This window comes from Microcebus murinus, chromosome 24, assembly GCF_040939455.1.
Source record: "Microcebus murinus isolate Inina chromosome 24, M.murinus_Inina_mat1.0, whole genome shotgun sequence".
In the NCBI taxonomy this organism is placed as follows: Eukaryota; Metazoa; Chordata; class Mammalia; order Primates; family Cheirogaleidae; genus Microcebus; species Microcebus murinus.
The window spans coordinates 1191122-1333186 of record NC_134127.1 but is presented as its reverse complement, the minus strand read 5'-3'; the positions used below and the strand labels follow the sequence as shown (position 1 = coordinate 1333186).

At 46.2% G+C, this 142065-nt stretch overlaps 3 protein-coding genes and 2 long non-coding RNA genes across 20 annotated transcripts; 3 read left to right on the top strand and 2 right to left on the bottom strand.

Annotated features, from left to right (window-relative positions):
- Positions 1–54208: 54208 nt before the first annotated feature.
- On the bottom strand, positions 54209–81171 carry LOC105878161 (uncharacterized). Of its 5 annotated transcripts, none has more exons than XR_012914707.1 (4): positions 80507–81169; positions 79348–79440; positions 57858–58116; positions 54209–55027 (listed from the first exon to the last, which is right to left on the bottom strand). It is a non-coding gene; the product is annotated as an uncharacterized LOC105878161 (long non-coding RNA). The 5 variants fall into 5 exon arrangements; XR_012914703.1 differs by lacking the exons at positions 54209–55027; positions 57858–58116 and adding exons at positions 74869–75580; positions 76847–76920 and having other exon boundaries at positions 80507–81171; XR_012914705.1 differs by lacking the exon at positions 54209–55027 and having other exon boundaries at positions 57797–58116; positions 79342–79440; positions 80507–81171.
- Positions 57252–75858, top strand: GOLGA7 (golgin A7). The gene is made up of 6 exons (XM_012777424.3): positions 57252–57329; positions 57535–57667; positions 65277–65429; positions 70861–70962; positions 72017–72079; positions 74436–75858. Exons 2-5 carry the CDS (start codon positions 57557–57559, stop codon positions 72062–72064), a joined length of 414 nt encoding a protein of 137 aa, XP_012632878.1. The 5' UTR covers positions 57252–57329; positions 57535–57556; the 3' UTR covers positions 72065–72079; positions 74436–75858.
- Positions 81172–81228: 57 nt separating the features above from the next.
- On the top strand, positions 81229–93486 carry GINS4 (GINS complex subunit 4). 5 transcript variants are annotated; one of them, XM_020282591.2, is made up of 8 exons: positions 81229–81336; positions 82043–82157; positions 87888–87974; positions 89029–89142; positions 90898–90995; positions 91513–91601; positions 92586–92676; positions 92801–93486. In XM_020282591.2, exons 2-8 carry the CDS (start codon positions 82062–82064, stop codon positions 92895–92897), a joined length of 672 nt encoding a protein of 223 aa, XP_020138180.1. In that variant the 5' UTR covers positions 81229–81336; positions 82043–82061; the 3' UTR covers positions 92898–93486. The 5 variants fall into 5 exon arrangements, with proteins under 5 accessions (XP_020138180.1, XP_075853395.1, XP_075853397.1 ...); XM_075997282.1 differs by having other exon boundaries at positions 81232–81336; positions 82057–82157; XM_075997281.1 differs by lacking the exon at positions 81229–81336 and adding an exon at positions 81375–81781.
- A 5658-nt stretch (positions 93487–99144) lies between these two features.
- Positions 99145–104546, bottom strand: LOC142864134 (uncharacterized). Of its 3 annotated transcripts, none has more exons than XR_012914711.1 (3): positions 104457–104546; positions 101184–101240; positions 99145–101070 (listed from the first exon to the last, which is right to left on the bottom strand). It is a non-coding gene; the product is annotated as an uncharacterized LOC142864134 (long non-coding RNA). The 3 variants fall into 3 exon arrangements; XR_012914713.1 differs by having other exon boundaries at positions 104423–104508; XR_012914712.1 differs by lacking the exon at positions 104457–104546 and adding an exon at positions 104355–104396.
- GPAT4 (glycerol-3-phosphate acyltransferase 4) lies at positions 103914–139663 on the top strand. 6 transcript variants are annotated; one of them, XM_075997309.1, is made up of 13 exons: positions 103914–103990; positions 117750–118768; positions 129356–129425; positions 129590–129890; positions 130637–130711; positions 131544–131633; positions 131815–131908; positions 132346–132461; positions 133308–133363; positions 133839–133924; positions 136233–136361; positions 136444–136523; positions 138843–139663. In XM_075997309.1, exons 2-13 carry the CDS (start codon positions 118604–118606, stop codon positions 138949–138951), a joined length of 1371 nt encoding a protein of 456 aa, XP_075853424.1. In that variant the 5' UTR covers positions 103914–103990; positions 117750–118603; the 3' UTR covers positions 138952–139663. The 6 variants fall into 6 exon arrangements, with proteins under 6 accessions (XP_075853424.1, XP_075853428.1, XP_075853426.1 ...); XM_075997313.1 differs by having other exon boundaries at positions 103920–103990; positions 117750–117932; XM_012777422.3 differs by lacking the exon at positions 103914–103990 and adding an exon at positions 104674–104840 and having other exon boundaries at positions 117750–117932.
- The last annotated feature ends 2402 nt before the right edge of the window (positions 139664–142065 follow it).

Genomic DNA, 142065 nt, shown 5'->3' with positions numbered 1-142065 from the left:
TCTGCAGATTTTTGACTAACCATCAAAGTACACAGACACCAAAGAAACACACACACACACACACACACACACACACACACACACACATACACATTCTCTGAAAGAACTGAGAGGATATATAAGCTCCTGCACATTGCAGAGAAAGTAGTTCACAGCTTGAGTCAAGGCAATTAAATGTGTACTAGAATGAAAAAACCCCTCAGAATAATAGAATCAAGAATCACTATAACATTTATTCTACACAATTCAGTATTCAACCAAAAATTACTAGATATGCAAAGAAATAGGAAAGTAAGTCAGGCAATAGAGATTGACTCTGAGTGGCCCCACATGTAGGATTTGGCAAAGATTACAAATCATTTTTGTAAATATGTTTAAAGTTATTTTTTAAAATACAGATAATTAGGCTGGGCATGGCGGCTCACGCCTGTAATCCTAGCACTCTTCCGAGGTGGGCGGATCATTTGAGCTCAGGAGTTCAAGACCAGCCTGAGCAAGAGTGAGACCCCCATCTCTACTAAAAAAAATAAAGAAATTAGCTGGACAATTAATATGTATTTATAAAATTAGCCAGGCATAGTGGTGCATGCCTGTGGTCCCAGCTACTCGGGAGGCTGAGATAGGAGGATTGTTTGAGCCCAGGGATTTGAGGTTGCTGTGAGCTAGGCTAATGGCACGGCACTCTAGCCCAGGCAACAGAGTGAGCCTCTGTCAAGAAAGAAAGGAAGAAAAGGAAGAGAGAGGAGAGGAGGGGAGGGGAGGGGAGGGGAGGGGAGGAATAATAAAGTACAGATAATTAAAGGGAAATATGGTCCTAATGAGTGAACAGAGACAGTGTCACCAGAGAAATGGAAACCATTAAAAATTCTAGAGCTGAGAAATATAATATCTGAGATAAAAAATTTACTATATGTGTTCAACAGCAAAATGAAAATGGAGGAAAAATCAGTGAACTTGCAAATAAATCAGTAGAAACAATCAATTTCAAATAACAGATATGATACAAAATATTGAAGAAAAGAGCTCAAGAGATTTGTGGAAGATATCACTCAGTCCAACATATGTGTAATTGGAGTCCTAGAAAGAGAAAAACAAAATATTTAAAGAAATAGTAACAAAGTTTTCCAAATTGGAAGAAAGGCATTAACATACAAGTCTAAGAATATCAAAGAACCACAAACAGGCTAAATATATATAAAAAAAAAAATCCACACCAAGGTATATAATTGTCAATTGTTGACAATTGTTGAAAGCCAAAGAAAAAGAGAAATCTTCAAAAAGATACAAACACTTTGGAAAACAATTTGGTAGTTTCTTTAAAAGATAAACACACAAGCCTATACTTACCATATGTCCCAGCAATTTTATTCCTAGGTATTTGCCCAAGAGAAATAAAGATTTGTTAATGGAAAAAAATCCAAATTCTGTAAAATAATTTAAAGAGGTTTATTCTGAGCCAAATGTTTGTGACTATGGTTTGGAGCCCGTGACTTCAAGAGGTCCTGAGAAAATGTACCCAAGGAAGCTGGGTTAGTTTGGTTTTCTACATGCATTGAGACAGGAATTGCACACAAAATCATTAAGTTGAAACAGAAGGTACACAGAAGGTTGGTTTGGCCAGAAAAGGCAGGACATCTCAAAACGGGGGCATACAGGTTATAGGTGGGTTCAAATGGTCTTTGATTTGTAATTGGCTAAAGAAATAAAGCTTTGTCTAAAGGCTTGGAATGTTTTAAGTTAAGATAAGGAAGTCTATTAGTCAGAGGCAAGCCACTTGGACATATACCAGAGTGTTCTGTTAAGTAAATTGATGGCCTACAGGTGTGGATTAGCCTTTGTCATGCATGGCTTTCAGTCCTGTTAATGATTTAGTATCTTAGTGTTACAAAGAGTAACTCCAAAAGGGAAGAGTGTATAATGAGCATGTCTGATCTCCTCTCCCCTCATGGCCGGCAACTCAGTTTAAGGTTTTCAGGGTCCTGCTGGCCAAGGGGGAGTTCATTCAGCGGGCTAGGTGGCTTAGGATTTTATTTCAGTTCACAGATTATACATGGATGTTCATAACAGCTTTATCCATAACAACCCCAAACTGGAAACAACCAAAATGTTCATTGATAGGTGAATGAAAAAAACAAATGGTGGTATAATCATACAATGGAATATTATTCAGTTATAAAAAATGAACAAATGCCTAATATATGCAACATGGATAAATCACAAAAAAATAAATGCTATATTATTTGAAATTCTAGGAGAAAATAAAGCAAATCTATAATAACAGAGTGATCTAGAAGACAGTGGATACCTGAAATTAGGGTTGGAAGCAGTTGACTGCAAAGGGTCAGGAGATATATTCGTTATCAATTGCTTTATAAAAACCACCCCTAACCTTAGTGGTTTACCACAGCATTTATTATCTCTCAGTTTCATGGGTCAGAAATCGAGCATGACTCAGCTGGTTCCTCTAGCTCTGGGTGTCTCATAGGTTTGATTAACTTGTAGTTAGACTAAATGATAAAAAAGACATACATAAATGACTAAAATCAGAAATGAAAGAGGGGTCATCACTACTGACCCCGTAGACACTATGAAGACAATAAAGAAATACTACAAATAACTCTACACCTACAAATCTGATAATGTAGGTAAAACGGACCAATTCCTTGAAAGACACAAATTACCAAATCTCACACAAAAAGAAATAGATAATGTGAATAGGTCTATATCTATTAAAGGAATTGGCTCCATAACTAATAGCCTTCCAAAAAACAAAGCAATGGGCTTAGATGACTTCAATGGAGAATTCTACAAAATATGTAAGGAAGAAATTATACTGATTCTTTAGAACCACTTCCAAAAATTGAAGCAGAACAAACTATGTCTGACTCATTCCTTGAGGCCAGCATTACTCTTATACAAAAACCAGTTAAAGACATTATAAGGAATGAAAAATACAGACAAATGTTCATCATGAACATAGATGCCAAAATTCTCAAAAAAATATTAGCAAATTGATTCAACAATGTATACAAAGACTTACATACATCATGACAAAGTGGGATTTATTCCAGGTAGGCTAGGCTGGTTCAACATTTGAAAATTAAATAACGTACTCTACCACATCAACAGTCTGAAGAAGACAGTTCATACAATCACATCAGAGAAAGCATCTGACAAAATCAAACACCCATTCATGATTAAAAACTCTCAGAAAACTAGGAATAGAGGGAATTCCTCAGCTTGATAAAGAGTATTAAAAAGAAGAAGAACAACAAAAATCCTATAGCTAACATCATACCTAATGGTAAGACTGGAAACTTTTCCTCTGACAGCAGAAATGGGCAAGGATGTTGTATATTACCACTCCTGTTCAACACTGTACTGGAATTCCTAGCTAATGCAGTAAGACAAGAAAAGGAAATGAAAGGTATATCAATTTGGAAGAAAGAAAAAAAAACTGTTTTCATTCGCAGATGACACACAATTGTATATGTAGAAAAATATTTAAATACATTTTTTAAAATTCTGGAACTAATAAGCAAGCATATCAAGGGGTCAAAAATACAAAGTTAATACACAAAAATCTGTTGCTTTCCTATACACAAGCAATAAACAGTTGGAATTTGAAATTTAAAACACAATACAATTTATAACAGCACCAGAAAATGAAAATGTTTATGTATAGATCTAATAAAATATATACAGGATCTGAAGCTCAGGAAATTAACCCCAAAATATCACTCCTTGGTATCAATAGTATTCTGAATTAAAGGCCCTTAAAAACCAACAGTCCTTGGAAGGGGCATTCCCTCTTCCTTCATAAAAAATCAAGACCCATCAAAAAGAACAATTAACTTCCCTTCCCCTGTTATCTTATTATATTGCAGGAAAAAAGATTAAGAATACAACCAGACCTGGCCCAAATTATTTTAAATATAATATCTGCCTCTCAGGTTAATTTAATTTTGAAAGAAAATCATTTACAAGTCAATCTGTTTTCCCCCATCCATTCATTCTCCTAAGTGCCTATTCATCCTCCCTAGTAACCACTTATTGCCCCTAAACAGAATTTTTTTTTTTTTTTTGAGACAGAGTCTCACTCTGTCCAAGCTAGAGTGAGTGCCGTGGTATCAGCCTAGCTCACAGCAACCTCAATCTCCTGGGCTCAAGTGATCCTCCTGTCTCAGCCTCCCAAGTAGCTAGGACTACAGACATGCGCCACCATGCCCGGCTAATTTTTTTTATATATATATTTTAGTTGGGCAATTAATTTATATCTATTTTTAGTAGAGACGGGGTCTCGCTCAGGCTGGTTTTGAACTCCTGACCTTGAGTGATCCTCCCACCTCAGCCTCCCAGAGTGCTAGGATTACAGATGTGAGCCACCATGCTTGGCCCCCTAAACAGAATTAACCTATACTCCTCATCTCCCTCTCCCCTCTAAAATGAGGTTATATAAACTTCTAGACCCCACTGGAATATTAGGTAATCACTCTGTGATTCTCCCCATGTGCACAGTAAATAAATTTGTAATCTCTTTCTCTTATTAATCTCCCTTACTATGAGTTGATCTTCCAGCAGACCTTCTGGGGGTGAAGGGGAAACTTCTCCTCATCCCCACAGATCTATATGTAGAACTACAAAGCTCTGATAAACACAATCAAAGAAGATCTAAATAAATTTCACACTTGTGGATTAGAAAACTCAATACTATTATAATGTCAATTCTTTCCAATTTGATCTATATATTTAGTGCAATCCTAATCAAAATCCTAGCGATCTATTTTGTGGATATTGACAAACATTGCAAGATAAATATAGAAAGGCAAAAGATCCAGAATAACCAATATAACACTGAAGAAAAAGAACAAAGGAGGCCAGCCATGGTGGCTCATGCCTGTAATCCTAGCACTCTGGGAGGCCAAAATAGGAGGATCACTTGACCTCAGGAGTTTGAGACCAGCTTGAGCAAGAGTGAGACCCCATCTCTACTAAAAAAAATAGAAAGAAATCAGTGGGACAACTACAAAATAAATATAGATAAAAAAAAATTAGCTGGACATGGTGGTGCATGCCTGTAGTCTAGCTACTCGGGAGGCTGAGGCAGGAGGATTGCTTGAGCCCAGGAGTTGGAGGTTGCTGTGAGCTAGGCTGATGCCACTGCACTCTAGCCCAGGCAACAGAGTGAGACTCTGTCTCAAAAAAAAAAAAAAAAAAGAACAAAGATGGAGGACTGACATTACATAATTTCAAGCCTTATTATAAAGTTATAGTAATCAACACAGTGTGGTATTAGTGACTGAATAAACACATAAATCAACAGAACAGAATAGATGGCCCGAAATAACAGACCTATACAAATATAGCCAACTGATCTTTAACAAAGGAGCAAAGCCAATTCTGTGAACAAAAATAAGTGGCTGCCAGGGGTTCAGGAAGACAGAAACAAAGCTGAACAGGTGAAACACGGGATTTTTAGGACAATAAAACTGTTCTGTATGTTAATCATGGTGGATACATGACATACGTTTGTAAAAACCCATAGCATTTGACTGCAGAAAGAATAAACCTCAATGTACACAGATTTTTTTAAAAAATCAAATCATTTAAGAGGTTAGGGGATCCCAGGAAGGAATGCAGACTGTGACAAAAGACTCTAACTAACTGTATTATAAATACAGCTGATCCTTGAACAGCATGGGTTTGAACTGCGCATTTGAACTGTGTGGGTCCACTTATACACACATTTTTTTTAAAAAAATAAATACAGTCGGCCCTTCATATCAGCACGTTCTCCATCTACAACCAAAAGTAGATGGAAAATATAGTACCCATGGGATACAAAACCCACATGCACAGAGAGCCGACTTTTTCATATCTGTGGGTTCTGCAGGGCCAACCGCTGAACTTGAGTACGAGTAGATTTTGGTATCCATGGGCAATGAGGAAGGACTGTATATGAAACAATCTCACTGAAGGGGGTGGGAAGAAATGTTGACTTAACGAATTCTGGAAGTGACTGGAGTCTATAAATCTAAAGACAAAAGAAATTGCACATAAATGCTGCACTCTACTTGATCAAGTTGGTTTTCACAGTAGTATAGACTAACAATTCTGATACTGCTTTATGTGTATACTGGAATTGAACAATGAAGTAGAGGCATGATGGATGGTGAGAGCCGTGTTGCTCATTGTTGGAGTAGAAATTTACAGATAAGGGAGGAAACTGGAATGATCCATGTGGTGACAGATTAGAGTTGGAGACATCAGTATGAACTCTTGCTTAGTTTAATGTAGATCACGTGGTTACATATAGAAATATTTGTAGATATTCATATGTAAAAGGGTTGGTATACACACATATATTTGCTTGCTCTGCCAGCTAAGAGGGCCTGAATACAATTCCACTACAGTAGCCATAAACACACCTAGTGCCCAGATGTTTCTAACACTATTGTCCAATAGAAGGAACCATAGCTCCTTGGAAAATGGCTGATTCTAAGACTAGGGCAGGAAATATGCAGGATGGGCCTGGAGCATCTTTTGGTGCCAAAAAGTAAAGAAGTGCACAGGAAAACACACACACACACACACACACACACATACACACACTGATGTATGTCAAAGGTGACAGAGGGACATAGGAGCCAAGTGAAAGAGCTCTCAGTGGCCAAAGCTGGAACAATCTGAGCAATAAAATATATAAAGCAGTATGGATTATAACAAAGTATAAAATGAATATCCAATACTGATATAAATGACTGAATAAATAAATAAATGAGGGAGATGAGACAAATCTCCCACATACGAAAATTCCAAATAATTAATGCAAATACTCCACCTTCTTGAAGGGGTATCATAACTCCCTACTCCTTAAGTAAGGACTGAGCATAGTGACTTCCTTCCGAAGAGTACTGTATGGAAAGAAGAAAAAAAACTAACTTTATATAGTCGAGCAATCTGACAAATACTACCACAAGCAGAGTGATTAAGGTCAGCGTCCATAGTAATAAATCCTGTTGACAGTACGTGCCCTTGGTAAGATGTGATGAGAATGGCACTTTGCCCCTGTTGTCTCCCCTTCCCCAAACCATAACCACAGTCTAATCACTACAAAAATATCAAATTCCCATAGAATGACAACTTACAACATACCTGACCTATCCCCAAAGCAATTAAAAACAAGGAAGGCATGTGAAACTATCACAGCCAAAAGGTGTCTGAGGAAAAAGGACAAGTGCAATGTGGTGTACTAGAAGACACCATGGAAAACAAAAAAAGATACAAGACAAAAACTAAGAAATTCCAAATGAAATATGGACTTCAGTTGATAATAATGTATCAACTTGACTCAATACTATAACAGATGTACCACACTAATATAAGATGTCACTAACAGAAAAACTGGGTACAGCGTACACGGGAACTCTGTACTATCTTGGCAATTTTTCTGTAAATCTAAAACTGTTCTAAAAACAACTTCCCTTTCACCTACTAAATTTTACACAAAATGTTAATTGTGGCCAATGCCTACCTGAAACTCTACAGGAAACATAATTGTGAGAAACAAAGAGTCAGCTGAGCTAAGCTGATGTGGTACAAAGCCACCGCAGGCACTTTGTTGTTGTGTGTGTGTATGTGTTTTGTCCCACAAATAGACTGTTCAGCTATTTAAAGACCAGGATCTTGTCCCAGGCTTTCACATCACTTCAGACATGCATTGCACTACTGTGTGTTATCAAAAAGGCAAAGGAAGTATCAGCGAAGCATCACAGCTCAAGAGAAATCTCCCTTGCACCAGCTAGACCATTTAAAGTCAGTGCAGGGACTGGTGATGATGCGGGCCCAGGTCAGCACACTCTGGAATGATGCAAAGCAGTAAATACACGAGGATACTTTTCATGTATTTAACCTGGGAAAGAAACAGGACCTCCATGGGATGAATGGAAAGCCTTGCATGACTATGAATGGGCATTAATAAGAAAGATCCTAAGTAGATATAATAATTAAGCCGTGTCTGGAACCAAAAGGCCAAAAACTTGTCAGCAACATTATTTCCCTGAAGTCCATTTGTAAGTTGTTTGGAATTAGGAAGACATTTTATCGTGCATTAAATTATTAAATATTAGTTTAACAAGTATTTGTTGATTGTCACTCTGGGCAAAGCATCGTATTGTAGAGATGAAACAATGAATGTGAGGAGATGAACCAGAGAGAAGTCGAGGCTCCCCTTCTAGGTTCTTTGGCTTCAGTCAACAGTAAAGAAAACCACATATGGAAGACTAAGGGAAAACACGTGAGCTGGGAGAGGGAGTAGGAAATCAATAATTTCATTTTATCCAAGCTACACCTGAGACGCTTATCAAACTTCCTAGTGAAGAGGTCAAGCAAGGAGTAGAGTATAAACCTGATGCTTTAAAAAGTCATCAGGGATATAAATTAATAAGCAGTAAATAGGTCATGATGAAAGTCATGGAACTGGGTAAGATCACCCAGGAGAGACATACAGAGAAAGAAGAAATGGGCCCCAGATTGGAATCTTGTCATCCTTCAAGATTTAGAGGCCAACCAACATTCAGAGGCTGAAGAGAAGAGAATCTAGCAAATAATATTCAAAAAGAGTATCAATGACAGATAGAAAACTATGCATATGCAATGCCACGAAAGCCAAGAGGAAGGGTGAATTGTGCTGAGTGACACAATGTGTCCACAGAATTTAGCTATGCACAGGTTGCTGGTGACTTTGATAGCAATGGGTTTAGTAATAGTGGAGACAGAAACCAAATAGTATGCATTCATTAACTATTTATGTTGGAATTTTTGAAAAATCATAGGAGTTTTCACTGATGGATGAGAATTCATTCATTTATTTATTCATTTACCTTTCTTCCCTTTGCCAAGTACTGGGGTCAGAACTAGGATTCACAGATGAATAAGGTTTCTTTCTGTAGGGACTCCCAGGCTCACAGAGACCACAGATATAACTGCAACAAAAATGCAGCGGCAGCACCGAGGAGGAACTAGTCATTGTAGCTTGGGCCATCAGAAAAGGTTCTGAGGCTTGAATCTCATGTACTTTGGAAAACTGCAGAGGAGTTACCATGCAGACATTTGGATTTGTGGCTTCAAAGAGATGTCTGGTCTGGATATATTACATTAATCCACCTACAGACGGCATTTGTGCCTAGTGAAAATATATATGTCAAGAAGAGGGGAAAGACTAAAGACAAAGCTTTGAGGACATTGAAAAACAATGTAGAAGGTTTTGAGCTTGCACAGAGAGAGGTGTTAACAATTATGATTGCTGCTAAGAAGCTGGATCAAATGAAGACTTGAAAATGTTGAGTGGATTTGACAAATGGAGATCATTATGAAAATTGAAGCCATTCCTTACCTTCCCACGCTAAATCTTCCAGCCCATCTACACCTTCCCCCATCTTCTTGTACAATCCTCTCAGCCACATTTTGAGCCCTCACTGAAACCTATTAATAAAAATTATTAAAGAACTTCCTGATTATCAGCCTACATTTTTAAAAAATAATTTCTACAAGACTAACAACAGAGCTGTTTAAGTGAGCTAAAGATAAAGCAGAAAGAAATCAATTAGTTATATTCGAAAATCTGGAGAAAAATGCATCAGTTTAATTCAGTTTTAGAACTCCCTGAGTCCATGGCCTCTGATACATAGCAGGTGATGAATACGTTTAGTGGATTAGACTTACATCTTTTTCTGTATCATTTATTTTTTTAAATTTGGTTTTATCAGTTTGTCTGTGATGTGCCTAGATTTTATTTCCCTACATTTATTCTGGTTGTTGGGTTTTCTTGTTTTGTTTTGTTTTGTTTGTCGCCACGGCTGGAGTGCAGTGGTGTCATCATAGCTTACTGTAGCCTCAAACTCCTGGGTTCAAGCAATCCTCCTGCCTCAGCCTCTTGAGTAGCTGGGACTATAGGCACATGCTACCACACCTGGCTAATTTTTCTTTCTTTCTTTCTTTCTTTTTTTTTTTTTTTTTGTAGAGACAGGGTCTCACTCTTGCTCAGACTGATCTCAAACTCCTGGCCTCAAGTAGTCCTCCCTCCTCAGCCTCCCAAAGTGCTAGGATTACAGGGGTGAGCCACGGCACCTGGCCCATATCACTAAATAAAGAAAACCACTTACACATTTGCTCAAATTTTTGAGAGTCTACAATAAGTAGGACATTATGCAAGTTCCCCATTGACTACAATGCTCGATAGGAAAAGGTTTCAGTCCCTACAACCTGGGACCTTGTTTCATTGACGCTCCTCTCTGATGGGGTGTCAGTGTTTCCCTCAGCGTTCCCCTGGCCAAGAAGTGCTTGAGTTTGCATTCACCTCATCTTTCCTCTCCTACTCTTCCCTTTGAGAACGCTGCAGCAGTGACGGAGACCCACTGCCTTTTTCACTTTCTCAGTCTACTCAATTCCAAATATGTTATTTTCCTGAGTTTGCAACCCAGTCTCTGCTGCCAATTTCTATATTACACTATTCCCCACATCTCCCAGCCCATCCTTAAAAAATCATTTTGATTGTGAGTTCCCTTACAAAACTACAGCAATCAGAAGAGGACTTCCACATGTCCCTGCTACCAAATCTAGCCTAAGGCCACCCCTGCAGCCATCCCCAAATCTTGTTGTCTCTTATCTAATCAAAGACTCCTTTCTTGCAGTTCTCCTCTCTCTTTTCTGCGTCAGCGGGTTTTCTTCCTACTGGAAAATTCTCATCAATATGCAAAATCCTATGATCACTTTCCTCTTTCCAAATAAATTCTTTCTTGCTGCTGCTTCAGTTCTCTATTTCCCCTTACAGCAAAATTCCTGAGAGAGCTGTCCTTACTCCCTACCTTCCTTTCTTTTCCTCCCATTCTCTCCTGAACCCACTCAATAAGGCCTTTGCCCCCAGGACCTCACCAAAGTTATTACTGTCAAGGTGTGTGCCTAATTTTACGTGTGGATGTGGCTGGAACACGGTGCCCAGATATTTGGCCAAACATTATTCTGCATGTTTCTCTAAGGGTCTTTCTGGATGAGATTAACACCTAATCAGTGGACTTTGATTTGAGCAGACTGCCCCCTCTAATGTGGGTGGGCCTTCTCCAATCAGTTGAAGGCTTGGATAGAACAAAAGACTGACCTCCCCTGAGCAACAAGGAATCCTCCAGCACACAGCCGTCAGACTGGACCCATCCCCTCGGTCTCCCCTGGGTGTCTGCCCACTGTGTAGACTTTATATTTGCCAGACTCTGCAATCACATGAGCCAATTCCTCAAAATAAATTTCTCTCTGTTTATACATATACAAGCACACACACATACACCTTATTTGTTCTGGTTTTCTACAGAACTCTGACTAATACACAAGGTCACCAGTGACCTTCACTTTGCCAAGCCTGAAAGTCAATTCTCAGTACTCTTCTTACTTCAACTTCCACCAGCATTTAACAAAACTGAATTACATCCGCTTTAAAAGTGTTATTGTTGTTCTGGTTGTTTGTTTGGAGAGGTTTTTGTTTTGTTTTGTTTTGTTTTTGAAACAGGGTCTTGCTCTATTGCCCTGGCTGGAGTGCAGTGGTGTCAGCCTAGCTCACAGCAACCTCAAACTCCTGTGCTCAAGGGATCCTCCTGCCTCAGCCTCCCAAGCAGGTGGGACTACAGGTATGCGTCGCCAGGCCCAGGTAATTTTTTTCTCTTTTTGGTAGAGATGGTGTCTCACTCTTGCTCAGGTTGATCTTAAACTCCTGACCTCAAGTGATCCTTCCAGAGTGCCAGAATTACAGGCATGAGCCACTGCACCCAGCCCTCTTTAACAATGTTCTGTGCTTGTTCCCAAGAATTCATCTCTCCTCATTCTCCTCTAAGTCACAGGCCACTTCTCAGTCTCTTTGTGGGATCCTCCTCATCTGCCCCAGAGCTAAGTCCTCAGACCTCTTCTCTGCCCCACTTATACTCTACTTCTCTTTTCATCACCAGAACCTAGTGCTGGCTCTTCTCCCACCATTGCAATGGAGAAAACAATCAGTATGGAAATAATGCACCATACTGCAAGGGGGAATGTGACCAGTGCCTATAGATGCAATACTAAGGGGCTTCAGAAGAGCTTGAGGTGAGAGGCCTTCAGAATTCCAACAGAACCTTCTAGTGGTAGGATTTAAAGCACAGCCTGGTCACCCTGGAAAATCATTTCCATCAATATCCCTTCCCATCCTAAGAGAGGCACATAGCAATTGGGACAGCAATTGGAACATGGAAACAATTCATGGATTAATGTCTAAACAGACTAATTCATTCTTTTTCTTTTTTTTTTTTTTTTTTTTTTTTTGAGACAGAGTCTCGCTTTGTTGCCCAGGCTAGAGTGAGTGCCGTGGCGTCAGCCTCGCTCACAGCAACCTCAAACTCCTGGGCTCGAGTGATCCTTCTGCCTCAGCCTCCCGGGTAGCTGGGACTACAGGCATGCGCCACCATGCCCGGCTAATTTTTTATATATATATCAGTTGGCCAATTAATTTCTTTCTATTTATAGTAGAGACGGGGTCTCACTCTTGCTCAGGCTGGTTTCGAACTCCTGACCTTGAGCAATCCGCCCGCCTCGGCCTCCCAAGAGCTAGGATTACAGGCGTGAGCCACAGCGCCCGGCCCATTCTTTTTCTTTTAAAGTGCCATCTGTACTCATATTTCTGGGCTTAACATCCATGTAATGATGTCCAGAAGTCACCTTAAATGGGTTAGAGAATCCAGAGTGAGCACAGGTCTCGTTTAAGACCCCTCCTCCCGGAACAGTGTGAGCACAGCCACCCTGGGGCCTCTCTCCCCATGTTCAGAAAGGTGGGAGCATGGTGACCCTTTCCTCCAACTGTGTTCTATCAGGTCCCAGCACAGTAAGCCATAAGACCAAAGAAAAAGGGCGCAGAAGTTGGGGCCTGTTTCCTTAGCCACTTCTGTACGAGCATCGACTATAGTCGACAGCCACAGATAAACACGCACAGCCGAGTGTCAACTTTAGCCAACAGCCTTGATATGAAGGCACACAACCAAGCATCGACTTTAGTCGACAGTCAAAAGCTTTTATTTGTACAGCTTTTATCTCTGCAGTTGCAGTGTGTAGGTTCAGCTAATAAGTTACTACGAATCTGTGACCTTTTAACAAGTCCTTAGTAGGAGTTATTATAGTTATTTTCCTCAAGCTGCCTGTAAAGTAAAACAAGCTTTCAGTGCTTTAAAGCTTTCCTCATCACACAAGAGCAAAATGGATTCATTGGTCAATGTACAGCACAAACTATCGTCCAGACTATGAGTGCTGGCTGTGGGCAAGGTTTCATGGCTGCACAGTACTGAAGTGGTTAAGGAAGTCCTCTTTATCCAAAAAAGTGACTTTTGATCATAGATGTTTCAATAGCCATCTTTTGTGCGGTCTCAATAATAATTTAAAAATTCTATTTATAAAACTTTTCTATCAAGCTCTGGAAGCAGGCAGCTGGGATTTCTAGCAACTTGAGTTGTTAGGATTATATCCAGCTGAGAAGAAAATAGAATGTGAGCAAGAACATTTGGCTAGACAAATCGTCAGTGCTATCAAAGCCTTTTCATTAGGCACTATACCCACCATACTCCCCAAATGAATCACCATGCCCTGCTTCTGTGTGCTCCCCCAGTGGAGTGCTGGAGCTGTCTCCCACCAGCTCATGGGAGCCGGTCATTAAATAAATATTCAGGAATTTTGTGAGCTGATTACTAAGCCAAGCCATCATTTTTAAAAAGTTATATACACTCATGATTATATAAATGATATTAAAAGCAAAGGTAATTATACTGAAAACTGATAACTTACTAATTATTTTACTCCATTTATTCATATCTCTTCTACTGTATCTGTCTGGCAAAAAATGCTACATAATAGTGCACTACTACACATCTTAGTCCATTTTGTGCTGCTATAACAGACTACTACAGACCGGGTAATTCATAATGAGCAGAAGTTTACTGGCTCATGATTCTAGAAGCTGAGAAGGCTAAGATGAAGGAGCCAGCATCTGACAACGGCCTTCTTGCTGTGTCATAACATGGCAGAGGGGCATAGAGAGGATGAGAGAGAGACAAGAGGGGGTCAAACACATGCTGTTATAAGGAACCTACTCCTGAGATAACAGCATTCATCCACTCATGTGGGTGGTGCCCCCAAGACTCAAATACCTCCCATTAGTCCCCACCTCTCAACGCTGCCACACTGGGCAACAAGTTTCCAACACATGAACTTTGAGGGACACATTCAAACCACAGCAACATCTCTTCCTGACTCCTTATTCAGTAACTTCACATTGGTATCTTGAAATTGACCATGAAAGTAGGCATGGTGGTTGTACTTACACCATGGAAATTGGCCAGCACTATAAACACAAGTGGCCAACACAAGGGACATTAGGTCTTTTTGGTGGAAGTAGGAAGGAGTTAATTGTTGAACTTTTACCAACACCCACCCCCCATGTTTTCCATATCCCTTTATTATCAGCATCGGGCCACTCCTTCAGGCCTTAGTTCAAGTCCTGCTTCCACCATGAAGCCTACCCTGATCACCCCCAGCCTACTGTGACTGCCTGCACTGAGTTCCCATTGCACTATCTATAAGCTTCAACAGGCCGTTGACTGATAGTATGAGGGAATATAACCAGTCTTTGTGCATGAATATATGCTTTTCTTCTACATTCCTCTAAGTAGATTGTGTGCTCATTGAGGACACATGCTGACTAAACAGGAGTTCACCAAATACTTACTGAATGGAAATTTGCATATGAAACTTCCTAGGTAACATAACCCTGTCCCAGCTCCCAAGAAACTTCCATCCAATGGAGAACAAGATGAATACCAACCAACTTAAATGCAAAGCTTTTTGTATGACTATTTAAATAATAATTTGACATGCAGTTATTCCTAAATGTATATACTCACTCTGACACTCCCTCCAATGAGTGGTGAATTGGGCCAGTGTTTCTTTTTTTTTTTTTTTTTTTTCTTCTCAAAGTGATTCTTGATTTAGGACTTCAGGGAAATGAACTTCTAGTTGATTTCTAAAAGAAAGGTAGAAAAGGTACCCAAGCCGAACAGCCTTCCAAGGGTGCCCTAGCTCCTGGAGCCAGCTGGGACAGTGACCCAGCTGAACCAGCAGACTGACACCTTGCGGGGGAGCAGCTGGTGGGGGAAGAGGCACAGGAAGAAAGCTGACCACATGAGGGGAACACTATTCTCTGGGAAGAAAAGTAGCTCCAACCACAAGTGACATTTGGTGTTTGCAAAGGAAGCAGCCACAGACAGGAGATCACAGCTGGTTTGACTTACAAATAACAAATCCAATCCTGTTTCTTGCAGCTTGTCTTCTATCTGTAAACACAGACGAACAATCCACAGATGCAGGTTCAAATTACCCTAGTGTTCCAGAGCTCAGTGTGGGAGCCTGGGAGTAGGGGGGGAGTTGGAAGGTTACTGGATGGAGTGATATAGAGGAGGGGATGATCACTCTGCCATTCCTGTCACTGCAGAGCAATGCACTGCAGGGACAGAAAAGCAGTGAGGAAGAAAGACCCAGGTGGGAGGGCCTGGGGGGCCGGATCTGAGCAAGAGAATAAGAAAGAGCATCACACTAAGGAGCTTCCCTCTCCCAGAATCTTTTTGGGAAAAGAATTCTGGTGAGTTGCTCTGGCCTGGAGAGTATCTGTCCTGCTCCACAAAGATGCTTGTTTTGATAGCTTCTTGAGATGCCGGCAGCTGCCAAACACATACTGTAAATCCACTTACTGCATTTCTTTGGCTTTTCCTCTCTCCCGCATAGCCCCCACTCCCCAGGGTGCAGAGAGGGACGGCATTGGCTTTCAGCCAACATGACCCGTTTTTTTCTTAAAAAAAAAAAAAAAAATGACCTGTTTCAGGTAGGAGAAGCAAATTGGAAGCGGGAGTGCCACAAGTAACCAAGACTTGTTTCCTAAAATTACTGAGCAAGCACACACAGACTGCCCATCCTTGCTTCTAGAGAGCAAATCCACATTTCCGCCAAGCTCTGCTCGAAACCAGCTGAACCGGAGGCTGCACACGTCCAGCTTCAGGGAGAGGAACTCTTCCCATTATTCTTTTTTCCTACTGGCCCCTAACTCTCAATGTGGGCTATTCCACTGACTTTTAGTAAACTGTGTCACTTCATTGGAAATTCATTCACTTTGGGAGCCTGGGTTCCTGACGTGGCACCTGGGAATGGGTCAGTCTCCTGAAGGACCAGACAAACCTCCCGCAGAGGTCAGTCCTGTTGACCCCACTGCCCCAGGAGGAGCCGAGGGGAGGAACACACGTTCCCCGTGGCACGTGTTCCTTTCCAGTTCCCTGTCCCCCTCCCACCTGCTCCCAAGGCCACAGACTGGGAACGCCTCCCAAGCGAGGGAGGCTGGCTGGAGCCCAGGGACCCTCCTGCACTGTCTGAGCACCATCTGGCTGGAGGTTTATCCCGGCTGCCATCTCAGCGTCCCTGACACAGCTCACATCCATTAGCTCCTTATCGTGTCATCACGGGCCAGACGCCCCGTCCTCCACTACGCTTCCTCCCTCAGAATGAAACCTCTCACCCCTCGCTGCTCACGCCACGTAGCTGGCCTGCGTGCGTGGAAAGCGTCGCCATGGCCTGTGAAGTCCTCGGGTCTCAAGAGCCTCCGGGGAGGCTGCGGGGCAGGAGGGGCCGGTTCTCTCCACCTGCTGCTGAGGCCCCTGGCTGGACCCCGTCCCTCCAGAACGCGTCTCCTGGGCCACCGTGGGGCCCGAGACTCCTCCACACCACCCTCAGCACCTGGGGCCAGGGGGGTTTTCCCTGCGCGAAGAGGCCCCTTTTCAAACCGGAAGTGGCAGGAAGCGCGACCCCGGAACCAGATGTGAGTGGCTGGAGCTGACGCCGCACACCAGGAGGCCATGGGCTGCCGGAGGTTTATGCGCCCGGGGCCCCTGACTCGGACCCGGGGCAGGGAGTCGGCCTGCGGGGTGGGCGGGAGGCAGAGGCCGGGCGGCGGCCCTCCCCGTGTTCGGCTAAGCCAGAGTCGTCTCCACAGGCCAAGAGAAAAAGGAGCTTTCCCTTTCCGGGCACGAGGACACAGTTTCCCCTAAGCCCCTCAGCCAGCTCCCCTGGTCTCCCTGCCCGAGGTGAGGTCACTTGTTCCCTAGAGCAGCTGGCGCGTGGAGGGAGCTCGCTGATTGGTTGGGACACTTAGGAGGGAGCTCGCTGATTGGTTGGGACACTTAACTGACCTGGAAATCCCACAGGGCAGTCCTTCAGTCGCGCTTGCGCTTCCGCAGTCCTCACACCGGAACTGTTCTTGTCAGGGTCACCGCGGGCCCTACTATCATTAGGCCTCCTTCTTTTTCACCTGTTAGCCCATTTTGACATAGCTGATCTTTCCGTTTTGAAGCCTCCCTCCGGCCGGCCTCCAGGACCGGCGTTAACCCTGTCCGCGTTCTCTCCCGGGCGCTTCGCCTCAGTCTCCTTCGCGGGGTCCTCGTCCTCCTGGCCTCTGCAGGAAGCAGGGTCCCAGCACACAGTCCTCACCCCGCTCTTCATCGCCACTCTGCTCCCAGGGCGACCTCGTCTGCTGACGGGGCTCTAAATACAGGCTAACTGCTGTGACTCCCAGATGCATCCCCACTGCAACCTCTGCCCGCCCTTCCAGTTTAGAAACCCGACTGCTTAGTCGGCACCTCAGCCGGGCGTCCAGTAGGCCTCTCAAATTTGAATGGCCAAAACTCCAGCTAGAACTTCAAAATACATTCAGAATCCTACGTTTCCAGCACTTCCACCCTTTCCCCTGATGGAGGACAAAAGCCACGTCACTCTCCTTTTACCCTTAACTTCCTGCGGCTAATTTTCTACCCAGCAACCGGACCATGTGACTCCTTTGCTCAAAATCCTCTAAAGACTTCTTTTCTCAAATAGAATAAGACCCAAAATGGGTTGCAAAGAATGCTCGAAGGGGGTGGGGAGATGTCACACAGACATCTGGAGGAAGAGCATCTAGTGCCGACCCTGTGCAGAGGGAAGGTGCTTGGCAAGTTTCAGAAACAGCTAGGACCCTGCTTTTCTCTCTGGCTTCTTTTCCTACCACTCACCTGTGGTGGGTGGAATAGCATTCCCCCGAAATTCATGTCCACTCACAACGTCAGAATGTGACCTCAATTGGAAAGGGGCAAGTGTCATTAGTTAAGGACTGAGATGGGATCACACTGGATTAAGGTGATGCCTAAATCTAATGACTAGTGTCCTCATAGGATGAGGAACCACCGAGAGACATAGAAGATGGCCACGTAAAAACAGGTAGGCAGAGAGTAGGGTTTTGCTGCCACAAGCTAAGGAATGGTTGGGGCCACACTTGCTGAAAGAGACAAGGAAGAATTCTCCCCTAAAGCCTTCAGAGGGAATGTGGCCCTGCTGACACATTGATTTCAGACTTTCAGGCTTCAGAATTTGAAGAGTATAAACTTCCATTGTTTTAAGCTACCAAGTTTATGGTAATTGGTACAGCAGCCTTAAGAAACCTATATGCCCACCTCCCTCATTTGGCTCCAGCCACTTGGTTCTCCTCAAACTCTACATATGTATATGAAAGAGGCCAGCAGGTGTCCTGACCTGAGAGTCTGTTTGACTTTTCCCAAGTTTCTTGACCTCTCTGAGCCTCGTGCATTTTCTTTGTATACAAGACATGACAATCTCTACCTTTCCTCCAGTTCTGAGAGCTGAGAATGCTCCTAATCAATGATATTGCTTGTTTCAAATCAGTGCAATGAAAGCAATTCTCCTTGGACAACCTTGGGTTCCTCCAGAGCTAGGAGACCTGCCCCAGATGTGTACAATGGGAAAAATTCTTGCCTTGTACAGCATCTGAATGCCACAGGGAAGCTGCTGGCACTGGACCAGTCCCTGGAAAGAAATCCAGTCCACATTTACTTAACAAAACTATTCTTTACAATCCTGTGCACGCTCCCACTGTGGTATCAGGAGCTATTCCTAATCAACATCTCTTAATGTGAATGGGCTGTTAATGTGATACAAACTACTTACACATGGGAACAGAAAATAAAGCAGGCAAACCTGCTCACATATGGGCTTGTTATGCAACTTTATTTTCCAAGAACGAAGTCCTCTGATTGGGGACCCGGTTCTGGACATCCTTTAATTTAATGGATGCCTCCTTCCAGACATGCTACTGCTGGTTGTCTCCTGCATTGGAGCAGCTTGTAATTAGTCCTCAGGGTGGGGAGAGAGCAGTCACAGCATTTTGCATCTAGAAGAGAGATCTCAAACCTAACCCTCTTTTTTTCTGAAGAAGGTGTCAAGGCCCAAATTGCTAAGTTATTTGCCCAGGCACAATGAAAATGAGATTGCGAATGTCGGGGCCCCCATTCCTGGGAGCAGTCCCTTGCTCTCCGTCCTCGCCCTCCAGTACAAGCTTCCTGCCTGTCCTGCTGACTTCACAGTGCATGATGAAAAGGGATTTTCTGATCTGTGCTCTTTGCTACGGGGTTGTTTCTTCTGCCCCACTGCCTGATTTTGCATGGAGCCACCTTATGGCTTCTAAACCACAGAAGTTAAGTTTGCAAGATTCTTTTCTTTTTTAATTTTTTTACGGCTCTTCAAAGACAGAAAACAACAACCATTTCCAATCTGATCCAAGACCACAAGATTGTTTTTAATTCCATTCATCAGTATCTCATTCACCCCAAGAGACTATGGGATGTTTCCATATTTACATAATGGGCTCATCATTTTAAGCTCCATAGGGGCCCCCTTTGACATGGCGGCAATTAGGTTCCCTATGAGCTTCCAAGTTTACTGTAAAGGCCAGCAGGGTCTCAGACACCCAGAAAACATATTTTTTATGTTTTTATAAACTCTATAAAATTGTAATTGGATCAAACTTTGCATTCAAAAGCACATTCTTCAGGAATATTTTATATGCACATAAAACACAGAGAAAATGTTAACATTATGATCTTAACTGTTTGCACATTGGAACCAGCTAAAAGTTAGGAAAATGTGATCCATCTGTTCTCTTCTTTGAAACTAGATTATTCTGAGAGTACAAAAGAGTGCCTTGGGGGAGGTTGACACTGCCCTCTCCCAACTCTTCTTATCAGGTGGGGGGTGGGTGGATGGGCTCACTGGTTGCAGCTGCTGTCCCGTCTCTCCTAACAAGGTGTGGCCAGTCTAGGAGCCTTAGCTGTAAAGGCCTATCCTGACCATGGGTGGCCGTGTGGGCCCCATGACCCAGGCTCTAGCTTCAGGTGCCTGGGCAGCTGCTGAGAGTCATTTCACCTGTCCCGGCTCCCAGCACGGGCCTCATTCCCAAGGGGCAGGGAATCCAGGTTTTGCTATACTGCTTAGGGCTTGTTTGTTCAAGACTATCCATTAGCCATTTATTAGCCTTCATTATGGAGTGCTAGCAGCCTAATTAATTCAAGCTGAGTGGGGGGCAGCCCAGGAAGGGGAAATGAGGGACTGATATGCATGTGCAACAGCTGACATTTGCTTTCCCAGGGAGCCCCACCACTCAGCTGCCTTGTCTTACCTGTTAGCACAGCAAATTAGACCCTTCATTATCACATTTGCAAAGTGCTTGGCACACACATGGAGAGGAAAAAAGCCAAGGAAGTTGGGACAGAGGCTGGCTTCCACACAGGAAGCCTCTCTCCCTCGGCAACAAAGCCCACTGTCCCATCTTCACACCCATAGCTGATAGGGTCTGTCCCACGGTGACCAGGCCAGAGGCAAAGAGGCGGTTCCCTTGGAAGATGGGTCTCGGGTGGGTAGGATTAGACGGCACTGAGAACCTGTCCTGGAAAGGCCACCAGACCCATTCAGCCTCCCCTGGAGGACATCCCATGCTCTGAGAAATTCCTGGACAGGAGTTTTGTCTGGAGTCAGTCAGTGGTGGCAACACAAGGACAGAGAGGATTTTCTCCATTGTTGACGAAACTGAGGCCGTTCTCAATTTTCAATATGCATAAGAATCACTCTAGAGAGCTGTTAAAATGCAGACTCCTGGGCCCCAGCCCAGATCTAGCACAGTCTCTGAGAGCGGGGCCCAGGGACCTGCGTTTTGACAAGGCCCACGGGTGTCTCACGAATGACACAGTCATAAACAGAGCTGCAGAGTAAATCGTTTGATAACTGTCATTGACCAAATAGTTCCTACCGAGTCGTGCCTTGAGGAAGGTACGGAGCAAGGAGCCATCAGAGGTGCAGGGGTGTAAGTGGCTGAAATAGGGCAGATCCCTGGAGGAGACCGAGGGAGGACCTTAGAGACCCCGGGGTCAGAGGACCGGAGAGCCTACAGTTTAACAGAGGGAAAAGAATCACACTATTGCTGCACACTAACCCAAGGGCCACACCGGTGCCCAGCAGGGCACGGAAGCGCGTGGGAAGGGTTTGTACTCCCACCTTAGGGGAACAGGGAAGGTTTCCCAGAAAATGCAACATCTAAACTGGGAGCTGAAGGGAGAGAAGTTAGTCGGGAAGGGACTTCCAGGAGCAAGAGGGTCAAGGCAGAATGTGTGGCTTGTGCATAGCTCTAGAAGGATGACAGGCCCCGGGAATGCGGGTCTTGAAAACGGCTCAGCATTGTTGAACTATAACCTGTGAAGCCGGGGGGCTGTGAAGAATGAGGCTGGAGATGTTTGCCAACAGCTTTTCTTTCTGGTGCAGATTTTTCCCTAAGGGAATGTGGGAAGCCATTGAGGTAGAGAAAGATCTTTCTGGCTATGGTTTGGAGAATGAGTTTGAGAAGAGCAGGACTGTAGACAGACAGGGCAGCTCGGAGGTTTCTGTGCTCATTACTCGCCCCAAACCCCAACGAGGCCTGTGCCCGAAGGCCGCACCACCTGGCTGGTCACCTGAAACCCTGGCTGGTGTCAGGAGGCAACTAACCCCCGAGGTTTGCCAGCTGTCTCCAGCGCCCTCTGCTGGCCTAGAGCTTCACACGCCACACCAGAGAAGTTGGGGAAACTGAGGACGCGTTCTTTCCTCCCCCCTGGTGGGGGGATTCTCAACGTAGGGTAAGTAATGCTAGCCCTACGCACAATGAGGATAAATACACCCGTTTACCAGCTGCGAGTTGCCCCAGAGATGACTGGTCCACAGGAAGGTGCTCAGACACGCTCGTTTGGGGTTTCGGTACCTATCTGTGAGTAGCAGGGTGGCGGGATCTCAAGCCTCTGCCTCTACTCAAGCCGATGCGTGCTCAGACTCCCCTTGTCTCACCTCATTGTTGATATAATGTGCTGTTTCTCCCTGGGGTCTTGCACCCACACCATTATTAGCATCAAAAAAAAAAAAAAAACAACAACTTTGTGTACCAAGTCAAAGTGAGTGCGTGGAATTCCGTAAGTGATTACCTCTTTGCAGGCCTCAGTTTCCTTAGTCAGAAGGTGGAGACATATATCCATCTGTCCTATTTCACTAGATACTGCAGAGCACCCAGATAGCGTGCGTGGGAGAGCGCGCGTAACTGACGCATGTGGAATCGTTATTAATCAAACTCCCATCCGTAGATAGTGCTATGTCAGATAAAGAAAATAACAGTATCTAACTTACAGGAGCATTTAATCCAAACTAAAACACAATGAAAGTGCATGCAAGATTTAAAACGGTGACACTAAGCAGCACTTTGTAGACCTTAGCAGAATTTCCTGCACGTTCCGTCACTCGGTGACATCATGCTGCAAAGGGCGAAGAGTCACCCAGACCTGGATCTAAACTATTGTTCTGCCCCTTAGTTTTGTAACCTTGGGCAAACTAGCTAATATCCCCAAGCTGAAATTTCTTTTTCGGAAACAGGATTAGGATAACACCTACCTCACACAATCATAAGCAGACCTGAGACTAGGGTGAGATGGGTTGCCTCAGGCACAAAATTTAAGGGGCCACCAAAATTTAAGGGGCCATCAGGTAAGTGATATTTTAATGCAATATTTTTAAAAGTCCAAATCAATGCAAAAAAGAGCCACAATGAACAAAATATTAAATGAAGACAGAATTGGTAGCACTGATTTTTCCTTTTGCCTGAGGTTCCAGGATGGCCCAGCACAGCACCAGGTGTGGATTAATAATAAATGAAATGAGATAATATATGAGATAATAAATGAAATGAGATAATATATATAATATATATAAACACCTAGAACAGGGCATGCCACCTCGTAGCGCTCCATGAAGGTGTTTTTTGGTTTTGTTGTTGTTTTTTTTTGTTTGTTTTTTGGAGACAGAGTCTCGCTTTGTTGCCCAGGCTAGAGTGAGTGCCGTGGTGCCAGCCTACCTCACAGCAACCTCAAACTTCTGGGCTCAACCTATCCTTCTGCCTCAGCCTCCTGAGTAACTTGGACTACAGGCATGCGCCACCATGCCCGGCTAATTTTATATTTATATATATATGTTTAGTTGGCCAATTAATTTCTTTCTATTTATAGTAGAGACAGGGTCTCGCTCTTGCTCAGGCTGGTTTCTAACTCCTGGCCTTGAGCAATCCTCCCGCCTGGGCCTCCCAGAGAGCTAGGATTACAGGCATGAGCCATCGGGCCCGGCCCAAATTCATTTATTTTTAGAGTTGTAACCTTTTTGGGGGGTAAGTTTGTTGGCTCTTTGTTGCATTTTTTTTTATTGGGGGAGTGTTTCCTTTTTTTATATTCGTACATACATGAAACTCAACGCAAATCAGAACTGTGCCCTCACTTCAGTCTGTTGCCATGGAACCATGGAAAGCAAGTCTGCTCACATAACTTGGCATAAATAGGAAAATAACATACAGGCCATTGTTCCTTGACAGCTTGCTATGTCCCTTGCCCCTCTTCAGTATCCCATGTCCAATTCTCCATCCCCCAGATAAGCCAGATTTTAAAACTTATAGGTGTCTTTCCACATTTTTTTCTACAATCAGATAGTGTTCACACACATATGTGCACAGACACATTCATAAGCGCACACATACACACAGGACTTTTTTTCTGGTAACATCTGTTTTATACACACGTTTCTGCATCTTACATTAGTCACTCAAACATTTCCTCAGGGAGATAGCTCTAAGTAATGTGATGTGACTCTAGATCTTTTTTTTTTTTTATGGTTACACAATATTTCCTGATGTCACTGTATCATTAGTTGTTCAGCCATTTCCCTATTGACAAGAAATTCTCTTCTTTTCCAGTTCTTGGCCACTACAAACAATGCTGCAACAAACATAATGCCCTTGTGAGTTGGATCCATTTGTTTTTATGCAATAAACGCCTGGAAGTGCAGTGCTAGCTCTCAAAGGGTATATGATATTTTAAATTTTAATAGACATCCCCAGTTGCTTTCCAAGAAGGATATAACATTTCACAGTCGTTAAAGTGCCTTTCACTCACCCACTGAGAGCAATGTGTTTGAGAGTTCCTTTTAATTTTGCTAGTCTAATACATGCACACTGGTATTTTATTGTTGTTTACTGTGCATTTCCCTGATTACTGGTAAATTAGTGCATCTTTTCATACAGTATTCACTCTCCATTCACTCTGTAAATTGTCTATTCAAACACAACTGCCGAGTTTTCTACCGCTTTGTATGTCTTTTGTCAATGTTAGAGCTCTTTGTATATTATAGAAATTAACTCCTTAACATCTTCATTACAAGTATTTTCCCAGATCTATTATTTATCTACAGACTTTGTTTATGGAAATGTTTTCCATACGAAAGCCTTAAATTTTTGTGCAGCCAAGTCTTACTTTTCTTTCATCACCTCTGGGTTTCCCAACTTGGGTAGGATGATCTCCCGAACTTCTGTGGTCTGAACTTTCCTGCAATATTTTAATTCTTTTCTATTAGTTTTCCATTAGTTTTTTATCCATCTAGAATTTATTTTTGAGTTTGATTTGAGATTGCAGTCCATTTTCTTTTCTTCTAGATGGCCATCCAGTTATGCCACTGCCATTAATTTCCCTCTGAATTAAACCACCACACTTGTGGTAAATGCTCATTTATTCTGACATCTCATTCTGGATTGTCATTTCTGCTCCACAGACCTGCTTGTCTGTTATGTAAGTACCATATTGGTTTTATGAAAGAGGCTTTATTGTGTCTATCATAGATGAGGCAAGTTATCCCCTATTATTCTCCTTTCTCATAATTTTCTTAGTTGTTCTTGAACATTCCACCATATGAAATTGAAGATCTTTTCATCCAGTTCTAAGAAAAACCCCATCAAAATTTGAAATTGATATTGTAATAAGTTATATGTCACTTTGGGGGATTGCCATTTTTACTGTTAATATATTATCCTCCCATTCAAGAATGTTACATGCCTCCCCTTTTATTCATGTTTTATGTCTTTTAATAAGATATTTTAGGATTTTTTAGAGAGATTCTGAGTTTTTATTGTTAAATACATTTGTCACTATTTGAAATGATGTAATTTTTCTATTTCTAGTACTGGGTCCTTATTGCCGGAATAGCAAAAAATATTGATTTTTATAAAATTGTCTTACATCCAAATTCATTTATTAAATCCATAGGGTTTTTTCCCTAAGACTCCTTGGAATTTCTTAGTATACAATCTTATCAGTAGCAAAAAGAGATGGTTTTACCTATTTTCTTCAAATGCTTGTGCAAGTTATTCAATTTTCTCCCCTTATTACATTGCTAAAACCTCTGAGATATTAAATAACATAAATAATAATGATGATTGTAGTCATTCCTCTTCTATTTTTTTAAATCATAATTCAAATGATCTTAGTGTCTTAGATTTAAGGATAATATTTCCTGTTGGTTTTGGGTAATCTTTATATCCAAAAGTTTCTTTCTTTCTACTCCTATTTTTGTTAAGAATGGCTGAAACTTTTAATCATTTAATCTAATGCTGTTGCAATAGTTACTGTTGTGATCATATGGCTTTTCCATTTTAATTTATTGATGTGTTTATTTTCTGTTCTACATTTTATTGGTTTCCTAGTTCAGTAATTCTTCTTTATTTCTAGATAGTAATTTTTTTTTTAATTTTGTCTTTGATCCCGGTGTTATCTAAGGCTGTGTTTCTTATTTTCAAATGGTGAACATTTGCCAGGTCTCTTTTTATTGTTCATTTCTAATTTTATTGGCCCATGACTAGAGAATGTGTCCTGTAAAAACCCTATTGTTTTTATTTTGGTCGTTTTTTTATAAAGATGTTATAAACATATAAAAATAATGTATATTCTGTCTTTATTTTCTCTCATGATTATACATTCTCAGAACTAGTCTCAGAACTTCTCAATGGAAGCAGAGAATGCCATGGGTGGGTCACAAGATACTCCATGAGAAGGTTAATGCTTGTTTCTGAAACTTCTATGTAGTCTAAATACACTCAACTTTAATGATTCCCCCCCCCCCCCAAAAAAAAAAAAGCTCCATGAGGACAATGCTGTGTAACAAGTTCAGAGGGGTGGACCAGACTCAGGGAGAGCAGAGCAGTCACTTCCGGGCAGCAGCGAAAGTAAACGGGTGTGAAAGTAGGAAGGAATGAAGAGGTGGTGTGTAGGGAAGGCAGAAATAGCTAATATTTTTCCCAGAAAAAAAAAAATCGGGGGTGTGGGGAACTGGTAGAGAAATTATACATTTCCTTCCATACATCGGTTCAATAAAATATATTCGCGATGGTCTGTGATATGCTAGACCGTCCCTCAACCGCACTGGGCCAGGTCTAGGGAGGCCATGCAGCCCCGGGCAGGACAGTGAGGAGACTCAGAAGGGCAGGGGGCCGAGAGCGCAGAGTCAGCGCATCCAGGCCGGCCAGGCAGGGGTCTGTGGGCAGGTTGGAGACGAAGCCCTCAGGGGACCTGGCGTTGCAGCTGAGGACCCTGAGCTGACCCTGCGTTAAGCTGACAGTGCACTGGCTGGGAAACAAAGTGGGGGAAGGGGCCGATGAGTGTTTGGGGGCCTGTGCAAAGGTCTAGAATGAGGAGAATTCAGGGGGCATCCAAGAAACTCAAAGTAATTTTTACCTACTGATGACTCCATAGATTTTGTTCTATTGAATGATCCTACTCTTTCGTCCTATATTATTATTATCATTATTATTTTTTTTTTTTTTTTTTTTGCCGCCGCTGCCTGTCCTGCTTAGCAGCCGACTCGTCCCGGGCCCACAGTGCACACTCTCCAACGGTCTGAGGGACAGTGAACTGGCCCCCTGTTTAAAAAGTTTGAGGACCCCTGAGCTACATTCTTGATGATCCTGTCTACCTTGAGCATATAATGATGTTAAGAGTTATTTGAAAAACTACATATGATGCTGCATATGATATCAGTGTCAGCCTATTGGTACTTTTATATATATATTTTTTTTTTCGGCATATTATGAGGGTACAAATTTTAAAGTTTCAAAAAATGCCCTTTCCCCCCCCTATATTATTTTGTAATGAGCTCCTGGGCATGGCTCCGGGCACAGCTGGTTTCCAGATGCTGCTCCATAGAGACAAGGTGGGCCTTGCGGGAGGGCCCCTTACCTGGCAGCCAGCTGTCTCCCTCCTAACAGGGCCATGTTCATGAGACTTTGCCAGCATCCCTAATTCCCATTTCCTCCTTCCCAGGAGTGGAACCTGGAGTGAGCCTTCTGTCCTCTACCTCGTCCCTCTGTGCTAGGTCTGGCAGGAATGTCCCCAAGTTTGAGCTGCTCTACATTGCCCTCTATTGTTACATTCCTTTGCTCATGTCGCTCAAAGTTAGAAAGGAGGAGTTTTAGAAACCGTTCCTGGAAGTCTCCGTAACCAGAAATCCTTTTTTCACTGTGAAGGACCTGCAGTTCCTCAGCTTCTGCTCTGTGCAATTCTCGTGTGTCGCGGTAAAAGACGCGCTTCTGCCTAGAGAGGCCGAGATTGTAGCTCCACTTATAATGACAGAAAAGCCAAAGAACTGGACTGATACAGAGGACAAAATTATTTGGTGGTGGTTTATTTTGCCAAGTCCAGGAATCGTTTTATGTCATCAAAACTGCGGCATATGACGAGATTAGAGAACCAAGAATTTGATGTTGGAGAAGAAAATTCCGTATCTTTAGAACTGAGAAAATCTGCACATACACGACCCAGGGAAGTCCAAGGTGCCGATGAACCCGTTCTTTCTGCGTGTGGCTGTCCTGTGTCACAGACTCCGCCCCTCTTTCTTGCTGCCATTTCTCCTGTTTGTGCTTCTCCACCCCCTGCAGTTATCCCAGATAACTTGGAAATAAAGATAAATAATCTAGGGTAAAAAAAATTGAAAAGTTGGACCAGTCTGTTTGCAAAAGCTTATTGACTGAAAAGTAAGCGCTGGGCAAGGGAGACCACTGCTGGTGGCTCCTTGGACATGAGATGCATTAGACAAAAGTTGTGAAAGTCGAATTCAGTAATATAGATGAGAGACTCACAAGATAATTTCTATTTTTCTCTCAGTTTCCTGCCTGAATGTGAAAGCGTTCCAGATCTACTTGACAATGTGAGAAATACTAAGTGCCCCCAAAGCATAACAACTGTTATATTTCAACAACGTTTATATCGCAATCTCTAGAAAAATTTTTAAGCGCCAGAGAAACATTGTTATCCACGTTACTTAAACAATTTTTAAAAATGCGCAAGAGGCCGGGCGCGGTGGCTCACGCCTGTCATCCCACCACTCTGGGAGGCCGAGGCGGGCGGATCGCTCGAGGTCAGGAGTTCGAAACCAGCCTGAGCAAGAGCAAGACCCCCGTCTCTACTATAAATAGAAAGAAATTAATTGGCCAACTAGTATATAGAGAAAAAATTAGCCAGGCATGGTGGCGCATGCCTGTAGTCCCAGCTACTCGGGAGGCTGAGGCAGGAGGATCGCTTGAGCCCAGGAGTCTGAGGTTGCTGTGAGCTAGGCTGACTCCACGGCACTCACTCTAGCCTGGGCAACAAAGCGAGGCTCTGTCTCAAGAAAAAAATAAAAATAAAATAAATAAATAAAATAAAAACGTGCAAGAGAGCTTTACTTATTTAGAGCTCAGAAAACTGTAATTGCATTAATAACAAACATGTTGAACATTTTAAATACGATTAAATCTAAAACTGGTGACTTCTGAATACACTGTCGTTTTGAAATTAACATAGCAAATTTGTGGTAATGCTGAGCAAAACGACTCATAGATGCTATATTTTTATATTTTAAGCGAACAACGTCACTTAAGAAATACGGAGGCCATGTTTTAAGGAATTACTTATAATTTAATCTCAACTTTTCCGTCTTGCTCCTAAAGCTTTCGTTTTTCTGGACGTGGTGCCGCTTTCGACAGCACGGTGAGAGGGAGGTGGAGACGGGGGCCCGGCACCCCGACCCCATCTCTCTTCTCCCTGTGGGCTCTTCATACCTCGACGTGAAATTTTTTAATTTCTATGGAATAGTCTGTTCCCGTGTGTGCATGTGTGTCCGCGTGATGACGCGATGATCAGCTCGGTCACACAACTGTTATTCCCCGTGACAACACACTGGCCTTCGACCCCAGAGCTTGGCTGTCCTGAGAACCTCCTTCCTGAGGACTTCCAGTGTGTCACCAGCACCAAAGCCAGCTGGTGCGGGCGCAGACAGCAACCGCCCTCACCCGGCGCAGCCTCGAGCTGGGTCTCAGCCACACGTCTAGATGAGAAAGGCAAGAGATGTGTGTGCTCTGGCGGCTTGACGGCTTCCCGCTGGCTGGGCGGGGAGAACGGAGGCTCTGCACCTCAGCGGGGCGACTCTGAGCCCCCTTCCTCCTGCGTCCCCCCCAGCTGGCTCCGTGGGCTTCGGGTGCCCAGTGAGGGTGCCCTGGGCGTCAGGCCTCGCCCACTCCCAAACCCCCAACGCTCCTCCAGCAGCGGCCGGGACCCTCCCAGTTTAGCTTTCTGGCGGGGCCCCACGATCTAGACGAGGGTTGTCAGAATTAGAGATTTCGCAGACCAGTAGATTTTTTTAAAAATAAAACAAAAACACAAACTGACTTGGAGTCACAACTTTCTGTTTTGTCATGTAAGGACACAAAAGCATCCTGACATCATTTCAAAACAAGCGTGGCTATACCGACATAGAGAGTAATTGCAAAATCAGTACAGGTGTTTTAAATTGCCCACTTTTCACTTCATGAATAACTCACTCCATTTGCCCCGTAAAGAAGTTGGCGTTTTGACTTCCCTGAGCAAAGACAATGTGCTTGCTGTCTACGACACACAGCCTTCTTATAAAGTTAAAAGTAAATATTTTAGGATTTGGGGGGAGCATACAATTTCTGTCACAGCTACTTAACTCTGCCACTGGAGCACAAAAGCAGTCAGAGATAACACATAAATGAATGAGAGTGGCTTTGTTCCAATGAGACTTTATTTATGGACACTGAAATCTGAATTTCATATAATTTTTAAATTTGATGAAATATTATTACTCTTTTGATTTTTTCCCAACTACTTAAATACTAAAATAAAAAACATTTTTGGCTCACAGGCCAAATAAAAACAATCAGCAAACCAAATTGGCTTTATGACTGTGGTTTGTTGACCCTGAAGTGCAAAGAACACTGTGTTCAGAGCCGGAAGCCCTGCCTTGGAGCGCTGCCGCTTCCCCTTACAAACCGGGACCCCAGGCAAGTCAAATGAGTCCAGATGAACTCCTAGGGCCTTGATTTATAAATCAGCAAAATAAAAGCACTAGATTAGAATAATCCTAAATGCCCCTTCAACCCTAAAAGCTCTATAGTGGCTTCTGTTTCCAGCCATATGGCAGATGAGATGAACTTTTAAAAAAAAGCCTCCCAGTGCAAAATAAATTAAAATGCTGTTTAAAATATCATTTTAAAATTTCTTGCCGAGCTGGCAAAAGTATAAAGGAATTTGTCAGAGGCCAAAGATGACTCAAAAAGCACAAATCCAGAGAGTCCTCAAAAGGCCCCCACACTCGCAGCTTTCCTGGGAGGACCTGCCAGTCTCTGGTACCCTAGAAGTTCAGGTGTAATCAGCCTCACGGCAGAATCAAGGTGTGTGCTGTCAACAGTTGGCGGGTCAAACATGAGACCTTTATACAAAGCAAGAATCCCAAAGTTTAGCACTTTCTCAGCCCCAATGAGTAGGAAAAATAACCCAACCTTCTGAAAACTCGGAGTAGAAGGGAACTTCCTCAAATTGACAAAGGGCATGCACACAAAAAAACCTATGGCCAACGTTATACTTAGTAGTACAACATTAAATGTTTTCTGTCCAATATCAGAAATAAGACAATGCCCATTCTCACCACCTGTACTTGACAGTCTAGGTCAAGGTCATAGTGCAAAACATCAAGAAAAGAAAGAAAGAAAGAAGGAAAGAAAGGAAAGAAGGAAGGAAGGAAGGAAGGAAGGAAGGAAGGAAGGAAGGAAGGAAGGAAGGAAGGAAGGAAGGAAGGAAGGAAGGAAGGAGAAGGAAGAAGGAAGGAGGGAAGGAAGGAAGGAAGGAAGGAAGGAAGGAAGGAAGGAAGGAAGGAGAAAGAAAGAAAGAAAGAAAGAAAGAAAGAAAGAAAGAAAGAAAGAAAGAAAGAAAGAAGGAAGGAAGGAAGGAAGGAAGGAAGGAAGGAAGGAAGGAAGGAAGGAAGGAAGGAAGGAAGGAAGGAAGGAAAGAAAGAAAGAAAGAAGGCCGGGTGCGGTGGCTCACGCCTGTAATCCTAGCTCTTGGGAGGCCGAGGCGGGCGGATTGCTCAAGGTCAGGAGTTCAAAACCAGCCTGAGCAAGAGCGAGACCCCGTCTCTACTATAAATAGAAATAAATTAATTGGCCAACTGATATACATATATAAAAAATTAGCCGGGCATGGTGGCACATGCCTGTAGTCCCAGCTACTCGGGAGGCTGAGGCAGAAGGATCGCTCGAGCCCAGGAGTTTGAGGTTGCTGTGAGCTAGGCTGACGCCATGGCACTCACTCTAGCCTGGGCAACAAAGTGAGACTCTGTCTCAAAAAAAAAAAAAAAAAAAAAAAAAAAAAAAAAAAAAAAGAAAGAAAGAAAGAAAGAAAGAAAGAAAGAAAGAAAGAAAGAAAGAAAGAAAGAGAGAGAAAGAAAGAAACCATGCAGATTGGAAAGGAAGAATTAAGACTGTATTTCCAGATGGAATGCTTGCATAAAAAATCCTAAGGATTCTACAAAAGAAAACTACTGGAATTAATATGCAAATTTAGTAATTCCACAGTATGCCTATTATCAATTTATTGCCTCTCAGTCCCACGTTCATCCTTTTAGCCTGCTCCGTGAAAAATAGATCCGGGCCTTTCAAGCATTTCCCCCCACGGCAGTAGGCATGAAGTTTGGTCAGAAGAGGGTGCTGCAGAGACGCTGCAGGGGGAAGACCGCTCCCTGGTTCCCGCACAGCTGCCCACCGCCAGGCTCCCAAGCACCCGGGCCTCCCCAGGGCTTTGCTCGCGGCAGCCACCCCACCCTCTCCTGACGGCTCCTCAGCAAGATGTCCCTAAGCCCTGCGGTGCTCGCGGCTTCCCCACCCCTTGGCCTCTTCTTTGGGTGTCCACATCCCAATCCCCTGACCCTGTTAATATGTTACCTCACGTGGCAAAGGGGACTCTGCCTTTGGGTCTAATTAAATTAAGGATCTTGAGATGGAGAGATGACCCTAGATAATGCAGGTGGCCCCAGTGATATGGTCACAAAAGAGTCCTAAAAGGCAGCCAACGAGAAGGTGATACGATGGTGACAGCAGACAGTGGACGGACGCACTTTCAAGGCATCCAGGCAGCTGAAAGACATGCACTGTCCCCCAGGGCCTGCAGAAGGGGCCAGCCCAGGGAAACTGATTTCAGACTTCTGACTCCAGAGCACTACGAGAATAAATTTGTGTCGCTTTAAGCCACTAAATTCATGGTAGTTTGTCAGAGCAACAATAGGAATCGAATACAGGGAAGATGTGGATCTAAAAGGTTATGCACTGCTGGTGGCAGTGTGGATTGGTTTATTTATAGAACCTTTTGGAAAGTTTGTAGTTATCTAGATAAGCTGAAGATGTGTATGCCCTGTGGCTCAGTCGTTCCATGCTGAGGCAATGCAAAACAATGTTTATAGCATCACTACTCTTACTAGCAAAAAAAAAAAAAAAAAACTACCCAAATGTCATGTCATAAACAGGCAAATTTATACGTAAATTATAGAGAAATCATACAATGGAACCCTTTACAGGAGTGAAAATTAGTGAAATACAAATCAGTTTGAAAAAGAACAAACATTAATACTAATGATTCTCAAAAAAAATAATTATGAGAGGGAAAAGCAGAATTTGGAAAAAGCCTACTTAATAAAATATGTGTACATATATTTATGTATATACACAACAGGCAAAATTAAACAATGTATTACTTAGAGATACATATATATCAAAACCATAACAAAAAGGACAATAATTATAAAATTCAAAAGAATGGTAAAAACATCTGAGGGAGGCGAAAAGAAGTGACAAATATGTTTTATTTTCCATATTAACATGCTCTTTTTCTCTTTTTATCTTTCAATTTGCTAACCTTATTTTTAAAAAATAAGAAGAAGCTTTTAAAAATCATTTCCTTTACCCTCCCAACTCCTCTTGAAATATTTAGAATGTTTTTCCTTACCCCTTTCCCCTAACACCAAACTCTAGATTATGGTAAGATAATTTAATTACTTTCTTTTTAAGAGTCTTTTTCTTGTACTTATATTACACAATTCCAGACAATTTACTTATATAAAAATATATACACATATATAATTTTTCTCACATTCCTCCACCTTGAGATTTCCCTCTGTTCCTTTATTGTTTTATCTGGATCTTTTCTAAATATTTTTCTCATACATGGTAGATGAGTGACATGCTTTATGAATTCTTGTCTATACACAAACATTTTTCTCTGCAGGTGAATGATATCTTAGCTAGGTATAGAATTATTGCTTGGAAGCCCTTTCTTTCAGTACTCTATGCAAATTATTCTACTTTTTTTTAACCAAAAATTATGTAACACACAAAAAGCTATTAATAGAAATGTACAGCCTTAAATACTTTCATTATTAAAAGAGAAGTATGAAGAAAATGGAGTTAGTTATAAGTGAATGTACTATAGCACTTATGTGGCTTCAGAGCTCATTTTTACAGAGACCCTTATACTTAATTTTGTATTCATAATTTTGTAACATTCTTCTTGAAGAAGTGTCCCAAAATTATAAAAGCTTCAATTTCCACAAAACCTGGCAAAAACTTTGGTGTTAAGTGCTCAATTACAAAAATTGGAAAAAGAACAATAAATAAACAAACAAACAAAAAAACTAGGCCGGGCGCAGTGGCTCACGCCTGTCATCCTAGCTCTCTGGGAGGCCGAGGCGGGCGGATTGCTTGAGTTCAGGAGTTCGAAACCAGCCTGAGCAAGAGCGAGACCCTGTCTCTACTATAAATGGAAAGAAATTAATTGGCCAACTAAAAATATATACAAAAAATTAGCCGGGCACGGTGGCGCATGCCTGTAGTCCCAGCTACTTGGGAGGCTGAGGCAGGAGGATCACTTGAGCCCAGGAGTTTGAGGTTGCTGTGAGCTAGGCTGACGCCATGGCACTCACTGTAGCCTGGACAACAAAGCGAAACTCTGTCTCAAAAAAAAAAAAAAAAAAAAAAAAAAACTATAGAGAAAGAATTGATAAAGGTAAAAGCTGAAATTGATGGAACAAGAAAAAATAGTAGAATTTTTTTTAATTTCCAAAAAGTTGGATTTGTAAAAAGCCAGTAAAATAGATCAACCTCTCATAAGTCTGTCAATGAAAAAGAGAGAGCATACTTATGGATAAAGTCAGTCATTCTGATAATGACACATAATCCGACAAAAACAAGAATTTAAAAAAATTTGTCAGAGAATAGTGTATGCAACATTGTAACAACAGAAGTGTAAACTGAGAGGAAATGAAAATTCTCAAAAATGGATCCATGAAGAAATAAAAACCCAGACTCCTAGAGAGCGTTGAGAGGTGTTGAAAGACTTGCTGTTACACTGTCGTTAGCTCCCGAGCCAGGGTGGGCTGCCCTGGCTGCGACCCCAGCGGGCTGGGCACCACCCCAGGGCGAGGCCAGGCGGTGGGCCGATGGATGCGAGGGAGGCGGAGGAGCGCCCCACCACAGTCCCCAGAGCAGGAGCAGGCTCCGTGCGCCCTCCCCAGGGCGGCCTCTTTCTGGGACTGGGCAGTCGCTCCGCACACCCTGCCGCCCTGCCCCCAGGCCCCCACTGGGGGCTACTGCCCCCGCCCACAGTCACCTCACACCCCGCACGCCGCACTCCACACCCTACACCGTGCACCCCACACAGCATACCCTGCACCCCACATCCTGCACCCCACACCCCACACAGCATACCCTGCACCCCACATCCTGCACCCCACACCCCACACAGCATACCTCGCATCCCACATCCTGCACCTCACACCCCACACCCCGCACCCTGCACCCTGAACTCCACACCCTACACCGTGCACCCCACACAGCATACCCTGCACCCCACACCCCACACCCCGCACCCCGCACCCCACACAGCATACCCCACACCCCACATCCTGCACCCCACACAGCACTTTCCACACCCCACACCCCGACCCCACACCCCACACCCACACCCCACCCCACACAGATGGATGGATGGATGATGGGTGAAAGAATGGGTAGAAGGATGAATGGATGGAAGGATAGATAAATGGATGGATATATACAATGATGGAAGGAAGGATGGATAGAAGAATGGAAGAATGGATGGATAGAAGGATGGCTGGATGGACAGATGGATGATGGATAGAAGGATGGATGGATGGAAGGATGGCTGGCTGGATGGCTGGATGAATGATGGATGGAAGGATGGGTAGAAGGATGGAAGGATGGATGGATAGATGGATGGAAGGATGGATGGATAGAAGGATGGCTGGCTGGATGATGGATGGATAGATGGATAGAAGGATGGATGGATGGATAGATGGATAGAAGGATGGATGGATGGATAGATGGATAGAAGGATGGATAGATGAATAGAAGGATGGATGGATGGATGGATAGATGGATAGAAGGATGGATGGATGGATGGATGGATGGATAGATGGATAGAAGGATGGATGGATAGAAGGATGGATAGATGAATAGAAGGATGGATGGATGGATGGATAGAAGGATGGATGGATGGATGGATGGATGGATAGAAGGATGGATGGATGGATAGATGGATAGAAGGATGGATGGATGGATAGATGAATAGAAGGATGGATGATGGATGGATGGATGGATGGATAGATGGATAGAAGGATGGATGGATGGATAGATGGATAGAAGGATGGATGGATAGATGAATAGAAGGATGGATGGATGGATAGATGGATGGATGGATGGATGGATAGATAGATAGAAGGATGGATGGATGGATAGATGGATAGAAGGATGGATGGATGGATAGATGAATAGAAGGATGGATGATGGATGGATGGATGGATGGATGGATAGATGGATAGAAGGATGGATGGATGGATAGATGGATAGAAGGATGGATGGATAGATGAATAGAAGGATGGAAATGGATAGATGAATAGAAGGATGGATGATGGATGGATGGATGGATGGATGGATGGATGGATAGATGGATAGAAGGATGATGGATGCATAGATGGAAAGACAGATGTATGTCAGATAGTGACACCCATGTTTCTCCCTTCATACACACAGCTGGCATAACCTGAGACTTTGGGCTCCACCTGCAGCAGACAGGTTGCAGGCACGCTCAGCTGGCCATCTGGGCAGCAGCTGGCCTTCTGCCCCCCACAGAGTCCGTCATTCCTGCCTCCCCCACCTGCTGCCTGCCTCTGCCCCTGCTATGAGGCTGGACTGAGCCCTTTTGAGTGATCACAGTTCTTTCAGCCTCCTGACACCATCACACCTTCCTGTTCACATCTCCACTCCTTGGAGGACTTAAGACAATCCCCAGGGATTGTTCTCACACCACCCGTTCCCACCACGACCAACGAGCATCCACCAGGCTTCTGTGCTCTCTCCACGGTCGACATTCATTCCATGACGTCCCAGTAATTTTTTCCTACCTATCTACTTCCTCCCCACAAAAGCCCATGGTGCCTTCTAAAGTTCATACAGAAGTTTGAGTCTGGTGCCCCCCAAGGCCAGAGTGGCAGCTCTTGCCTGTCTCCCAGGGGTGAGCCCTGGGTGAAGGCTGAAGTCCCGAGGAGCTGGAGTCGACACCCAGGTGTCCTGAGCAGGGTGCGCAGAGCTCCACCGTGACCGGTGCTGCACACTCCGCACACGAACGCACGGCGCACACGCGCGCGCATTTACTCGTTCAGGCATCCAGGCATCCCTGAAGGCTCACTGTGTGCTGGGTATATAGAGAGAGAGTAAGAATGCCCACAACTCATAAAACAGGGAGAGATCAGGAAAGAAGGATCTCAGCCAAGGCACCAGCAAGGAAACGCTCAAGAAACAACCCTCCCACGCCCCCATAATGCAGCCGCTCCTGCGGCTCTGACCTCGGTGAAGCCCGTCTTTGGCCCCCCTGGCTCCCCTTGAGCCCACCCTCCCTGCACCCCTGCCCAGGAAGCTGCCTCTGCATCCTAGCCCCAGGCCTCTGCCCGGTCAGCTCCCGTCTGCCTAGCTGGACAGGTTAAGGGGGACGGGATTCCCATGGGGCTCCAGAGGAAGCCGGGGCCTCTCCCAGACTCTATCCGGCCAGGCTGGCACCATGCTCTCCTCGCTCCCTTGCTCCGGGCGCCAGTCCTCTGCCTGCTTTCCCTCCTCCTCAGCTCCTGCCGCCACTCACACCAGCGCCTGAAGCTGCCTTCCCTGCCACCGGCTCTTCGACGGGGACGCAGTCTCCCGCACCCTTCCTCGCTGTCTCTGCATGTGAGCACTCCAATGACCGCATGCTAGTCATTCCTGGGAGACAGGGACCGTTCTGCTACTCTGTGCTGAGTTTTTCATTGCCAGCATTTAGAAAGCGAGATGTTTCCCATTAAATATGTGAATTGGGGGCTTCTGTTGAAAATTTGCAAGCTCGGGGACACCGGGCCCACATTCCCACCCAGCAATGATTGGCAGAAGTGACTCTCCCTTTTGGAAATAGGACATGTCACTCCCATGTGTTGCCAGCACTGAGGCTGTCCCTGGCCACGTAACCACCCACCCGGCTTGCTCCGCCAATTCGGGTCTCATCCCAGGCCATGGAAGAGCACTGGAGCTCTCAGCTCCTGTCCTGGGCTCTCAGACCAGGGTCCTGGCTCTTCCCCCACAGGGGGAAGACTGGCTGTCTCCAGCCGTTGGGACAGGGACCGATGCCTGGGAGGAGGACAGGCTTCACCCCGGCATGCGGGAGCACTTGTGCACAATTAGAGAGGTCTGCGGTGGGAAGAGCTGTTTTAGGAGAAACTGAGTTCTCTTCTCAGCGGACGTTTCCAGGACCTGCAGTGTCTGTTGCTATAAGACAGATTCTGCAGGAGGCCAGAGTGGGGGGCACCCTGAAGGCTGGAGAGCCCAAGGAAGACCCCACAGAGCGGGGAGAATCCCTTCTGGGTCTAAAATAGCAAATAAGGCCTGGTGTGCTGGTACGCGCCTGGAGTCCCAGCTACTCAGGAGGCTGAGGCAGGAGGATCCCCTGAGCCCAGGAGTTGGAGGCTGCTGTGAACTAGGCTGACGCCACGGCACTCCAGCCTGGGCAACAGAGTGAGACCCTGTCTCAAAAAAAAAAAAAAAAAAAAAAAGCAGACAATAATTTCTATCTGATTGTGCAGTAGATTAAGAAAGAGTTTTATCTACTTAATTTCCACAGCCGACGTGCTGTCCTCTAACTCAGCTGGCCGATTTCTAGTCAAAGCTGCGTGCAGAAAGGGCCACGGGCTCAGACAGTGGAGGACGCCCAAGTGCCCCCCTGCCCCAGCGGGCGGCAAATCAAGAGTTAACACCCCCCCCCACACACACACACACACACACACCCGCAACTGCGGACTGGAGGTGCCCTTTCCAAACAGCAGAATCAAGGCGAAAAAAAGTACAAGGCAAACGTTTCTGGTTTCAGCTTGTCCCCTACAGAAGGAAGTAGATTTTAATACAAGATCTAAGAGACAACATGTTTCATAAACTGCAAAAAAATGTACTTTTGGCTGGATGCTAGCATGATGAGCTTTGGGATAAGAGGAGGGTTTTGGTGGGTTTTTTTTCCTTTTGTTAAAAACGGTTAGACATGGATCCAAAAAGGGGCTGGAACCACCTCCCACCGTACCACCACAAGCTCTCTAAGCAGTTGGGAGCGATCGCCCAGCCCCACCACGGACGCCACGCAAGGGCGAGATTAAAGGCTTTCCTGCCCCCTTCCCACGCAGTGGAAAAGTTCGCTGCGAGATCTCCCTGCAGAGTCAGTCTCCTTGCGACGCCGCCCGCGCTCAGAGCAAGCCCTGTTCCCCAAGTTGTGGGGCCCCAGCCGGCCGGGCGGGAGCCAGCCCCAGGGTCAGGGAAGGGCATATTTCATCGTGTCCACGCCGACTCCCGAGTGAAGAAACATTTCACTCTCATTCTCCATCGCCCAGGTCCAACCCCCGGTCTAGACGGTTTTCAGATAACAGCCGCCAGAGACAGCAAAGGGGAACGAGTGTGTCTCCCAGAGACCAGCAAAGGCTCGGTTCTCTCTCCCCTAAGTTTTCTGGGAAAAGCTCTCCGAAGTCCCCTCCGACGAGAAACTCAGGAGAGAGTGTCTGGAAACGCACCCCCAAGACGCTGGGACGCACGTCGCCCGTGCGGGGAGCCCGGGCCTGGGTCCTGCTGACACAGCAGAGCGGGGCCACCCCGTTCCCCGACGACGGGCTCGGACACGAGTGCAGGGGCGGCCGGAGCGCCGTGGGCTTCCGAGCCAGGGTCTGCTTCCGACTCTCCTCAACTCTTGCACTTAGCAGCTGCTTACCCAGCGCCCCTGCTCCCCAGGCATCTCCCTGGACACAGAGGACACAACCGAGAACCCGTCCAATAAAGACCCTGTTCTCGTGAAATTGAAATCCTGCTAGAGAGTCAGTCCAGCAGACCTTCGTTTGAAGTGTGACAAAATCTAGGGCGTGCCCAGCTTTGAGCCATGGGTGAATCTCACTTTACTGCCTGCACCCCCAAGTAGCCGAATCCCCCGCCTCTTCCCCCGGCCACTGTGGTCTGGGGTTTGTAAGAGCTCTGTGTCTTACCGCGTCCACGGAACCACAGAGCCAGAGACCACATCGGCAGTCTTCCTCGAGACTTCCTGAGTTCGAGGCATGGTGGCTAGGCACAAAACAGGTGCCCCCAAATTATGTGTATACATGCCGATCGAGCAAAGTATTTTACGAACAACAAAAGGGGTGCTGCGTGGCTGTCAGCTCAAGGGTTGTCATAAACGCAAACTTCATCCTTCTGCCTTCGGGGAGAGGAGTACTCATGCTGGTCTCGCTCCGTCCCCTTGAAGACCGACTGGTTTAGGCTGAGACTCACACTGTGTAACATCAGATCCTGGAAGAGCAACAGCAATTTGGCCAGGTTAGGCCAGACCCTAAAAGCAGCTTTGCAAATGGCTGTGTTCCTGCTGCTTTTCTCGCACGAGGAGCTGGAGCTGGAGAACTCTCCCAAGCCCCGGATGTGGGATGTGATGCAGAGTCCAGTCCCAGCATGCCCTGGGGCTGCAGCACGGGCAAACACAGGCCCTGGGAAGAGAAAAAGGCAGCGTCCGATAGCTGCGCCCTTCTTCCCTAAAGCTGGATGGAGCGATGTCCCTTGACCTGGTGCTCCAGTGCCTCCAAGGAGAACCTCCAGCCTGGGTCCCAGAGGGGACCACCTGGATCAAAGTCATGAGTGAGATTCCACCTCTTCCCTTGCCAAGCCGTGGCTTTTCGAGGCTGGGCTGCTGATGAAAATGTCAACAATGCTCAGATCAAGAGGATAATGCTCATCCCCCCCCAAAAAAAAAGGGCACCAGCACTGCAGCAGGTCAGTGGTGGTCTGAGGTGCCCTCGCCGGGCAGAGGGAGAGAACACACTTCCCCTCCCAACACTGAGAGGTCCGACGGGGCTAGAAAACCTGCCAGCTCCAGAGAGGCTGTGTGCAGAGGAGTTGCTGAGGCAGGTGGGGCCCTCTCCTCCCAGAGGGACCCGTGAGTGCCTTAGAAAAGGTCTCTCCAGAAGCAGTAGAAACTTGGGATCCAGGCTTGGAATCTGACCCCCTTTTCAAGATCTTACCAAGCACGTGCAAATTAAATCTGGGGCAACCAACTGGACAAATCCCAAAATGCCAAAAACCCAACTGAGGGCAGAATTAACCAGACGAGGGCTAATGTCCCCACGAGTCCACCTAACCCTAAGCCCAAGGCTCACCAATGAAAATATAAACGAATTATTTAGGGCTAAAGGACCCCACTGCTGAATCTCGATTAAGAACAAGCGGGGAAGACTAGGGCACTGAGTGTGCTGAGTTGGCTGAGAGAGGGCTGGGTCTGTTTCAACGCGGGCGTCCACTTGCTCTAACATTACTGACAAAGGGGAAAAAGACATTAGAAAGTAGCAACGATAGAGCTGGAACCCATACTACTAAGCGAAGTTTCCCAAGAATGGAAAAACAAGCACCACATGTACTCACCAGCAAACTGGCATTAACTGAGCAGCACCTAAGTGGACACATAGGAACTGCAGTAATAGGGTATTGGGCAGGTGGGAGGGGGAGGGGGTGGGTATATACACACATAATGAGTGAGATGTGCACCATCTGGGGGACGGTCATGCTGGAAACTCAGACTTGTCGGAGGATGGGGGAAAGGGCATTTATTGAAACCTTAAAATCTATACCCCCATAATATGCTGAAATTAAAAAAAAAAAGAAAAGAAAAGAAAGTAGCAACGATACAATAACTTGCTTTGCAGGGATTCTGGAAAAGGAGGCGGCGTTTGTTAGAGACATAAACACCCAGAATGAGCTGCGTTCTTGCACAAGATCTAGTTGTGTGGTTTCCAGACGGTGCCGAGAGGAGAACAAGGAATTCCCGAGCAATCGCGGGCTCCGTGCGCCCACCCTGCTTGTGCTGCAGCAGCTGCGTGGGCCACCTGCTGATCGGATTGGGGCTCTGCGTAGGATTCCGTCCGAAGAAGCGGTTTTGCTGCTTGTCTCGGAGAGGGGTCCAGTTGCAAAAGCCAGAGACCCTGGTTTACCCAAAAATTGATTTGGGCAAAAATGGTGACATGCATAAGTGAAAATGGAAAGGCTATGAGCTGCAGGCTCAGCTGGACACGTGGCCTAAATGATGTCAGCAGAACGGAGGGCGTGTTGGCCACCCTGCTTCCTTCCGCGCTGGCTCCGCTAAGGCCACACTTCTTTCCCATGCAGTGGCACCATGACCACCCGGCCGGTGTGGGCTTCCATCCCCTCATCTCAGAAGCCCGCTGGGTGTCCTCCCCAACAGCTCTCCATCACTTAAGATTCGGCTAAGCTGCCAAGTAAAAAAACTCAAAGTGACAATTGTTTAAACTAGCTAGAAGTTCATTCTGTCTTACACAAACAAAATCTAGCAGCGGGCAGTGCATGGCTATGCGGTTGCCCCACAAACATCAGGCATCCTGGCTTTCCTTTTTTTTGTTGCTTTGTTATCTGCCAGAGGTGATTTCCAATTCATAGCCCAGTACGGCTGCCTGAGCTCCAGCTATCTTGTCTGTATTCCAACCAGCTTGAAAGAAAAAGGTAGGAAAAAGAATCCCTCCCCCTTCCTTCAAGGACACTTTGGAGAAATAATATGTGATACTTCCTCTCATGTCCTTGGTAAAATTTAATCATATGCTCACAGCTCACTCTAACAGAGGCTGGAAGTACAGTCTCTGTTCTTGGCCACCTATGAGCCCAGCTAACAATCAAGAGTTCTATTACGGCCGGGCGCTGTGGCTCACTCCTGTGCTAGCACTCTGGGAGGCCGAGGCGGGCGGATTGCTCGAGGTCAGGAGTTCAAAACCAGCCTGAGCAAGAGCGAGACCCCGTCTCTACTATAAATAGAAAGAAATTAATTGGCCAACTAATATATATAGAAAAAATTAGCTGGGCATGGTGGCACATGCCTGTAGTCCCAGCTACTAGGGAGGCTGAGGCAGGAGGATCGCTTGAGCCCAGGAGTTTGAGGTTGCTGTGAGCTAGGCTGACGCCACGGCACTCACTCTAGCCTGGGCAACAGAGCGAGACTCTGTCTCAAAAAAAAAAAAAAAAAAAAGAGTTCTATTACTAAAGAAGGCAGAGAAAATGGATTTTGGAGGGACAGCAATAGCATCTGCCAAGTTGGGACTAATAGTTCACAAATAGTTCACTAAAGTCCCTAAATTTGAGTCTTGCAGGTAGGACTTTCATCGTGTGCCCATCCTGAACCAACTCCTCTGGCAGGATGGAGGAAATGTCCTGATGGGTCGGGTCTGATCCTTGTGGCCCTCCTGGTCCCAGCGAGAAAGGGGACAGGGAGGGTGGTGGGCAGGCGGGGGCCACGGAATCCAGCAGGGCACCAGCATTCTAGTGCAGTCGCTTCATCTTTTTCTTTTTCACGTGCAGAAACTGAGAGCGCAGTGGCTCGCTTAGGTAAGCACACAGCAACCACTACTCGGGCGCAAGTCAAGATTCTCCGTTGATTTCTCTTCGTACTTCCACTCCGTTGCTCTCCACTCTCAGATATGTTTCATAGAAATGTGAAATTTGAAATGGAGGGCCTATCATTCACACCATATTTGGCTGAATACGATGACTTCAAATAAATTGCTCCTCCGTGTTTTTAAACCTTTGTGACTGAGACTGGAAAATCGCCGACGCACGGACGCAGACGCACAAATGGAGAGGACAGTGAGATTCCTCGCATGGCAGTAGGGACGTGTTCCGAGAGATGCGTCTTTGGGCAATGCCGTCACCGTGTGAACATCAGAAGGCGCTCTCCCACAGCCCAGGTGGTCTGGCCAACTGCACGGCCAGGCTGGGGGGCACACCTGGTGCCCCCGACTCACCTGTGTGGTCTGTCACTGTACCGGATGCTGCAGGCGACTGTAACACAAGCTAAACACAGAAGAGGTGACGTGCTGTGCTGTGACACTGTGACCGTGTCACCAGGCGACAGGAATTTCTCAGCTCCAGCATAACCCTGTGGGGCTGTTGCATACGCAGGCCACCGTTGACCAGAATGTCGCATGCAGCACAGGACTGTGCTTCCTCTCTTCCTGCCTCTTCTTCTTCTCCCTCTGCATTCTGCATGTGCTACGTATTGTGCAGTGGTCTCCTGGTTCTCGGGTATCCTGTTCTGTCTCTTCCTCTTTGCTTTCTGTTTAAGAGGTTTCTATTTAAGATATCCTCAAGCTCAAAGATTCTTCCCTCCACCGCGTCCGGTCCACCCTCGGGCCTGCCAGAGGCGTTCCTCGCCTCCACCCTGGTGTTTTGATCTCCGGCATTTCTTTGCGGCTCTTCCTTGGAATCCCCGTCCCTGTGCGGACGCTGACCGTCTGTTCTCACCGCTGTCTGCCGCGTCCGCTAGAACCCTCGGCGTGTTCATCGTAGTTGCTTTAAATTCCCAGCCTGATAATTCCAACAGCCCTGTCGCATCTGAGCGTGGCCCTGATGCTTGCTGTCCCTCTGCAGGCTGTATTTGTGACCTTTTAGTATGCCTTGCAGCTATTTCTTGATAGTCAGGCATGACGTATTGGGTAACAGGAGCTGAGGCAAGTAGGCCTTTAGTAACGTGGGGTTGGGGGGGGGGTCTCAGCCTTTCTCCCGGCTCACGCCAGGGGACTGTGAACTTCACTGGGGGCTCTCCATGCCCCTACCCTTGGGGCACAGGATGGCTAGAGTGGGCTAGGGGTGGACTTTTCCCTTCCTGCAGGTCAGCTAGGCTCTGACTCAGTAGTTCCTTCTGAGCGCAGGCCTTGCTGAGAGGAAGAGACTGCTCTGGTGTGTTTCGAAGCGGACCCTCCTCTCTGCCCTCTGCCGGACGTACGAGGGGGTCCCCCGATATTCGCGGTGGGAACCAGGCTGAATTCCTGGAGGTAAAACTTACAAACGTGTGCTGTCCCCAACCCCGGTGGCTGGGTCCCCTGGAGTTTTAGCTCTCTGAGTGGTGCTCAGGGAGCTTCCGGCGGGTCACCAAGCAGAGCTCGGGCGTTCCCGTCCGGGTGCCGGCTCCTGCAGAGGTCCTGCCTGTGGGTCCCTCCGCAGTGAGCTGTGACCCTCCGCATCTGCCTGTCTCTCCATCTCTGGGGCAGCAGGTCACCCCGTGACCTCAGTTCTCTCATGCATCTAACGACGGTTGTCGATTTTTTCAGTATGGTCAGCTTCTATACTCGTTCGGACGGAGTAACAACTTTCAAGCTTCTTACGAGTGCAAGCAGCAAGCAGAAGTCTCCAGGGGGAGCTTCAGGAGGAGAGAAAGGAAGGCAGGGAGGCCACGCGTCTGGGCGCACCTGTGGCTCCTTGCTGGGGCTCCCAGGCGGAAGACATGCCAAACAATGTCCTGCGGTGGAGAGGCTGGGAAAGAGCCAGTTCCCTCCTTCCCCTGTGCCACCTGCCTCCTGCTCTTCCTCCCCCCATCCTTCTGTCCCCATAGGATGACGTCCCCAGTGTACGGACTCAGGGAGCCGGACACAGACCTTGGGCGTCAGGAGCCGGGAGCCCCTCTGAGGCCCGATGTAGGTTTGCACAACGTGTTGGCTGACCCGTCAGCACGCCCCGGGCGGCAACACGCCGCAGATTTCCATCAGTGTCCGCCCCCCTCGCGGCCTCTCTGCCCCTGCCCGCCGCCCGGGTCTTCTTCCCTCGGGACGCGCTCCCAGCCGACGCCAGCCGGGCCCCGCCGTGGAGATAATGCTCGGGCCAGCCTCGGAGTAAGGCAAGATGGATGTCCTTCCTGGACGCCCCTGTTAGCAAAGGCCCCCTGAAGGGGATGGGCAGCCCCGCCCTGGAATGTGTGGAGAGCCCTGGCTGCTGTCCAGGTGCCCAGGAGCCGAGCCGTCCGCCCCGCCGCCGTCGGTCGGAGCGCAGTCTCTGCCAGGCCCTGGGGGAGGCTGCCTTAGCCGGCGCCCCCGGCTTGGGGGCGCAGAGCGGGGACAGCGAGGGAGGAGGGGCTGCGGTGAGCAGACAGATGGGGTGTCAGGACTGGCCACCGGCCTCCACCAGCAGGGAGTTTGGTGGGGTGGGGAGGGAGCCCAGGGAGAGGAAGCATCTGCCCTGCTGACCTCCAGGCCAGTCACCAGCAGCCGGCTGCGATCCCGCTGAACCCCACGAGATCTCGCAGGCGCAGCGCCCCGCTGGCTTCTGCCCGGCGCCACCGGCCCTGAATGCGTCCCAGAAGCTCCTCTGCAAAAGGGGGTCTCGGTCAGCCTCATGGGCTGTCTTAAGACCAAGAGAGGCCGGGCACGGTGGCTCATGCCTGTAATCCTAGCACTCTGGGAGGCCGAAGTGGGCGGATCACTCAAGGTCAGGAACTCGAAACCAGCCTGAGCAAGAGCGAGACCCTGTCTCTACTATAAATAGAAAGAAATTAATTGGCCAACTGATATATATAGAAAAAATTAGCCAGGCATGGTGGCGCATGCCTGTAGTCCCAGCTACTCGGGAGGCTGAGGCAGGAGGATCGCTTGAGGCCAGGAGATTGAGGTTGCTGTGAGCTAGGCTGACGCCACGGCACTCACTCTAGCCTGGGCAACAAAGTGAGACTCTGTCTCAAAACAAAAGACAAAGAGAGAATGAAGAAGACGGATGGGGACACGTTGGGGGACCCTCGTTACTCTGATGCAGTCTAGAAAGAAAAAGCCAATGCTCCAACCAAAAAGTTATCAAAGAAAGTTTTGGAGGCACACACACAGCTCAAAATAAGGTGAGTGCACAGAGTTAAAATACTGCAATCAATTAATCAATGACTACCTTATAGATTAGCAGTTCTTAATCAAGAGGGGGATAACATTTTTCCAATTCTGGAAAGTAGGAGGTAGCTTGAAAACACTCCCCTCCTCCCTCCCATACCCGACTGCAGCAAAGACAACCGGGAGGTGTTAGAGACATAACCATAAAATAATTTAGCATCTCTTGGCTTAAGGAGCTCACACTCTTATCACAGAGACCAGACTTTCCCACCCTAAATTATAACCAAACCACGGAAGGTAGGAAAAAAACAGAGATTCGGTCTCTTTGTCTTAGATAAGAAATTCGAAGCCCAGAGAAGGGAAGAGAATTCGCCGGAAAACCTAAGTCCAGCCTTGCATATGGGAAGAATTACAGGCTTGATATAAAACAGACGAAAACCTAAACCTGAATGGGCACTCGGCAGCGCGCATGGCGTGGGGGGCGTGGTGGTTCTGGGTCTGTCGCCCTGTCACTTGTCGTGGGGCGGGCCCAGGCCTCAAACCGCGGCAAGCAACTTTTGATCAACATGTAGGCGTGTATCTGGGACAGAGCGTTACAGCAGTCCCTGGTGGTGGAACTCTGAGCTAAGGAGCTCGCGCGACACACGTGTGGGTGTGGTCTGCAGTTACGCGGTAAGGCTCTGAGTGCCACCTGGGGCCTGGAGCACGCAAGAGCGTGTGTCCTGGGTGACTCAAGGCACGGCCGCGGCAGGAAGCAGTTCTACTCGAACAGCAAAGAGAGGTCCAAAGAAGGCAGTGAGAGCGAACGCAAACTGATCCCTCCGAGAGGACCGCAGGAGTTCTAGAATTCAAAAGTGGGCCCCACGTGGAACACCTTGAGCCCCGCTTCTTAATGGATGGGGAGTGCTCGGGGCAGACTGAGCCTCAGGACGGCACCCCAGAGTTAGGGGCCCTGGCCGCCGCCGGGCTGACACGGAGGTTCCCTGAAGACTAGCCCTTCGCTGATCGCGGGGCCTCTGCAGCCCTCTCTTTTTGGCGGCCCTCGCAGCCAGCTTTCTGAAGCCCGCAGGCTGCCACCTGTCATCCCCGGCTCTCTCCAAGGCTTGTCTCATTGTCCCCAGTCCAGATCCTGGCTGTCAATCACAGAGCGCTCAGCGGCACGCCGACACGAACACGCTTATTGGATTACTCACATTTCAAGTTTGTAACCTAAAGAAATAAACTGTGGTCCTGACAGGCGACAATGGGATTTCAGCCCCGAGCGCCAGGCCTTCCTGGGTCCCGCTGGGATCATCACACAGGAGGGAGGGCACTTTCTCTCCCTCCGAGGGAAGGCAGGTCCTTGGCTCCAAGCAATTGTGACGTTGTGTTTGGGAACCGACCCCCCCGCCCACACACACACACACACACCAGGTTGTTCCTTAACTTGTAGCCTCAGTTTCCAGTGTTTGTGTAACTTGAAACCATATTCCAAGATCTGGCGCTCGCTCTTTCTTTTTTTAATAATAGCTCTTTTTTTTTTTTTCCCCCCGGGAAACAGAGTCTTCTGGAAAGGGTGCACAGGGCGGGCTGCTCGTCTCATTTGAACAGTTTCTAAACAACGTCATGAGAGTCAGGGCACATGGATTTTCCCAGTATATAAGCCATCTCCGAACTGAACTTTTAGCAAAAGCTTTTTGTTTCCTGCTGCACATGTTACTTCCTTCTCCCTCCGTCACAGACTGCGGCGTGAGAGTCAACGGGATCATACAAGCTCTTGGGAGGCTGTCGTGACGTCATCTGGGCCCTGAATACTCAGCGAGGACCTCGGACCAGTGGCGGGGGCATCAGCATAACCCGGAGATGGACAGACATGCAAGATCCCCGGCCCCGGCCCAGAATCTGCGTTCCACCCCAGGATCCACGTGCACTCGGGAAGCTGAGAAGCACTGGTCTCAAACTCAGTGTGCATCGCCTGGATCAGAGGTTTTAAAAAAAAAAATAATGCCGGCCCAGCGTGGTGGCTCACGCCTGTCATCCTAGCACTCTGGGAGGCCGAGGCGGGCGGATTGCTCGAGTTCAGGAGTTTGAAACCAGCCTGAGCAAGAGCCAGACCCCGTCTCTACTATAAATAGAAAGAAGTTAATTGGCCAACTAATATATATAGAAAAAATTAGCCGGGCATGGTGGTGCATGCCTGTAGTCCCAGCTACTCGGGAGGCTGAGGCAGGAGGATCGCTTGAGCCCAGGAGTTTAAGGTTGCTGTGAGCTAGGCTGACACCACGGCACTCACTCTAGCCTGGGCAACAAAGTGAGACTCTGTCTCAAAAAAAAAAAAAAAAGTAATGCTTGAGTCCTACCCCAAGAGATTCTAGTTTAATTGGTGTGGCTTAAACAACAAGATTTTTAAGTTTTTATGTGAAGCAGAACGTGAGAAGCACTGCTATAAGCCAATCAGTTCTTTCCTGCTGAACAGACTGAGGCCGGAGGAGGCAGGTGGCACGCCCCACGTCCCACCGCTAAGACTCCAGGCCGGTGGAAGCGTGTGGCAGCAAGAGGCTACTCAGGCCAGCGGGGAGGCACGAGTGCTGAACTGTGCAATATTTGGATCAGACCCTATAGTTGGTTGAGTGGTGCACCCCCAAAAGACACGTCTAAGCCCTAACCTGCTGGTACATGTTGATGTGAACTCATTTGGAAATGAGGTCTTTGCCAATGTAGTTCAGTTAAAGATCTTTAACTCAAGGTGCCTCCTTTTACCTTGTTTACCTCGTTACCAGTCTCCAAAGACAGTCTCATTCAGAGGGACCAGGGGGTTAGACTTCAACATAAAAATTAGAGGGGGACACAGTTCAGCCCATACCACTCCCCCTGCTCCAAAGTGCTGAAATTGCCACTTGATTTTGATGAAAATCAAGGTGATTAGGAAACAGAAACTAAGCTTTCCACTTTAACATTAATTAAGCATTAAGAAGGCCCAAAATGTCTTCAAGGTACGGGGAAGTTTCTAGGAGATGCTATTTTTGAGCTTAAAATCTCGTGTTCAAATTTATTAGCACGGAATGCCATAATTCACAAGTAAATCACATTGGCTTTCTTTTTTATAAAACTCCGATGAGTTCTGATTTTAAAAAGGAAAACTCTGAAAGTAGATATTAAAAAGGGACTGAAACAGGACATGCTGGAGCAGCTGAGTTTGAGTAACAACCATCCTAACGGCTCATCAAACAGAGTAACTACGACCTCCCTTGTGTCTGGCTAAGGCAGGGTGCTGGAGGTCAAAGGTTAATTGGTCTGGAACTGATAATATACTTATCAGCAAAATAAACTGAGAAATAATGTGTGAGTAAAGGCCAATATGTTCTCACTGTCTCAAATTCTTAGGAAAACACAACGAAATTGAAGATCCATGCAGCATTACACACGCAAAGAAGGACCTTTCCTTTCTGTGGACTTGGAGACTGCGCCAATACAAACTTCTGCTTTTCATCTTCTGAGCCATCCAGGACCACAGTGTTATCTCTGACCCAGGGGGCATGTTTTCACAAGCACTGGATGCTCTTCACACAAAATTAATGATGGTTGTGTTTCTAGATCTTGCCTAAGCGCCTCTGATGCTCCCACCTCCACTCCCACCCGCCCTTTGCTAAACAAAACGCTTGTGCGGGATCAGGCTGTGCCAGGGACGGTGGGGAGCAATCATCTGCAAAGTTGGATCTGCCACCCTCTGTGTGGCTTGGGGCCAGTGAATTCAACCCTCAAGGACCTAAGTGTTTGCACTGAGCTTTTTGTTCTTATTCTTCAAAAGGACAAAATACAAGATCTTGAAAAACACGGATGTAAGCCTTACCCAGCCAAGAGAAGAAAAAGGAAAAAAAAGAGGAGGAGAAGAAACCCAGTGGGAAATGAGTGGACTTTGCCCCACGCAGGACTCACTGCCAACAGGGGCGAGAACACCCACCAGGGGGCGCTGACGGTGGGGTCCCTGCAGACACACCCCACAAGCGGGGAGCAGAGAAGCCGGAAGAGACAGAACCGGGACTAGAACTCAGGTCTTCTGACTCCGAGCACGGTGTAGTCACTGTCCCACTGCGTGACCTTTGGGGAGTCACAGTGACATCTCCGGCCCTCAGTTTCTTCGCCTGCCAGAGGAAGGCGTTAGATGAGAGGGTCTCTGTCCTCTCTGGGATTGAGTTAGAGAGGCAGCTGGGTATCCTTATCCTTAATAAGGAAGCATTTCGAAGAGGATCCATATGTTTTTAATTAAATTCCATTTGCAACATCTTTATATAAATGCTCTGGGTCTAGGAGACAACATATTAGGAGATACTGAAAACATAGGTATTGAAGCCGCGTGGCCATGCATGAAGGACAGACCCGATTACGCAGCATTAAATTCCTGACCGGGGAGGACTGGCGAGTCCGTGGTCTGAAAGATCTGAGGAGGGAGTTTAAGTGTGTTGGGCCCCGGGAAAGTTGAAAGTACCTGCAGTGGGAATGGGACGACTGACAGACTGACATTCTGTAGACTGTGACAGAGTAAGAGGAGGTAAGGAACAGAAGAAAACAGAAGGCAGAAGTGCAAGAGGAGAAAGGGTCAGGAGTGCCACCAAGGGCTGTGGAGCGAGAGGAAGAGGCATAAACTTGGAGCAGATGGCGGGTCTTGCCCACAGCCCTACAAAACCCATGTTTTTGTTTTTATTTTTTTAATCATTAAACCTTATTTTTCAGAACAGTTTTAGGTTCAAAGCAAAACCGAGCAGGGAGAACAGAGCCCCCACCCAGAGGTGGGCCGGTGGCCGTCAGTGAACCCGCACTGCCAAGTCATCGTCCCTAGGAGTCCACACTCCACACCTGGGCTCCCCCTTGGTGTGGCACCTTCATTCCTGGGCGCTCGTCCACATATAAGGACACATATTCACCAGTACAGCACCACACAGATAGTGTCCCTGCCCCCCCCAAAATCCTCTGTGCTCAGCCTACTCATCCCTCCCTCCTCTAACCCCGGGCAGCTGCTGATCTGTCTCCATGGTTTTGCCTCTTCCAGAATGTCCAGGTAGTTGGAATCCGACCTGCGCGGCCTTTTCAGACTGGAGTCCCTCGCTTGGTGGCACGCGATTAAGGCTCCTCCATGGCTTGAGAATTCATTTCTTTTTTGCAGAGAATGACACTGCTTTGTCTGGATGCACCACAGTTGATTTAGCCGTTCACCTGCCGAAGGACATCTTGGTTGTCCCCAAGTTTTGACGGTTATTAATAATGTTGCTATAAACCTCTGTGTGCAGGTTTTTGTGTGGGCATAGACTTTCAATTCATGTGGGTAAATACCAAAGAGTATAATGCTTGACTGTATGGTAAGAGTGTGTTTAGTTTTGTGAGAAGCTGCCGTTTGGTGTCCGGAGGGTCTGTGCGAGTTCGCTTCCCCACCAGCAACGGAAGGGAGTCCGTGTGGCTCCATGCCCCCCCCCCTGGTGCCGGTGCTGTCAGTGTTCTGGGTTTGGGCCATTCTAATAGGTGTGTGGTGGCATTTCACTGTTGCTATAATTGACATGTGACATTGCACATCTTCTCATATGCCTCTCTGCCATCTGGTGTCTTCGTTGGCAAGGTGTCTGCTCAGGTCTTTTCAGTTGGGCTGTTCATTTCCTTAGTGTTGAATTTTAAGAGTTCTTTATATATTTTGGGTAACAATCCTCTATCAGATGTATCTTTTGCTGATATTTTCTCCCAATCTGTGGCTTGTCTTCTCATTCTCTTCCCCATGTTTCGAAAATAGTCAACATCTGGTTAAAACGAACAAGCCAACCTTGAAGGGAAAAATAAATCACAAAGCGTGGCCCCGAAAGGGAACACAATGGAAGGGTGGCCGGTGGGGGGAGAAGAGGAGCCAAAGCATAGTATACTTCTGTCTTGGTATTTATGTTCTAGCAAATATAGCCAAGGTGTGGCTAAAAGTGCTAAAGCAGACTTCTCATACAGTTCTGGAAAGCCCATTTGAGAGAGTGTATAACAGTCTAGAGGATGACTTCTTGCCATTCTTCTCATAGCTCATCCAAAACATCTTGCAGGAGAGGGAGGGCTCTTTTTACGACCAAGCTTAGCTGTCCCTTCTTCCAGGAGGCTTCCTCTAGCCTTCCAGGCACTGCTCTGGTGCCTGCTGCTGTGCACTCTGCACTGTACTAGCCAGAGACTTCTCGCTGCATTCTGGCGGCCCGCACGTGTGTAGCCCTCACTAGAGCATGATTCCCACGAAGCAGGAGCTGCCTGCCTTAGTGCCAACTGTATCCCAAAGTCTAGCCCAGTATCTGGCATAGTATTAGCTCTCAACACATTTTGGCTGCATGGATAAATGAAGTAAGTATTGGAAGGATGAGACAGAGCCTCGCTGTATTACACTAGTTTGCTAGGGCTGCCCTTACAAAGAACCACAAACTAGGTGGCTTAAACTACAGAAATGTAGTCTCAACAATTCCGGAGGAGGCCGGAAGTCTAAGATGAAGGTGTCAGTGGGCATGCTTCCTCTGAAGGTGCTAGGACAGGGTCTGCTCGGGCCTCCTCCCCGGCTCCTGACAGTCCCTTGGCTCACAACAGCATCACTCCAGTCATCACGGGGCATATGCTCCTTGTGTATGTGCCTGTGTGCCCACATTTCTCCTCTTCATAAGGACACAAGTCATATTTGATTACGGCCTACCCTAATGACCTCATTGTGACCTGATTGTCTCTGTAAAGATGCTAGCTCCAAATAACATCATATTCTGAGGGTCTGGGAGTTAGGATTATTTTTCAACACCATTTCCATGTCATGGGGATGGGTTTCTTTGATAACTAGAATTGAAATATGGAGTAGCAGTAAAAAACTCCAAATGTGCTCAAATGCACAGAATAGGCTGGGGTTGTCAAACCATTCGATATCGCTAAGAGTAAAATCAATTGAAAAAAGACACAAAGGAGAGGAGAAAAAGCAGAGGGAGAAGAAAACATTAGAATAAAGACTGATAGAAATAGAAACGCTTCGTCTATACCACAGTCCTTGATCTAGGCACATCCATGGAAGTGTGTCTTAAATGGGATTGTTGCCCATTGGGTGTACAGAGGCAGAAAAACAGCTTGGGAGCCACTAGGCAAAAGTAGTTCACCGATACAGTCTTATCCAATCCTGCTTGGAGAAAAGCAAGTCCAGAATCACACACCTGTTTCCCTCAAGCCCAGTGACCAATCCCAAAATACTCATAAGTGGAGGAGAGAGCCCACCTCCCCCAGTTAACACCCACTCACATGAAGATCCGATTTCAGCCCCTTGGGGATTCCTCTCCACACGTGGCTATGTGAAGTGATATGAGTAGGCCGCAACAGGTGGACTGAAGAAATACAACTCTATTTCCTCTTTACTCCTACTTGGTAGCAAGGGGGAAAAGGAAACTTCTAATTTGTCTGTTCAAAAAAAAACTTCTTTCAAGTATTTCTTAAACCAGATTGGGTTTTAAGCTCAGGCAATTCTGAGTTCCCCGTTGTCCTGGAGGAGCCCAAGTTCTAGAGGAGTGTGCATGTCATTCGGATCTGTAGGAAGGAAAGCTGGGCTCTTGCTTGTTCTGATGTCCTCTAGAGTCTGCCTCGCCCTGCCTAGTCTCTGGGGATGCTGGGTTGTTATTCACTGGTGTGTGGCAGGTCCCACCTGGCCCTCTCGAGCACCACGCTGACAGCAGTGTAGAAATCCGCGTGCCCTCACACTTTTCAACCTCCTCATCCCCACTCCAGGCTTCTTCCAAGTCACAGGACCTCTGGGCACTCCCACACTGGTTCACCCAGTCACAGGCACACACTGCAGAACAGGAGACTCGGAGGCACCACCTCCAACCCTCCAGCCTTGGCCGTCTCCAAGCTGCCACCTGGATGGCACCTGGGCTGCTCTGGCTCCCGGTTCTGTGCCGAAAGACGGGCTTCTGGTGCAATCCTTGAGAGGCAGAGAGCATGACGCCCTTCCCGGGCATTCTGGACACTGCCCCTCAGCCCCTCGCCCACCAGGCTCTTCACAAAAGAACGTACAAAAGTGTGTTTAGGGATGGGTGTAGACAATGACCGTACGCTTTACTGTCCTTCCGATTTCTTTTTCGCCCAGGAGCCTCTTCCCAAACACCAAGAGAGCTTCCTTGGGTTGCATTTACTCTGCCATTTCCTGGAGCAAAAAAAAAAAAAAAAATCTGTTTTACCACCTAGTCTCAGTGGCCAAGGGCTGCAGGAAAAACCCCAAATACACAATATATGAAAATTATTTTGTCTACTCCATTCAACCAAAACTTTGAGGGAAGAGACTTTTACCTGTTTGAGGATGTTCTTAACTGTAAATATTGACTATGTGGGAAACAGCTCTTAGGAGATCTTACTGAGTCAGTAAGGAACCTACAGTTTTAGAGACAAACACTGGTAGACATTTAATGCAAAACAGGATCAGATAATGGAACAGAATAGAAAGTCCACAAAACCTCCACACACATACACATAAAATATGCACATACACACATTAATTTTTGACAACGTTACAAAGGCAATTCAGTGAAGAAAGGAGAGTCTTTTCCAAAATGGCACAGAAACAATTGGATAATAATATGGAGCTGGGGGGGGGGGTGGGAATATCTTCAATCCATCCCCGTGGGCAGCAGAATAATGCCCTCCCTAATATGTCCACACTCTCATCCCCCGCAAATCCATGAATATGTTAAGAAAGTAAAAAGATAAGCCATAGACTATGAAAAAAATGTTTTCAAATCATATACCTGGTAAAAGATTTTTCTGTGAAATACATAAAGAACTTTCAAAACCCGATAACACCCCAGCTAAGTTCTCAGGCAAATACAAAGGCCTCAGGAAAACATTTTTACACATACAAGGACCCAAGAAATAAAGTTCCTTAAAAATGTAAAACAGACCTTAAGTCCAGCCAATAAAGATATAAATCAAAACAAATAAACAAACACCTCTCAGTAGCAGGAAAATACATACAAACAAAAAGTGGGCAAAAGATTTGAATAGACACTTTGCCAAAGAAGATTTATGGGTGGCAAATAAATACAGGAAAAGATGCTCAAAATCATTCATCATGCAAAAATGAAAATTATAACCACAAGGAGATACCACTACACAAGTGTTAGCAAAGATATGGAGCAACTGAACTCTCATACACTGCTGTGGGGAATGTAAAGTGGTATAACCACTTAGAAAACAGTTTGGCAGTTTCCTAAAATGTTATACCATATACCGTATACCTACCCTATGATCCAGCCACTCTACTCCTAGATATTTACCTAAAAGAAATGAAAACATACATCCATGCAAAGATTTGTAAATAAACGAATGTCCACAGAGGCTTTATTTGTAACAGCCCCAAACTGGAAGCAACTCAAACAAGTGAATGGATAAACCATGAGTATCTATGCAACGAAATAACTACCGGCATCTAAACAGAATGCACTGTTGATAACACAACAAGAGATGAACCTCAGAATAATTAGTCTATGTGAAAGAAGCCAGATCAAAAAAAAAAAAAAAAAGTGAATGCACACCGTATGATTCAACGTATATCAAATTCAAGAAAATGCACATTAATGCACTACAGTGACAGAAAGAATATAGATAGTGCCTGGGGACCGGCAGCTGGGAGAAGCAGGAAGGAGGGATTATTATTAAGGAGCAAGAGAACTTTTGGGGGGTGATGAAGGTTTACTATTTTGATTGCAATGGTGGTTTATGCTGTACACATATGCCCGAATGGATCAAATTAATCCAGTTTAAATATGTGCGGCTTATTGTATGCCATTTATACCTCGATAAAGCTGTTTACAAATACAATGAGAGGAAATTGTTTAAACATAAAAGAGCAGGATGTTTAAAACATATTAAATATATAAAAAAGTGGTGCTAACAAACAAATTGTATTGGCCAAGAAGCACCAGACGAGCCAGCGATTTGTTTTGCGTTTGAGGGGTGGGGTTGGGGGGGCTTTCTTTTGTTTTTGTGCGTTTTCTGGGTCTTGTGTTTTGCATTTGAGTTGGGAGGTGTAGCCCGCACGTAAGCTGGGAAGTCCAATCAACAATAAAAAGAACCCCTCGCGTTCAGTGATTAGAAACCACCCCGCCACAATCAACGGGGCAAAAGACGCCAGGGGGAACTCAGAGCCTCAGACCCAGCGTCCACGGGAGTCCCCACAGAGGGCGCGCGCCCCCTACTTCCGGGAAGACGCCTCTCGCCGGGGAGGCGGGGTCGGCTCTGGGCCCCGCCCACGGCGCCCGCCCTCCGCGCTCCGCAGCGCGCAGCCTCGGCGGGGGCGCTTTACGGCCGGAGGGTAGGGCGGGTCCTAGGCCGGAGGAAGGAGGCCCAGCTGAGGGGCGGGGGTGGGGTGGGGTGGGGAGAGACTTTTTTTGCGGCAGGACGTAAGTGACGGCGAAGACGGTGCGACAGCAGCTGGAGGGCCGAGGAGGCGGGTTCGTGTTCCCCGGGCCGAACCGGGCTGTGGGGGGCGCGGGGCCCGGGCCGAGGCGCCGGCGGAAGCCCGCCGTGACAGCATGGGCGAAGGGGAGCGCGGCGGGGAGGCCGTGGGCTGCTCTGGGCGGGGCGGGCCCGCGGGGCTGGCGTCCCGGGTCCGGGCCGGGGCTCTGACCCGTGGTTGGTGTTCCCCCGAACCCGCAGCGCGGCGCGTCCGGTCCTCGCCATGAGGCCGCAGCAGGCGCCGGTGTCCGGCAAGGTGTTCATCCAGCGAGACTACAGCAGTGGCACCCGCTGCCAGTTCCAGACCAAGTTCCCCGCGGAGCTGGAGAACCGGGTACGCGCTTGGCTCCCCCGCCCGGCCGGGAGCGAGGGGGCGACTCCCCGGGGCTGGGGCGGGGTGTGGGCCGCCTCCCGGCCCGAGCGGCCACGGCTCCGGCGAGGGCCAGGCGCACTAGGAGGACGGTCGCCGAGCAAGACCCGGCGTTGGGAGGAGGCCCAGCCTGGGGCGTGATGACTCTACATACCTTTACGTTGCCGGTGGGTGCCGGGAGTCTACACCCAGCAGTCCTGGTCCTCTGCTGCCCCCCGAATCCCCACCGCGGGGTGTTGACAGCAGTGATGAGGAGCTCATTCCTGAGGCCCCGGGCCACCTCACTGAGCGGGTTGTAGGCAGTATTCTCCTCCGAGTCCATGCAAGAGAAATAATCATCGTTCCCGTGACCGGCGTTTGTGGTCAGCGCTGGTCCTGCTGTGCCAGGCGGTGCAGACAGGCCTTCTTGGACCCTAAAAAGTGTAGAGCATTAGATGGACCTGGACAGGAAAATATCCTAGAACAAGGCCCTAAACTTGTCACTCTTACTGGGAGTCGCCTCTTGTGTCTTGCATGGTAGAACTGTTACCAGGATATAGGTCCTTTGGGCACCCTTGCATGCAGAAATGGAAGAATAGGATTTGTTTCCCCTTCCGACTTGTCAAAAAAAAAAAAAAATCATTGTATCTTATTGTAAAGGTACAATGGAATGTGTTTGTGTGGTGTTTTGGTGCCCGTATGTGTATACTAGAGATTCTTTTGGTCTTGAGCCATATTACTTAGATTCTGTTTCCTGTTCAGAGGTCAATTTCTGGCTAGCTGGAGCAGGTTTTGTGGCTCTTCTACAGGCAGGGTGAGGGCCTGAGAGGTGATTAGGCGTTGCGTGGGTGTGGGGCTAAGAAATGTTGGTCATGGGATAAGTAGGCGTAGATGAGTCTGTGCTAGAGAAATGTGTAGCAGTCATTTAGTCAGTTTGTATCAAGGTGGGTTGCTCTACCTGATTGCAAAGGTTAGGAAATCAACAATGATCAATTATAGCTTCCTTCAGCTTGGTTTATAACTGTGGAGAGGTTAGTGGCCCAAATATATTTCTGCAAATTAAAGCTCAGACATACCTTAAAAAGCTGGTGTGTAAATTAGCTTGTTGTTGAAATGCTGCAGTGTGTTGTCAGCAATGTTACAAGTAAACGCTGTGTGACAATAGATGGACATTTACACAGTAGTTTGAAGAGGTAGAAATTCAGCAAGATGTTAATTGGCTAAAGTTACTGAATGTTGTTTTTAAAATAATTTAATATCACAGTTAACATGTTTTACATGATAAGACTTATGAGAAATCTATCAAATGTTTTATTTTTAAGCCTCTTATGGAAACCATAACTTACACAGTTTATGTACTTCAAAATCAGAATGTAAACTATTCTTTTCCACCTCACTTACTTGGATGTTACAAGATTCCTTTGTTTATAGGTTTTTGGGGGGTTTTTTTGAGACAGAGTCTCACTCTGTTGCCCAGGCTAGAGTGCCCTGGCATCAGCCTAGCTCACAGCAACCTCAAACTCCTGAGCTCAAGAAATCCTTCTGCCTCAGCCTCTCAAGTAGCTGGGACTACAGGCATGTGCCACCATGCCTGGCTAAGTTTTTCTTCTTTTTTTTTTTATTTTCTTTTTTTTTTTTAATTTTAGCGTATTATGGGGGTATAAGTGTTAAGGTTACATATAAGTTTATATATATATATATTTTTTTTAGTTGGCCAATTAATATCTATTTTTAGTAGAGACAGGGGTCTCACTCTCGCTCAGGCTGGTTTCGAACTCCTCACCTTGAGCAATCCACCTCAGCCTCCCAGAGTGCTAGGATTACAGGCATGAGCCACTGTGCCAGCCTGTAGGCTTTTAAAGTCAAATTTCCTCCTCATATATTTGAGCTAAATATACGTGTGCAGAATCAGACAGTAGCCTTTCACTGTGTGTGGTAGAGCCTTACATTTTATAGTCTAAATACAGAAGCATGATGTAGTCAACAATACTCCACTGATTTTTACAGGACATCGATATTTCTAAATTCTGGAGTCCTTTTACTTCTTTGATTTCATTTAGCCCAGAACTGCTCGTGATACTGAGTACTACATGGAATGTTACATGGTGCTATTCAGTTGTGCCTTTGAATTTTTTTTTTCTCTTTAAATGTTTGAGTTAAAACACTAGTTTATACTATAAACCACTTGGGAAAGCTTTGATTTTTTTTTTTCTGTATTGAGATTGAGATTAAATTTAAATTACAGGTTTAAATTTTCCTTGCTTTGTTTCATGGAAAATTAAAAGGTTTCTTTCTTCTCTACTGCTTACCCTAGAAATTTTCTGATTGCTCTGCCACTGGGCTGATTTTCCTTTTGTGAGAACATCTCGCTTGGCAACTTAATAGAGAAAGAAACTAATATACAAATGTTATGTATTACTTTAAAGCATTTTTAAAAATACACATTTGTGCCCTTTAATTTGGGAGCGAGGACACGTTCTGTTCACAAGTTTACTTTCTCCGCTGCCTTTTAGAATGTCATGCTTTGATGCTTAAGTGCTTTGTTGTCAGGACACTCTTTAAAGGAAGCTTTATTCTCATTTTAGCCAAACTACAAGTATCTTAGTCACCCTTGGTCTGGGTAGAAAAAAATGAGTGAACTATAATTAAGGCATTTGTTCTCCTACATACCTTTAAAACTATGTTTCTCCAATCTGGTCAGTAGCAGTTACCTTTGACTTCCCACCCTTGGTCAGTGATCACGTTAAGTTTCAACACCATGCTTTCTACCATGTAGTTCAACAAGAAACAGAAATTCTGGGAAAATTAGCCTGATTCCTCTTTCCATTCTGACTTTGAACGTTTACGAGTCGAAATTCGTATTTGGCTCCAACTTCACGTATCTCTGAATTTTGATGTAGCTTTTATATCAGTGTCCGGGTACAGGTACCTAATGGAGAACACTCATGGCAGCTGTTGTTTATAGTTCTTAAAGGCAGTGAGATAAAAACACCTGATTTGTTCTGTTGAGCCCTTGCAAGTGAGGTTTGTCATTTCTATCTCATGCTTTTTACCTTTTATTTCCCTTTTCTTTTTAAAAAAGAAAATAACCTTTAATAACCTCCCAAAACTTCTTGACATTTACTTTTTTAACCTTTTATCCCCTCTTTATTGTTAATAACCTTTTTTTTAAATAAATCCTTGACCTTGGATTTTTTTTTTAACTATTTGCCTCCATCCTGTAAGTCATTGCAATCTCGGAATAACTCTTAAGAGTTAGTATTTCTGGTGTGAACAGTAATTCTAATCAGAAAGAAATAAGGTGTTTCTGGGTTGGATCCCATGGTTTTGAATCACACTGTATATAAAGAAATGTAAATAATTCAAAGGACTTATCAGATCATAACATAGGCAAATCAATTATTTAGACTTTCGTAGATTTATCAGTGGACAAACTGAAGGCATTAGCATAGGCATAATTAGGTGAATATAACAGTTTACCATTAATATTCACTCACTGGAGCTTTTCTCCTAAGTCTGTTTTCCGGGAATAAGAATTGTAACTTAGGGCACCCAGGTGGCCGGTCCTGACAACACATCTTTTAAGGACCAGGTCAGTGAGGGAATGCTGCCCTGCTCCTAGCACCACCTCCATGTACCTGGCCCTTGTCCCAAACTCTAACATTCTGAGAAATTTGAAATAATTCCTTTTTTTTAAAATTTCAGCATATTATGGGGGTACAAATGTTTAGGTTATGTATTTTACCCTTGTCCCCCACCCCCAGTCAGAGCTTCAGCTGTGCCCTTCCCCAAGATTAGGTATTCATCGCACTCATTATGTGTGTGTATGTATCTACCCATCCCCTCCTTCCCCCTCTCATCTGCACAACGCCCAATGAATGTTATTCCTATATGTGCACTTAGGGGTTGATCAGTTAAAAACAATTTGATAGTGAGTACATGCGGTGCTTATTTTTCCATTTTTGGGATACTTCACTTAGTAGAATGGAAGGACATGAACAGAAACTTTTCAAAAGAAGACAGAATAATGGCGAATAAACATATGAAAAAAATGTTCAACATCTCTGAACATCAGGGAAATGCAAATCAAAACCACAATGAAATATCACTTATCTCCAGTGAGAATGGCCTTTATCAAAAAGTCCCGAAACAACAAATGTTGGCGTGGATGTGGAGAGATAGAAACACTCCTACACTGCTGGTGGGGCTGCAAACTAGTGCAACCTCTGTGGAAAGCAATATGGAGATACCTCAAAGAGATACAAGTAGGTCTGCCATTTGATTCAGCAATCCCATTACTGGGGATCTACCCAAAAGATTCTACCCAAAAGAATCTACCCAAAAGACATTCCATAAAAAAGACATCTGCACTCGAATGTTTGTAGCAGCATAATCCACAATTGCAAAGCTGTGGAAACAACCCAAGTGCCCATGAATACATGAGTGGATTAATAAAATGTGGTGTATGTATACCATGGAGTACTACTCAGCTTTAAGAAACAATGGTGATATAGCACCTCTTGTATATTCCTGGAAGTAATTCCTTTTGAAGAACAAGGTGGAGCTGCCACCACTTTAAAGGTTACGTTAAATTTTTTCATGTCACCAGCTTATTGACTCCTCATGACTTTTCCACGCGAAGAACAAAACAATGACTACAATGTCTTCTACCCTGAGGGATTTGATTTCTTTTTTTTTACTTAAAAAAATTTTTTTTTTACTTCAGCATATTATGAGGGTACAAATGTTTAGGTTACGTATGTTGCCTTTGCCCCACCCAAGTCAGAGCTTCAAGTGTGTCCATCCCCCAGACGTTGTGCACAGCACGCATTAGGTGTGCAAGGTGTGAATATACCCACCCCCTCCTCCTACCTCCCACCTGCCCTACACCCGATGAATGTTATTCCTATATGTGCACTTAAGTGTTGATCAGTTAAAACCAGTTTGGTGGTGAGTACATATGGTGTTTGTTTTTCCATTCTTGTAATACTTCACTAAGTAGAATGGGTTCCAGCTCTGTCCAGCATAATGCAAAAGGTGCTATATCACCATTGTCTTTTGTGGCTGAGTAGAATTCCATGGTGTGTATGTGTGTGTGCATACATATATATATATATATATATATCACATTTTATTAATCCACTCATGTATTGACGGGCACTTAGGTTGTTTCCACATCTTTGCAATTGTGAATTGTGCTGTTATAAACATTTGAGCAGTGCAGATGTCTTTTTTATAGAATGTGTTTTGTTCTTTTGGATAGATGCCCAGTAATGGGATTGCTGGATCAAATGGTAGTTCTACTTGTATCTCCATATTGCTTTCCACAGAGGTTGTACTAGTTAACCTGAGGGATTTTAATAGTTTAAGGGTGATCATAAATTGTTTTACACTTTAAAAAATTATGTTCTTGGGAATGTTTTGTCTCATACTGTATGTTGGGGTTCTTTGATTATTTTTTTTCTGAGTCTATTTCTAATATATATTAAGAAAAACTTCATAAAAGAGAGAACTCATCAGTAAGTAGTTTTAGAAGTAAGGGAAGCCTTACATCAAAGAAGGCCTACAGTGAGGACAGATTAAGAGTGTCAGTATTGGATGAAATACTCTCCCAATGGACCTTGAAAACCCTAGGATGAAGTAATGAGGTTTGAAATCTACGAAGTACTATCAGAAGAAGAAAGTAATAGCAGATGATTAGAGTGAAAAAACAGATCACAGTACAAGTTGAGTATTTCTTATCCAAAATTCATGGGACCAGAAGGGTGTCAGATTTCGAATGGTTTTCAGATTTTGGAATAATATTTGCATATATGTGATGAGCTATCTTGTTAATGGGACCGACATCTAAACACAAAATTCATTGTTTCATATACGCCTTATACACATAACCTGAAGGTAATTTTATACGATATTTTTGTGCATGGGCGTGTAACACAATGACTCACACCTGTCATCCCAGCACTTTGGGAGGCTGATGGGGGAGGATCACTTGAGCCCAGGAGTTTGAGACCAGCCGGGGCAACATATGGAGACCCTGTGTCTGTAAAAAAAAAAATCTTAAAAATTAGCTGGGCATTGTGGCTCGTGCCTGTAGTCCCAGCTACTCAGGAGGCTGAGGTAGAAGGATTGCTTGAGTCCAGAACTCCAGCTTGGGTGACAGAGCAACACTCTGTCTCTTAAAAAATAAATATTAATAATTTTGTGGATGAAAAAAAGGGTTTCTTAAATACATTGAACCATTTTATCCCCTTTGTAGGCATGCTTGCATGGGGAAATCTGGGTGTGTGTGGGAAAGATAAGATGCATGGCAGCTGAAGGGTATTGGGAGGGCCTTTTCCACTTGGGTACACTGAATGAACTGTTTGTCGTGTACCTGTGTTTTGACTGTGACCCGTCACAGGAGGTCAGGTGTTGAATTTTCCGCTTGTGGTATCATGTCAGCACTCAAAACATTTCGGATTTTTGGAGCATTTTTGATTTTGGATTTTCAAATTAGTGATGCTCAACCTGTAATAGTAGTGTAAATGTAAGATAAGGGTGTCACCGAATAGAAAGAGGTTAATAGGAATGACATGGTATGAAGAACTGTGTGTTTGAGATTTTACCTTATTCAGTGTGAGCTATTAGTAACAAAATAGTTACTTGAAAAGAGATAGATTGAGTAAACAGAATACAGAACTTGCACTTTTTTAATCCTTTTGCTTAAAATGTCTTTCCTTTATGCCTAGTAAATTCCAGTGTTTAGGTAATTGATTTAGTATTACCTGTTGTCCCCAGATAAAGGGAACTTCTTCCTTTTGGGCCTTCACTGTACTTTATACATGCCTCTATTAGAGTGCTGTCAGCTCGTTGCATTTTTGTGGTTATGGATCTCTTCTGCTTGTATAACTATAAACTCTGAAAGTTTCAAGACAGTGCCTTATTCATTTCTCTAAGGCCTGTCATAGTATCTAATAGTAGGTGCTCAGTAAATGTGAATATAAGTAAATAAAAAGAGGAAAAGGGCCAGGTGCGGTGGCTCACGCCTGTAATCCTAGCTCTCTGGGAGGCCGAGGCGGGTGGATTGCTCAAGGTCGGGAGTTCGAAACCAGCCTGAGCAAGAGCGAGACCCCGTCTCTACTATAAATAGAAAGAAACTAATTGGCCAACTAATATATATATAAAAAATTAGCCGGGCATGGTGGCGCATGCCTGTAGTCCCAGCTACTTGGGAGGCTGAGACAGAAGGATCGCTTGAGCCCAGGAGTTTGAGGTTGCTGTGAGCTAGGCTGATGCCACAGCACTCACTCTAGCCTGGGCAACAAAGCGAAACTCTGTCTCAAAAAAAAAAAAAAAAAAAGAGGAAAAGAATGTATAATTAAGTGTAATTGAAATTCAGAGCCTTAAAGATATCCAATGCCCATAAAAGGGATAAAATTAAACCCTAAGCAGTTTCAGTAACTTAGGTCCAGATTTAATCACCGAAATTTTGTTTGACAACTATTAGATAAGAATTTTGGCAAAACAGCAAGATAAGTTAGTGATAGCAAGGATTAATAAGTTGCTTATCTTTTCCCCAAAAATTTATTTTTAAATTTTTCCTTCCCTGCAGATTGATAGGCAGCAGTTTGAAGAAACAGTTCGAACTCTAAATAACCTGTATGCAGAAGCTGAGAAGCTTGGGGGCCAATCCTATCTTGAAGGCTGTTTGGCTTGTTTAACAGCATACACCATTTTCTTATGCATGGAAACTCATTATGAGAAGGTAAGACTACATATCTTATCACAAAATCTCTCAAAATCATAAAGAGATGATTACATGGTGACAATTGCCATAAAATTTTTAGGGGCAGTTGTATTAGTAATAATTCAAATTTTGTTGCTTCTATTTCCAAAGCACATAGGAAATTCCTGAGTCTTTCAGAAATAGGTCAAAATTGGTATGTCCATCTGCAATTGACATATTGATGTTCATATTGGCCTAGACTTAAGAAGGATGTAGAAAATCTATATGTTTTCTTTCTACCCAGCTTTCTGAGAATCTTTTGGTTTTATTTCCCAATTTTCTATCTTCGGTCTTATTTTCCCACCTAAGTTCCTTTCATCTCTTCTCCCAAAGACTGAAATAGCTTCAATTTTCCCATTCATTAACTTTTCTGATTGCCTGATTTCCTCTGCCACTGTCCTAGATTGTGCCCTTATCATCTCTCTCCTAGACTGTTAAAGTTGTCTGACTAATCTCATTTCTTCCCTCCTTTACCTTTTCCAAACTATCCGCTGCTGTCTTAATAAAGCACAGCCTTACTTCCCTGCCACTCCTGCTAAGTCAGAGACCTTCCTGGCTTTTCTCTCGTGTCCCTACAACATTTTATTTGCATCTGTTCTCTGCCACTTTTCTCTCTACTTTGGGATGAGGCATTTCACGTTCTTGTCTTATTTGTCCTTCGAGTGTGTATTCTTCTCGTGGACAGTGCCTTAACCATTTTTGTATCCCTCTTAATGCCTAACACCATGCCTTTTATTGTCTGTCAAGCACTCATTGACTGTGTATTAAATGGATGTGTGTTAAATTTCAGTCTTTGGGAACTGAATAACTTTTCACTGTTCATCCCCCATACCTGAAAATGGCATTGAAAAGGCAGGTGTGCTATTAAACAAAATGGGGAGGTGGGAGGTTTGACTTCTGACATCTTAAGTTGAGAAGCCAGCAACTCTTGGGTCTAGCAGGCAGCTGGAAAGAGAAGGTACTTAGGTGCTTAAGTTAATCACAGTAAACCCCTAATATATCAGTAATTCTCACAATGTGTAGAAAATGAAATGCTGTGAGAATATATTATACCCCACCTGAAAGAAATGTCTTGCACTCCATGCAGTAGAGAGTGGATATAGTTGCTCCTAAGATATTTTGATGTGTTAGCTGAAAATGCTGCTGTATTCTGCATTAGCATCCTGATTGTTATTATAATTCTATCTATTCTAAAAGGGTATATTTAAGTATAGTAGCTTATATCCTTCTCCATATCACATAGAGAAGCAGCTTTCATTCCTGTGTGACTTGCAAAATAAGTTATTGAGGATCAGTATCAGCCTTCAGTCTGTGTTCAGTCTTAGTATCTTCTCTCTAGTGTACTTGGTGAGGGAAGGGACAGGAGGGTCATTCGATATATATTTATTAAAAGCCTGCCATGTGCTAAGCAGTGTGCTGGGACATAACTGAACAAGGCAAACGTGGTTGCTGACCTTGTGGAGTTTATAATTTAGTGGTACCAACTGATAAGAACAAGGAAACAAAGCCAACAAAGTTATACGTTGTGGTAGGTGCCTGGAAGGAAACAAACTGGCCTATGATAGAAAATAGGCAGGACCTAATTTAGACCGTGTGGTAAGAAGAGGTCTCTGGCGTCGTGACATTTAAGCTGCTACTTGAAGGATGAAAATCCTGGGGCACTGAGGCTGAGAGATGAACATACACAAAGGCCCAGAGAGCTCACGGGTCTTGGAAACTGAGAGAGGGCCATTCAGCAGGAGAGAGGAGGGGCCCTGAACAGCTAGAGGTGGATTTGGAGAATTAAGCAGGAGCCATATCATATAGGAGTATGTATTCCATGGAAAGAAGTTTAAATTTAATTTTTAGGGCAGTGGAAAGATATTCAAGATTTTAAGCAGGAGAGTACTATGATCAGATTTTCGTTTTAAAGAGATATCTTTGCTCTGTGGAAAAAGGCATAGCAAGTTAGGAAGCTCCACCAGATTCCAGATGAAAAATGGTATAGCTTGAACCAGCAACGGAGCCGTGGAGATGGAGGAAGGGATATGTTGATATTAGGAGCCGAATGTAGGAGGGGAGGCTGAATTTGTGCGGATAGAAACGTGGTCATCCAGGATGGTCATTTAAAGATGTGTATAATATTAATAATTTAAGGTAGAAATACATTAACTTTTATTTGCCTATGTATATTTGCTGAAATAGATACAACTACTGATGTCAGCTGTAAAAAGAAATTGGTAATTGGGTGCCAGCCAAGTCATATACTAATTATGGGCTCTTGGACAAATTAATCTGAGTTCTCTCAACTGTGAAATGGATCTTAGAATTAATGAATTGTGGGATAGGTTTTAAGTAATGTTTTAACTTGCATTTATAGATAATATATGAGATACTACTTTATAGGCCTAATCAAAGTCTCTTTCATTTTTGTTTTTGTTTTTAATTTTTATGGGCAAACCCCCGGACCAGAATATGTTCAGACAGACTCCCTCTTTCTTTTTATAAAGCAAATATTATAAAGCAAGTAAAAGCCAAATAAAATTAATCAAGAAACCAAGACTTAAGGCATGGCCACATTTTTCAAATAGGTGATTGTTTTTGTTTTTTTTTAAAGAAACTGGACATGGATAACTAGATTGCGCAAAATTAATAACTGGAATGGTCATAATTAGGATATAATGTACCACACTTTTAAAAGAAAACTTTTTAAATGTGTATTTGTATTTTTGATAAAACAATACAAATATAAGGGTAACTGCCCTCTCCCTTCCCCGGTTTGTTCTCTAGGAATTTCTGTGCTATTATTTCCTACTTATGAAAGGACAGGGTTGAGTCATTTAGTCTCTTTTGTTTTAAACACTAAAACCCCTAGTCTACGAACAGTAAGCCAAATGTAATAGTGCTTATACTTCGTCATGTGTGTTAAATTTTTTGAAATTGCAAATAGGCCTTTTAAAACTCACTAGAACAATCATGCATTTTTCCCTATAATGTGCTATTTAATGATTTAATTAAAATGAAGATAAAGACTTCAGTGTTATTTCTCTATTGTTGCTACCCATTATAATTAGGGAACAAATGGGGTTGTAGAAGATTCTCCTCTCAGTAGCTCTCTGCCTTGTTCATCAACTAGAACACATCCCTTCTGCCTATGTGCTGTAATTTCTAAAACAAACACAGGAGAGAACTTGGATATGTTTTAAAATACTAAGGTCCTGGTGTTCTCACGTAGCCTCTATCAGGCTATTTTCCTTGAAGGTCCCCAGTTTACTATTCTCAGGGAGAATAGTAGTTTCTCCTGAGGTTTGATTGTGTTTCATTTTGTCAGTATTATACAAATTGAGGTTTTGTTGAAGGTTTGCGAATAACAGATGAATTTGATAAATATTATGGCTTGTTTTGACATCAATTTACCAAAACTAAAGTATGAATAAAATGTCAACATAAAGTTTCGTGGGGTGAGAATGGTGCATTGTCCTGTCTGGGATTGCAGTATGAGTTTACTGATATTAATGCTTTTCTATTATTAAAGAGACTAAGAGTTTAAAAGCATCTTGTTGAGGACAGTGTTGCCTTTACCAAAATAGTATAAGAGGATTTGGAGCTTAATCAAAAAGAAAACTAATTGTTTTCTTTCTGAACTGATATCCAAGTGCACATGAATGTTATTAAAGTTTAAATAAAAATGTTGCAAAACAAAGTTATGTTTGAATCAAATACAGGAATGCTATTTCTTGACTAGTAACCTGAAAGGAGGAGGAAAGCTGCTCTGAAGGAATCCTTTCTTTGAAACCAGCCATGCAGGCACTTTTCTGAGTGCCACCCTAGAGTTATGGACTGGGGCTGAGTGTCCAATTTCCCATTCTGGCAGGTGAGCTGCAAAGGAAATTGGAGAGAAGACTGAGTCCTGAGTTGGGCACCTTTATGGGCTACTTCCTCCTATTCATTATTTTAGGATGATTGACAAATTCTGATATTATATAAAGATAGTCCCTAAGGATTTTTGTTGTTATTGTTGTTCATAAAGACCAAGCACAGCTCAAATTCTTTGAGAGCTGAAAATAAGAGAATGATATACACATTGCTTCAGGTAATTAGGTGAAAAAATAAATCTCTTTAGAAATAGTATTCTTAATTTACTATGTAAAGAATCATGCAGATTGCTCTTTCAGTAATATCATGCTCTTTTTAAAAAAGTGCAAAACATGAGATTTTATTAGCCCCAAAATTGTAACCTTAATAAACTATTTAAATTATTCTCCTTCAATAAGGGCTTGAAAATTCTTTATACAAACCATACAGCGTTTTTAACTCTAAATCAGTCTACATACAAAAGCATCTAAATTGTGACATCCTAATTTGTTAGTTTGGTCTGGTACATTATACACACTTACTAAATCATTGTTTAATTTCCAACTTTATTTTCATATAGTTCTTTTTTTCCCTTTATGTCGTGATCACATTTGTGACTTTATCATTTGCTAATAGTGTAAATTTAAGGAAATATATAGTAATTTAAAGAGCTGGATCAAAGCCTCTTTGAACATTAGAGCCAGAGAGGGGTTATGATGACTTTGAGCCTGAAGTAAAGCATGTAACTCTTTGATTTCGGATATAGCTTTTAAGATTTATTTTCTTCTAGCTTATCTGTCTCAGAATTGCCCTTATTAAAGCTGGAGATTTGGCAATTTCCAGACGTTCCTCTGTATCCTATCTGGTTTTTGTCTACATTTGCTTTGACTTTTACAAGCATAATACTAAACTTATAAATTGAGGTTCCTGTCTAGGAAACGAACAAACCTCAGAATAGCACTACATGCGGTAATGGAAATGATATAAGACGCTTGTGGTCATCAGAAACTCCACGGCTGCTAATGCCCACATGCTTCACAAAGGAAATAAACTTTGCAATTCTAAAATGACTGAGCCACCTTTTGTTATAGGCCAGCCTTATATCTTTACTAGAATTGATAAAAATGTACAAAGGAGAGAAAAAATGTTTCCTTAAGTTTTTTAGAAGAAAAGGCCAAGAACTAACTAACTATCCTTGATTTTAGATGTCACAGAACAACACTTTATGGCTGGGGCTAGGGGAGCACAACTAGCTGTTGTACGTGTAAGCGTCTGTGCATGTCTCCACCTCCAGGATTGAGGCGATGGGGAGGTTAGCAGGCGGGGGTTGGTCCTCATTGGGCACTCGTGTGCGTTTGCGGTGAGGCTGCCTCTGACTTGGAGGGGCCGCCACGCTGTGCTGCGTGTTGTATGCAGCTGGCGTGAGCAGTGACTCAAGCTGTACTCTGCCATATGAATATACCCATGACTTGCCTTGAAAACTAATTCCACTGCCTAAATATTTTGAGATCTAGCTGACACCTAAAGGGAGATCTGATAAAATTTGTAAAAAATCTGTGGTGTTTCTTTCTGTCAGGTTCTGAAGAAAGTCTCCAAATACATTCAAGAGCAGAATGAGAAGATATATGCTCCTCAAGGCCTCCTCCTGACAGATCCTATTGAGAGAGGACTTCGAGTTGTATCTTTTTAGTCCAGATCGCAAGGTCTAAATATTTATAAAAGGAAATATTTGTTATTATTTGGCATTGGCTAGAGAGAATGTGCTCCCATCTCTTATATTTGCCTTAGGAAGTTACTATGTGAATCACACGCTTACCATAAGCCTCCTTTCGCCAGCATTTTTTCTCAGAGCACGTCTCTCTGTCCTTTGCACTGTGCAGGTCTCTGTGGACTGTGTGGTATTCTGCTTACCCACTCTCGGTGGCTCTGAGGGCATCTTGTAACAATAACAGGGGTGACAGGAGTAATGCATTTCAGCTGCAGAAACTACACCGAACGCCCCTTTGAAATGCATGAGCTCATAATGTTGGTGAGACTTGTCCTCCAAATGAAGTGCAGTTCCTGGGGTTCATCGGAGGAGCTGAAATCAGTTACAGCTGCCAGATGTGTAATTTCATTACCTTTGACATATTGTGCATATATTTTGGAGGCAGTGGGCTTTGAAAATCACTAAGTGAATTTGGTAAATAAAATTGCAAAAAACTAATTTAGCTTGATAACTGGAATAATGGGTAAATAAATTTTTTCAAAACCTCTAGGTCACATAATCCTAGGCCTTCCAGCTGATAATGATTTCAGCAGTTTTATTATACTCTGCAGCAATGGTTCTTAAACTTTCAGAGGTCATGAAGCCTGTCCCAAGAAAAAGATTTCATATAAAGATTTCAGGGCATTTTTGAATCCCTGAATTCATTACCTGCATGGATCCTCAGTTAGAAACCCCCCTAGTTCTACAAATAAAGCATCCTTTTCAGATTGTTTTTTCCAAAAAATAAGTCATCCATGTTGGGAAGGAACTACATGTGGAATACTATTAATAGAAGTAATTACATTTCTTAAAATTTTCACCAAGGAGAAAGCATCATGTTTAACTTTAATAGGAAAAAGTTTTAATAATTTAAACATAAAGCAATTTGAAAACAGAGTTTGTGCAGATCATACATGCCATCTTGCCAAGTCTCTTTTATGTGTTATGTTCTGTAGTGTGTTTTCTTAACAGCCATGCTGTTTAGATTGAAATTACCATTTATGAAGACAGAAGCATAAGCAGTGGAAGATAAACCATAAAATTAAAGGTAAATATGAAATTATATAGTTTATATGCAGTTTTTGTAAATTTGGAGTATACATGAATTGTCTTCAATGTATGGTAAATAAATCAGTAAATCATGTAGTTAAATAGGGGCATATTGACTCTATTAGCTTAAGCTAATCACCATATTAGCTTGATATTTAAAATGTGTATTTAACCTAAGTTCTATTTGGTAATACAGAATTTAATCCTGATTCTCCCCCCATATTGTTTTTGTTGGTAGGGAGAGTGAAGGGGGGGGTGATACTTGCCTTGCTTTAATATCTTGAAACTATTATAAGCATTTAAACAGTTGGGTTTTGCATATAAGAATCAGCTCAGATATTTACCTACCTACGTGACAAATGACTTGAATAAGCAAAGGAACATTCCCGAGGGGAGGGGCGAGATTCTGAATATTTCGTTTGTTATGTTTAAGTGGCTTCAGAGCCCTGTAGAAGAAAACTTACCTACTGGGTAGAACCAAAAGTTTTGTTCCTCTGTTTAAAATGTTAATGTTCTTGCATATGCAAATAATACCCTTTAATAGGTATGAGACTAATCAACACTAATAAGAATCTATAGGCAGAATCATAGCCTTGCGAGTGGCAGCGAATAGCACGCCGTGGCCTCTGCCGGTCCCAGTGACGCGCTCACTCCGCGTGTCCCGCTGCTGCACTTCCCTGCTCTGCTTTGCTTGCAGGTGTCCGTCTCTGATGAACAGACGGCACAGACACAGAATGTGCTGGAGTGGGCATGCCTCTTTCTAGGGCAAAGTCAATAATAATAGCTGCCATTTTGAGGGTGCCTACTATGCGCTAGGTACAAAGGTACTTCTAAGTCTCAAAAGAACCCTGCAAAGTGTTTTCCCTGTTTCATAGATGAGCAAACCACGGTACAAGTGGATTCCACGAGCATTGGGGTGTGAGCTCAGTTCTGATTGCCCATAAAACCTCTGTGTTTTACACCATGTTTCCTCTCAGTATTTACAGCAGCAGGAACATGGAGAAGGGAAGAGTTCCTCAGATTATTCTGGATGTTTCTCCCCTTCTGCTCTTTTTCAATACTTTTTAAAAGAATACATTTTGTCGGCTCCTGTACCATTTATTCAATCCTACAAGCCGCCCGACACTCAAAGCTGCCTTCTTTAGCGTTAGTGTGTCACCTGAATTCTTGAAAGCCAAAGCTGTAATAATGACATCCTCTGCTATATGTTTTATTTCTTTAAAATACTTTGTTTTGGAACACTTAGTGTTACTTGTTCATACTCTTTCTCATGTACAATTTCCAAACTGATACTTTTCAAATGAGCAACCGGGAACCTTATGTGTGGTTTTTGTGATGTGCCATTGGAATACGTTTGTTTTATCGGTTGCAGCTGCGTTGACTTGGCACAGCCCATTTGTCCTGGCTCATTTTGCAGCTATTACCATGTGACAGTATGTTTTCTGAGGTGGCGTGGAGTGTGGGGTTTTGAGCAGTTACACACCAGAGGCTGATCTATCAGTATTCGTGCAGCTGCGACAGTCTGCATGGAAAGATTTACAGGAAGGACTTGTGGATAGTTTCATGAATGCACATATTTTTGTTCAACATAATTTAGTTTTCAGAGCTATGTATTCTTTAGATCTAGGGTCCAGTATGGACTACGATCTTGTAGAAGGGAGGGAAACTCTAAGAATAATTTCTTAAGTCTGCAAGGTGTCTGCAGGTTGGAGCAGTATATACAAATTAGTGACTTAACAAAAGAATGCACAAACCATGGGGTGGCTTTCATTTTTAAAAGGAACTTTAAACAAAAATATTTCGCTTTTTTTAAGTTTAATTTTGTTACTATCTTACATATATCTTTATTATTAGATACATTGTTGGTGTTTTCTCTGTCATCTCTATGTAAAATGGAGCATATGATTATTCTATAACAACAAACAGCCGTTTCGCACTATTCTAAATGCTTAATTTTAATCATCACAACAACCCTGTGATGTGTATATACTGTTATCTCTGTTTTCCAGATGAAGAAACTGGGGCACAGAGACCTGGAGTTACTTGTCCATGGTTAAACAGCTAGTAGGTAGCAATCCAGGCAGCCTGGCTCTGTGGTTGGCACTTGGCCTTTTGCCATCCTACCTCTCGTGATGTGGTTGATCCGAGATCCAAACATATAGAACTTAAATTTCTAACTGTTGAGCTATATACGCACTCAGACAAGTGGTACAGATTTTATTAGATAGAATCCCAGGTTAATAGAACATAGCCCACATACCATAAGCTCATACCAGTTGAGTCAGAGAAACGGTTTTAGAAGTTGTTTCTGGTGTTCCTTTCTAAAGCCTTTATTTTTTCCCCTCTGATTGCAGATCCCGCCTCCAGCTGGGATCCTCGTGTGTCCACTGGCCGATCGCAGAGCGTCCCTACCTCCTCTCCAGAGCATCATTCCTTTGTATCTGCTGCCAGAGCCACGGTGCCATTTACTCCAAGGACTAACTTTCTAAAATTCCACACCTGGAGCGACCTACAGTCGCTCAGCATCCACTTTGTGTCTCCAGATTGTGTAGGACTCTGTGACCTTTTGATTCGTTCCTGAGAGAACACAATGAAGCATTTCACTTTTTTTATTCAAAGCCATTTAATAAAATAAAAAATACGCAGTTGGTCAGCCCAGCCCAATGCAAAGTTTATTTCTTCTCTGCCACCAGTATGCACCATTGGTTCTCTCCATTCTTTGGGCCAGCTTCTCAGGTGGCTTTGGGCCTCATCATGTCATAGCTTAGCCAGTATTCAGTCTTATTCCCCAAAATTAACAAAATGTTTTTCTCCAGGATTTTGGTGAGGGGTTGGCTGTGTCTGTGGTTTGGCTAGTGCATCTCCCAGATTTCAAAGAACTACCAGTTTTGCCATAACTCAGATCTTAAGATCTGTTTCTGCTATTGAGTTTCTCAAACTGAAGCTCATTTAAAAAAATGTATAATGTTATTTGTTTTATTATAGCAATTATTTCTAATTAAAGCAGTATTTAATGCAATTTCCAATTATTCGGAGAATTTTTATGTTATTATTGCATTACCTTGACTGTTGGGAAAATGTGGTATGTGTTGCTTGTTCATTACAAAAATAAGTAAGCACAATAAAGTGGATGCTAAACCATCAAACACATAAATGTCCCTGCTGTGTCCCTGAATGTGTAATGAGCAAGTACAATAAATATTTTAATTATAGTTTTGTTATAAATATAACTTATGAGAAAAAAATTTGATAGGAATAATACTGTATATTACTAATTTTTAAACTATCCCTCCTGGCAAACCTTATAACCCACAGAATTTCCTCATATACAGTATTCAGTACACAGAAATCTTACGATTGGGTTAAGTACAGTAAGTTATTTCTAAGTAAAACTCTCCAGTCTGAGTCAGTATTTCTAGCTCTCCTTCTGGCTGTTCGTTCTTAGCATCAGGGCTTCTTACGCCTTTTACTCGTCTTTGGGGTTTGAGAGCACTGTATTCTGGAAAAAAAAGTTAAGAAATACATTGGGGAAGTGAAACAGTTAAAATTTTACTTTGAGATATTGTAGGTGCTAATGTTGGATTTACTCTTCCAGATTTAATTTCTTTTATGAGTCTGTTAGTTACTCGAAAAATCCCCTAAGTTTGTGTGATATTGTATAATTGTGTAAGAACTCTTTTGTTACTTTACAGCCTGTGATAATGTGTCTGCCTTTTAAACCCGTTGCAATAACTTTGCTGAAATATTAACACATTAGTAAAACTTTTCTTAAACAAATCGTCTGTTTGTCATATTTGGTGTGATTTTGTAAAGTGGTAAGTGATGTGGCATTAAATTTGGCAGATGGACAAATTACTAGAATTGTAGTATAGGATAGGATAGGATAGCTTAGTGTTTTTAAACAAACATCTTAGATTTATATAGTATGTTACAACTCTCAGTTTCTTAACTGCTTTATCGTAAAAGAGCAGACATGGTAGCATAGGTAAAAATCCAAGAAATAGTCCCTAGTAGTAAAAAAAAAGTATTTGTTTAAAGAAATAAGAGATTGGAATGTTTTTTTTTTTTTTTTTTTTTTTCCGGAAAATGCTATCAATTAGATCGTCTGATGACTTGGTTTTTTAAGTGAGGTAGATTTGGAGAGAATACTAACTTACAAGATACAGTCTATATTCTGACTTTCTCTTTTGTGAGTTTTCTTATATAAAATTATTTTCCTATGTAAAATTTTCATTGTTTTTCCTATCCAATGAAACTAATAGTAAATAATACTCATGTAGCCAGTAGTCAAAAAAGAGGTCATAACACCCAATCATATTGTTTCCACTTCCACTGGACTCTAGCACCTCGCATACACTGAAGTCATAATTTCTCAGGAGTGACGTGCTTTGTTTTTTGTTCGTTTTATTTTTAAGTCAAAGAAGGTCAGAGTATTTATTGGTGCTATACTTCCCTCCATCTTACCAGCCTCCCCCCTCCCCCGCCCCTCTCTGAGACAAAGGGAGCTGTAAATTCCAGGAGAGCAGACGTGGCTTCTCATCCTTGCATCTTCCCCAGACTCCACGCATGCCCGTGCACAGTGCTGCACACACCCAGCGCTCACGTGTTTGTGGAGTGAGTGAGCGAGAGAGCTAAGCTGACCACCAGGTCATTAACATCGGAACAGTTGCTTTGCTATACCTGCGTTAGTAAGGTGGTTGCCTGACTTGACAGTAACTTGTGTGTTCCCTTTGTAAAGTTGCCTTCTGGAACCGGGAGAACACACCTGTGGCTTGTTCTCCGGTCGAGTGGGACCTCAGCCTGGAGACCACTCTGGAGGAGTCCTGTGACCTTTCTTTTCTAGATAAGAATCCCAAAGGAAAGGAATGGAGTTGCACTCAAACCTCTGAGGGGGGTAGGTAATGTAATAATTAAGGAACCTCCTGCTCACACTTCATCCTTTATTCTGTATGTCATTGACATCACTAAAGTGTGACGTTAAATCTAGCTATGATTGATTGAAACTGGAAAACATCCTAAAGTATATTTCTCCTTAATTCTTTTCATTTATTTAATCTTCTAATTAAAGTTTATTTTTATTTGTTTCTTTTTTTTCCCTTTTATTTCATCATATTATGGAGGTACAAATATTGTTAGGGCTACAAATATTGCCCCTGCCCCTCCTCCCTCCCCCAAACGTGCCAGAGATTCAAGCATGTCCAACCCCCAGGTGGTGCACACCACACAAGTCATGTAAGTATACACCCCTCCCCTTCTGCCCCTCCCGCCTGCCCACCACCCGATAAAATGTTTTGTTTTGTTTTTTTACATTTTGGTTACATTATTTATCTTTGCTTCTCCCTAAGAAGGGTTTGTTTCTTGTTTTTTTTTGAAACAAGGTCTCACTCCTTCGCCTGGCTACAGTGCAGTGGCTCATCAAAGCTCACTGCAACCTCAAACTCCTGGACTCCAGCGATTCTCACTGTGTTGCCCAGGCTGGTCTCCCAACTCATGAGGTGATCCTCCCACCTCAGCCTCCCAAAGTACTTGGGATTATAGCATGAACCACCACACCTGGCCTAAAAATTCATTTTTAGACAGTTTCCACTTTTCAGAGTTCTCGAAGGACCTAGTAAAGCATGAATAATACTTTGTACTCGTTTGAGTCCTTGCTACTAAATTTCTCTATGTAAAATCAGTTACAAGAATGATACAAAACTGTGCTTGTCACTCTTAGCGGATAAAATGTATCACAGGTTTATAATCTAACATCACCAGAGACTATAGTACATATAGCAGCTGAAATAGGCCAAAGTGGTCCCCATCCTCATTTGTGCTAGGTTCAAGGAACATAAACATCAATAAATGTAACCATTACACAGTGACCAACTGCAATCTGCACATGTGTAAGTATAAAGGGTTTTGTTTTCCTTCCTCCCCAGAGCTGGAGTAAACGGTTTGATGATAGTACTCTCCAGGGCTCCAATTCAGTTTCCAATAAGCCTTCAGGTTCCCTTGATCCTTAGCAGCACTAGACTCTGAGCTCTGCTAATTCTAGTTATACCCCCCAAAACAGAGAGAGATGAAAATATGGAAAAATGGCTTTTTCTTGCTTACAACTATGCCAGCAGATCTCTAAAATAAATGAATTACACTTCTAGCCTAGAAGCAACATATAACCAAAGGTAAAGTTTGGGTCAAGCTGAATTTCTCACTTAAAGTAAACATGTCTAAGATGAAGCACAGAATAACCGGGAAACTCACAATCTTACTTCTCCACAGAGAAAAATCAAGGCAATTGCAGTCTTCACAGAGTTCCATGGGTCACATTCTAACAAGTTAGCTTACAGAGTGACAGCTGTTCAAAGCAAGATCAGCAATAATAGACCAAATGACCCAAGGCTTCTGGTTCTTGTTTCAAAAAATACCAGTAAGCAACAATTTCATGACTAGATTTCAGTATTTTCAGTTGAAAATACTTTCATAACTGAACATAAACTGAAAAATCTAATAATTTCTATTACTTAAGGATACTTACTCTAAGGGTGGAATTATTACATTATCTGTTCTGAGCTAACTTAGTAGTAATATACTCTGAAAATGGCACGTGACATAGAATATAACCATCCTATGCTATAGCGAGTCTGATAAATAGAGGGTGAATGTTGAACTCAGTTAATTAAGATGTTTACTTTCACTTATGAGAAACCTGTAAGAAGTGTTTCAGTGAATAAACCTATACATAATGCCAGAAGGTTTTAAGATGTCACAAATTTAAAATTTCACAATTTTCTTCAATCAACCCAAGCCTTTATTCCTTATGATTTTAAGTATTGACATCTCGAAAGATGTATAATTTATAGATGCTACATGTAGAAATGAAAGTAATAATGGTAACACAATAGCTCCACCTCTTAATTAGAAAGTTTGGAACTTAAGAAGAATTTTCTATAAATCTTACTGTACTTTGTCAGCTCAAGAAAACCATTACCTATAGTTGACCCTTGAACAACTCAGGGGTTAGTGGCACCGACCCCCCTGTGCATCAAAAATTTGTATATAACTTTTGACTCCCTGTAAACTTAACTAGTAATAGCCTATTGTTGACCGGAAGCCTTATGGTCACACAATCGATTAACACATATTTTATATGCTATACATATTTTATATTTACTCTTAAAGTAAACTAGAGAAAAGAAAATATTGTTAAGAACTATAAAGAATGATTTATTTAGCGTTCATTAAATAAAAGTGGATCATCACGGAGGTCTTCATCCTCACCTTTACCTTGAGTAGTCTGAGGAGGAAGGGTCTTGCTGCTTCCCATGGAGGAGGTGGAAAGGATGGCAGGAGAGGTAGGCACCCTCAGTGTAACTGTCACTGAAGAAAATCCCACGTTTAAGTGGACCTGCACAATTCAAATCTGTGTCGTTCAAGGGTTGACTATATACAGGTGATTCTGAACTGTAGTCTAATAGTTGTCCCACAGAAAAAAAACTATTTCAGTGTAGTCTAAAGTTCTCAAAATGGTGCCCATGTCTATGATCCATTAACACTAAGAAAAGAAAGACAAAATGGAGGAAGACAATAAATGAAATTTTGAAACAGGGCACATTCTTGTTAGCCTTTTCCTTTGACTATATTCAACTTTTTCTATGACTATATTCGAGAGAGAAAGCACTGCCCGAAGTTATAAGCATTTAGAAATACTGAGTTTGGCCTGGTTTTTGTTTTGATCTTAGGACAACTGCCTCAAGTATTCTATGGAAAACTTCCCAGTACTTAGGCATATGAGCTTTTCATCAAAGATGCCCATGACATAAAGGCACATGTACTTCTTTAGGGAAGGTCACCTTTCTATTTGCATGACTCATTCAGGAAATCATTTTAATCAACACGCCAAATGCTATACTGGCCAGAGTGTTTGAGATGATAGATTTGATTTTTTTTTTTAAATGTACGGTCATTGTATATTCTGCAACAAGCAAAGGGCACGGATCTTTTATTTATCTCCTCACAGTGTTTCAGGGAAGATCTAGTGTGAATTGCATATCTTTTACATTTGTAAGGGGGACCCAGGCCTGGCCCTGGCCGTACACAGCGGGTATTGACTGGGCTTTATACCACTGGCCAGAAAAATACTTGCAAATTCATCCAGCCAACAGCTTTCCTTATGAGGCTAAAAGGAAACAGTCTTGAGAGCACTTTTCCGCCTTCCTTAAAAATGCAAGCTGTCCTCTCTCCTGTCCTTAGGCCCAATCTTCATGCACTCGGAAAAGCTGGGGTCAAACTTTGCTGAACTACACGCTCCCAAACCTTAACGCTTTGGTCTTTGGGGCAGTGAGACCAAGAATGTGTTGAGATTCAGAGGAAAGAAACGCTGAGGACGGCTGGTAACCAACAGCCAGCGAGGGGAGTGACAGGAGAAAAACAACGACGGTATTACCTTGTGTTTTGAAAGCACCTTTCTCAGGTAAAGCTCCCGAGTCTGTGCAGACACACAGTTCAGTGTCGTCTCCTACCCTCGGTGGCTAAAAGTCTGTTCAGACTGCGGGGGAGAGGCCCTTTGAGGGAAGCCGGAAGCGGCCCTTGCACGGAAAACAGGGCAGCAGAGAGGAAAGCGCCTGCAAGTCACATCAGGGACCAAAACCGACAACATCGCGCTGGGAGGGAAAAGACAAACGTATGTAACTTCTGTGCTTTCCCCCCGCACGTCCGGGTAACTCGGGGAGGCACTGGGTCAGCTCGGCGGCAGCGGGGTCGCCCGGCGGGCTGGGGCCGGGCCCGGCCGGGCCGCTCTCCGGCGCTGCCCCCGCGGTCGGGTGCGGCGCTTCCGGGAGTGAGAGACGGCGCTTCCGGGAGTGAGAGACGGCGCTTCCGGGAGTGAGAGACGGCGCTTCCGGGAGTGAGAGCCGGCGCTTCCGGCCGGCGGAGACGAAGGAAGCGGCGCCCACAGCCCCGCTCCGCCAGGCGGCGCCAGGCTAGCTACCAGGCGCCCAGGCGCCACGCCCGGCCGCGGCGGCGAGCGCCCCCTCGCGGCGGCCCTGGCGGTGCAGTCGGGGACGCAAGCCCGAGCTGCCGGCCGGGTGGGCGGGGCTAACCCGGAACAGCCTCCCGCCCCGCCCCCTCAGGTGGGCGGGTCATGGAAGCCGCCGGGCTTTCCCCCCGGGGCCGTGATTGGTTAGCGGTGCCCGTGCGTGGTGACGTCGTGCCTGGACGGAAAGTTTCCGAGAGGAGCGCGGGAGCTGAGGAGCCGGCGGGTCGGGTGCGCGCCGGGTAGGTTCCGAACGCATGGTTCCGCTGCCCTCGCGCTTCCGGTAGCTCCCTGCCGGGGGGTCGGCGGCTTCCCCACGAGCCTGCTGTCCTCGCCCTGCCCCTCCGGCGTGCCGCTCTGCCTGCCCGGGCCCGGGCGAGCCTCGAGCGGGACCTCCGCGGGGGCAGGCCCCTAGGAGAGCGGAGGGAGGGATCTGCTCGCGGCGTCCCTCAGGCTCCGGGGTCCTCCCTCGGCCCCGCCACCCACCTCCTACGCCTTTGGGATCACCGCCCGGTCGATGTCGCCGGGCCTGCTGGCTCTGAGGACCGTGCTGAGTGCGGGGGCCACACAGGTCACTGCCGCCCCAGTACTGCGTGCCAGGCACCGAGCAGATCCGCGGTTGGATTCGTATTTGAACCGAGGCGAACACAGCCACTGAGGGAAACGACCTGTATTGGAAAGGCAGATGTGAATAGTTACTGTCTGGTGCGAGATAGGTGCTCATGTCGAGGTGTACGCTGTGGAAACAGAAGGGGCGGCCTGTTGGAGAAACTGATACCTGACCTACGCCTGGAAGGAAGAGACAAAGCACTAAAAAACTAAAGTCTGTGGTTCAACAACTGTCAGGGGGCCCCTGCCACCCCAGTAAACCTTTCCCTGCTCCAGATCTGTTCTTGCAAACAAATGGAAAACACATTGCAGGCTAATTGCTTCTTTTATTCTCATTAGGTTTCTGGTTTCAGGGAAGATGACAGAGGAACTGGATCTCATGGGACAGGACTCTGATGGGAGTAGTGAGGAGGTGGTCCTAACTCCTGCAGAGCTCATTGAAAGGCTGGAGCAGGTGAGCATTTCGGGCAGAATCCCTTTTCTCCAATCTTAGCGTTTTTGTTTAGTCCATCTGTGTAAATGTCAGGGAGCAGAAAATAAGGAAGTGGAATTCAAGGCATATTTCAAGAGAACAGGGGGACTGGATCTTACCACCTACACAGAAATAGGAAGTAAGGGAGACATCCTTTATCAGAAACCTCAAAATATCAAACAGAATCCTCAGTGGAGTCAGTAAGATAAGGGACAGATTTGGGCACATTGAAAACAACTCACAGAGCAAGGATCTACTTGGTATTTGCAGGGACTGTAGAGGTGTGGTGAGACTTGTGATTTTTATACCTTAGTCCCTGAAACATCTGCTGTTTCCCTGGAAAATGGGTTGGTTAGCAAGAAAATGCTGAAACACTTTCAGAGTCATATTCTTCCTTTTCCTCCCATCTATTTTCTTGAGTCAACCGTTCTCTCTGTTTCCACTGCTTATCTAAAAGCATTTCTGGGCCAGGCTCATGCCTCACGCCTGTAATCCTAACACTCTGGGAGGCCGAGGCAGGAGGATTGCTTGAGCTCAGGAGTTCGAGACCAGCCTGAGCAAGAGGGAGACCTCGTCTCTACTATAAATAGAAAGAAATTAGCCAAATAACTAAAAAACTGGAAAAAATTAGCCGGGCATGGTGGTGCACCCTGTAGTCCTAGCTACTCGGGAGGCTGAGGCAGGAGGATCACTGGAGCCTAGGAATTTGAGATTACTGTGAGCTAGGCTGATGCCAGGGCACTCTAGCCCGGTCAACAGAGCAAGACTCTGTCTCAAATAAAATAAAATAAAATAAAAGTATTTCTTTTTGTCATAATAGCTATGATTTATCAACCTTTTCCTGAGTGCCAGTAACTTAACCGTGTTAAGTTCTTTTGGAGCTCTGGTAATTTAGGAGTTCATGCTATCTGGACTCAAGTCTCTCATGCCAATCCTCTATTGTGTGACCTGAAACAAGTTCTGTAGTTTATCTCAAGCCTTTCTTTGACTGTAAAACGAAGATGATAACAGTAGCTACTTCCTGGTTTTGTTGTAAAGATAATATGAGATAATGTATATAAAGTGCTCAGCATGTTGTCTGACACATGATAAGCACTCACTAGTTATTAGTTGTTACTACTATCAGTAATTTCCTGACTCTCTCTAATTAACTGCCCCTTTCCAGAACTCTCTCAAGTTTTCTGCTTTAGTATCCTTCATTCTTTACTGCCAAACATGCTACCATGAGCAACAAAACTGAAGGAAGATAATTTTTAAATTATATGATAATCCTTAATATTTAGCAGTGATTGTTAATCTGTTTTTATATCACAGACCTTTTTGAGAAGCTGGTGAAAATTCTGGTCCTTCATCCCAGAATAATGCACATATGCAGAATTTCTGGGAGTTCACAGACTTGAAATCTGCCCACAGACCTAGTCTGTGGAATGCAGTTGATGAACTACTGCTTCATTAGGAAAAGATCCATTAAACAAAAATCATAAAGCGCAAAGCATAAAGGAAGAAAACAGGTACATTCAAGTACATTAAAATTGAGAACTTCTGTTTATACACCTTGAGGAGAATAAAAAGAAAAGCCACAAAACTGGGAGAGGATATTTATAAAATATATAACTGACCAAAAACAATTATCCGCAGTACATAAACAATCCTTACAGATTGCCCAATAGAAAAATAAAGTCTTAACAGGCATCTCCCAGAAGAGGAAACCAGTATGGCCAATAAGCATATGAAAAGGATGTTCAACCTTTTTAATAATCAGGAAAATGAAAATTAAAGTCACGTTGAGATGTCATTTCATACCTGTCAGATTGACAGAAATGAAAAAGGTGAACAATAAAAAAGAATATAGAGTATTCGTACATTTATATAATGCAGTAGGGATATAAATAGGTACAGTCACTTTAGAAATTAATTTATTGTTTAGTAAAGTTGAAGGTACATATAACTTGTGGCCTAGTAATTTTACTCCCAAGTACATACCTAGAGAAAATTTTAACATGTACTCCAGGAGATGGGCACAGTATGTTCATAGCATTGCTTGCAATAGTTAAAAATCAAAATAACCCAGATAGCCACCAGCAATAGAATGAATTTTTAAAAGTTATGATGCATACACAGTGGGGAAAAAAACAGCAGTGAAAATAAGTAAAATGGCTCCTGAAACAGCGTGGATAACAGGCCCATAATGTAGAACAGTAACAGCGATAAAATACAGGTTGCTTCTGCTAGTGGATCACTAGGGGGAAAATACAAGTTGCCAAAGAAACAATGTATATAAAGTTCAAAACTTGCAAAACTATTGTTCAAGACACAGCTTGCCCACCTTGGATCATGGGGAGTTCTGGTGTGCTGCAAACACCTCACAATGGCAACCTCTCCACCTTCTGGGACAGCCAGAGCCCTGGGCTGGTTGCTTTCCTGGGTGGGCGGCATCAGCAGCCCTTGGAAGGCAGCCTGAGGGTAGTCGAGTCTGATAGACACTCTAGTGCAGTGCCCTGAGTTCAGCCAAGGAGGTGAGCTACCACCTGCACAGCCAGATATAGACTCTTCTTTTTTTTTAAGTTTTTCTATAATTTAAATTTTTTCTTTCTTTTTTTTTTTTTTCAAGGGATTGGCCTTTCTGAGGTACAGACTCTTATGCTGTCCAGCACAGCCTGAGGGGCAGCCTGGTGGGGCCACCATGCGGGCCAATGATGAGCACAGCTCCAGGAGCATATATAGGATACCCTTATGCCTGTGAAACATGATTTAAAAGTTACCACCTTACATGCCAAGTTTCGCAGTATAACGATTGTTTCAGTTTACTGAGGCTGCAGAACAAAAGGCCAAAGACTGGGTGTCTTAAACAACAGAAATTTATTTTCTTAATTCTGGAGGCTAAGATCAAGGTGCCAGCACAGTTGGTTTCTTCTGCGGCCTGTCTCCTTGGCTTGTAGGAGACATCTCTCTCTTGGTGTCTCCCATGGTCTCTCTCTGGGTGTGCCTTTTGTCCTAATCTCCTCCTCTTATGAGGACACCAGTCATATTGGATTAGGGCCCTGCCTCATTGCCTCATTTTACCTTAATTATCCCTTTAAAACCCTATCTCCAAATACAGTCACATTGTGAGGTGGTAGGAGTTAGGTGCATTTTTGGAGGGGACCAATTCAGCCCATAACAATGATGAACAAATTGTCATTGCAAATTTTGATCAGGGCTGGGCGCAGTGGCTCATGCTATAATCCCAATACCTTAGAGGGGGAGGATTGCTTGAGGCCAAGAGTTCAAGACCAGCCTGAACAACACAGAGAGATTCCATCTCTACCAAAAAAAATTGGCCAATTAGCCAGGCATGGTGGCAGGTGCCTATAGTCCCAGTTACTCAGGAGGATTAACTGAGCCAGGAGGATCACTTGAGCCCAGGAGATCGAGGCTGCAGTGAGCCACGATGACACCACTGCACTAGACCCAGGGCAACAGAGCAAGACCTTGTCTTTCAAAAAAAAAAAACACTTTTTATCAGGAGACAGAGACAGATACAGCCATTGCAAACATAGAACCTGATTATTTTTTAGAAGACTATGGATTAATGCAAGTTTCTCACTAAAAATTTTGAAATCTTTTGAAAAGATTTTATTTGAACATTTTATACTAATATGAATTTTCCTCTAATGTTTTATATTTGATTATCGCAAATTCATAATGTAAATGAATGATCTTCCCAAATCTACTCCATTTTCCCCCAGTGTACCATATAAGCACCATCATTTTCTTTGAATTTCCTCTCGTGAAAAGGTTGGGAAGCATTATGTAGAGATATAAACAAATACAGTGAAACTGTAAAGAAAACTAAACACTAAATCCAGGCCAGTGATCCCCTCTGAGGAGGAAAGGACACACAGGGGCTTTGAAAATAACGGTGACATTCCTCAATGAAGTTGTGCACACACAAGTCTTTGTAGCATTGTCCTTCATGTTTAATGTGTATTTCATAAATATTTTTGTACCTATTCAGTATTTAATCAAATAAGTTAAAAAGAAAAACTGCTTTCTAAGTCCTCCAGAAAATTTTATCTTCTCTCATTCTCTGTATTCAGGCTGCGTTTCTGGCTAACTTTATACACCTGCAGCACTGTCAGCACAGCTCGAGCACCCGAAACAGTTCATGGCAGCAGTGCCGCCCAGTGTTTAAAGATGTGTCTGGGCAGTACCTGGAGAAGCAGAGACAGAAGGACGCCAGAAAAAATCAGTTTGAGCACGGTTGGCCTGTAATTCTAAGCTGTGCTAAAACTGAATTTCCTGTAGTTGTAAGATGGGCGTAGCTTTCCTCAGTCACATACGAATATTTCAGCTCTCTAAGCCTAGGTAATCTATGAACTGTCCCAGGCGGAGGTTTGACCTGTTGCTCCAAAGCTGTGTGGTGGATGAGGTCACTTCTGCTTTGACCCCTTTTTTTGCTTTGGGACTGTTAGTAAATTACCCCATCTGTAGTTTTTCATCCATAAGGTGAAGATCACTATATCCATTTCCTCTCAGATATTATAACGACAAATGAAAACAGTATTGGTAAAGTGCTCAGAGCTTCAGGAACGAGGATGTGTGCAGTTTCACGTTATAGGGGACTGACATATATTTTCCTAGTTTAAGAATTAAAGTTAGTGAGTAATGTATGCGTTCTGCCCAGAGCGTTTGAAAGTAATCTGTTGGACAAGGTCCTTGTGATAAACAAGGCTGTTGCCTAGAGGCATAGCAAAGGACCTGAGTTGCAAGTAAGCAAGAGCTACCCCGCCCCACAGCATTGGGGGTCTGGAGGCCACACGATAAACATATTGTTCCTGTGTTTGCTGCGTACACCCCATAAGATGCCTGGTTAGTCAATGACGGGTAAGACCCCTCAAGGGAGGGGCGACCTAAGCCAGGCACAGCCGCCGGGGTTCAGCCGAAGATCTTAGGGGGTCACCCTAAGAGAAGCTGGGGATGAGAAATGCCCCCTGTGGCTCACCTTGCCCATCCTTACTAATCTGTCCTTTATCTATGCCTGGTGCCTAGAGCAACCACCTTGAAATTATGAATCAAGGGATATCTGCTTCCCTAAGGCTACACATTCCGGAATTTATGGCTATTGCTGGCACACCTGGGTGGTTATGTACAAGGAACTAACTTTAATCTTTTAGAGTATAAAAATAAAACTGATCCGGTGTATTGTTACTCAAGTCAACCGTTTGTACGTGTGTCCGCGTTTTTCTTTGTGTTCTGCGTTTGTGTTTTGTGTTCTGTGTTCATCTTCCGTCCTATAAACGGGCCACGACACACGTGGTGTGACTTCATCTCTCAACGTGTTGTGGAAATGTGCCTGGCGGGCAGCGGCGGGGGCAGGAGTATCAATAGGAACACGCTAATGCTGCGTGGCAGAAGGTGCTCTGCAAATGCCGGCTGGGGCGCTCTCAGCGCTAGGTGTCATACCGACCCCTGAAGCACACGGCGGGTCTTCTTTTCTAACGCTGGTCGAATATAAGGTTGCGAACACAGCCTCCCCACTAAAAGAACACGAGGAAAAGCAAGTGTCATGACGTAGTTTGTTTTCAAAGCATCGTCAGTATTTCCCACCGGCAGGCAGACAGTTTTCTCAGCCCGGGCTGTCCGTGGTTTTCAGGGGTCTGTGCTAACTCACAGGGTCGTGTTGCTCTAGTGAGTGAGCCATGCTCGTTTTTTTCGGCATTTGTCTTTTAGGCCTGGATGAATGAAAAGTTTGCCCCGGAGCTGCTGGAGAGCAAGTCTGAGATTGTGGAATGTGTCATGGAACAGCTAGAGCATATGGTAAGAGCCGCTTGTCTCAGGGTTGCCAGGGAGGAGAAAGTTAGAAGCACTTGGTCAGCATAGTGAGAGGTTGTCTGAGAGCAAATCCGTTTAGTTTGGTTCAACCCAGTTTTGTTTTGTTTTTTTTTTTTTTACGTACTAAATTAGTCATCTGTATTTATGAATCGTGAGAGTTCCTGTAAACGTCTGGACATCAGCTTCCCTTGAAACATCTAAAAACCTGCCGTCGCCGGCACCACGTTTCTGCGTGAGAACAGTCGACTGCAGCAGGGTCCCTGACTACCCATCCTTCTCCCGCACCCTGCCCGCGTGGCCCCTGCAGACATTTGAGTTTGTGATCCTTGGCGTAGATGATCTGGGCTCAACTCATTATCACCTGCAGAGTAGCTTTAGCCCTTTGTACTCGCTTGCTTGTTTTCTCAATTCCTTTATTCTACTCGGGATTTAATGTTTTAAATACCCCAGATTTTACAAAGCGCAGCAGTAGAATAAAAAACTGGAGTTTCTTTTCATACAGACTTACTTATTTGGATCTTTTTTTTTTGTATTTCAGATTATCGATACATTCAAAGAGTCATTTTAATCTCTATAATTTTTGCTAGCCGTGTTGAGTCACGCTCAACATCCGAGTGCAAAGGGTTAAAGTGTTGGTGCTTTGCAGGTCTCCAGCTGGTGTTCTGACACTGCTTTTAGACCCAGCAGACACCTCTGTGCTCTGTATTATCTCCTTCGCAACCGGACTGGAGTTCTCCTGGGCCCTCTGGCTGAGTAGATTCAGATTCTCCTCAAATGGTCATTTTCTAAAAGCAAATGAGCTCTGTTTGACCTTCATACAGCGAGACCGAAGTCATATATTGTTTATGCAATCAAAAAACTAAAAGCAACAGAGAACCCTCATAGCATGAGTTTTTGTTTTTTTCATTTTCCTCTGACCGAAGCGTAGTCTTTTGGGTCTCAGTGTTGCCAGTGATGAAGGTCCTTGGTCTTTAAACATGATTTTTTTAATATATATATATATATATATATATAAAAGCTTTAGTTTCTCTTTTAATAGGAAGAAAATCTCAGGAGAGTTAAAAAGGAGGATCTGAAGGTCAGCATCCACCGGATGGAGATGGAGAGGATCCGCTACGTCCTCACCAGCTACTTGCGGTGTAGACTCACGAAGGTGTGGCGCGGAGCCGCTGTGGGTGTCCAGGCCGTGGGGAACGCAGTGCAGACCCAGCGTCCTGGGGGGAGGTTGGGCCGGGGCCTGGGAGGGTCGGAGGCCTGAAGATGCTGCTGAGAGCCCGGCAGCAGCACAGCTAAAGAGTGAGGAGGGCACGAGACCGTCCCGGGGAAGCACGGGGAGCATGTGTTGCGCCACCCTGATGACACCATACGCGCAACTGCCCCGTGAATGGCGCCCCCTGGAGTCACGACAGGGCATTGCCGAGGGTGCAGTTGTTCGCATGGATTGAATAGGGTAGTAGTGACTGGAGGAGAACTGGTCCCAAAAATTTACTTTGCACCTGTCAAAAGAGCAATGTCAGTGTCAAAGGGAGCAGGGTGACTTGGCATTCTGCAGAGCCGCTCTGTGACCACCTAACTCGCAGAAATGGACTTTTGAAATACGATGTCTGTTTTAACCTTGGAAAATTGCCACTTCCTTGAAGTTTCTTTTCATCTGGTTCCATTTGTCTCCTTAGTTACACAAATGAAATACATCCTCTCCTCTGCACGAGAGTGCTTCGGATACCTGAAGATAGGTCTCATCGAAGTCTTCTCTCAGCTACACCTTTCAGCCATTTGAATACATTCACTGTCCTGATCTCTTCTCTAAAGAGGTTCTAGCGTGCCGGTATCCTTCTTAAATTGTACTGCTGGGACCAAAGCACAGTATCCCATTGTAGTTTGGCCACTTTTATGAAAAACGGGATGATCGTTTTCCATACTCTGGGCATGGAAGTGGTGGTAATGCCACCCACGTTGTAGCAGCACACCTGACAGGTGCATCATGCCGAGTTTACCCCGCGCCCACCGTTGACTGCAGCCCTCCCGAAGCAGTTATCGTCACCCCGTCCAGTCACCGCCCTGCGTTTACAGGGCTTCAGTCTTGATCCCTGAGTGTGGGGCTTGAAACTTATCCCTCTAAAACTCTGTCTTTTTAGATTGGGCTGTTCCCTGGTCTCTGGATCCTGTTGTGTAATATACTAACCATCTCTTAATACTTTATGTTATCAGCAATTTTGGTAGACATGCCATCAAAAATCTTACCCAGGCCGGGGCGCGGTGGCTCACGCCTGTCATCCTAGCACTCTGGGAGGCCGAGGCGGGCGGATTGCTCGAGGTCAGGAGTTCGAAACCAGCCTGAGCAAGAGCGAGACCCCATCTCTACTATAAATAGAAAGAAATTAATTGGCCAACTAATATACATAGAAAAAATTAGCCGGGCATGGTGGCGCATGCCTGTAGTCTCAGCTACTCAGGAGGCTGAGGCAGGAGGATCGCTTGAGCCCAGGAGTTTGAGGTTGCTGTGAGCTAGGCTGACGCCACGGCACTCACTCTAGCCTGGCCAACAGAGTGAGACTCTGTCTCAAAAAAAAAAAAATCTTACCTGATTCATTAATCAGACTGGGGCAACAATAAGAGAATTTCACCAGAGATTTCCCTACAGTCTGATGTCCACCCGTTGAGTCGATATTTTGTGTTCGGCCATTTATGAATCTCCCAGTCTCTACCGTCCCCCCAGCCCAGGTTTGTGACACAAGGGTGTCACAGAGACGTGGTCCCATGTCTTACAGCATGCCTCTCCACCCCATCCCCATCTGCAGGCCTCATAGCCTTTTCGGGGAGGCGGGGTTGAGTAAACCCCCTTCTTCACGTTAACCATGTCCTTTTCTCTGACAGATGTTTTCATGATGGCTTTCATTTATCCTCACAGATAGAGAAGTTTTTCCCTCATGTCCTTGAGAAGGAGAAAACACGCCCCGAGGGGGAGCCTTCCAGCCTTTCTCCAGAAGAGTTTGCCTTCGCCAAAGAGTGAGTAAGCAGGGCTCGGTGGCTCACGCCTGTCATCCTAGCACTCTGGGAGGCCGAGGCGGGTGGACTGGGAGGCCAAGGCAGGTGGATTGCTCAAGGTCAGGAGTTAGAAACCAGCCTGAGCAAGACCCCGTCTCTACTAAAAATAGAAAATTAATTGGCCAACTAACATATAGAGAAAAAATCAGCCGGGCATGGTGGTGCATGCCTGTAGTCCCAGCTACTCTGGAGGCTGAGGCAGGAGGATTGCTTGAGCCCAGGAGTCTGAGGTTGCTGTGAGCTAGGCTGACACCATGGCACTCACTCTAGCCTGGGCAACAAAGCCAGACTCTGTCTCAAAAAAAAAAAAAAAAAAGAGTAAGCAGCAAGTGTGGGACCTGCCTTCTCCCCGGCTTATAGCCTGAGCCTGGGCGGCCACGCCCGTGAAGCCCGTCTCGGCCTGGCCACCGTGGTCTGATAGCCCTGGCGACGGCCACCAGTCAGCTGTGCCGCAGCGCCTGGGATCTGTGTCTTCCAGGTACATGGCCAGCACGGACACCTACCTTAAGAATGTCGCCTTAAAGCACATGCCTCCCAACTTGCAGAAGGTGGACCTGCTGAGGTCGGGTAAGCAGAGCTTTCTCCTCAGACATCGCAGGAGCTCTCCATCTTCGCTCTTTTTTTTCCCTCAGATATGGAAAGCAAATATGTAGATAGGAAAAAGAAAAGAGGAAGGGTTCTTTGTGGTTTTAAAAATTTATTAGGGACAGACACAAAAATAGCCATTTTAGCGTCACTTTTGTGTTCTTCAGTTCAGTCAACTCTTGGGACTGCCGTTATAAACATAGACTCTGCGGCGTCTGCGCCATGTTGGGCGTTTTCTTGTTGTTGTTTGTTTGTTTTCTGGGTTTTTTTTTTTTTTTTTTTTTTTTTTTGAGACAGTCTCACCCTGTTGCCTGGGCTAGAGTGCCGAGGCGTCAGCCTAGTTCACAGCAACCTCAAACTCCTGGGTTCAAGCGATCCTCCTGCCTCAGCCTCCCAAGTAACTGGGACTACAGCCATGCACCACCATGCCCGGCTACATTTTTTTTCTATATATATTAGTTGGCCAATTAATTTCTCTCTATTTATAGTAGAGACAGGGTCTCGGTCTTGCTCAGGCTGGTTTCGAACTCCTGACCTCGAGCAATCTGCCCGCCTCGGCCTCCCAGAGTGCCAGGGTTACAGGTGTGAGCCACCGCGCCCGCCCATGACCCAGTCTTTTTACTAGTCTTTCCTCCTGCTCCGCCAACGGAAGAGTGTTCCTAACCAGATCCGTACGGCGTCCTCCCGAAACGCCATGCGTATTTCTACCTCAGGGTCACCAGGTCACAGCCTCATCCACAGAGGCCACCGCTCGCTGGTTCCGGTCCTCCGCAGAGTGCCGGAGTCCCCCGCGCAGAGCAGGTGCTCGCTGCCCGTTGAACGCGCCAGGGCTCGCCTCGGATCACCGGCCCCAGATGCTGTTGCATCAGGGTCCCTTCGTGTCCATTACCATCAATCCCAGCAGCAACTTTTCCCACGCTGGCCGTGGAAGCTTGGCGTTTTCTAATAATTATGTTTTCCTGGCAGTTCCCAAACCAGATCTGGATTCATACGTGTTTCTGAGAGTCAGAGAACGGCAAGAAAACATACTGGTAGAACCAGAAACAGATGAGCAGAGGTGCGTTGTGTGTGTGTGTGTGTGTGTGTGTGTGTGCGTGTGTGCGTGTCATCCACAGTGGGAACATTCCTCCCAGTGGGGACCAGCCACGCTCTGCCAATAAATCTTTTTCCCCCTTTTCCAGGGACTACGTGATTGACCTGGAGGAGGGCTCCCAGCACTTGATCCGGTATAAAACCATTGCACCTCTGGTTGCTTCTGGAGCCGTACAGCTCATTTAAAACTAAAAGTAAACAAGAATGAAGACACAGAAGCTTAGGGAAAGTAATATTCTAGTATTTTAGAGACCACTCGAGTCGTTTTGTGCCTGAGGGCAATGAGGAAGTAGTTCTCCTGAGGTCACTCTTTTCTTGGCAGCGCTGTGGATTACTTGGGCCTTGAAAAGGAGCTCAAGGCAGGTTCCTCCTGTCTGCCATCTCAGCCGGAGTCAGCAGGTGGGGCCCTTGCTCCGTCTGTCGTGCTCTCTACGCAAGTAAGCGGAGACGCACATTCTGGGCACCTTTTCCCTCCACGGCACTTTCCGGAGCTAAGGAAAGTAAAGCAAAGGTAGTTCGTGAAAGGCCTCCCTGCCTCTCATCAGGGGACGGTATTTAGCCCTGACCTGGTATTTCTAGGAGAGTTCAGTTAACCGTTCCGATAGCAAGATTGTAAATAGATTAAAGAAGACATCTGTGGCCGTCTTCTGTAATAAACACATCGTTAGATTTTGTGAACTAACCTTTGGGATCCCCTAATGTTGGACTTAAAACCCATTTCTGTCATGCTTAACTGACAATCACAGCTAAACCAATAAACCATTACTAAATTCGGTCTGGTGGCAGAAGGCTCCTCTGGGCGGCGCTCGGCGTGTTGTCTAATGACGCGAGTTCCTCCCCGCTGGTCGCCTGTGGCCACCCGGCTCTCGGGCAGCTTCGCCAAGCCAGCCTCCAGGCCATCTGGCCATCCCTGGCTGACGTCCCTTCCGTGTCGTCACCCCTCAAGCTGCTTTTCCCTTCCGAGCCCTTCGCTATTTCAAGGGAAATGGCTGGCGCGGCCCTACTGTGAGACCCGCAGGAAGGACGTGTACTCAGTGGACGCATTATCATTCCTTGAAACATGACGAAAAGCAAGCTGCCTTCCATTCCTTCCTTGCTTGTTGAGAAGCCAGCAGATCTTCACTCGCAAGGTACAGGCCACGAGAGTAACCAGTATAACGTTGCTATCTTTTCCAAGAGAAATCAGGCGAAAGCAAGGAAGACTTTATTCGTTGATAAAAGGATTTGGCATTCATGCAGCGCCTTGCTTTCTTTCTCCAGAGTGTCTTCAGCCTCCTCAGCTGCTCACTAAACAGCTGCACATGAGCGTCAGCACGCCAAGCGAGGTTCAAGGCAGCAGGGCTGCGCCGAGAGCAGGACAGTCACTGTCCCCACTCGGGCAGAGTGAAAAGTGCTTTGCAGAGGGTTAGAATGGGGTGGCAGTGTTAGTTCGTTTTGCTTGTATAAAGAAATACCTGAAGGCCGGGCATGGTGGCTCACGCCTGTAATCCTAGCACTCTGGGAGGCCGAGGCGGGTGGATCGCTTGAGGTCAGGAGTTCGAAACGAGCCTAAGCAAGAGTGAGACCCCGTCTCTATACTATAAATAGAAAAAAATTAATTGGCCAATATATAGAGAGAAAAAAGTTAGCCGGGCACGGTGGCGCATGCCTGTAGTCCCAGCTGCTCGGGAGGCTGAGGCAGGAGTATTGCTTGAGCCCAGGAGATTGAGGTTGCTGTGAGCTAGGCTGACGCCACGGCACTCACTCTAGCTTGGGCAACAAAGCGAGACTCTATCTCAAAAATAAAAAAGAAAGAAAGAAATACCTGAGGCTGGGTAATCTATAAAGAAGAGAGGTTTTTTCAGCTCAGGGCTCTGCGGGTTGTACTGGAAGCCTTGTGGAAGAAGCAACTTGCCAGGGTCTGCCGGCGAGGGCTCCAGGGAGCTTCCCGTCCTGGCAGAAGGTGACGGGGGAGGAGCAGCCGGTGGTCGCATGGTGAGAGAAGCAAAAAAGGGGCAGGGGGTGCCGGGCTCCTTTGAACAGCCAGCTCTCCGTGAGCTCATAAAGTGAGAGCTCCTTGTGGTGGGAAAGGCACCAAGCCATTCCCGAGGGATCCGCCCCCACGACCCAAACACCTCCCACCAGGCCCCACCTCCAACACAGGGCTCAGATTCCAGCATGAGATTGGAGGGGCCAAACATCCAAACCCCGTCGGGGACTTACCAGAGAGACTGGACCGGGGGTCTGGGAGGGCCTCCCTGGAGAGAAGAACATTTAGACTGAGATCTGAGTAACAGGAAGGACATGCCAAGATCAAAAGGGCATTCCAGGTAGCATAACGGAGACAGCTTGTGCAAAGGCCCTGAGGCAGACACAAGCCCTGCCTGCGGTCTTTGTGGCTAGTGGTGCAGAGTAAGGTCGCTTAGGCCCTTGTTAGCGAGGATCCCATCTGGTCCTCGCAGCAGTCCTGAGGCTAGGCTGGGCTGGTGTGTGTGAACGGTGGAACCAAAGCAGATAACTTAGTGGGCGTCTGAGATCAGAACACAAGTCTCCTTCCTCCCCGGCCAGGCTCTCACTGTGCATGCGAAGCAGCCGGAAGAGAAGAGACCCGGCTAGAATCAGGGACTAGAAAAATGAAAAACAGAACAGTGCTCTCTTAAGCCTCCGTGTCCATACCAGTCACGCGGGGAGCACAGTAAGATGTGGACCCTGACTCGGCCAGGAGCAGGGCTCACGGCTCTGCATTTCTGGGGGGTCCCCGGGTTGTGCAGCTGCTGCCAGCCCAGGACACGAGGAGCGGCAGGGCTGTGTCCTCACGTTGCCGGCGGCTCCCCGGGTGCCGGCCTCCCGGAGGTGTTCGCTGCGTCCCCTGCTAAAGCCGCAGAATGGATTGCTCCATTTCGTGAGCTACCTCTGTAAAGGAAGGCTGGTTTAGAAATGCCGTTCATTAAAACCAAGGGGGGCCGGGCGCGGTGGCTCACGCCTGTAATCCTAGCTCTCTGGGAGGCCGAGGCGGGCGGATTGCTCGAGGTCAGGAGTTCAAAACCAGCCTGAGCAAGAGTGAGACCCCGTCTCTACTATAAATAGAAAGAAATTAATTGGCCAAGTAATATATATAAAAAAAATTAGCCGGGCATGGTGGCGCATGCCTGTAGTCCCAGCCACTTGGGAGGCTGAGGCAGAAGGATCGCTTGAGCCCAGGAGTTTGAGGTTGCTGTGAGCTAGGCTGATGCCATGGCACTCATTCTAGCCTGGGCAACAAAGCGAGACTCTGTCTCAAAAAAAAAAAAAACAAGGGGAAGTTGAATTTCAAAACCAAGTAGAAGGGAAATGATGTGGCTTGGTCAGCTTTGATTTTAGCTTCCCAGTTATGGCGAGTATTTTGCTTTTTTTGTTAGAGACACCACTGATGCATGGCAGAACATGTCGTCCAGTACTGGCATCGTCCTTCAGCACGCGCTTGTCCCTAGCAAGGCAGCTGCTCCTGAGAAGCGCTTGCAGGTCTGTGTGTGGGTTTTCCCATCACAGTAATCGCTGTCAGCAGAGTCTGCTCTGCCCAAGACCCGGCAGCCAGCGTGGCTTCAGTGCCACCCTCAGAGGCATGGAACTTCCCTCTGCGATGTACAAGAGTTACCTTGAAGCTTTCAGAGTATATGTGTATGTATGTGTGTGTATATATATATATACACACACACACACATATATATAGCGCCCAGGCTACAGTGAGTGCCGTGGCGTCAGCCTAGCTCACAGCAACCTCAAACTCCTGGGCTGAAACAATCCTACTGCCTCAGCCTCCCAGGTAGCTAGGACTACAGGCATGCACCACCATGCCAGGCTAATTTATATATATATATATATATATATATATATATATATATATATATATATTTTTTATTTGGCCAATTAATTTTTTTCTATTTATAGTAGAGATGGGGTCTCGCTCTTACTCAATCTAGTTTCGAACTCCTGACCTTGAGCGATCCGCCCACCTTGGCCTCCCAGAGACCTAGGATTACAGGCGTGAGCCACCGGGCCCGGCCCAGAGTATATTTTTAAGCAAACACATTATATACAAATTCTTTATATATAGTGTTCTTTAAGTGATTTATCTTGGGAAGCCAAACATTCCAAACCATTGGAATTCTTTTTAAGAATTGATTTTTTTTAAATGTAGCTAATCAACTAGCTGTGAAAGTACTCTCATATTGTAAAAAAAAAAAAACCTTCATTTTTTTAAAAAACAAAATAAGTAGTTTGTACTTATTTAACACATTTGGTTTCAAATACCTTGGCTGTTTCTAAAAAATTGGATATTCCTTCCACAGCTGAAAAATAGCTACTGGGAGAATTCAAGGAATACACCGGGGATTCTGCAGGCAATAATAATGTTTAATGTTTACCATGAATCAGGCTGTTCTCTAAGTAGATTAATTTGAAGGTGGGAGGGAAGGTGGGAGGGAAGGTGGGAAGGTGGGAAAGTGGGAGGGAAGGTGGGAAGGTGGAGAGGAAGGTTGGAAGGAAGGTGGGAAAGAAGGTGGGAAGGTGGAAAGGTGAGAAGGAAGTTGGGAAGGTGGGAGGGAAGGTGGGAAGGTGGGAAGGAAGGTGCAAGGGAAGGTCGGAGGGAAGGTGGGAAGGAAGGTGGACAGTGGGAAGGACAGTGGGTAGGTGGGAGGGACGGTGAGAAGGAAGGTGGGAAGGTGGGAAGGAAGGTGCAAGGGAAGGTTGGAGGGAAGGTGGGAAGGAAAGTGCAAGGGAAGGTTGGAGGGAAGGTGGGAAGGAAGGTGGACAGTGGGAAGGACAGTGGGTAGGTGGGAGGGACGGTGGGAAGGAAAGTGCAAGGGAAGGTTGGAGGGAAGGTGGGAAGGAAGGTTTGAGGGAAGGTGGGAAGGAAGGTGGACAGTGGGTAGGTGGGAAGGAAGGTGGGAAGGGAGGTGGAGGGTGGAAAGGAAGGAGGGAAGGTGGGAAGGAAGGTGGGTCCATGGGAAGGTGGGAAGAGAGGTGGATGGTGGAAAGGAAGGAGGGAAGGAAGGTGTGCAATAAGGTAGGAAGGTGGAAAGGAAGCTGGGAAGGAATGTGGGCAGGTGGGCAGGTGGGAAGGCAGGAGCCGCCTAGCGCAGGGGTTTGTGCAGAACTTTGCTTTCCCTTCCTTCCCTCTCTGACTGGGAAGGGCTGGTTTCTGCTCTCTTGTAATGGTCTTGCTTCTTCAACTTATGCCCAACGAAATACCCATTAAAGCATCTTCAGCAGTTCATGTTATGAACACTCTTTCCCCCTGTTTAGCATGTAAGAGTCGGTAAACTCCGTCTCTGTCCACCTGAAAATAAGTATACTTAAAAAAACCACTTGTTTTTGAAGGTTTAGTGTGCTATTTTGAGTGTGATTTGGCTAGACCCAGCTTGCTCCCAGCACCCGCTCTTCCCTGATGTGTACGTGTGGCGGGATTGAAAGTGCATTGAACGGTCTGCCTCCTTCTGAGTGTGGGGAGGCCAGGACAGATGGCCCTGGACACAGCCAGCCCAGGCTGGCTGCCCAGGAGATCAGGACGTTCAGGCTGGAGTGATGCAGGAGCGTTTGTGCCAGGCATGCCTCTGGCTTCGATTTCCAAAGTTCTGAGAGCTTTGGGCATTGGGAGATTTTAACTTATTTTCAGAGATTCTTCATCCTCTCAGATTATTTTTCATAGAAGACACATTTAAATCAAAATATATTTTTTAGTCTTTATCTCTTCTGATCCTTGACTTCTTGGGCCTCATTTGTTTGTGCCAATGGCAGGTTGAGCAGGCAACCTTCGCTCTATTTATTTTTTTTCCTCTCGGGCCTGCCCTGAGTCTCTGTGTGAACCAGCCAGGGTGCCCTGCCAGGCAATTATTAACAACAGAGTCGAGAGAGAAGTAGTCAAACACACAGGCTTCCAGGGGCATGGTGAACACAGCTGCTAAGGGATGCCGCCGTGAGCACCTCTGTCTCCTCCCTATCCCAATCTCTTGCACCTTCCAGAGGTCCTGACTCCATTAAGGCAGGTGGACCCACAGGGCACACTGTAAGAATCGGGGTCGCTCTCAAATTAAAGCTGGTCAAAATCAACACAAGACATCAGCAGCCAGCTGTGAAGCTGACTTACTCCTAGAACGCGTGGCAATTGTTTCTAGTGAAACTAGAGCTTCTGAATTCTATCTTGTCACGAGCATCACAGGAGACACAGCAGGTCAAGGGCGGCATCCGAAGGGGAAGTGCTGGAGGAGCAGCTGGGGCAGGCGTCACACTTAGAGAGGGCCTGGGATCCAGCCTTTCAACATGACCTCCAAACAAAGTTGCTCCCACAGCCACAGCGATCACTCCCAGGGTTGGAAAAGGAGGCTGCTCACTATTCACCTTTGAGTTTCACATTTGCGTCTCATTGCCAGACCACATTGCCTGCGGTGCACTTTGAATTAATATTTTTTTATAAAAGCCTCATCTTGTAAATAGCACAATTGTGTCTGTTGCCCCCTTTTTCTGCTAAAATTGTCGATTTTGGAAATATTGGTAGTCATCATGTAGTTTTCACTCATTCGGTAAACATTATTGAACAACTACTATACGCCAATTGGAAATAGAAAATGAATACAACAAAATTCACGGTCCAGTTGAGGGAGGGACCAGCCAGACCTAGAAATAAATAATAACAGTAAACACCGTCAGGGGCACTGAGAGAGTGTCAGAGAATGAGCCCCCTCCCTGGGGGGGGGGTGCCTGTGTTGGGGTTCACCCCTGAAGTGAGTCCCTAAAATATGAGTAGATACTTGCCAAAAATTACATTTCATCAGCTTCGATGGCCTTATTTCAGGTAGATGTGTGGTTTATACTAGACTTTTTGAATTACTAAAAAAATTAAGAAATAGGAGTTCCTCTTTTCTTTCCTTGAGGAGCGCAGGAAGGCAGGCGCTGCTTCAGCAGAGGTGGCCCTGGGCAGGCGGGAGTGAATCTCGGAAAATGGAGAGTTGGGCAAAGGAAAGGCTTACCATGTTCGTCCAAGAGGATGTTCTGCTCAGCCAACTTTTACCAACTGCTTGGCAGGTGCAGGGGGCTTTGGGGGTCGAGGGCATTGCCAGAGCCCTGGGACTGTACATTTCCTTCTTTGCTTTTTAAAAACTCCATAGCAAACAAACAGCCTACTGATGGTGATTTGGTTTCCTACTGGCAAAAGCGTAAGCTGACCTACCAATCCTATCATTCCAGTTAATTCTAGATTTCCAGTCATCCACCCAAATTAATAACTAAGCCTTCTCTTTTTATTAGTGTCTCTTGTGGGTTTGGGTCCCCATCACCAGACCATCCTGCCATGAATTGGCAAAAGTGGGTCCATTTCCAAACTGAGGACTCCGGTGTGGATCCAGACTGAAACGACCTGTCTTCTCCACTTTGCTCCCAACGGCGAAGTCTCTACTTACATCTGCACTGTTTTGCATTGTATTAATCTGACCCAGCATGTGTTTCATCCATACTCTGAGGCCCCTGAAATTTATGTCACTAGCTGGAGCTCTCCTCCCAACTCCAGACTCTAAACACTAAAAACAGAGTTACCATATGATCCGCGATGCCACATCACGGCATATATTCAAAAGAATCCAAGACAGGATCCCAGATGCCCATGTGCACATGGATAAAGTGTATACATACAGCAGAATATTTTTAGGAGGGGCACAGAGAGCACTTTATTTGGTGAATGCTGACAGCTAAGCATCATCCAAGAGAGACAAGGCAGGAAAGGAGCTGTGCAGGGTGCCTGGGAAGCCCTCAGGCTAGGCGCACAGGCTCACCAGGCTCGGGGGCCTCAGCCACTCCGTACTGTATGGATGAACTCTTCATAGCTGGTAAGACCCTGGCTGTCCCTGTGCCCGGCCACCGACATCTCCTCTTCTTCCTCCATCATCTCCTCACCCAGTGTGACAAGGATGTGCCAGATTTCAGGGCCCTTGTCAAACACCCAAGGGCCTTCCACATGACCCTCACAGGTGCCCTAGTCCTTACTCGTGGCTGCAGCCCGCAGCATGGGCAGGAGGTGCTCAAAGGGCAGCACTTCCAAATTCATCTCATCACTCTTGGGCGTTCCCAGGACCTCAACACCATTTTTTGTTGAGCCTCTAATCAAGTGTGAAACCTCTTTGCATTTCAAGACATGCGGAACACTGCAGCACCTGGGTGTTGGTGGGGCTCTGGTCCCACCAGGTGTACAGCCACCACGTCCCCACACTGGCTGCAACAGGACCTTGCCAGCCCGCTTGGTGCCACAGCTGGAAGGGCCTCCTGAACTCTGCGGCCTGGTCCTAGGCGAAGTCACGCATCATGACTGCTCAGCTCTGCTCAGCACTTTTCCTCACACAATGGAACATTTGTCCTAAAAAGGGAGGAAATTCGGACGCATGCTAGCTACGACACGGGTGAACTTTGAAGACATCATGCCAAGCGAAATACGCCAGTCTCAAATAGACAAATACTGATTTCACTTACATGAGGTAGGGCAGTCAAACTCCCATGAACAGAAAGTAGAATGGTGGTTACTGGGGGCTGGAGGGAGGAGAAACGGATAGTCTTGTTTAATGGGTATAGAATTCTAGTTTTTTGAGATGAAAAAGTTCTGAAGATTCACAACAATGTGAATGTATTTAACACCCCTGAAATGTACACTTAGAAATGGTCAAGATGGTAAATTTTGTATGTATTTTACCACAATTAAAAACTTAAAAAATATATATATATATAACATTTCTTTTGCTTTATTTGATTTTTTTCTCTTGGTGCTTGGAAATGAGCATTGAAATTGCTGGTTGCGAGTAAAGAGCTGTGGATGCACCTCTTAGGGAAAGGCCAAGGCTTCGTACACGTAAAAGGTGACGCGGAAGGAAGAGAGTCATGTGGCACATGCATGGTGTTATTTTCCTACGGAAGGAGTGTCCTCCCAGGCCTGTAGCACTGTGTGCTGCAGACACAGGACACAGGGATTGTAGAGGTGCATTTTGAGAAATGCGTTCGATGTTAGAACGGGGTAGGTAGGGGCTGTTAAACCTCTCACGGGGACCTTAAAACACCGCGCTCTTCTTCTTCTAATGGACTACCCTTCATGAGGTTTTTTTTTTTTTTTTTTTTTGAGACAGAGTCTCACTTTGTTGCCCAGGCTAGAGTGAGTGCCATGGCGTCAGCCTAGCTCACAGCAACCTCAAACCCCTGGGCTCAAGTAATCCTCCTGCCTCAGCCTCCCAAGTAGCTGGGACTACAGGCATGTGCCACCATGCCCGGCTAATTTTTTCTATATATGTATTAGTTGGCCAATTAATTTCTTTCTATTTATAGTAGAGATGGGGTCTCGCTCTTGCTCAGGCTGGTTTCGAACTCCTGACCTCGAGCAATCCGCCCGCCTCGGCCTCCCAGAGTGCTAGGATTACAGGCGTGAGCCACCGCGCCCGGCCTCTTCATGAGGTTTTTAAAATTGCTTGGTTTCTGGAGTACGAGAATATTTTCATTCTAGAATGTGAAAATACCTTCAACAATAATCTAAAGACAGTCCAAATTCGTAGTGACAAAAAATTCAGCGTTGGACTTAAGCCTGGATATGCTATGGGCGGTGGCCTTCTCCACGGGGACATTTGCTTTGTGTCTAGATTTCCAAGCCTTACTTATTTTATCTGTCCCACTTATATTCCTTGTACCTAGCGGTGAGTGTAACAAAGATCTGCCCAGATCACGGACCTTCACAAACAAAACTTCGCATGTTGGCCTCCTCTTCAGAGAGAAGTATGTCCCCCTGCACTAAAGAAGTTTAGAGAACATGCCAGTGAACTTCTGCCTGCACACCTGTGCTGACACCCAACAGCTGAGTCTAATATTTTGTTGGGCAAAGATTCAACCAACACCATTTTTTGTTGAGCCTCTAATAAGTGTGAAACCTTTTTGCATTTCAAGATATGCAGAGCACTGCAGTAGACAATGAGAACCGAGAGAAACAGAGAAACGTGAGCCGGAGGGGCCGGGAGGGCAGAGCAGACGGCTGGGCCACTTTCAAGCTTGGACTTGTTCTGGGGGCCAGATATAAGACCCCAAAGAGCAGGAAGAGGACGGCGGCAACGTTGAAACCCTATGGCTAGCACCGTGAAGAACACGCAAATGTGTGTTTCTTCTCTCAGGGAATTGGATCTAGTTGAAGATTAGACATGGCCATGCAGTGTTCAACCTCGTATCACTGGGATTCTCTAAAAGGGCTGGGATGGCAGGACGTGGGTGGCTCACGCCTGTAATCCTAGCACTCCGGGAGGCCGAGGCGGGCGGATCGCTCCACGTCAGGAGTTCGAAACCAGCCTGAGAGAGACCCCGTCTCTACTAAAAATAGAAAGAAATTAATTGACCAACTAAAAATACATATACAAAAAATCAGCCGAGGCGTGGTGGCGCGTGCCTGTCGTCCCAGCTACTCGGGAGGCTGAGGCAGGAGGATTGCTTGAGCCCAGGAGTCTGAGGTTGCGGTGAGCTAGGCTGATGCCAATGCACTCTGTCTCAAAACAAACAAACAAACATTACAAAATAAATAAACAAAAAGGCTGGGAATGCGACCAGGGCTCAGTGAAGGTCTGTTAAACGCGTGGATAAACGATTGAGCTAATAAAAGTGCAGTAAGCCCCAAATGGGTGTGGTAGCATTTAGCGGGGACAAGAGGCCCAGTGTTTGGGCGCAGAGCTGTCGCTCTCAGACACACACTTCAGGGCGTAAGAAGGCGCACTTTGCCCTAAAGAGGGCACCATCACATCGCGTATTGGGCTCGGAAGGACAAGCTGCCAGCAGTGCTGGGGGCGACCTGCGCCAGGCCTGGCACCGGCGGCAACCCGTCTCTTTCGGGCAGAGGGAAAAGGAAGGTGGGAGCTTTCCAACAGCACCAGTCTTACGGGGGTCGCTGGGCCGCGCGAGGCGTGGGGCTCCGAGCCGCGCGGCCCCGGGAGCTGCGGCCTGTCTACACCCGCGCCCCGCACGCCTCCGGTCGGCGGAGGCGGCCCCGCGAGACGCAGACACGCCGCCGCCGCCGAGGACGGTCACCGGGACGCCGGCCGGCGCTTCCCGAGCGCGGCGGGTCCCGGGCTGAGGCGCAGAACCCCGCCGCACGCCACCGGCCGGGCCCGCCGCGGCGCGCCCCCGACCCCCCGACCCCGCCGGGCCGGTGCGCGCGCGCGCGGCGTAGACAAAGGCGGGCGCGCGCACGCCCTGACGCAGCCGGCGGCGGCGCGGGCGGGAGGCCAGTCAGCGAGGGACCCGCGCCCGGCGCCGCGCGGCCGGTGAGTAGGCGGCGGCCCTCGCCAACGGCCGCGGGCTCGGGGCCGGGCGGGCCTGCGGGAGGGGCGCCCTGCCGCGCCGCGAGGCCCCGCCGCCGCCAGAACGCGCCGCCCGCGCACACCGGCCCCGACCCGCGCGGCGCGTCCGTCCTGCCTCGCGGCGCCGCTGCTCTCGCGGGGCGGCCCGAGACGCTCCCCTCCGCTCCCTGCGCGCGCTCCGGGGCCTGCGCCGCGCGGCCGGCCTGTGCTCGCGGGGCCTCCGCGGCGGCCCGCGCCCCGGGGCCGGTGCGTTTCCGGGTCGCTCCCCGCCGTCCCGGCCGCGCGCGGAGAACCCGCCCCGCTCGCGCCGCGCAGACGCCGCCCGCACCTGAGGGCCGCCCGCACCTGAGGGCCGCCCGCACCTGAGGGCCGCCCGCACCTGAGGGCCGCCCGCACCTGAGGGCCGCCCGCACCTGAGGGCCGCCCGCACCTGAGGGCCGCCGCGCCTCTCGGGAAGCGCTTTCCGTGGGGGTGGGGGGACCCGCGGCCGGCTCCGCGCACGAGCGCGGGTGCGTGTCCCCCCGCGGCCCTCGGCGGCGGCTTCCGGTTCGGGGTACGAGGCTCGGTGTCGCGTGGGGCCGGGTGCGCGCGCTCGGGGCGCGGGCTGGCTCGCGCGTCCGCCCCGCGGGGGCGCGCGTGGAGCGGGGGGCCAGGGAGGGCCGGCCAAGTGAGCAGGCCGCGGGGGGCCAGGTCCCAGCAGAAGGTGCTCCAGATTTGGACGAGAACTTCCAGGTCGTCTCGTCCAGCCTTTTCTGACTCTGTTTTTGAGCCCCGCAAGGCCCAGAGAAGTCGAGTGGCCTTTGCAGACGCGCAGGTAGGAAGAGGCCCACCTGGCCGCGGGCGTCCCCACCGTGCGTCCAGGTGCCTGCCGCCCTCCCTCCAGGTCGAGGAGCTGAGATGGGTAGAACCTTCTTCACCAAAGCCCAGAATGATAAAACTGGGGGGTTACGTCTTAAATTGGTTTGAGAACTGTTTGGGCCAAACGGGAAGTTCTGATCATAGTTTTTAGGAGACATGGGAAAATTCTGACCCCCTTAAGAGTGAAATGTCAAGGTTTGAGAATAAGAACAAGCTGTGAAGGATGTAGAAAGCATTCAGGGCTATTTAATAAAGAAGAGTAACTAAGGGAAACGGAAATGATTTGGAGTGCACCTGCCAGGTGTTTTGCACTTACTGTTCTGGGAGAATGACAGCATCCTGTCATAAATCCTTTCCTGCCTTTAACAGGTAAGAACCTGGGCTGCTTGAACCATAGGTTAGGCCTTTTTTTTTTTTTTTTTTTTTTTAACCAAACTATAGTATTAGTTTCCTAACAGACTTTATGCTGTTTGATTTCCTTATCTCAAGAAAAACAGGTAAATTCAGTGCTTGTGCCTCAATTTTTTTTTTTTTTTTACTCTTAAAATGGTGATGTTCCACCTCTTGAAGGAATGCTGTGAGCGAGTCCTTGTACGTAGAGTTCTTTGAGTTTGGGTGTAAGTTCGGATTATGTACATGATGCGACATAATTATAAATTTACTTTTAGGATGGATTTTTCTTGTGTGAGTTTGTGACCTAAATGCAGTAGTTGTCGTGTACAGACGGTTTATGGAAGTGCCACTGAAATAACCGTGGCTGATCTTTCAGTCAAAGTAAATCATCACCCCTAAAGATTGAGGAGGGAGAGAAGCAGATGGTGTGTTTATTTTGTGTTTGGTGTCAGGAGGAGTGCTGTGGCTAGTCTATCAGCATTCTAGCCTAACTTGCTAAGTGGTTTCTGCTAAAGAATAAACCACTTTTCTCGTATGTGCCTATCACCAAAAGTTACCTTTTATTAAAAAAAAGAAAACTTACGCTTTCTGGAGATTATTTGGACCTGGTTCAACTTGAACTGCTCTGCAGAGTTGTTTCTTCAAGTAAAGCAGAACCCTAATATGGCATGTCATTATTTCTTACTGTGTGTGTCATTGTGCTCACAGGGAAAGCTTGACCAAGTATCACCATCCCATGTTATTGAGCCATATGATGGTGCTTATTATAGCATGGTCAATGTTTTTTAAGAGGATAGAATTTTAGAGTTAGAAGGAATGTTGTAAGTGCTGGCGTTTTCCCCAACTCTTTTAAGGTATTCTTTCTCCTTTAAAACGTGTAAACACGTGCACATGCCGAACAATTGCAGAGGCTTGTCTCCTTTCTTGGAGCACTCTTTATTTTGCCTGTATACTTGTTGTTAGTATGTTTGGATCCCACCTCCAATTAAGCTGTAAGCTCAAGATCTGCAGTAATAAAAAATTGCTTTGTAAAATACAGGAGCTTGGCCAGGTGCGGTGGCTCACACCTGTAATCCTAGCACTCTGGGAGGCTGATGCCAGAGGATCGCTCAAGGCCAGGCGTTCGAAACCAGCCTGAGCAAAAACGAGACCCCCATCTCTACTAAAAATAGAAAGAAATTAGGTGGACAATTAAATATATATATAAAAAATTAGCAGGGCATGGTGGCACATGCCTGTAGTCCCAGCTACTTGGGAGGCTGAGGCAGGCAGATTGCTTGAGCCCAGGACGTTGAGGTTGCTATGAGCTAGGCTGATACCATGGCACAGAGCTTAATAACATTTTTGTTGACTTTTTTGAATTAAAAAAAAAAAAGTCAGGAAACTTAAATATAGGGAAGCCAAGTGATTTATTCAAGGTCACATAAACCAGATAATAACAGAGTTGTACATAGAACTTGAGAAGACTCCAGTTCTAAACCTTTTTGTACAATACCATTTTCTTAACACCTCAGAGAAGGTGAGAAAAAATAATATATATAGGTATCTTTTTTCTTATCAGTTAGTGATATATTATTTTCACAGTCTCCTTTAAAATTTTTTGATCAGTGCTGTCCAATAAAAATATAAGGCATGGTGCATTGGCTCACCGCCTGCAGGAGGATCAGTCAAAGCCAGGAGTTTGAGGCCAGCCTGGGCAACATAGTGTGACCTCTGTCTCTACAAAAAAGAAACAAAAATTAGCCAGGTGTGGTGGTATGTGCTCATAGTCCCAGCTACTCAGGAGGCTGAGATGGGAGGGTCACTTGAGCCTAGGAGCTCAAGCCTGCAGTGAGCTATGACTACACCACTGCACTCTAGCCCAGGTGACAGAGCAAGACCTTGTCTCTACCAAAAAAAATCTATATATATATTTTGTATATGTATATATAAAATACAAGCTATGTATGTAGGTTTAAATTTTGTAGTAGTAGCTTTAAAAAAATAAAAGTGAAATGTTCCATTAGTTTGTTTTAATCATTCCATAATGTGTGTGTGTGTGTGTATATATATATATATATCAAAGCATCACATTGTACTCCATAAATATATACAATTTTTTTTTTTTTTGAGACAGAGTCTCGCTTTGTTGCCCAGGCTAGAGTGAGTGCCGTGGTGTCAGCCTAGCTCACAGCAACCTCAAACTCCTGGGCTCAGGTGATCCTCCTGCCTCAGCCTCCCGAGTAGCTGGGACTACAGGCATGCGCCACCATGCCTGGCCAATTTTTCTATATATATTAGTAGGCCAATTAATTTCTATTTATAGTAGAGACGGCATCTCACTCTTGCTCAGGCTGGTTTCAAACTCCTGACCTCGAGCAATCCGCCCACCTCAGCCTCCCAGAGTGCTAGGATTACAGGTGTGAGCCACTGCTCCTGGCTCATAAATATATACAATTGTTTGTCAGTTTTTTCTGTTTTTTTTTTTTTTTTTTTTTTAACTGACAAGCCTGAGAAACCTCTGGGGTCTGGTCTGGTCCGGGGCTTGTCTCTTTTCTGTTTTTTAATTGATATATAGTTCTGCATATTTATGGGATACATGTGATATTTTCATACATGTATACAGTGTGTAATGATCAAAGTAATTAGGATATCCATCACCTCATTTATCATTTCTTTGTGTTGGGAACATTTCAAATCTCTTCTATTTTGAAATATAAATTATTGTTAGTAACTATAGTCACTCTACTGTGCTGTCAAACGCTAGAACTCATTCCTTCTACTACCTGTATTTTTGTACCCTTTAGCCAACCTTTCTCCGATACCCACCCTCCCCCGTAACTATCATTGTATTCTCTACTCCATAAGATGGAAGCCTTTTTCGCTTCCACGTATAAGTGAGTCAGTTACTTTAAAATTTTAAACATTTCTTAAAAAGTAAAAACAGGTAAAATAACTTTAGTAATGTAACCCACTTTATCCAGACTATTACTTCAATATATAATCAACAGAAAAATCACTAGTGAGATCTTTAGCTTGCATTTTTTCATGGTAAGTCTTTGAACCCAGTGTGTATTTTACATTTACAGCACATTTCAAATGTTTCAGTGTCACATGTGGTTAGCGGCTACTCTGTTGAACTGCACGGAATCACTGTCGGCGGAACATAAAGATAAAGGAGCATTTTATTTTGTTCAGTAATATTCAGTTCTGAGGTTAGAGTTAGTGGTTGTGGTCATTGGTTTTTTTCTCTCATGATGTAGTGATTTTCTTTGCACAAATGGATTATTTTGAGTTTTGTGGGGAGTTGAACAAAAAAGTCTGATGTCACAAATTTTGTACCTTTGCAATGAAATGCTTTCTCATTTTTTGTCTGGGATCAGTCTCATCTTTTTTTAAACATCATCTTAACCATTTTTAAGTATACAGTTCAGTAGTAATGCTTTCTCATTTTAAATTAAGACTGTTTCATCACTGGGAAAAAACAGCTTGACTTCTTAAAAATGGCCAGTAACAAACTCAATAATAAAATAACTGATAAAAAGTGGGCAAGAGATTTGGACACTTTACCAAAGACGACATGTGGATGGCAAATAAGCACATGAAAAGGTGCTCAGTGCCATTAGTCAGTAGGGAAATGCAAGTTGAAACTATTAGATACCCCTTCAAATCCGTCAGTATGTCTAGGATCAAGAAGACCTTAATGAGGATGAAGAGCAAATGGGACTTTCCCATCATGCTCGTGCAATTCAAAATTGTACAGCCAGTTTAGAAAAAAGGTTCTGAACCTACGTTAGAATTAGTCAGTGTACTCGTGGGTAATTACCCCAGAGAAGTTAAATGTATGTGCATACAGAGACCTACAGATAGCAGCTTTATTGGTAATAGCCCCAAACTGGAACAGCCCAAATGTTCATCAGTAAGTATGTGAATAGATAACAAATTGTGGTATATCCATATAACTGAATATTGCCCGGCAATAAAAACAAACAAACTGAGGCAGGCACAGGTGAGTCACGCCTGCAATCCCAGGACTTTGGGAAGCTGAGGCAGGAGAATTGCTTGAGCCCAGGAGTTCAAGACCAGCATACATAGACGCCCACCTCTATAAAAAAAATTAAAATTAGCTGGGCATGGTGGTGTGCGCCTCCCAGCTACTCGGGAGGCTGAGCCAGGAGGATCAATTGAGGCCAGGAGTTGGAGGTTGCAGTGAGCTATGATCTCTCCTCTGCACTCCAGCCTAGGTGACAGAGTGAGACCCTCTCTCAAAAATAACTAAATAAATAATTGAAAAAGAACAAACTGTTGACATATACAGCAACATGGGTGGTTTTCAAAATAGCAATGCTGAGTGAAATAAACAAGACAAAAAATTTTTTTTTAGAAAAAGAGGCCAGGAAGTTGCTTCTAATTACATATAAAATACTGAAATGTAGAAGCACAAATATTGAGATCGAGCTATCAGAGCAGTGTTTCGGTTGAAAATGAATTGTCTTGAGTCTTAAAGACCCAACAAATTGAATTGTCCTTATAAAAATATTCTTTCTCCTTTTTTCTTTTTTGAGACAGGGACTCAACCTGACACCCAGGCTAGAGTGCAGTAGCTTGATCGTAGCTCACAGCAACCTCAAACTTCTGGGTTCAAGCAATCCTCCTGCCTCAGCCTCCCAAGTAGCTGGGACTACAGGCATGTGCCACCACGCCCAGCTAATTTTTCTATTTTTCGTAGAGCTGTTGCTCTTGCTCAGGCTGGTCTCAAACTCCTGACCTCAAGTGATCCTCCCACCTCAGCCTCTCAGAGTGGTAGGATGATAGGTGTGAGCCACCATGCCTGGTCCTTTATTAATTTTTTTGCCAGGTCGAAGAGGCTGTTGATGTTGCTTTGGGGTGAACTTGGTATGGTGTTACTTATTGTCCAGTTTTAATTCAAGGTAGGCCTTTCTAGGCAAGGGGAATGTTGTCTCAGTCAGAATGACCTTGGATAAGACGAAGGCCCTGAAACTGGCCATATTCTGTCTTCCTGGTAAGTTGAGTCATCCTTGGCCTGGTGCATCCTGGCTTTGTCTGGGATGTTTATCTCATCCAGGGTTGATGTCAGCTTTGTGTATTCTTTGTTTTTCCAGCTCTTCAGCTGCACTTCAGTGTAGTGGCTCCAAGAGCCACCCTCTCTCTTTGGAAACGTCATACGCTTTTCTTACTAAGCAGCCACATCCTATTCAGGCAGTTTTCTTATGCTCCACTACTTCTGATAGGCGTGACGTTACATTCAGCCAGCTCTCATTTCCTCTGTGCCTGCGTGTTCATTTACCATCACGTCAGAGTTGGGCCTGTGTCCCGACTGGGTAAACTAGGAGAAATGGGTGGCTTTTCTCCAAAGTATAACCCACCCCAAAGCAAGTGAGGGGCCAGCCTGGGGAACAGAAAGACCACTAGACTCAGACCGCTGGATCTGAGTTTGAGTCCTGCTTCTTCTGTTAGAGCCAGTTTTGTAACTTGCGCCAGTTGTTTAACCCTTCCTAGGCTCAATTATTTGAGCCATAAAGTGAAGAGGTTGCATTAGAATTCTCACTCGACTACTAAAGTTGTGGTTTGTCGTGATTTTATTATTATATTATTGCCTCTGGCTTTTATAGTGATGAATAATAATAGCAGCCCCTGTTCGTGGAGCAGTTGGTGCCGAGCGCTGCGCTGGTCGTCGTGTTAGGTCTTCGCAGCAGCAGCACAGCATGCATGGTGTCCCCATGTGCAGACAAGAAGACTGAAGCGTGGAGAGTTTCCTCCTGAGGCCACACAGCTAGAAAGTCATGGAGGCTGGTTTTGCATGGAGCGTGTCTGATTCCTTGTATGTTTAACCATCATGTTTTACTGCTTCCTTGACATTCTGCAATTGTAGGCAAAGACACAAAGTCAAAATCATGTTTTAGGAGGAAATTATAGAAGACATCTGCTCTATTCACCGTAATGTGTCTGCCACCCTGCAGAATCCAGGGAGAGGTGCGTGTCTCTCGGAACAGAACAGCTCAATCTTAGATTCTTTTAAAAATAGCTTTATTAAGATACAATTCACATACTATACAATTTATGTACAGTTCAGTGGTTTTTATTATATTCACAGGTAAGTGCAACCATCCACAGTCAATCTTAGGACTTTTTGATCACCTCAGAAGGAAAGCTGGAGCCTTTTGCTGTCAATGCCCGTATCTCCCCTTCTCAGCCCTGAGCAACCACTACTCTGCCTTCTGTCTCTGTATATTTGCCTGTCATATAAATGAGTCGTAAAGTACGTGGTCTTTTGTGACTGGGTTCTTAGTATGATGTTTCAAAGATTCATCCATGTTGTAGCATGTATCAATACTTCATTCCTTTTTATGGCCAAATATTCCATTGTATGGATACACCAAACTTTGTTTATCTCTTCATCAGTTGATAGACATTGTAGTTTCTATCTTTTGGCAATCCTGAATAATGGTGCTGTAAGCATTTATGTAGTTTTTGTGTGTGTGGACAGTTTTTATTTCTCCTGGTATGTACCTGGGAGTGGAATTGCTAGGTCATGTGATAACTCTGTTTCACCATTTTCCTAGCTGTGCGGTCTCACATTCCTACCAGCAAAATGTGAGGGCTGGATTCTTGGTATTGAGCTAAAATATGCACCCCACAGCTGCCAGCCATAATACCCAATTCTCTGGTCTCGGAGTTTCCAGAGCAAGCCTGCTCTTCTGGTGTGCTCTGACACGGAGCGGCTTCTCGCGGGTTTCATGGTCCTGTGTAGTTTTAGATCCTCTCACCAACTCTTTGTGAATGCACTTCAAGTTTGTCTATATTCCCTCTCCCCTTTTTTAGAGAACTAGATGCGTTTTACTTACGGGTGGTTTGTGATCAAGGTAGTTGGTAGTTTTCTCAGCCTCCAGTTGTCCTCTCTCAGTTAACTGGTAAGAAGTCTTAACCCAGTAGTTCTCAACTCTGGCCACACATTAGAATCACTCAGGTCTCTTAAAAACAAACCCTGGTCACACTCACAGAGATTCTGATTTGCTTCATCTGGACCAAGGCCCAGCTGATCCACAGGTGCATCTTGGAGAATGGCTCTGGCTCAGTGTTCTGAGGCAGCACTGCTCACACCCTGCTGTGTCTATGTGGACATCCACTGTCCGCGTTCAGAGTCTCGGAGACAGATACATTTGCACAAGATGCCGACTTTAAGCATGGAGCATTTATCTCCCGATTTCTGCAGAGGTTGTCTTTCCCCCAGGTGCTCTGCAGACACTGACTGTGGCTGTGCTTGCCGCCCTGCCAGGCCACGTCCAGTTTCTGCGTGCTCCAGCCATTTTAGGGAATCGTAGACACCCTTAGGCAAGGGTGGTCGTTAAAAGAGATTTCTCATTAGTGCATTGTCACTCCTTTTTTTGTTTGTTTTGTTTTGTTTTGTTTCAGAGTCTCACTTTGTTGCCCAGGCTAGACTGAGTCCTGAGGCGTCAGCCTAGCTCACAGCAACCTCAAACTCCTGGGCTCAAGCAATCCTCCTGCCTCAGCCTCCCAAGTAGCTGGGACTACAGGCATGTGCCACCATGCCCGGCTAATTTTTTCTATATATATTAGTTGGACAATTAATTTCTTTCTATTTATAGTAGAGACGGGGTCAGGGTGGTTTTGAACTCCTGACCTGGAGCAATCCGCCTGCCTCAGCCTCCCAGAGTGCTAGGATTACGGGCATGAGCCACCGCGCCTGGTGAATACCTTCTTGAATACCTTCAAATGTTCCTCTCTTTCCTAGTGACGGGCTTAGTAAAAATAATAATAATAATTGTTCTTCTATTTTGAGGGTTTACTTTGTTCCAGACACTGAAGAGAGCTTTATGTTTATTATCTCATAATCTTTTCAGTAGGTTTTGTTGAACAGAAGCTTAAAGAGATCAGATAATTTACCCAAAGTCACACTCACATTGCTAGTTAAGTAACGAAGCCAGGATTCAAACCTGGTGTGTTTCTTATGATTTTTGAACCATGAGACTATTAGGTATTCAAAATGATAAACACAGTTTTAAAAATACCAAAAGGATAAACAGTGATATCCCCTTTCTACTCCTAGAGACAGCTACTATATATAGCCAATGCCTTGTGTGTCTTCCCAGAGATATTCTTAGCAAATGCATATAAAGTATTACATTTTTCCTTTTCTTCCCTTCCTCACAATTGGTATTTATTATGGACATTATTCTGCATCTAACTGGAAGATTGTTTCTTATCAGTGTATACACTGATGTCTCTCTATTTTAAACAGATGACTAGTGTTCCACTATATCCTCTGTTGGTGGACTTTGATGTTTCCTTTGGTACTACAGTCAGTAACCTAGCACGTTATCACTTTGCACCTGCTTCAGTACAGTGTTTATCTGCCTGTTGACATTTGGGGCTGGATAATTCTTGTTCCCGGGGCTGTTCTGTGCATTATAGGGTATGTACCATCATCCCTGCCCTCTATGCACTAGATGCCAGTAGGACTCCCATCCTGAGCTGTGACAACCAAAAATACCTTCAGACATTGCCACATGTTTCCCCCGGGGGTCAAAAATCGCCCTTGGTTAAGAACCACTGCTCTAATTTAATTTTTCCTTAGGACACATTTCTAGAAGTGGAATAGCTGTATCTAAGGTGATGTGTATTTAAAATTTTGTTGGCAAATGCTAAATTGTTCTCCATGGAGGTTGTACCATTTGACAGCCCAACCAGCAGTGTTTGAGGATATTTCTTCATTCTCACCAGTTCAGTGGTTTATCAGTTGTTTTTTTTTTTTTGCCATGTCACTGTAGTTTTAATTTGAATGTCTCTGTTTTCCAGCTGACCTCTTTAAATAAGCACTTAATTGCTTGCTAGGCATGTAGTGTTTTGTGGCTTGTGGTTTTTGTGCCACACTTGGTAGCACCATCTTCTCTATGCTTTCTTAAAGGTTGGTACCTAGAACCGAAGACAGTACTCAGGGTTTCTTCTGATCCTAATGAAATGATAATATGTACTATTTATTGAGATCTAATATCTGACAGGCATTGTGCTTGGTGCGTTCTATAAATGCATGTATCTTTTTGTGGTTTAAGCTTATATTTTTAATAAGATGGCCTTTCTTTTACCTTTTGAGTTGGTATGGGGCATCTCTGTGAACCTATTATAGAAGCCATGATCTCCTGAGTTAGCATGTATTACAGAGAGCTAGCTGAAAAGTATTTGATTCTGTAATTAGGAGTCATAATGGTCCCTACCAAACACCTGGTGATTGGGTCAGAATTGGTGTGTATGCACTGATCTAAATTAAGTTCCCTCTGTTACTTTTCCTGGAGTCTGTTCTTTCACTTGTTAATGGTCATCAAAGTTTGAAGTTTTGACTTTGTGCATGTTTATTTACTGGGCACTTGTCTCTAGGCATATCTGTTCACTGCTAAATATCTAACACCTACCTAGTGCTTGGCACATACTGTGTGCCCAGTGAATATTTGTTGAATGAATGAACTAGTCACTCCACGAACTGAGGCCATTTGGGGGCCTAAAGGCCCAGATTTACCATTCACTGGGTTGAAGAGTTTAGTGATGGGCTCTGTTGCCTTGCTAGGATGAAGCTGTCTTCCTGCTTAAAAGGCTTAGAATTAGTTGATTCATGTTTTTCTCTGGCTGTTGGGGGAACTGTCATCTAAACGATTTACAGTGAGGTTGGCTGGAATCGAGCTGTGGATGTTAGAGAGAATGGGTAAATACTCCTGGATTAATGGCTCCCCCTACCTGCACTCTTAAGGGGTCATAATTGTATCTATTTGAGGCAACGTGATACCTTCTTCTAAATGATCTGTTATCTACAAATTGTGATTTGACCGAGTTCTGATATGAGCGATTTTCTGATATTTCCAGACATCAAAATCTGTGTTAAGGGGGCCTTAAGACACCAGTTACCTCTGGCTTTAATGATTTTTCTGTTAATCCAGCAAGATGTTTGGAAACTTTCTTGATAACCGCAGTAAGCTTGCTGTTTCTTCTCCTTCTAAGAATTTGAGCGTTGTGCAGTTTGTATGTGTTGGCTGCATAACTTGTTTGGCTAGTTGACTGTTCTCTGTTCTGGAGGCTGGCACTTGTAACAGAACATCAGGGGACGGGGCGGGACAGGCAAGGGAGAGGTCACTCCCTCTGAGGGGAGAGAGCAGCTGACTCATGTGGCCAACTGTTTCCGTAAGGGGTCAGGTAAGGGGGTTGGAGAGTGAATATTTTGGCTAGGCCAGCTATCGTCTCTGTCACGTGTTCTTCTTTGTCTTTTACGTCTCTTTAAAAATGTAAAATCATTCCTAGCTGGTAAGCCTTAGAAAAAAGGGCCATTGCCAGATTTGGCCCATGGGCTGGGGTTTGCCAACCCCTGAACTAGGTGAAGAAATTAGTTTATTGCTACATGTGTTTACTTTAATGTTTTGGAGACATGAACCCAGAATAACCTTGGGAATTCTTGGTTGGTTGTGATCCAAAGAAGAGCGATCTAAACTCTGCCATGGAGGTCAAAGTGACCCTTGTGTTGGTCACCTTGGGTCTGTGGAACTCAAGGTAACCTTGGCCAGTGGGACAGAGGGCTCTTGCTGCCTTTTTCCCATGGGAGGGCTGGCCAAGGGGAGCAGGGAGGCAGGCATGGAAGAGTGTTTCCTAGGCAGGTCTGAGGAATATGGTGGTTCAGGTGCCCACACCTCTTCTGGAACGGCGTGAGAAAGCTGGCATGTGCAGTCAGTTAACCGGTTTATGAAATCGAAAGAGTAGGCCTGTACCTTGGATTCTGAGAACACCAGATTCTGATGCGTGAATCTAGCCCCTTGTGGTTTTTTCTAATCACAGGTTGTTCTCTAGAGCTGGCTGGCACGAAGGAAGTGTTACTTGATTTCAAGCTGTGCAGTTTGGGGGGTAGGAAGGGGTGGGGGTTACGGAGCAGGGGCTCACGGGCACACATACTCATCCTGACTCCTGCTCTGCCACCTGCTAGCTGTGCGACCAGCGTAGCTTGCTTAATCTTCTCAGGCTCAGCATCCCCACCTGGAAATGGTGCTTCCTTGGAGTTGTGAGAATTAAGTGAGGATAGTATGTGTAAAATGCTGTTGGCTCGATGCCTGTCGTGTTGTAAGCATTCCACAGATGTGAGCAATCGCAATGATAACGTGAAAGTGGAAGAAAATGGAAGTGGCAGGGTACCAGAAATAGCCAGCGTTTGTGACTCGGTGCTGCCAAACACCACATGCATGTCGAGCATTTAATTACTAAGTGTTTCTGAAGGTAGTGGCCCCCCAAGGAACTGGGTCTGTGTCTCCCTACCTTAGTTTCCTGACTTGTAAAATGGAAATCATGCAGGTTGTGAGTAACCACATGAGGTAACATGTGAAGGGCCTTAAGTTGTCTAAAGTATTGGACAGAATTTAAGGTGACATCAATACGTGTTTTTGTTCAGTTTCTTGAACTTCTAAATGTATTGAAGCAGCCAGAGAGTGACAGGTGCAAAACCAAAATGTTTTGCCAGTGAGACTTGATAGGATGCTCCCAAGTTCAGGATTTGCATAGGTTACTTGTAATTTGGAAGGAGTGATATAAAATTGAAATACTTTTATGAAATATTTGAAGTAGTGGAATTTAAAAATGAGTGGCTAGTGTGGAGAGATAGACTGGAGGAGTTTAACCTCTATGTAGAACATGTGACAATATCTTGCAAAATTAAAAATGTATATTTTCTTTCTCCCTACAATTCCATTTCTAGGAATTTATCCTGAAAATATATCTGCCATGTGCATTTTGTGTACTAAATCATGTATGCACCTAGTTATTCATTACAACATTATTTATAACAACAAAACAGCAGCAATACCAGTGCCTGTCCTTCAGAGACTGGTAAAGTCAATCATGGTGCATTCTTACAGTTGAAAACTGTGCACCTGCAGATTGAGGAAGCTCTGTATGCGCTGGTGGAACATTCTTCGAAGGGAAGCTACGTTAAGCTAAAAACAAAACAAAACAAAAAGCAAGGTGAAGAACAAAATGTTGCCTGGCCTGGGGCAGAAGTGGAGGGAGGGGAGTACAAATAGTATTTCCTTGTATGAGCATAGAATATCTTGGGAAGAATTTGAAGCTGGCAGTGTGGCTGCATCTATGAAGAACTCTGGCTACCTGGGGGACAGCTAGGAGGGAGGTTTACTTTTCATAGCATACGCTTTATATCTTTTGAAACATGTCTTAGGTACGTACATATACTTGCTATTCAAAAAGTGTGAGTGGCCACGGGTCATATCATTGGGGTCGCAACTGCAAAGCATCTGTATGTTTTCGTCCCACGTCTGTGTCTGCTACGTGTCGCTCTGCCTCGTCCCTTTGACTCTGAGGACTTGAGAAGCTGGTGCTGCCTGTAGGCTTACTCTAACCAGCCACCCCCGTGCTTATTGACGTTTCTCCTCTACATTTGTGTGACTGACTGTGTTTCTGTTTCCACCCCCAGCTTTGGCAGCATGTAAGCTGTTTTTTGCCAAGAACCCAGGTCACCGCTGAGAAGGGGCCTTTGGGAGAAGAATATCCAGAGGAAACCAATGCCAGAGGTGCCTGGAATAACACTCACTGCAGGCAGCATGAGACATTCTGTGCCAGCCTCTCTGTCCTGCTGGCAAAGACCGTAGCTCTCCAGGTAGGAGGGTCCTGGGGACAGCAAGTGCTGGGAGCCTCACTCAAGGGAGAATGGGGCCACGTGTGAACTCTCTACAGTGAACACGATTTTCAGCTTATGAAGGAATTTTAAGTAAAATAATTAATAAAATAATTTAATATCCACATATTCAAGTTCAAAAGCCTTCTATGTGAAGTGCCAGCAGTCACCCCCTCCACAGGAGTAATTAGGACTTTTTTGGCACCAAGTCGAACTCTTCTCGGTACTTCTGGCAGTGACAGAGCTGTAAGACAGATTTATCTGCTAAGTGCTCTTGGGCAAGGAAAAAAGTGTAACCTCTGGAAGCAGCATCAGGACAGCAGAGCGGAGGCCGTCCCCGCTGCCCACTTGTACAGGAACCCGGCCTGGCCTTGGGTGCTTTCACTGAAGATCTGTTCTGCCTCGTTCGCCACCCAAGTCCATCTGTTTCGGGGAGACCTGCCATTTTGGATGCCCCTCATGGTCCTTTTCGCCAGTCATTCTCCTCCCAAGCCTTCTGTTCTGGCACGTGAATGATGTGAGCCTTGGAATGGAGTTTGCTACCTCTCGGGGACCCGCTTCCTTGCCCAGGCTGGCGCTGCCGGAAAGGCCCGTCTGAGGGCTGTGGTTTGTTCTCGAGACGGAGGGCACTGGCCTTGGCTGAGTCGTCCACCATGTTCCTGCTGCTGCCTTTTGATAGCCTGATTGTCAACCTCCTGGGCATCTCCCTGACTGTCCTCTTCACCCTGCTTCTCGTTTTCATCATAGTCCCAGCCATTTTTGGCGTCTCCTTTGGTATCCGAAAGCTCTACATGAAAACTTTGTTGAAAATCTTTGCGGTGAGTTACAAGAGGTTGCTTCACAGAGGAGGGAAGAGGCGCCTGTAGTAGAAAGAGTTGCTCTTACCTGGTTCATTGTTATTTCTTCCTTGGATGTGGAGAAAGTTGGGAGAATGGGAAGTGGCATTTTGAGTAAAAGGAATAACTAGGCTTGTATTTATGAAAGCCTTTAGCAGTCTTTCTTATTGCGCTAAGGTAACGCATATGTTTGATTCATGCCAAACAAAGGGGCCTGTTCCATGACTCTGCACCTCACCTTGTGTTTCACTCTTTGAAATGAACAGGGGTAGCACTGAAGGAAAGAATTGCTGCCAGACCCTCCCTCCTCTTCCCTAGCAGATGCCTGAGCTCAGCGCTGCTGCAGTAGCGAGAAAGCCTTTTCTCTCTTTCAAGCATTTATCCTAAGTAGGCTCTTGCATTTCAGACAAAAAAGAATAAACTAAAAAGTGTATTTGAATTGTTTTGTTTACTTAAGGATAGAGGAGAAGGATAATACATTTCTGAACATATGTCAGAAGTTAACCTAATTGTACCATTGAACAGAATTGGTCACATTGTGAAGGAAACGGATAAGAAGTAATGTTTTCTGGAAGTTGATCCATACCACGAGACTTTTGATATCTCTATTCAGAGATTGGTAATTTAATTGCAGTGTGTCTGTTTTTAGTAGCCACCAAATCTTTAAGAATTCTTGTTGAGACAATGTATAGTTTGAGATGTATGATTATGCACTCATAATAGTAAAAAAATATATTATTTGTTCATTAGGATTTTCAGAATAATTTTTTTTCATTTTCCTTTGGTTCCTTATAATTCTGTGGTGGACAAGGTGTAAGTATTTGCACTTTATCAGTGAAGAAGGTGACTCAGAATGATCAAGTGAGCTGTATGAAATGTTACAGTGGGAAATGTCTTTATGTATACCATTAAATCTTGGGTTTTAGCTTTTATAGTATTTACTGTTCCTGTAAGAATATGATTTTTTTCACAGTTTAAAAATTGAGGCGGAATTGACAACATATAATATCAACCATTTCAAAGTGAACAATTCAGTGGCAGTTAGTCTGTTCACAGTGCTGTGCAGTCACCACCTCTACTCAGTTCCACAGCATTGTCATCACAGAAAAGGAAACCCCACATTCCTTGTGAGGATTTCAACAAAACCAAACAAAACCTCGGAAGGAAACCTCACACTCATTAAGCCAGTCATTCCCCATCTTTCCCTCCTGCAGCCCTCGGCAACCACGAGTCTGCAGCTGTCTCTGCAGATTTACCTGTTTTGGACACTTCCTGTGAATGGAATCATGCAAAATGTGCCCTTTTGTGTCTGACTTCTTTCACTCAGCATAACATTCTCCAGGTTCTTCCGCATCATAGTGTGTGTCAGTACTTTCCTTTTGTGTGGAGATCGGCAGTGTGAGAGTCACCTGGGGGTTGGTTAGAAACAGAGATCTCAAGCCCACTCCAGACCTACTGAGTTGTCTTTGCATTTGATTCACATATGTGTGAAAATTTGAGAAGTGGTGATCCAGTCAATCTCTGGACTGGCTGTTTTACTAATGTATAGTATTTGTTTTGATTAATCAGTCAGGAAATATCATTTTCATATATTTCACTCCAAAAAAATCTTGAGTAGTGCACAAGATCTCTGTAGAGAATATAATTCTACCCATGCCCTTTTGCCACTATGAAAAACATCCACCAGGATACCATTAGTAGAATAGCTGATAAACTTAGGAGATGGCAGTAAGTGATGTCTGGCTTTACTTCACATTTATAGGCAAGTGATTAATTCATGGACCTATGGAATTCTTTTTGTTTTTTTGAGACAGGGTCTCTCACTATTGCCTGGGTTGGAGTGTAGTGACATCATCATAGCTCACTGCAACCTCAAACTCTTGGGCTCAAGTGATCCTCCCGCCTCAGCCTCTCAAGTAGCTGGGACTATAGGCGTGTGCCACCATACCCAGCTAATTTTTCTATTTTTTGTAGAGGCTGGTCTCGAATTTCTGGCCTCAAGTGATCCTCCCACCTTGGGCTCCCAAAATGCTGGAATTACAGGGGTGAGCCACCTTGGAAGCCACCTTGCTTGGCCTTGGAGAAGTTGTTACTTTTGAAACATGGCAGTAAGAGTTGTGAGCCTAGGGTTCTCTTGGAGTAGTTAAAATTTAACTTGGATGACTTTGGATGGGACAGGAGGCCTGGAAGTCATGTATATTCCTTATTCCATTTTGAAGGTGTCCCCCAGAATTAATATTTTAAAGTTCATAGGCAAGTAAGTCCTTATTATTATGACTATTATTTTTAAAATGTACCTTCTTATGATTTTTTAATGTAGATTATAATTATTCAGTAGAAAATTTATTAAATGGTTGGCCAACAATCTATAGGACATGTAATCTTGAGCCATCAGAGACTATTTGCAGGCCATATCTTGAAAATCACTGGTTTGGGGCATAGTGATTTAGAAGTGGTAAAGGAAGTAGCATATATCTATTTGTGACCTCCAGATTTAGAGATTCAGAAGCTAGATTTGTACCCCTTCTTCCTGGAATGGTATGCGCCAGGCACCGGAAGGGCTGTGGGTACCGTGTGGATCCTGTACTGTTTGGCTTCACGGACAGTTAGAGCCTGGCTGCGAGCTGGCGTAGGGGGTGACTAGAGCGGGCCGGCGCGTTGCATCAGGGCCTCGGCGCTCTGGAGGCGTGTCGGTCGTTACTGCTCTGAGTCCGTCCAATGGACAGTAAGAATGGAACGCTACTTTTACCAGTGGTAGTGTCGGGAACAAGCTGGATTTGGCCAGACTGGCTTCAGACCTTGGAATGTTTATGTCTGTGTTTGTGTGTATATGTATCTAAAATACACCTATACTGTGGGGAGTATCTTAGTCTGTTTGGTCTGCAGTAACAGACTACCATGGACTAGATGGCTCCTAAAAACCAAATTTATTTCTCATAGTTCTGGAGGCTGGGAAGTTCAGGATCAGGTACCAGCAGATTCAGTGTCTGGTGAGTGCTTGCTTCCTGGTTCATAGACATCTGACTTCTCTCTGTGTCCTCACGTGACAGAGGAATGAGGGAACTCTCTGTGGTACCTTTTAGAAGGGGCACCAGTCTTGCACATGAGGGCTCTACCTTTGTGACTTTATCTCCTCCAAATACCATCACCTTGGAGGTTAAGTTTCAATGTATGAATTAGAGGAGAACATGAGCACTTAGTCCGTAGTAAGGAGAGACCTTTATTTTACTTTTTTTAGCCCCTTTACTCCTTCTATATTGGAATGATAATACGTAATTTTGGAGCAGGAAGGAAACCCCAAGATCATGTTAATTTTTATGGTTCTCCCTCCTGACTATACATTTTAATCACCTGGGGAAGCACTTTTAAAAACATGTATTTTGGGCCATGAGTATCTGATTTAATTGGTCTGGGTGGGCATTTTTTAAAAGCCCCCTACTGGGAGGCTGGACGCTATGGCTCATGCCTGTGATACTAGCACTCTGGGAGGCTGAGGCGGGTGGATCGCTCAAGGTCAGGAGTTCAAAACCAGCCTGAGCAAGAGCAAGACCCCGTCTCTACTAAAAATAGAAAGAAATTAACTGGCCGACTAAAAATATATAGAAAAAATTAGCCGGGCATGGTGGCGCATGCCTGTAGTCCCAGCTACTTGGGAGGCTGAGGCAGGAGGATTGCTTGAGCCTAGGAGTTTGAGGTTGCTGTGAGCTAGGCTGACGCCATGGCACTCTAGCCCGGGTAACAGAGTGAGACTCTGTCTCAAAAAAAAAAAAAAAAAAAAAAGCCCCCTGGGTAATTCTGCCACCTGCTGTCGGAAGGTGGAGCCTGACTCCCCGCTTCTGAGTGGGAACCTGGCTTGGTGACGTGTACCTGGCATATAGGAAGAAGTGGTGGGCCTGACGCCGTGTGGTGTGTGAGACTGGGTTAGAAAAGGCAGGTAGCGTCTCTCTGGCTCACTCTCTCTGGCTGCCTGTCCCTGGAACCTAGGTCCCCTGTCGTGGGAAGCCCTGCTGCGGGGAGGTGCCCAGCTCACAGCCAGCACCTGCGCCCCATGGAGGAGTGAGCTGTCCTCCCCAGGAGTCCTGCCCCCAGCCTTCTAGCCGCCAGCTGAGGCTAAACCTGTGCCGTCTGCACATTCGTGAGCAACATAAGTGGTGGTAGTGGTTTACAGGTTTTGAGGTGGTCTGTTATATAGTAATAGATAACCAGGTAAATATTAGAGAATTTTAAGCATTCGTGACCCACAGCTTATATTACCTTTAAATTTTTTTGCATATTTCCTTCTAGTCTTTGGTAATGCACATCATATTTTATGGTTGTGTTAGTAGCATATACTTATGATTTTGTGTCTGTTTTCGTTTGGCATTTTATCAGCCATTTTCATATCTTACTAGGTAATCTTCATAAAGATCATTAAAGCTGGATATCTGTGCATTTGGCAGAGCTACGTAAGCTCTGGCGTAGCAGTTTCCCATGATTAGTTCATCCTGTACAGAGGAACCAGGAGAAAGCATTTGCATGCCTTCCAAGAGAGGAGGCCTACAGAGAGGGTGTGGTGGGTCAGTGACTGCTGTCCTTTTTCCTGAAAGACTTAACTCAGTGCAGATCCTGTGAAGGCTGGGTGACTGAGGATCTTTACGTAGAGCAGCATGTTGTCTACAGTGTCTTAGTCTGCTTTCTTAGTCCGGTGCTGCAGAGCAACCCTCTACACGATGGTGATGGTATTTAGAGTGGAATTCCTAGGAGAGGGCTCTCAACCGAGTTGAGAATGACTTGGAAAAGGGGAAGGGAAGAAAGCCTGGCTGTAAAGGAGAGAGATGCAGGTAAATGATATGAGAGGAATTGGTCAGGTCATGTTAGAGAAGGTGGGACAGTTATAATCTGACTGGTGTCAAACTCCACAGCAGAATTTGTTGGTGGAGAGTCATCGGAACCAGTGGTGGTTACAAAGAAGTTGAAGAGACTCTAGCGGTCATGGGGTTGTGGTGGGGTGGGCATTAGTTTGGGGTCAGGCAGCCCCAATGGAAGCCATCGAACTTCCCAGTCTGTCTCTTTATGGAGACAGCGGGAGTTACAGTGAGAAAGGTAGTGCTGGTCATGGACGTCCTCCCTACCCAGTGGGAGGCATGGTTTTGACCTAACCGTGAACAGGTTAAAGGACAGACTGAGGAGGTGGGAATGATCTGTGGGAGTTTTAGGTTTTATCCTTAAGGTCTATTTTTTCATAAGGAAACCTTGATGAAGAGAAATATTAGGAGTTGATGAGTTAAACACAGCCCTCATTGCTTGCCTAGCGAGTGCCAGGCACTGTGTCGGGCTGTGCTGGAGCCCACGTGTGGGCACGTCCTGGCCCCTGCCTTCCAGGTACCTGTGGTCTGGCGGGAAAGACAAGTGTGTGCATACGTAGTGAGTTCAGAATGTGACGCCAGTGAAACACAGGCAAAGGTTAATTCTGATTGCAGAAACTGGGTAACATTTCATATGCGATTTGGCATTTGAACTGGATCCTAAAAGGGAAGAGGATAGATCATTCTAGAAGCCTAGTGGATAAAGATGAAAAAGTACAGTCTTGAGTGGAGATGACCCATAGTTTAGTAGAGTGAAAACATGGGGTACGTGGAGGGAATGGGGAAGGTTAAGATGTTGAACACTTCTTTAGGTGTTGGGAAGTCATTGAAGATTTTTGAACTAGAAAGTGATGTGATCAGATTGGCAGCAAGTGTCCTTGAATTGGAAGGAGGAGAGAGGGGAGCAGGTCCACCGAGTCAGGGAGTACACAAGCAGGAGGCAGCTGGGTGGGCGTGTCCTCTCAGAGGGTGAGGGCTTGATGGCAAGGAGAGCCCGAAAGCTTGGTGGCAAGAGGGCAGTGGAGCCAGCAACAGATTGGGAGTGCCACCAAGAGGGGCAGTGGGCTGTCAGGAGGAGGTGTGCTGCCTTTAGTTGGCACGCTCGATGGTGCGGGCTGGACGGCCTGCTCATCAGAAGGGTGAGGTTGCCACCTCTGCGAAGTCCAGAATAAAGATGTAGATTTGCCTGGATTTGCAGCTGAAGCAGGGAGAGGAGTTGTTAAAGGTGGGAGGTTTGCTTGGGACGTGGAAGGTGAGCACCAAGAGGAGCCTGATTCTTGAAGGGTCTGGCTCTTTGGCGGTATCTGGTTAGTTTGGGAAATGCAGTAGAGGCTGACGGAAAAGGAGGAGGGGAAGGTTTCTGCTGAGATTCATGTTGCCAGGAACGTTAGACCTTACTTGTATCATTAGTTCCTAAACTGTAGTGTTCAGCAAAATGAATAACTGGCAAATGTACCATGGAAGTTCACCTGTCAAGGGCTCTATTCTGTTAAATGTTACTGAAGTGCAGTGTTGTTAGTACCTTTAAATTGTCTCTTCTCTGGGCGGAGCTAAAAAGGGAATAATTAAGTTATCTGGTACTAAATTGCCTAGTAAATGACATCTCAGATCAGGGGAAGTGAGAAGATTTTCACAGTGAAATAAACTCTGAACCTAGGATTCTTAATTTTGATTAAGAATTTTAGATATCTGAAAACTCTTACTTTTTATTTTTAAGAGACAGAGGTCTTCCTAATCTGCCCAGCTGGCCTCAAACTCCTGGGTTCAAGCAATTCTGCCTCAGCCTCCCAGGGAGCTGGGACTACAAGTGTGCTGCCACTGCATCCAACTGAAAACTATACTTTTAAAAATGACAGCTCAGAGAAGCCAGTTGTGTGGTTACCAGACATTGCTATTATGCATTGGCCTGTGCTAAAATATAAAATATACTTGGTCTTTGCCTCTGGTTCCTGCCACAGAGATCCTAAAACCCTAGGGATTTTCCGCATGATGGGAGTTTCTTCTGTTATTCACAATGAGCCCCTCCATCACAACTGTGTGTGTGCTGGCGGGTGACTAGGGCCCACCTGTGTGTGCTTAGGGTGGGCCTGTACAGCCTTGGGATGGGCTGCTCCCCAGAAAGACCAAGTGCTTAGAGGGTTGGAACTTTCCGACGGCCCCCTGTCTACCTATGGCAAGGTGGGGGCTGGAGATTAACCTCTGTTAAGCTCTATAAAAACTCTTGAACAACAAGATTAGATGAGCTTCCAGGTGCCCCAGAAAGGGTGTGGACTCTCCCCCCATAGCTTGCCTTGTGTATCTCTTCCCTCTGGTGCTTCCTGAGCTGTGTCCTTTATAACAAATCCGTAAACATATGTAAAGCATTTCCCTGAGTTCTGTGAATCAGTCTAGCAAAGTATTGAACACCATCTTGTAGTTGGTCAGCCAGAAGTGCACATTGTAATCTGGGACTCCAGCTGATGTACGAAGGTTGGGGCAGTCTCGTGGAACTGAGCCCTCGACCTGTGGTGTCTCTTGTGTGCTCGGGGTGGCAGAGTCGGAACTGAGTTGGATTAGAGGATACCCAGCTGGTATCTGCTGGGCAGCCCCCACGCGTGGTGTCAGTGTGGTGGGAGTGTAGTGTAGCACAAACTGTGTTTTCCTTTCGTACAGTCTTCGCTAGGGTGTGTAGCGGCCCAGGGAAAGCTGCCCTGCTGCACTGATGGTTCACTGAAAGATTAACTGACAAAAAACAGATAAATGGAAGAAAAGGCATGCAAATTTATTAACATGCACAGGAGTCTAAGAAAGATCTCAAAGAAATGGCCAGAGAGTTGATGCTTTTATACCATGTTGAGATTGCAGAAACAGGGGACTCGGAGCATGGCCAGAGACAGGTTATGGTGGTAAATCAGTTTATGGGGGCAAGACGGTCATGGAGGAGAGCACAGGAGGCCTGGCCAGCAAAGGTGGTCCTGCAATGCAGATGACCTCACTGCCTCTGAGAGAGAGAGTAGATGGTAGATGTTTCCTCCAGCCCTTTAACACATAAATACAGCCCACATGGCAGTTAAACTCATGCTAGTTTTGAGCCTGGGGCCCCGTGAAGCATACGTAACCCACATGTCCCTTCACCTTGGGAGTTACGAGAACTGTTTTTCAAGTTGCATATAACTCAGACACAGAAAACAAAAAATAAATTTTTTATTAAATTAGAAAGGATTATTTTGCTTTTGAAGTTTTTATTCTGTTTTTGTAATAAAACACTGTGGTCCCAGGGGGAAAAAAATTTTTTTTCTAGTGTGGCAGTGGATGTGTTAAGGTGTCAGGCTCCCTGTCGGTCTTCTCTGGATCCTGACTAGAGGTGGGGTAGGGGTGCTTCAGAGAAAGCCTGTCTGCACGTATTGTTTACTTCCCTTTATTTCCTCCACAGATGCCAGAGCTTTTCGCCTATTCTTGTATTTCTAGCCCTTCTAGCTGTCTTGAAATATGTCAAGGAAGTATATTTTGTGGTGAAATATTTTGGTTTCTTTCAGGTAAAAGGAATCCAGTTCACTGAGGAGCCATTTTTTTTTCTTGTCTTTGTTTTCTTTCTTTCTTTTCTTTCTCTTTTGTGAGACAGGGTTCTCGTTCTGCTGCCCAGGCAGCAGTGGCACGATTATAGCTCACAGCAACATCAAACTTGCAGGCTCAAGCAGTACTCCTGCCTCAGCCTCCTGAGTAGCTGAAGCTACAGGGGTGTGCCACCATACCCAGCTAACTTTTCTATTTTTTGTAGAGATGGTGTCTCACTATGTTGTTCAGGCTGGTCTTGAACTCCTGGCCTCAAGTGATCCCCCTGCCTTGGCCTCCCAGAGTGTTGGGATTACAGACGTGAGCCACTGCGCCTGGCCTGATCAGCCATTTTCTTAACAGGTTGTTCTTAGCTAACAACCAGGTTCCTCCAGCCTCTTTTCCCCTGCTCTTGTGACTTTGGGCAATTCTTGCCTAAGCACAGAAGCATTTTGTAATGTTCCTGAAATATTGAAAAGCAGGAGGCCAAGGGCATGGTTATTACTGAGCTGTTACAGAGCTAGGAGATGTGGAATCTCAATTAGCAGATGCCTTTCCACCGAAGACAGAAGCCCACAGCCATCTGGAATTCTGCATAGTGAAACAGTCTTCAGACATAAATTCTCCTCAAGAGCCCTGATCTCCTATGTTCCCTGTCTGTTGCAATCCAATCTAAGTATCAGAATTGTTTGCAAAGAATCAGGTTTTTCTATTCTGACTATTGCAACACCAAAACGGAGGCCTGGCGGAAGTGTAAAACGCTTGTTGCAGACTCTCTTGCCCTTTTTCACCTCATCTCTAATTCCAGGAAACCAGATGGAATTTACCTTCCTCCATTTCAGGAATTATTACCATTTCCTTCTGGAAAAGGTCTTCCATGTATAGAACCAAAAAATATCACTGGCCCAGTGTCTGAGGTACAGAAAATGGATTATGTGAGTTTTCTTGCCTTTGAACTTTTTGAGTGGATGACTCTGGAAGCACCTTTTTTCTAGATTGTAGGGATTAAAGAAGCTTCCAGGTGAGGTCAGGTCACTGATGAAGGTGGAGTGCGGCACTTGGCTCTGCCACACGCAGCAGTCTTGCTGATCCCTTGGGGCCGGCAGCCTCTGCACCAGATGCTTTGGGCCGCGTGCGTTTTGCTGTGTCAGGGAATGACAACATTCTTCCCACCTTGCATAACTGCGGACACAGATGTTTGGAAAGGTATCTTTTAAAATATCTGTCCTATTTCTTTAACTCACTGTGGACATAGCTTTTTGTTCAGTGATAACATATTCAAGAGGTAGTAAGTAAGCTCATGTTTTTACCTCTCTCTCTTTGATAGTGGAAGAGACCCAGACTCTGGCTTTTTACTTTGATGAAGAAGATTTTCAATTAAGGAAGAGTGTTTTTTTCAGATTTCTTCCAGAGTTTGTGTATTTCTGTTATAATGAGGATAATTAGGGTGCTTTGCATTTCCCAGTTTCTGCCAGATACAAGATTTCAGTGGATCCTAAGTGACCCCATGTAGTAGGAGGTCGAGATAGTATCAGTCCTGTTTTGCAGATGAAGAGTCAGAAATTTGGCATGTTGGTTAAGGAGCACAACTAGTGAGTGTTCAACTTGGGGATTGAATCTGGATTTTTCTTTAATTTCCAAATAGTATTCTTTTTTTTTCTTAACACTATTAAGCCACTCCCAGGCCTTTCTGTGTTAAGTTGTAGGATTCTCCCCTGTTACTGGGCAGTCCAAACATAAGCATCATTTATTTAATTCCTATATATCTCCTTGAAAACTGAAATCGTTGTTCTTGGATTAATTTGGTGGCAGGCAGCAGTTTGCAGGGTGCTGGGAGTTGTGGTTTGTGAATAGCTGCTGTGGGGCAGTGCAGGGATGGTGGGGTCTGTGTGCTGCCAGTGTGAGCCCCCGATGTGACCAGGGGACAGAGGCCTGAACAGCTCATGAGAGCTTGTGGAGTTTCCAGCTCTTCGCTGTACCGGCTGAACTCGGTCCTAGTTATCGAGGTGGGGATGGGTTGGGGCCACTGCTCTTCAGAGCAGGTAGGGGTTGAGTTTCCTTGTTTCCTTAGAACGTGTGCTTCTTGGCTACATCCGTGTCAGGTGGCTGGGGTTGAGGCTGTTGTGGAATGGAGTAGGGTGTTTGCTGACTGGACTGGGTCTCATTCTTGCCCTTGTGTTTTGTGTCCCCACAGTGGGCCACCTTGAGAATGGAGAGGGGCGCCAAGGAGAAGAACCACCAGCTGTACAAGCCCTACACCAACGGTAAGCGGCCCTGGGCCTTCTCCTGGCAGCCTCACTTGGAAAGCGTGCCCACGCGCTTTTTATCCCACGTGCGCTGTTCACTGTGTAAAATGTAGGCTGCCACTCTGGATGTTTCTGTGTGCTGTCTCCCAGCGTGCTGCTTGACACGGTCTGCTCTTCTGCAGGAATCATTGCGAAAGATCCCACTTCACTAGAAGAAGAGATCAAAGAAATTCGTCGAAGTGGCAGTAGTAAGGCTCTGGATAACACTCCAGAGTTTGAGCTCTCCGACATTTTCTACTTCTGCCGGAAAGGAATGGAGACCATTATGGATGACGAGGTGACAAAGAGATTTTCAGCAGAGGAGTTGGAGTCCTGGAACCTGCTGAGCAGAACCAATTACAACTTCCAGTACATCAGCCTCCGGCTCACTGTCCTGTGGGGCTTGGGCGTGCTCATTCGGTACTGCTTCCTCCTGCCTCTCAGGTGAGGGAGGCGCCACCACCCCAGCCTCACGCGAGCTCGGCCTGCATGGCTGTCTCTGCGTTGTCTTCCCGTTTTAGAAAGAAGGGTAGTGTGATTCTCCGCTGGCCAGGCCGTCTGACTCTTGGAAGGGTGCCCTGGTGATTGCCCTTTAAAGGCCCTTGGATTCTTGCATATCAGACAGAAATAGTTGGTTCCTTAAAGACAGATTGTCCACCTAGGTGGACCCGACGCAGGGACAGGGATCACCGTGTACTTTCTGGCCACTTGGCCCTGGGCACAGCTCCTTCTTCCTGAAGCTTGGGGGCCAGTACGGAAGCAGTATTGATCTCTCAGCTTTTTGTGAGCCGTGTGCTCTTCGGGTATACCGTCTTGCCAGATGCTGGTACCGTCAGGCTCTGCCTCCATTGCTCCACAGAGAAGCTGTGTTTCTGCCACGGTTTTAGGCCAAGGGGGAGGGGAGGCAGCAGGGCAGCCGTCTTGAGGGTCTTCCGTCTTTCTAGACGCCTGATGCCTGAGGAGAGGGTGTCAGCCGAGAGCCAGATCCACGGTGCACTCTCAGTTTGGAATCAGAACTGCCTCTGGTTGTCACAGGCCTGTTCGGGCCTCTAGAGGGAACTCTTGTCCACATCTTAGGTGATCAGATCTTGGAGGTGTTTCTGTGATGCTCACTTTCATTTTCACATATTGGATTCTATACTTGGTGCAAGAATGTGTTTGCTGTATGTTAACTTGTCTTCTTATTACAGGATAGCTCTCGCGTTCACGGGTATCAGCCTTCTGGTGGTGGGCACAACCGTGGTGGGATACTTGCCAAACGGGAGGTGAGTAGCGTGCAGGGCTTGTGTCTTCAGGGTAGTCAGTTCTGGGGACGGTGGCTCTGACACTGAAGGGCAGGCCATCTATTTGGATGCAGCCAAATCTGTGGAATCTTGGGTGGATGAAACAGCCCAGTGGTAACAAATGGCACCCACAGTACAGTTTTTTACTTTTTTTACTTTATCTGTGACTGTTCTTTTTGCCCTCCAACCCTTACCTTTGTCTCATTGCAAGGATAAAAGGGAGAAGCCACAAAGAGTCCAGGACTCAGACGTTAACAGATTTTACAGCATGTTTACTTTTGAGTATTCTAGTATGTTAATAAATTGGTGAGAGGGTAAGGTTTTAGAAAATGATTTGAAATGTAGGCAGGTTTTGTCTGGGTGGTGTTTTGTGGGGTTTAGGGGTTTTTTGTCTTTGTTTTTCAAGAAAATTGTGCTCCCTTGGGGAAGTTGTGGAGCTAGTAAGCTGGTAAACCCCTCTTCTGCCTGTGCTGGTGAGGAGCTGCCTGTGCCTCTGGCCTGCCGCTGGCCTGCCACTGGGCCAACTGGGGGAAAGGACTCTAGGAGACGTCCTGACCCACCTGTGCTGGAGATTCTAGGGCTTTGAATTCTCAACTTGTTAACGTAGGTGAATGTAACCAAGTCTCGCTGTTATTTCTTTGTTTCCTCACGTGTAAACATAAAGATGCTAATATATTACCAGGTTTTATGCCACAGGTACTAATATTTATACAAGTACTTTGTACTCATAAAGGACTGTTAAATTGTTGGCGTCTGCAACTTTTCCTGTCTTCCTATATGTAAAACAAAACTCAGAATCCTTGTTGCCTTGCAGGTTTAAGGAGTTCCTGAGTAAACATGTTCACTTAATGTGCTACCGGATCTGTGTGCGAGCACTGACAGCCATCATTACCTACCACGACAGGTGAGGGGGCATACAAAGGAGATGGCGGTGGCAGAAACCACCACTCACCTGTCCTTGGCAAAGGGGAAGGCTCTCAGGAGCTTTCGGTTAGACCGGGTGGAGCGTGGGAGGTGGGGGGGGGGGTGTTCAAGATGAATTGTTTCGCAGTAATTTTTGTTGCTTGCATGCATTCTAAACCCAGGGAAAACAGACCAAGAAACGGCGGCATCTGTGTGGCCAATCACACCTCTCCTATTGACGTGATCATTTTGGCTAGTGACGGCTATTACGCCATGGTAAGGCCTCTTGAGGCAAGACCTCTTCCTTCAGACCGGCCAGAGTGGGAGGCTCTGGCCCTTCGCAGAGGGCGTGACAGGTGCTTGCGCGGGGCCTGCCGCGCTCTGAGAGGAAGCACACTGAGCAGAGCGAGTGTGGGCTGTGGGCGGTGGGTCGGGTGCTTAGGCAGACACAGAAGGGGAGTGCGGGCCTTGGAATCTGCCAGGGAGGGGCGCTTTCACACGAGGGAGCTCAACGCTGTGATTTTGTTGTGGGGTTTTCAGTTACGTTTTTCGTTACGTATCTCTGGTATTACCAATCAGAAGTGAGCAACCTGCAGGAAGCAATCACCTGTCCAGGGTTGCAGAGCTTACTGTGTGGGATCCGGAGCTTGCTCCTTTGAGTGGGGGATTGAGCGAGTGGGCTGCAGTACTCACGAGTTCCGTGTCTGGGCCAGGTGGGCCAGGTGCACGGTGGACTAATGGGCGTGATCCAGAGAGCCATGGTGAAGGCCTGCCCACACGTCTGGTTCGAGCGCTCCGAGGTGAAGGACCGCCACCTGGTGGCCAAGAGGTAACGGGCAAAGCACTGCTCTTTGGTGTGACCAGTGGTAAAGAATGCAGAAAGCATTTCAGCAATACTTGTTCCTCACAGCAGAATTCCAGTATCTTCTACAATGAGCCTATACTGCTTTTATAATAAATATTTCCTAAAATGTGGAATATAAGAAGTCTAGAGACCCTAGTGTTATTTACCAAGTTAGTAACGTTTCTTAACTTTTTTTATTCATCACACCCATTGCAATAAACAAAATATCAACTTTTACTGCTACGTGAAATCTCAGAATGAATCCATCATCGCAGAAACAAGCTTAAGACAATGGAATAAAGTGCTGCTCTGTTTTTTAAACTTGAAAAACAAGGTGAATCTGGCATAAGTGATGCAGGGAGATTTGCAGTGGACAGAGAGACATGAAGATGCGGTTGAGACCGTCTCCCGTAGGGACAGACGAACCCTTTACTGAATCCTGTCTGCCGCGTCCCAGACAGAATGCTGAGCCGGGAACGGGAGGTCCAGCCCCACACGGCTGTTGCGCAGTCAGGAAGCAGAGGCGCCTCGTGCAAGGCCCTGAGGCCGGGCCTCTTTTAGGAAGTCCCAGGTCTGCACAGTGTCCTCTGCACAGATGTTAACACCGAATCAAGTGACTGTAGGAATTAAATAGTGGTCATCTAACTTTCTCTGCCCTTACAGATTTTTTCTTGTGCTTTAGTCGTGGGCTTAAAAAGAATCAGATCATATCTGTTAACTTGTTTTTATATATCTAAACTAGCATCACTTAAAAAAAATAGGTTATTATAAGTGCATTTTGACAATAGTGGGTGTAAGATTGTCTCACCCTCATTTTGTTCTTTTCTGAAGACTGACTGAACACGTGCGAGATAAAAGCAAGCTGCCTATCCTCATCTTCCCAGAAGGTAAGGGGCTCATTGCCACTGGCGCTTCGTGGGGTGCGCAGGAGTGTGACTGAGGGTGGCCCAGGAACCAGCCCTCGGCCCGTGCTGGGTTGTCTGCCTGCACCTTAGATTGACTGTAGGGCTGAGAGCCAGGGACACTCGGAGTTTGCACCAAGTGTGCCACTTCGTGCAGGAGTCCGTCCTGAGATGCTGCCAGCAGAGCCCGCGGCTCTCGGGGGCCCCCCACAGCCACTGAGCACCCCTGGTGCTGCCTGGGCTGGTGTGTGCTAAGCAGGGAGAGTGACCTGTGGAAAGAGAACCAGGGCGTTGCTGTGTTTACCAGTCAGTGTTCGTTCGTAAGTTAGGGACGTGACTTGCATCCTGCTTGAGGCGCCATTAGAAGAATTTTGATTATTATGTTTAGTCTTTAGGAAACTCCTAGTATCTGGGGTACGGGACTGACAGGAATAGCATTTTACTCTCTCCTGCGTTTTAGGAACCTGCATCAATAATACATCGGTGATGATGTTCAAAAAGGGAAGTTTTGAAATTGGAGCCACGGTTTACCCTGTTGCTATCAAGGTACAAGACCTGCGAGGGTGCGTGTTGTCATTGTCACAGCGGCGTGGAGGGGCACGGCGGGAGGAGGCGGAGGAAGGGACTGCCTGCTGTTGCTAGGCAGTCGACTCTTGGCAGAGCGGCTGGGGCTGGCTCTGTTGGGGGGTGGGCGGCCGGCGGGGAGACAGCTGACAGTGGTGCTTGGCCCCCTTAAGGGCACGGGAGCCTTTGGACCGGGAACAGACAGATGCCAGCCCATACCCCCCACCACCAGGTCGGGATGGCAAGCGCTTCTCAAGCTCTGTATCTCTCTGTCCCTCACTCCTTCCCTCTTTCTCCGTGGACCTGGCCGGAACGTGGCGGCTCTGTGGAACGGTGGCTGGCTGCAGGGGCCAGGGTGCGGTCGCAGCGTGGAACAGAGTCAGCCCTAAGTAGAGGTCTCTCACGCGCAGATTTTGTCCACACCGTGCTCCGTGAAACATAGTGACAGTTCCTTTCTAATCACACATAGAAGCTTAGTTTTAAAAGTGTGTCCTCTACTCTTATCTCTTTTTGGTACTGTGAATTCATTAAGTCTTCTACAGTCAAATCCAAATGTCTTTCTGTACTTAAGGCTGTAATCTTGGAAAAATGATCCAATTTTTATTCTGAGAACCATAAGACTTAGGCTGGAAAGGCCTAAAAGATCACGCAGCTCAAACCCACACACTGCCCACGTGTCAGAGTCTCTACTGCGACACCCTCCCGCGTTTCCTCTCAGTCTCTCCTGAGGAAAGGGCCTTTTTTTTTCTTTTAAGAGGCAGTGTCTCACTCTGTTGCCTGGTCTAGAGTGCCGTGGCGTCAGCCTAGCTCACAGCAACCTCAAACTCCTGGGCTCAAGCAATCCTCCTGCCTCAGCCTCCCAAGTAGCTGGGACTACAGGCACGCACCACCATGCCTGGCTGATTTTTCTGTTTTGTAAAGATGGAGTCTCGCTCTTGCTCAGGCTGGTCTCAAACCTCCTGGGCTCAAGCGATCCTCCTGCCTCAGCCTCCCGAGTAGCTGGGACTACAGGCACGCACCACCATGCCTGGCTGATTTTTCTGTTTTGTAAAGATGGAGTCTCGCTCTTGCTCAGGCTGGTCTCAAACTCCTGGGCTCAAGCGATCCTCCTGCCTCAGCCTCCCGAGTAGCTGGGACTACAGGCACGCACCACCATGCCTGGCTGATTTTTCTGTTTTGTAAAGATGGAGTCTCGCTCTTGCTCAGGCTGGTCTCAAACTCACGGCCTCAAGTGATCCTCCCAGAGTGCTAGGATTACAGGTGTGAGCCGCCACACCCGGCCTAAAGGGCATTTTTGACATCGGTGGCAGCATGGTCCTGCATGATAACTCTTGAAATTGTCTCCCTTGATTTTTCCACTCTCTGGTCCCGAGTGTTTGCTCTGTAATTACACAAAGCCTCGTCTGCAGTAGCCCTTCAAGCATGAGATGGCAGCTCCATGGCACCCTGTTGGTCGTTCTCCCGGAGGACTCATTTCCTCCGGTGCTCCTTGTCCAGCTCCTCCGGCACCTTGCCCGCCTGCTCCCCTGCCGCGTGAGCTGTCCTTGTATAGAGATGAGGTTCCCAGCTGCGGCCACGCTTTCTACAAACACCCCTGAAGCACAGCCTTTCGCCTCACTAGAGCTGGCAACCGACAGCACCTAATGCCCCGGCCTCTTGGCACGAGGCCTGGTGCGGCTCGAGGCCTGGTGCTTGTCGCGCCCGCAGCCATGGCCGCTGTGGTCAGCGAGGCGCTGCCTCTCGAGCACACGGCTCACTGGGTTAGCCGTGCGAGCGTGGAGGGTGGGTCACAAGCTTTCTGATTCTTTCCTCCGTGGTCTAGGCACCAGGAATGATGCGAGAAAGCTGCTGGTTACATAAGAAAATACCTTTATTGGCTGAATGACAGGATGGTGGGGACAGACCTCCTGAGAGGGAGGGACAGGGAGCGCTGTGGGGAGCGTCGGCGGTTGCTGACGCCGGGCTGGCATGTGGGAGCACGTTTTCCTGGCTCTGGTTTCGGGTGCCTGTGGAGCGTGAACACAGTGTGCCTGCTCGTGAGGCCCGACTGGCCGCAGAGGGAGGATTTGCAGTGAGAAGGTTGTCGGGGCGTCTCCCTGGCGACCCAGCGGAGGCCGGTTGGATCGAGGGGCAAGCGTTGCCCAGGTGTGCAGGTGCTTCAGAAGAGCACGCAGGGCCTGGGGGTCCCCTTGCTCACCCAGCACGGCCAGGGAGCCTGCACGGAAGTCGCCGCCGGCCCCACGTGGTGAGTCGCCCGCTCCCCACCCTCCAGCTCTGCCTTGTCTTTCAGTACGACCCTCAGTTCGGAGACGCCTTCTGGAACAGCAGCAAATACGGGATGGTGACGTACCTGCTGAGGATGATGACCAGCTGGGCCATCGTCTGCAGCGTCTGGTACCTGCCCCCCATGACCCGAGAGGTAGGGCCCCGAGCAGAGGCCTTCCCTTGCCTTGGGTGGCCACGGGCCTGGGCTGAGTGGTCCCTTTGGTTCGTTCTTACAGGCAGATGAGGACGCCGTGCAGTTTGCAAACAGGGTGAAGTCCGCCATCGCCAGGCAGGGAGGCCTCGTGGACCTGCTGTGGTGAGTGCAGAGCCGGGTCTGAGACCCGCGTCTCCAGAGCAGGCGCGGAGTCGCTGGCTCCGCTGACGTCTAGTGCTCCGGGTGCAGAATCCAACTGGCCAGCTCCAGAGGGCAGCTAGACCCCGCCCCCCGGTCCACTCAGGCGCCTGTGCGGCCTTGACCTCAGGGCGCGCGGTCCAGGGTGCCGGGACTGAAGCGGCTGCTTCCGGGCACCTTTCTGGTTTCGGGGCCAGTCTGTCAGGGCACCGGACAGCCCTCGTCTCTCGGGGAGCATGACCTGGGCTCACCTGAAACCCTCACGGGAGGACAGGCTTTCTCCGGCCGCAGTGTGTTTGGCAAGTCGACCGTCCTTAGAAAGACAGGCGTTGCATTCATTGCCTTCAGCTTGTTAGCTGCCGTGTTTCCCCGAAAATAGGACCTGCCCATAAAAGAAGCCCCAGCAGGATTTCTAAGCATTTGCGCAATAGAAGCCAGACCTAGTGATGGGCGTGGCTGCGCAGCGCATCTGCACAGCCCATGCATGTTGTCGCAGAGTGGGACAGAACACGAGCAACCCTTCTCATCTGCCCTGTGAGAGCTCTAGTGCTCCACATGAGACATTGGGGCCAATGGTTCTAAAGGAAACAGAGTCACAAGAAATTCAGGATGGAATTCGGGGTTTGGAGAGTGATGATGATGATGATCCAGAAGAAGATGATTTAACTATATTTGAATAAATGTAGATTGTTGTACTGAAAAAAACTAACCCATCCCCTGAAAATAAACTCTAGGGTGTCTTCTTGAGGAAAAATAAATACAAGACCCCGTCTTATTTTCGGGGAAACACGGTGATCGAGCAGGAGTCGACACACTTGCTCTGTAAAGAATCTGTGGATGTTTTAGGCTTTGCGGACCCTGCGGTGCCATTGCAGTATGCGTCTAGGGACGGCACACGCACACACACACACACACACACACACACACACACACACACGGGAGTGAGCACGCAGTGTCCCCACAAAGCTTATTCACAGGAACAGGCATCAGCCTGGGTGCGAGCCGGCTGCATCCAAGTGACAGGCGGTGGACAGGGACGAGTGCTGGCTCAGAGAAACTTCCACCCCCTGGGCCCTTGGGTTTAAGTGCAGGGGCGGCCATGGGAGGCATTGGACTTAGAGGGACGTTATGAGAAAGAAAGGGTAGAACTTCAAATTTTAGACTGAATTGTGGATTTTCAGGTCATGGCTTGGCCTCTCGCTTACTGAGCACGTATAACGTGCCCCGAGCGGTGACTCGCCCACCCTCACAGCGGCCCCACGGGGGCAGAGTGCCATCCCATCCTGCAGACGGGAGCTGGCACTCAGGTGGGGTCGCTTGTTTGCAAAGCCATGAATAAGCACCGGAGCTCACCCGGGGCTGGCAGGCTCTCGGAGCCCAAGAGTTCAACCTCCGCCCTCCCATCTCTGGGCCGATCGGAGGCCAGGAGGCTGCTTCAGGAGCAGGCCTCGCTGTGGCTGTCGGAGGGCGCAGCAGAAAGACTGAGCGCGGGCGAGCAGGAGGTGGCGGGCTCCCGTGTTCGTGAGCCGCCAGAGTGGGGGTGACGCAGAGCTCGGGCGAGCAGGGGGTGGCGGGCTCCCGTATTCGTGAGCCGCCAGAGTGGGGGTGACGCAGAGCTCGGGCGAGCAGGGGGTGGCGGGCTCCCGTGTTCGTGAGCCGCCAGAGTGGGGGTGACGCAGAGCGCGGGCGAGCAGGGGTGGCGGGCGAGCACTGTGAGGGAGCAGCGTGGCCTGCTGGGTGTGTGGCTGTCTCGGGAGGTGCGGGCGGAGAAGCCAGGACGCTGAGAGGCTGTCCCGGGAGTTTGAGCGTCCCTGCGCTTGGGCCCTGCCTCTTGAGCCCTGCCTCTTGAGCACGGGAGAAAGAAGAAAGCGTGTTTCGTGTTCTTGGCATGAATTCAGAGCTTCCCTGGTTCTGAATTACACAGATGACATCCTACAGATGCGTTGTGAGTCTCAGTGTTCCTTAACGCGCGTCTGCCTTCCATAATGCCGGACGCCTCCGGTACCCTCTGCAAGGTGCAGGTCAGTGTGGGAGCAGGGAGGACTGCAGACGCCTTGGCAGGTTTAAGCGGTTACAGACTCCCTTGGATGTGAGTAGTGACTTTGGCCCCAGGCAAGCAAGCGAGAGCATTTTGAGGTGGAAAGGTGGATTTGGGGTCATCCTATCGAGAGCGTGGAGTGCTCCTGTTCCCCGCAGGATTTCTCGGGTTTGGGCGGCACCGTGGTCCCCTGGCGCGAGGGTGGCGGGAAGCCTTCCTGCCGTCACAGCCGGGCTCTCTCACAGGGATGGCGGCCTGAAGAGGGAGAAGGTGAAGGACACGTTCAAAGAGGAGCAGCAGAAGCTGTACAGCAAGATGATCGTCGGGAACCACGAGGACCGGAGCCGCTCCTGAGCGCCCGGAGCCCGCGGGGCCGGCCCGCAGCCGCCCCACTGCCGCCCTTCCACCTCGGCCCTCCGCAGCTCTGCGTCCCCGCACGCGGCGCCCAGGGCGGTGCCTTCCTGTCTCCTTGGCGGTGTCGTGGGAGGAACCCGTGGAATCCGCTCCAGCCGCGTTCTTGCGTGAGGGCGGAGGGACGCTGGTCTGTGGCGAGTGCCTGTGTGCCGGGGCCTCGCCGGGGCGCCTGCCCCTGAGCAAGCTCTGCGCCCTCGGCCTCGCCCCCGCCCCCGCGGAGCTCCGAAGACCTGTGCAGAGAACAGTGCTGTCCGCAGGGCTTTCGACAAAATGGAGTTGTTAGTTTTGTTCCACTGCCCGTGGAGGGTCCCCGAGGGGTGGGGGAGGCCGGGTGGGCCACTGAGTGTCGTGGTGAGACCCGAGAGTCATTTCTGTGTTCAGACTCCAGGGCCGAGTCTGAATTCCCCATGTGACTTGCTCTTTGTTTAACGTGTGCCTCAGTTTCCCCGTCTGTGACATGGGTCAGGAGGGGAAGGGTGGCGACGCCTACCTCACAGGGTTGTTGTGGGGATTACCGTGCTGCTGTGAGAGAAGGACACGTGCTGTTCAGTGTTACAGGTACGGGCCACGCACGTGGCAGGACGGGCTGAGCTCAGCCGCCACACGGCGCTGGGTTTGCTTTTGTGAGTAAATAAAGTGGATGGTGAATGGACTGGGCGACTTTTCCCTTCGCTCTCACCCCCGGATGCAGCCCCCAGTCGCGTGAAGCCCTGTTTCTGGAGCGCGGCCCCGGGCTTGGGTTCCCGGGCTCCTGGGCTAGGGGCGGACGGGTGAGGGGAGGCAAGCCCCTTTCAGACGTCTGCACCTCGCTGGTCCGTCCAGACCCCCGGCGCCGGCGCGGGTCTGCACAGGGGCTCCGTGGAGCGGGGCGTGAGGGGGGGTGAGGACGGGGCTGTGGGGCGCGAGGGGGCAGAGCTCTTGCTTCTGGGGTCCGCCCGAGCCGCCTCGCCCGGCATCGATCCGGCTGCCTGGCACGCAGCACTCCAGCCCCTCTCAGGACTCCACACCGGCCACAGTGAGCCTGCCCGGGTCTGCCCCGGGGCTGGGGCGGCGTGGTGAAGCCACGCCTGAGGCTGGAAGCCGCTCCTTTGTCTCAGGACCCTTGCCCCGCCCTGCAGGGCCTTCCTGTGACCTCCCCAGGGGGCCGCCGTCCTGCCCGAGTCCCACTGGCCGCCGCAGTGCCTGTCGAGGGCCCACCACCGAGACGGTAAGAGCGGCCTCGCCCCATGCTTCACAGCACGCTCAGGAACAAGTGGTTTAGGGGGGCTTTAGAGTGTTTGAAGCTAACTGGAAAGATCTTTCAAAATTGGTCTCGAAGGTCAAGTTCCTTTTAAAAGTTCCTCTAAAACTTGTATTCATTATTCCTGCATTTCATGACTTGCATAGGATTTCCACTTATGTGTCCTTTTTGCTTTTAGTGGCCTCATGTTGGTGACGGCAGGTGCTGCAGGCCTGGAGCGGAGTCCCTGCAGTGGGGAGGCGCAGGGGGAGAAGGGCCGAGCTCACACCTGCAGAGGGCAGCCGCTGGCACGGCAGGAAAAGCATTCGGGCCACGTGGCGGCTCCGCCCCTTTTGACTGGGGACCCCACAGGCCGTTGGTCAGATGCTCTGTTTGGGCTGAGCGAGGTGGTCTGGCGTGAGCACGTTTGGTGGGAAGTACGCTGGCCCCGAGATCCCAGCAGGGAGGGGCTGAGCTGGGAGAGATCCAGGTGACAGCGCAAGGCGCAGGCCAGCCTCCGACCCCACTTCCAGACACGCTCCTGGCGGTCCTGGCTTTGCTGCTCTGCGTCCGTGTCCTGGTTCATCACCGGCAGCCTGGGTGGGCTCCCTGCCCTCCGGGACCTGGTCCACCTCTGGAAGTTGTACAGCTTTTCTACCCGTGGTCCGAACTTTGGCTTTGATCTCTGAAGTCTTCAGAGTTTTCAAATAAGAGAGGTCAGTTAGAGTCCTTTGCTGCTTCTAAAACAGTAGAGCTAGTGACACGAAACTGCTGGAGGGTGTCCCCGAGCATTTCAGGCAGTTGTGGGGCTGGGTCCATACTTCTCTTGGGCAGGGTGGTTTTGATCGTACATCTTGGACAGAATGTTGTTTCTTCTCTTTTTTTGTAGAGATGGGGTCTCACTTTGTCACCCAGGCTGGTGTGCAGTGGCATGCTCACAGCCAACTTCAGCCTCCAAGTCCTGGGCCCCAGGGACGCCCCTCCTCAGCGTCATGAGTAGTAGCCAGGGCTATGGGCACGTGCTACCACGGCCGGCTAATTTTCTAATATTTTGTAGAGACAGGGTCTCACTGTGTTGCCCAGTGACTCTTCACTCGGGCACGAGACTATACTGCAGCTGGTTAAGAGGGAACTTTCTAATAAGGCTAGAAAAATTCCCGTGACAGAGGAAGAGCAGTAGAATCTGTGAGCCAGGCCGGAGCCCCGGACGCTGAGCTGGTGGAGGCGTCCGCGCAGGCGTCCTCCTGACGGCAGGACCGGCTCCGGAACTCTCCACCGTGTCACAGCCCACTCCCGGCGCCGCCTTCAGAGACTGCGAAGGCTGGAGGGGCGGTGGGGGCGCTGCAGCGCCGAGCGCCTGCCCCAGACCCGTGACGGGCGTTCTGGGGCACCGGCGTGCCGCACACCTCCACGGCCAAACCAGCATGGACACCAGCCCTGTTGTTCTCTGGGGACGTTCTGGCTCTGCGAATCTTGCCTTTCCCCTCCCGGACTTGGCCGAGAACGTGGCCGTCTGTGGGATGTGCTCCCACCGTGCCCTGGTGCCTGAAAGTGCCCCGTGTCCAGCCCCCCCACCCGCCTCGTGGCCCATGCCACACGCCGCCTCCCGGTCGGGCCGGGCCGGCGGGGCCATCCGTCTTCCCACACACGCACACCCTCTCCCCTAGTCGATACGTCTCTCTCCGATGGGAAAGTTAATAAATTTTGCTCTAGATTAAAAGTATTGATCATTTCATTTGTAAACGATAAATAAAAAGGGGGAACTTTTCATCGCACCAGGGGTGGCGTCTGGTGTATTCTGTGGCTGAGATTGCGCTGCTGCCGGGGGGGCTGCT

Coding starts and splice junctions, on each gene's coding strand:
- GINS4 (XM_075997281.1), top strand. Junction 82,158..87,887: donor TCATTGAAAGGCTGGAGCAG/GTGAGCATTTCG, acceptor TTTGTCTTTTAG/GCCTGGATGAATGAAAAGTT. Junction 87,975..89,028: donor TGGAACAGCTAGAGCATATG/GTAAGAGCCGCT, acceptor CTCTTTTAATAG/GAAGAAAATCTCAGGAGAGT.
- GOLGA7 (XM_012777424.3), top strand. CDS start 57,557: ATGAGGCCGCAGCAGGCGCCGGTGTCCGGCAAGGTGTTCATCCAGCGA. Junction 65,430..70,860: donor TGGAAACTCATTATGAGAAG/GTAAGACTACAT, acceptor TCTTTCTGTCAG/GTTCTGAAGAAAGTCTCCAA. Junction 70,963..72,016: donor TTGAGAGAGGACTTCGAGTT/GTATCTTTTTAG, acceptor CATGCTGTTTAG/ATTGAAATTACCATTTATGA.
- GPAT4 (XM_012777419.2), top strand. CDS start 115,448: ATGTGGCCAACTGTTTCCGTAAGGGGTCAG. Junction 117,933..129,355: donor CAAAGACCGTAGCTCTCCAG/GTAGGAGGGTCC, acceptor GTGTCCCCACAG/TGGGCCACCTTGAGAATGGA. Junction 136,524..138,842: donor GGCCTCGTGGACCTGCTGTG/GTGAGTGCAGAG, acceptor GCTCTCTCACAG/GGATGGCGGCCTGAAGAGGG.